The sequence below is a fragment of the Crassostrea angulata genome, chromosome 2 (genome assembly GCF_025612915.1).
Source record: "Crassostrea angulata isolate pt1a10 chromosome 2, ASM2561291v2, whole genome shotgun sequence".
Classification (NCBI taxonomy): Eukaryota; Metazoa; Mollusca; class Bivalvia; order Ostreida; family Ostreidae; genus Magallana; species Magallana angulata.
In genome coordinates, this window is record NC_069112.1 from 22,566,487 (window position 1) to 22,710,665 (window position 144,179).

Below are 144,179 nucleotides of genomic sequence, written 5' to 3' on the forward strand. Positions count from 1 at the left end.
TGACTTCTAATTCCGATTTAGTTGTTTTCTTAGAATAGCCCCAAGACCAACATAGACATAAAGCATGGTCCAAAGACACGCGTGCTTAATGACAATGGGAAATTATTCGTTATGTGGATGGGTTAGACAAAATTCATATTACAGTGAATTGAACAGAAAAAAAAAACCAGACATGGATTGTTCCATTATATCATATTATTTAATAACATATTTCAAGTGTTTTAAGTGTCTTAATGTTTAAAAAAGTATATGTAATTATATAATGCACTTTATTTTCTCTAAGTGCGTTGCATTGGTCCCAAATTTAATCTACTAGTTTTTAACATGTAGCATAGTAAGCCAATGGATATGCGCAATATATAAAACCAAAACACCCCTTCCAAAAATTAAAAAAAACACGTGATATCAAACTATTATTTCAAACACCAAAGCTAAATGTGGTTTAATTAAAAATTACATGCTTTGATATTTTTGAAAAAAGTGGTGTGCACAAATCTGGAGTAGATACAAGAAAAATTAACCTTGAAATTCATCTCTGAAAAAGCTGGATAAACTATGTATTCATTTGATTCAATTTTTGAGGTTTTATTTACTTACATTCCACATACATTGTACGACAGATAAATTGAATAAGAACGTATAATTTTAAGCAGCTTTTTTTTCAAAAATATATGTGATATTTATCTAGTTTATGTGAATACCTATTAAAAACACGTGTATCTTGAATAGTTCATTTACCTGACTTTAAACAAATCGACATCCCTAAGCCTTGTTATGAAGATCTCTGCATAAATATCCACCAAATATTTGGCAAAATGATTGAATTTGCTTCACATTAGCATCACTTACAGTTGCAAAGCGTTTCAACTTTTCTCCAGATGATGTAAAAAACAAACAAATAATTAAAACAATAAAATAACTCAACATCTGATACTGCTATATTCACTTAAGTTAATGCAAGTTGTTGAACGCTGTATGCTGTTGAATAATATTTACATTTTCCAGTGTCTTGTCTGTGATAACACTACGAATTGATTTTGCACTTTACAATCCAATGAATTCAAATGACGTATTGTTGGATTTGCATACTGAAAATTCTAATTTTAATCGAACAAATGCTAATAATTATATAAATATAATTTATTGGATTTGATCACGTTTCGACCAAAATTATCAGCTCATAATACTCAAAGAATAATTCTTTATTCCTTAAATTATCTCAAAGTTTCAGTTCAGTAGTAATATCTACTACAAGATCTATAGATTAACGAACAAACTTTCTAAGAGTATGAAAGAGTGTCACTTACATTGATCATCCATTTATATCTTGGTTTACGCACTCCTTTGTCACACATTGCACAAATCACAAGAACAACTTAAATCTTTGTTTTTATAAAAAATAATGTTGATTTGATGATTTGAAAGTGAAACACCCTGTTGTATATTATTTAAGAAAAGGACTGTCCGTCACATTTAAACTTAACAGCTAAAACCCGTTATGTTTCCCGTTTCCCGTCATTTTCCTATTCGATAGGCCCTGACAGGTTTCGTCAATCACAAACTCTTTATCGAGTAGGCAGAATGTGACCTAGTTCTCTGGTTGGTCTCATTAAAGTTTGCATTATACATTAAAAAAGTTGTTGCAAGAATAATCATAATTTTGAATTTAATAATGCGCTGAGCCGGTGTCAAATAAATACTTACTGCAATCTTCTTTAGTCCTAGTGAACTCATCAGTCTACATAATTATTTACAAATCTAATACCTATACATAACTTGTTCATGGGAGCATCCATATTGCTATATTGTAATAGTTTCTTTTTTCTGTTTAATACTCATTTTCTGATTGGACAATACAAGAGGTTAAATGGTTAAAAATTATTCTCACTAAATGGAACAATTGTGAATTCGTTTATGTTTTGCTTGTTAGGTCAAGGGATCGTCAGAAGCAGAGATGATCAAAACTCTTGGCTTTACAAAATCTGGGTGTGCTTTTAATATTATAATATTATATATGTATAATATATTTTATGGCCTTATGAAAATGTAAGGGCATATAACTATCTTTAATAAAAAACAAAAACAAAAAGCAAGAACAGTCTAAAAAAATCGCCTTCTATGCAAGCGAAGCAATAATAATATGTAGAACAAATAAGTATGATTTTATGTGCAAAAAACAAATATTTCTTGGTATCAAAATAATTCAAAAATCGATTTGTAGGATATGCGTTATATATTTTAACGTATATACTTGAAACAATTGCTAATAACAGAAGGTTTTCAGAATATCAACATCATAGACATACTTTAGATTGACATTGCAACGTCCGTTTCACAAAACCTGCCGTAACACCATATGTAATTAGTTTTAGCTATAACACAAACAATAGTGTATCAAACTTACCATCTTGAAGATCGCCGTGCACTGAATGAACAACAAACAATTGTATGAGTCTACAAACAAAGCCGAAGTCTCTACATCAATTATATAATATGATTTTGTTTTCTCAAGTAATTTGATTGGTTTCACTTTTCCTATTTTGAATGTAATCAGTTGCTATTTAAAAACAACACATACTTCAGCATTGTGTTTATTGATACTACCGAGAGCCAAAATTGGAATAGTCCGTGTCTGAACTTCTTCTGTTTAATACACTGTAGCTTAAATTTTCTCTAACCCCTCCAGATGGCGCAAAATTTCCAACATAACGCAGAAAGTAATTCTTGATTAGTTTAAACAATACTTAAAATTAAACACCCCCCCCTAACCCCCCCCCACCCCCCACCCCCCAAAAAAAACCAAAAAAAAAAACCCGAAAATATATTTAATAATTAATAACATAGATAATAAAATGAAATAATAAAAACAGTTATTTATAATAGGTTTCTATCTAAATGTATGGCATTGTTCGCATCAATCAATTTATTACCTGCTGATACCAACGAATTTCGTCTAAGCATGAATATGTTAAATAACTCCATATCATTGAAATAACTGTGGTGTGAATTTTGATTTTCAAAGGTATTAAAACTAAATATAGTCTAGCGTACATGGTTTAAATCCCATTAGTATGAAATTTTCAATATATATTATTTTCTACATAATTTGATTTTTTTTAACTATAGCTACATGGATACATACTTTTTGCTCTATGTTTAAAAAACTGCAAGTTTTGCACCTTGATGTTCGGTGTTTTAACAGATAAATCAATTTAGATATATTAACATAAATTACACTCAAAACAATATGCATACGTGGCCTTTATGGCGACCATGGTTTTTGAATATATAAAGAACTGATTTGGAATTTCGAACATGTGGCACTCTTTTCTAAGATCCAAACAAGCTGACCCCTTTGGGATTGATGAACGTATTCTTATGCTAAAGTCGTGATTTGTTCATTGAGGTTAACTATTGAATTTAAGAGAAACAAGAGGCCCATGGGCCACATCGCTCACCTGAGGAACAATAGGTATGATAAAATCAGCTTAATGGAGTCATAATACAAACTATCTGGACAATGTACAATAATACATGTAGATTCCGTATAAATAAAATCCATTTTCCCCTGGATATTCTTATGTTTATAATCATTAGTCCCTTTTCTAACAGGACGATTTTATAGTCATATCATATGTTGAGTATTGCAGTTCTCAAAAAGATCCTTAACAATTGTTTATATATGGGATATAAACGTACATAAACTCTGAACCTTCTTGTGAGGCCAAAGAATTGTCCTGGGGCCAAAGTCTTAACAATTATAAAGAATCATCTGGCTGATTAGTTTCTGAGAAGAAGATTTTTAAAGATTTACCATATATATTCGTTTGTTAAACTTTGAACCCCCATTGTGGCCCCACCCTACCCCTGGGGATCATGATTTTCACAACTTTGAATTTACACTACCTGAGGCTGCTTCCACACAAGTTTAAGCTTTCCTAGCTGATTAGTTTCTGAGAAGAAGATTTTTAAAGATTTACCATATATATTCCTATGTAAAACTTTGACCTTCCATTGTGGCCCCACCCTACCCCCAGGGGTCATGATTTTCACAACTATGAATCTACACTACCTGAGGATGCTACCACACAAGTGTCAGCTTTACTGGCTGATTAGTTTGTGAGAAAAAGATTTTTCAAGATTTACTCTATATATTCCTATGTAAAACTTCGATCCCCCATTGTGGCCCCACCCTAGCCCCGGGGGTCATGATTTTCACAACTTTGAATCTACACTACCTGAGGATGCTTCAACACAAGTGTCAGCTTTCCTGGCTTATTAGTTTCTGAGAAAAAGATTTTTAAAGATTTACTCTATATATTCCTATGTAATAAAACTTCGACACCTCATTGTGGCCCCACCCTACCCCTGGGGATCATGAATTTCACAACTATGAATTTACACTACCTGAGGATGCTTCCACACAAGTTTCAGCTTTCCTGGCTTATTAGTTTCTGAGAAGAAGATTTTTAAAGATTTACTCTATATATTCCTATGTAATAAAACTTCGACACCTCATTGTGGCCCCACCCTACCCCCGGGGGTCATGATTTTCACAAATTAGAATTTACACTACCTGAGGATGCTTCCACACAAGTTTCAGCTTTCCTGGTCTTATGGTTCAGGAGAAGAAGATTTTTAAAGATTTACTCTATATATTCCTATGTAAAACTTTGATCCCTCATTGTGGCCCCACCCTACCCTCGAGGGTCATGATTTTCACAAATTAGAATTTACACTACCTGAGGATGCTTCCACACAAGTTTCAGCTTTCCTGGTCTTATGGTTCATGAGAAGAAGATTTTTAAAGATTTACCCTATATATTCCTATGTTAAATTTCGACCCCCCATTGTGGCCCCACCCTACCCTCGGGGGTCATGATTTTCACAAATTAGAATTTACACTACCTGAGGATGCTTCCACACAAGTTTCAGCTTTCCTGGTCTTATGGTTCATGAGAAGAAGATTTTTGAAAATTTCTCGAAAATTTTCATAAATTCCTAATTATCTCCCTTTGCAAAAAGGGCGTGATCCTTAATTTTCATAAATTTAAATCCCCTTAGGCTAAGGATCCTTTGTGCCAAGTTTGGTTGAAATTGGCCCAGTGGTTCTTGAGAAGATGTTGAAAATGTGAAAAGTTTACAGACAGACGGACAGACGGGCGGACAGACAGACAGACAGACGGACGACAGACAAAATGTGATCAGAATAGCTCACTTGAGCTTTCAGCTCGGTGAGCTAAAAAAAACGACAGCAGGAGTTTGTATCGTCCAAAGTTCTCGTAGAATTCTCATTGGTCCCCTCAATGTGCATCCATACTTAAGTCCAAAATGCGAGAACCCTTAATTTCCTTTTGTGGCTTCACGGTATAAAAAATTCTGCTGATAAATTTTTGACCCAATCTTTTGATCTTTCTGAACATAAGCGAGGTAGTTTATGCTTCAAATCGAATTGCAACGTTCGATGAGACCGTTAGACATCGGGTGGTAGGGTTTACATGTACAGCATATTGCCATAAATGAGTCAATTTTTTAAATGGCGCTAAATAATTAGCGATGCCTCAAAATTTCGAGGTTACGTTTAAGACAGTAAAACAATGTTACACTTATTTATTTTTTTATAATCAAAGGGGAGTAACTCTTACGACTTTTAATTTCCACAATTTTCCGTCTCGAATTCAATTTTATTATCACATTTTTCCCTTGTTTACAAAATGGCAAAACACAGTAATGAAATGTCCGACACACTAAAAAAGTGATTATAAAACGCATAGAAAGTGGACACAGGACGTCAGCAATATCGAAAAGTTAAAACATAAACAGGAAACCACATATTCGTAACTGTCAGAGGAGAACGGACACTTTCCAGGCTAGTAAAAAATTCTTGTAGGACAACTTTGAAAGATATTACTGCTGATTTTAATAACAGCACACCTAATAAATATTTCCGTCGCACAGTAAAAAGAACATTCCACTCTTTGGGAGACACAAGAACATCTTCTATGATGTCCATTAGAATTCGGAACGTAAACAAAAATAAACGCATATCTTTAGTTCGTACCTTGATATGATTCTATATGTACATCACTTCACCGAGAAATGCCTAAAGTTAAGTCGATGTCAGGAAATCAGCACAGGATAAGTCGGAGGTCATTTTCACAAGCTCCCGACGTCCCAAGACAAACCACCGACGAGATAAGACAGATCCCGACACTTGGATCGAGTCTTCAGGCGATGCACATATGTACAGCGGCAAGACTGTGGAGACACAGTCTGCACCCAGCGGTGGCGGGAAGATTCCGGTTAACATAAGTCCCACTTGATTGAGACAGCTGGCTAAGGCTATATCGGTCAGCATATACATATATTTACAAAACAATCAAGGTCTACGGTACCTGACCTTATTTTTTAATAAAACCTAGGTAATGGAATTCTGAAACTGGATATCAGACATGTAAAATTCCAGTTACATATGTGAAGTTGCATTGTGCCATACAAAATTAAGATGCGTTTATCAAATGGCCACTATGTCAGCTTAGCTAATGCTCCCAACATCGAAACCCAATTTCTCTCGGAACGAGATGTCAGCCTCGCACTGGCAAGTTAACCAAAGGTTAAACTTATTAATGATATGGAAACGTTTATAGATTGATTTCTGATATTAACACACACGTTCGACGTAGTAGACAACATTGTGGAACAGTTAACCTAATTATATAAAAGTTTTTGATTTGAGAGGACTGTTATTCGTTTACAAAAATGTTATAAACTTATTTTCTACCAGATAATTCTAAAGTGCAATTTTGCAAAGTGGATCATACTTTTGTATAAATTATCTTATGTCAATTGAAGGAGCACATTTTTTTTTCATTATGCATATTTCAGTTGAATTTTTAATTTTTCATGTTTCTATGGCTGTAATTGTCGTTATGTACAGCGCTTAAGAGTAATTTTTATCATAGTAACGGACTTTATAAATTGTGTATAATAATTTGAATATGTAGACGTTACTTTCTTCGTGTCTTTACTGGTGTTAGACGAATAGTGGTGGCGCAGACTGTGATGTGCCTTCATTGTTGGTGGTGAATATACATGTACTAGCTGACCAGTAGTGCTAACATCGAATTTTAATTGTTTGTATAACTAAACTTTGACCCGTGCGTGCACGGGTTGACATTGCATATGCTATCGGACATTCACGAAATAGATGCATCGACACATCGTATTGTTGACATTTACATAACCAAGCTTTAAGCCTACCATTATGCTATTCATTTCACTACAATCTGCTTAGTTAGAATAATCTAACTGTTTTTTGGGACAGGCAACAGTTAAAATGCCCCCCATATAACCGTAATTTAGCAAAACTTGCATATTCGCTCCGAAACGATTTTGGAGAAAGTTAATGAAGCTGCATTGAAAATAACAGTTAAAGATTTCATAACAAACTATTTTGAGGCTGTAAATATCTTTCATCTAAAAATTTTAGTCATATTAATGAAGAATTTAACACTTTTTCATTAACGGTTTTAACTCGCTTTGAATTTACACATCATGGTGACATTCAAAACACTCGGGATTTTTCATATAAATGCACTGATGAGTTAGAGTTACCTTCCGTATTTCCTTCGATTAACAGAATATATGACAAATTTTCAATGAAAATTTACATGTATTTGTAATATCGTTTCTGAGTTTATCCATGCAAATGTGATATTGTGGAAACATAAACTAAAGAGCCTCCCGTGAATTAGCGTGAATATGATGTGCATGTGCAAGATTGTAAAATTAAAAAAATCTAGATGATTTCAGGATTATTTTAAAGGAATTTGCGTTGATTTTAATTAGCGAAACAATTATTAAAGAAATGAACTCAATGTCTACCCAAGTTATACTCGTATAACCTGGGTTGGGGCAATTTACGCTTTATAATCCGCGAAGCGGATTATAAAAAAGCGTAAATGGCTCCAACCCAGGTTATACGAGTATAACTTTGGTAGATATTGAGTTCATTCCTTATAATTTAATTTTCTGGAATTTGCTGTACAAATTGAGTCCGTTTTACTTTTAAAAATGATATAAATCTGTTCAAAATTCAAACGTAACGTCAAGTGAATTAGTACGTTGGTGCATTGTGACGTGTCTTGTGACGTGCAAACCAGGTTATACAAATTTAACTAAATTTTTCTATCCAATCAAATGCCGCGTTACAACCAGAATTAAATTATTTTGATATAATGTAAATTCTGTATTTTTTAATAATTAAATCTTAAAATTAAGGTATTTTTATTTGAGATAAAAAAAAAATCAATAAAACTCTGGATGGAAACAAACATGTAGGATTGTAGTGGTCCAATAGTTCTTTAGATACTTGGACTTTTACAGAATTCATATTTTATCACAAAAATACCTTTTTTAGATTCACTGCATGTGTCATCATCTCAAACCACGGGTTTTGTGTCCATTTTATTTGTTGAAATAGAATGGTCAGACAACCAGTGGCTTGAGACTATGTGCATGTGTCTGGGAGTGTCAAACTATTTGTGATTTTTTATAAAATGTGTTCATAATAGCTGCAAGGAAACTATAAGCAAATAATGGCAAAAAAAAAATATAAGTCTACTATTATGTATCCTCTTGCATATGTATGACTTTTTGATGGATAGTGTTCCCCTCTCTTTCTTCAACCCCCCCCCCCCCCCCACTTAACTAAAAATACTCAAACTTTCATGATTGATAAAAGAAAGTTTTTGAGGTTGTTTGTGCATATATATGTCTGTTTGTCGGTGTATACACTTGTCTGTACATGTGCATTTTTATCTTCAGTATGTGACTGTGTCTATATTATACTTATATCTTAAATCTTAAATGAAGTGAATATGTGATGTGAATGCACTGTAAACTAAATATATAAGAAGATGTGAATAATTTGTACATAATAATAATAATGGGAGTGTCTGAACTATTTAATTTAAATCAATTGCAAGGAACACAAAAACTCGATGGTTTTTTTCCGAAAAAATGAACTCTCTGAAAGTTCTGTTACTATAAGTTAAAACAAATTGCTTGTTATTGTAAAACAATTAAGATTTTTTGAAAAAATAATCTTGCAAATTTTACATACTGTTCATCCGTCGCCTTCATTTATTTGCCGATGATGTCAGGTTCGTCGAGCTCAGCGCCGACTAAGAAACAAGTAAGCCAAAAAATCAAACAAGAAGCTAATTTGCCTTAACAGTCACTTGATTATTATAGCCCATATATACACACTTGTTTGAGAAATCTCATAGATGTATTTGACTTAATTTCATTCTGGAGTAGAGCAATCTTAATATTGTAATGGCAACCATGTCCTTGCCTGTAATCTTTCAAGAACTAAGACACCTTGAAATTGGACAAAAAACTAGAAGGTCATAAACAGTGCATGATCTGAAAATCATAAAGTGCAGGCGAGCTCGAGCTCTATCATATTAAATGATCATTAAATCTTCATCACCTCCTGGCATTTATATCAAAATTATTTAACATGTAAACGCTTATCGGTGATTTTGGTTAGCTAATTATGTTACTTTTCTTGGTCTATTTTCTATTTAGAAAGTTTAAATTCCGGTTTGTTTCAAGTAATAAAGATACCTGCATTACTTGGTTTTTTTTACCGAAAACTCCTTACTTCTTAATTACATTATATTCAAGGATAAATTTACTAATTGAATTCTGAACAAGCAAGGGAAAAAAACTCCATTATGAAAAAAAGGAACGATAAATCCATTAACTGATCTCTTAACTTTGAAAGACAGCTTCATTCCTTCTCTTTTTTATAATGAATTTAAAATCCTTGAAATTTCTGGGCAGAATAAAGTATAAGCCCCCCCCCCCCCCCACCCCCCTCAGCCATAACCATTTGTTTACATATAGGTGACACGAAATAGTATTAAGAGTGACAGTTTAATGTATTCTTTTTTTTCTAAATATACAGTCAGTTTTTTTGTCGATGTCAGTGGACGTTGTTTGAACATTATATACATTTACACTCAATGACCATTTGCGCTACACCCAGCATTAAGAACCCTACCCTATACACTTTGTGAGAATATGGCCCTGTGTATCGTAGCAGTTTTCCCCATTATAGCATTTCTCCCTTACGTTTTTTGGTTCAGATATTATAGACAATATTTATGGAAATCCAGCAAGAATTAAAATCAATGTATCTACGCTCTCCAGTTGTATATATCTGCATTCATCTGTAAAGGTTAAGTTTCCTTTTGCCGATTTATTATTTTTCATAGACAATGCTGATCCTATGTGTATTGGAATTAAACATAAAACTTAATTTAGGTAATTAATTGAAAAAGAATTTTGTTTTACAAGAATCGTGTATACACTAAATTGCATAACCCTGTGTTCTGAATTTGTAAGTAAAAATGTTTTGAGAATTTTTTAATAAATCTATCAATCCGTTTGTCTGTTTGTGCAATTTTTTTCTAAGCCTAAACCTCTGTTTTTGCGAATTTTTGGATGAACTGAAGAATCGCTTATGAACTTATAGTGTGTTCAGACCTTACCCAATTTTCATCGAGGCAAAATAATTTATATTATTTAAAAGTATAAATAGTATTTTTGAATAAGATTTTTCCTTATGGTACAAATGAGATTATTTGTGTTATATGTCCTTAAAATTGCTAAATCACACCAGAAATCGTTAAATCGCCCCACAAAACATTTATATTGAACAAAAAAGTTAAATTGCCCTTCCAAAACTGTCATATCACACTAGCGTGCATCAGTTCTGTATATTAATCACCTTGATTTGAAAGAACAAATCGACATATAACAGCACATTTTGCATTCCTTTGTCAGATATGAAAAATACACTAGCTTTTAATGAGTTAAATGTGTTTTTGATTTTTTTTAAAAACGTTATATAACATATATTGCATGTCTTCTCGGGCGACAATACCAGAATATTTGTCGCTCTGTGAAAGGAAATCCCTGAAGTGTTACATGTATGTGGCCCTCTGCCTTCGTCATCGGGCGACAAAACACTCCAGTAGCCCTTTTCACAAAAAAACTTACGATTAATTTTTATCGTAAGTGAAAACTTAAGTTTTTGTTCATTTTCACAAAAAATCTTGCATGAATCTTAAGTGTAAAATTTGTCGTAACTTTACGAGAGCTTATACCCTCTCTTAAGTGTAAAAATAAAAACTTAAGTGCAAATATTTTGTCGTAAGATTATTAATTGACAACAAAAATGACTGCCTTTTATCTACTTTTTGAAAACGATCGAGCATTGCGACGAAAACGTGTTTTTCGGGACCGAATTAACCCACTCGACAGATATACGGACGTAGATTTGGTTGCACGATACCGTTTTCCTCGGCGAGAAATTCTTCTGTTGACTGATTTGATAAATGATACTGTTCAGCATCCAACCTCTAGATCATGTGCGATTCCTGTTTGCATCCAAGTAAGTTATAATATAAACTTCTTACTTTACCTCATTTTCATAGAGAGTTAACGGTTCGTAGTGAAATTATACTGGCACTTTTTTCAGTCCTCTGTAATTTCGCCCCATATGGCATTGAAAAGACAAGTTTGAGTATGATTAAACAGGCACCTGTCAGTATTGATCTATCATACCTTTATCAACTTCAATATTATTATCAATTTATCTCACTATTTAATAACCAAAAATATAAGAAAACAGAAGAGTTTATTAATACCGGGTACTTAAAATCATGCATGCAATATGGTTTATTATGATATTTAACATGTTTAAGCATCATTCTTGATTCTCATTACTCAGCTAAAAAAGATATATTCCAAACAAAGTACTTTACACAGCCATAAACTATCTATGTCAATTGATAGCCTATATTTTGATTATTCCACTTTTTTGGTAGTTGATTTCCAAGACCCCCCATCCCCCCAAAAAAAGAAGTTTATGCTATGAGAAGTGTTTTACTAGAATAAATGGGGAATGGAGTAGAGGTGTGGGTGGTAGTTATAATTACTATTAAATTGGTAAAAATGTATAAGGTTTTTTTTTTAGCCCTTCAATCTATTTTACTTTTAAAAGTCTTGAAGAACCCCTAATAAAAGAAAACTGAGCCTCAGAATTCTTTCATATTTCTCCCCCTCCCCATCTGTAACACCCCACTTAAACAATTGTGTTCTCTCTTTCCTCAGGTGTTGATCACTCTTCGCTTTTTGGCCAAGGGGGACTACTTGTCAGAAGTGGCGGACCTGCATGGGGTTTCTGTTCCATCAGCGTCAAGGAGTTTACATTCTGTCTGCCAAGCTTTATGTCGACAGCTTGATAACATTACTTTCCCGACTACAGCAGATGAGCTGAAGAGAGTAAAGGATGGCTTTTATAAAATTGCACATTTCCCAAACGTTGTTGGCACTATAGATGGTACTTTGATACCGATACAGGGAATGTCGGGAGATGACGAACCGAATTTCATCTGCCGCAAGGGTTTTCCCTCCATCAACGTTCAAGGAGTTGTGGATGCCGACCTTCGGTAAATACTTATTGACTAAAAATATATATTAAAATCATACATTACAGGTAACTTTTACTCTTATGATAATTTTTTAGAAAGATTACACCAAAAGCAATTCACTTGTCCACTCCTAATCTAACATAGATTAGATCTTTGTGCACCTGTAGCAATGTATTTGGAGCGGAACAAAAATCTAATTCGAATTACATTAGTCAGCTCCAAATAAAGTCATATTACACCCCCCCCACCCCACCCCCACCTGCTCACTATCAAAAAAACTATAATAATAGCAGAAATAATAAGGTTCAACTAATCAAGCTTATTCCTTTCAGTTTTACAAATGCTGTTGTGAAGTGGCCCGGATCAACTCATGATTCCTTCATATTGGCCAATTCCTCTGTACCTCAACTGATGGAAACTTTGAGTGGACCCTGGATTTTGGGAGATTCAGGATATCCCCTGAAGAAATGGTTGTTGACCCCATTCAATGAACCAAGAGGCATCAAAGAAGAAAATTACAATCAAGCCCACTGCTCAACCAGAAACACAGTGGAAAGGGCATTTGGGGTTCTTAAGTGCAGGTTCAGGTTTGTTCATTATTTTTTGTATATTAGGTTGAATTAATTAAGAATAAAATCCACTTCAGGATTCATCCTTGACATGTTAATTATAACTAATCCATGTGAACATAACTTATTTTCTTTTTTATTTTGAATAGATGCTTGCATAAAACTGGAGGAAGTCTTCAGTTCACTGCCCAAAAATGCATCAAAATGATCGAATGCTGCCTAAGACTGCACAATATGGCCATCAATCGAAGACTCCCGCTTGAAGCTGCAGAAGATCCCATCCAGGTTCTGCACAACAATGCCGTATGCAGGGGAAATGGAAATGATGGTTTCAGGGTGAGACAGACCATTGTTTAGAGGTTTTGAAAACTTATCCGTAACGTAATGCATTATTCCTTAAATTTCTTATGACGTGTTAAAAATAGTACAGATGTGAGTATCATCACATAAAATTTTATCATGTAATTTGTCTTATCATATCAAATGAAATGTAAATATGATATATATAGTTGATGTATACCTTTAAATATGGAATGCCATAGCTGCCTTAAGGTCAATTTCATATTATATGAATTGGTATATTTTTTATATGCAATATTAATATCATTATATGCAGTGCTAACATCATTATATGCAGTGCTAACATCATTATATACTGTTATTTCACCATTATATTCAGGGGTAAAATCTTTATATGAAGTGGTAACATTATTACGTTATGTCGTAAGATCATTATGTGCAGTAGTTTATTCATTATGTGCTATGAATAAATCTTTATATGATATGATAAACTCATTTCATACAGAGCTAAACTCATAATGAACTATTGTTCAATCGTTATGTTATATGGTACACTCTTCATGTGCAGTTGCAAAATCCTTTTATGCAGTGCAACTTCTTGACATTAGGTGATAAGTTCATTATATGCAGTACTAACATCATGTTATGGTGTATTAAAACCATTATGTATGGTGGTAAAACCTTTATGTATTGTGGTGAAAGCTTTACATGCAATTGTAAATCCTTTATATGATGTGACAATTTTATAATATGCCGTTGTTGAGTCATTATATTTTGAGGTCAGTTCTTTACATTATATGATCATTTCATTATATGGAGTGGTAACTTCTTTATATGCAGTCGTAACTCTTTATGATGAGGTTGTAAACTGGTTCTCGCTGAAAAGTTTTAATGGGGAGGAGGTCCAGTTTTATTTTGAAAAAGATGCCGTGCGGCGTTCATTGTGACGATGCACATTTCCTGGCTGGTCAACTTGTTGTTTGTTTTGAAGAGAGAGAGAGAGAGAGAGAGAGAGAGAGAGAGAGAGAGAGAGAGAGAGAGAATTCTCTGTTCTTGATACATCGATGTGTGATAAATCGAATGAATTTTTAGTAGAGTACGCGTTTAATTTTTAAAGTAATATAAATGTCAAATAATGATTGTACTTTGTAGAAATTTAATACCCCCTCTGCTTCTAGATCCGCGCATACAGTTAGGAAGATCACTTTATGTATCTTGATATTAACATAGAACATTTGATTTCTACTTGCTATCGTGTTTTAAATATGTATGTAATTCTTTGGAGCTTTTTGAATTAATAAATCTAATTCTGTCTCTTCAAAAACGTTTAAATTGAGGAGTTACTTTGCTCTTGATTGTTATTTAAAATAATTTTAATAGCATCCATATAAACCGTGGTGCTTGGAACAAACTTATCCGTATTTTGCTGATTCATACATTATAACACGGCTTGCTTTAAACGATGTCGAACAATATGTATATATATTTACATTATTCAGTGTTTTTGTCTGTGATAACGCTACAAACGATAACGAAGAAGGATTCCTTATTTACAGCGGGGGTCATTTTTTACGATGGTCATTTTTCTTCACGTATATATTTTGAAAACGACATATTTTACAAAAAAAAATAACATTAACTTTATCGATTAATGCGTTACTTCCTCGTTACTTCCTCGTTCAGCAGCAAATGTTTTAGCTGCAGATCTGTAGCTCTCTGGTTGAAAAAATTCGGATAACAATACAGATCTGTAGCTCTCTGGTTGAAAAAATTCGGATAGACAATTTTGTCTATCCGAATTTTTTCAACCAGAGAGCTACAGAACTGCAGCTACAAATGTTTATAATGTGAACAAAGTCGGTAACGTTGAAAAAATCATCACACATGTAAAATATTACAATGACGTTTTGAAACTTATTTAACCCGACATCATTTATTTTCAAAACCATCGGGATAGGGGTATTACCTTTTCAAAAATTAATTTTAAAAATACCAAGCAGTTAGTCGCGGTGATTATTCGATATTCGGACATCCTGCGTAACCACTCGGCTATACTAGACACGATGAAGTTTGCTAATATTTAAAAAATTAATTTTAAAAATACCAAGCAGTTAGTCGCGGTGATTATTCGATATTCGGACATCCTGCGTAACCACTCGGCTATACTAGACACGATGAAGTTTGCTAATATTTAAAACACCGTTTTTTAACTTCGGTTTTTTTTTTTCGAAGTTTAATCTTTAAAAATATGCCTCTTTGAAACGAAAATCGGAAATGCCATGAAACCAGTCACATTTTTCAGTGAAACCATTTTACAATGTGTTTAATGCATGGGGTCTTGAACGGGGGTGGGGGTGGGTCGCGGGGAGTTTTTTGTAATTTCTTTTACTTTTAAATTAAAAGCATACAGTACTCCACTAATAATACATTCGATTTTTCACACAAAATGGGTTCAATGATTGATATTATGATATCGATGTTAAAGGACAGATAAACTAACTCTCTCTCTCTCTCTCTCTCTTCAAAACAAACGACAAGTTGACCAGGAAATGTGCATCGTCACAATGAACGCCGCACGGCATCTTTTTCAAAATAAAACTGGACCTCTTCCCCATTAAAACTTTTCAGCAAGAACCAGTTTACAACCTCATCATAAAGAGTTACGACTGCATATAAAGAAGTTACCACTCCATATAATGAAATGACCACATCATGTAAAGAACTGACCTCATAATATAATGACTCAACAACGGCATATTATAAAATTGTCACATCATATAAAGGATTTACAATTGCATGTAAAGCTTTCACCACAATACATAAAGGTTTTACCACCATACATAATGGTTTTAATACACCATAACATGATGTTAGTACTGCATATAATGAACTTATCACCTAATGTCAAGAAGTTGCACTGCATAAAAAGATTTTGCAACTGCACATGAAGAGTGTACCATATAACATAACGATTGAACAATAGTACATTATGAGTTTAGCTCTGTATGAAATGAGTTTATCATATCATATAAAGATTTATTTATCGCATATAATGAATACACTACTGCACATAATGATCTTACGACAAAACGTAACGATGTTACCACTTCATATAAAGATTTTACCCCTGAATATAATGGTGAAATAACAGTATATAATGATGTTAGCACTGCATATAATGATGTTAGTACTGCATATAATGATGTTATCACTGCATGTAATGATGTTACCACTGCATATAATGATATAACTATTGCATATAAATAAAATACCAGTTCATATAATATGAAATTGACCTTAAGGCAGCTATGGCGTTCCATATTTAAAACTAGCAAATGGCTTAATGAAAGGATAATTATGCTCATACAAATGCACGCAATGTAAATATTCTCAACATATTGTGTAATATAATTTATCGTTCTATTTTTTTTCCTTCATGTAAAACCATATTTTTACTACTGTCAGTGTGCATGTCTCTTAAATTATGTCTTTCTCTCTCACTCTTTCTTTTTCTCTCTCCACTCTCTCTCCACTCTCTCCACACTCTCTCTCGTAGAAATATATGTAAAGGAAAATTGTATAGTTGGGCTGTGTCATCAGATTGTTGTTTAATTATTAAGGAAAACCATGACAAATTCATTAAATCTTCAACAGCTTTAATAATATATATGTACAACTGTAAATATTGATATTGATAGAAGTTTATAACAATAACATTATATAGTATTATAAGTAAAATTCAAAGCGTTTGTTGCCTTAAAATGAATTTTTTTTTTTCAATTTATATGAATTGAATGAATTTCTTCATAAATTTTATTTTTTTCCTGATTATAAACTGTTTTGTATTTAATGCATTATTATCAAAAATTAAAAATGACTGTAATTTTTAGAAAGTTTTTTCTCAATTCTTTATCTCGATCATTGATAGCTTGAATAATTGTTGGTCTCATCAGTAAATATTAAAGAATTGAACTGAAATTAACTGACCATGGAAACAACTAATTAAATTTGTCTACCGGTATATGAAAGGCAAATTTATGGTGTGAATAAACAAATTCCAGATAATTTAGAGTTGTCCAACATTGCTGAGGATCAGAGATCATTAAGCGACAAAGTAAAAATTGCTTACTTAATAATGGTATGATAATACTGATTTAGTCATTAATCATGAAATAATTAAATATTACATAAACACATAATTGATTATTGCAGAAAAAAAATATATCTGCTGTTTGACAATCATATCAATGCAATTTAAAAAATGTTTAATAATAAGTACATGTAATACAGACATGTTTAATACTGGCAATCATATGGGGAAAAAACACATTTTCTCTTTCTCTCTCTCTCTCTTTCTCTCATTCAAAGCTATGAAATATGAATTAGGTTGGAATTAAATAATTAAAACTTTCAACAATCTTGCGAATTTGTATATGTACAGCAACAGAGTGTGCATGATGATATTTAGCAGCATTCAATTAGATTTACTTTTTTCAAAATCCATTATCTGTTCATTAATATGAAGAGTTGTTCAAATAAACATATACTATAAAATTGGTTTACAAGCAAGCTTAAAAACCATATGCTCCCTGGCTATTACTTGAGAATGCTACAAATGGAATACCTTACCTACACATAACATACACAAAACATGTACAATTTGTCTTTAACCACAAATAATTCGAAATTCAAAAGAGTAAAAAAAAATTAAAAACGTCCTTGATATATGCCCATCTACACATTATGTCCTAAATCCCTACAAGTTTCAATAAATTCTGTGACATGTAGTGGTTTAAGAGAAGTCATGTTAGGGAATTAACAAAACAAATAACAAACAAGACGCCCATGTGCCACTTTGCTCACCTGAACTTAGTTCCTTGTAACATTCTATTTCGTAGCATATGCTATTTCTTTTTTAAAATTTTTAAAAACATTTTCCATAATATATATTTTTATGTTAAACTGTGAACCTTTCTTGGGGCCCCAGTTTTGGCCAGTCTAAGGATCACAATTTTTACAATTTAGAATCTTCACTATATATATACAAGTTTTTGTGTAAATATTGGCATTTCTTGTGCACTGGTTTTTGAGAAGAAGATTTTTAAAGACATACACCCTTTACTCACTGTTTCGCAATTATCTTTTTTTTTCAAAAAAGGTTACGCCCTTTATTTTACAAATTTTGAATCCTCTTACCATAAGGATGCTTTGTACCAAGTTTAGTTAAATTTGGCCCAATGGTTCTAGTGAAGACGGACAGACGGATGACAGACAACAGGTGATCAGAAAAGCTCACATGAACCATCTGTTCAGGTGAGCCTAAAAGGAAACAGGACTGATGGTCTGACTGCTGGAAGGGTAAAAAACATTGAACTGTAAAAAGTGTAAATATATATCTTGGGTAGTTAACAAAAATTTTCTGTGGAATAGTTAATAACCATCTTCAAAGATTAAATTTAATTCCTCACAGTAATTGTGAAGAATTAAATTTCATCTTTGAGGAGGATTTTCCCAAATCTATCATAAATTGTCAATTTATGATAGATTTGGGAACTTAATGATTGGTGAGACTGAAAATGGTGACAAAGGAGAATTCAAAGTGTGTCCTGGAAACTTAGCAACAATTAATTCGACTGCCTCTGTTGATCTCCTCTGCAACTGAAGCATTTCATCCTGCTGTGCCACCATCTTTTCATAGAGTTTAATCTTCTTGGCCCTGTACTCATGTACGTGCTTAAATTATCTCTCTCTCCATTTCAAGAAACTCCTCCCTAACATCTTTTGGTGCTTCTGCAGACTTGGCTGAAAATTTTGGTATGCATATTACATCAGATACTAAATTGCTGACTAATTAAAAACTGATTTTCATTCTCATTGTGTCATAATTTAGGTGACAGATGTACGGTACATGCAGCTTAATTTATAATGCCATAGATCTCAACATACTTTATAAGGAAAATACATAATGCTGTACAGATAAAGGCTTAATTGTAAAAGGCATTTCTTCAACTTAATGAGATAATCTGAAATTTGTGTTCACATGTATGATAGTATAATAAAAACTAGCTTTGAACAAGTGCATTTGAATCTTAAAGCCATAGTTGCATCTACTCTAGAAAAGCTTTTATATACTGTTATACTTACAGTAACTATCATGTAATTTCTTCTTTTTCACAGGCCTTGTCTATGATGCATTCATGAGATTTGAAGTGCATGCTTCTAAATAGTCATTAGAGAAGGTTATCAATTAGTATTCTTTAAATGATAAAAGTTACATTATTAAAATTCATATGTAAACATTACACTAAGAATAATTTGTACTGGTGTATTTTTATATTAAGCATAGTAAAAGTTACACACTAACAGTGCTGCACAAATTCAGAAAAATGTGCTAAATGAGTGAAAAGAAAATAATGCATATGACATGTACCTGGCAAAGTGGGTGGCAGAGTTGGGACAGATGCTTCTTTCATTTCTGAGATGCTATCTAAAAAAATTATAAGAATAGAATTGTATACAGAACATTTAATAGTAATTACTGCAAGTTCAATAAATGAATAACCTAAGATAATTTGCAAGGATTTTCTAAACAAAACAGCAAGTATCAAAAATAACTTATGAAATTATAGGGAGAGATGGAAATGACATGTCTGTGATGTTTTATAAATATACAAAGCACTTGCTTAATCAGTAATTTTCCTTTAGTAATACATGTATTCATCTCTCACAATAACAATGTAACTATGATGAGCCAAGAAATATGATCTTTCATTTCAGGTTAAGGAACATGTTTTAAACAAGTTGACATTCCATCCATATAAAAAAATCATATTAAAACCATTTATAATCATTATACTCATAAACATACCTGGCAAATTATCCGGCAAGTCTGCAACAGCATCATCACATATTCCTGATACAGAATCATAATCTGAAGAAATATTATAAAATAGATATAAAATCAAACACAATACTCATATTCATAGCTATATTGTATATATAGTACATGTACTGACTTTCCTCAGAGGGAGTCTTCCCACAGGGAAGTCTAACTGTGAGAGGAGTCTCTCTGTATGACACCTGTGCATGTATAAGGTATGAGGTACTGTTACTTACTGGTAATACATGTACATACAATTCTATAAAGCAAGACTTGTAATTGACTAGCAGAAAATTGTTTTCAAAATGAACTGTTATCATACTTGCATGGAGTTAAATGTAAATCATATACATGTATTACTCTATGAGAGTCATGCAATCTTAAATTAGTTATTAATAAGAGGAATAATATTTATCTTTCTCAATTGTAATGAAAGAAGATGTTGTTGCTTTTTTACACTCTAAAGTGTCAACTCCGCCTTCCACACCTTCCACAGAGCATTTAGATAATGTGCCAAGAATCTAATTCAAAATTTAAAAAAAAAGTATATTTTACAAGTGTGGCAAACATGTTTCTTGATCAACATTTTAAACTCTTAGTGTCAAATTGTTTCAGATAAGAAATACAGACAAAGACAACTACATGTACAATAATCATAGCCAGGAACTTACAAATCTTTCCCAGGTTTTTTATGTCCTCCACAGGTACAGGACAACCTCCTGTACCTCTCATCTCTTTCAAACATGCAGCTTCTTTTTTCTTTGTGGCACTTGAAATATCCTGCCACTTTTTCTTACAATCAACAACATCCCGTGTGATTTCTGAGATGTTGACAGAGTTTACTCTAAAAGAAATGTTGATCCTTTAAAATGTTATCTATCTATCTATCTATCTATCTATCTATCTATCTATCTATCTATCTATCCATCCAAATCATTTTATATAATTGTTTTTTATATACATGTGCACTTTTATTCACATGTTCATTTTTCTTGCATCATTTGTTCATTGTATTTTATCTATCAATTAGGTCCTTATTTTATAATCATGTGTCATGGTGTGTAATTTTGAGTAACGTGTTTTAGAGTTAACTCATGCCAGATGACAATTAATTAGCAAGGGTCAGTCTGCTCTCCTAATTATCCCCAATTAGTCAATGTAATTGTTCTGAGTAATTATAATGAGTACCGTGCCTCACTCTCATTAATTATCTTTTAGAATATAAATACAGTTAGAAATTTATTCAATTCAGTCAGAAACTTTTGGCAGCTACCTCATGTTGCTTATGTCTTCATACTGACTATCTAGTTGACTGTCCACCAGTCTGTCAGTAAGACTAAGCAACATCGAGCTAAATTTCAATCTGACTCATTTTGGCCACTATCTCATGTATGCTTATGTCTTCACACTGACTATCTAGTTGACTGTCCACCAGTCTGTCAGTAGACTAAGCAGCATTGATTTGAGTTAAATTCATTCTGACTTATTTGGCTTTTTAAGAAATAATCATTTTTATCCTCTTCTATTTTGACCTATATTTTATTTGATTATTGTTGATATTTTATATGTTAATTAAAACCACTGGATCAATAAATTGTGAAACCTGCCTTCGAGTTATAGCTCTATGCATATTCGACTTAGAGGTCAATTTAAGCCTATTGACTAGGCTGACCCCCCGTCTCTTGGGTTGGGCCTATACGAGTTAATTCCCCTTATTCTATACTGCCCTTTCCCCTCGGTGACAGATGTAACTGCTGAATGTAGGTCTAACTCATTCGTTCAAAGATATGCAGTTTTTCAAAACACATATTTATAGAGGTTTTAGACTTTTAGCTGTTTCATATCATGAGGGAACGTATATACGTCCCTGATATCATTTAATTAGATATTTGTGTCGATAAAAACCTATTATATAATCAACATTAATTAATTTTAAAGTAAATTTAATATAGGATTTGCTTAAATTGTTTTCATATGAAACGAAGATAAGAAAAACTTATAGTAAACAAGTAGGTAAGTGAAACAACAGTGCGCTGTCAACTCACCGTTCGGCTATTTGTTGCCAACATTGCGCTTTTTGGCTATTGGTAAGGCCAGGGGAGCATTTTCCTCTTATAGTCTTGATGTTGGCCGAAACACCCTGAGCCAAAGCCTCCAACTCATCGGTACTCCAGATTGGTTTGCGTTTTTGTTTGTCCATGTTGTGTTTATGTTAAATTTCCCGCTGTTATGTCGAATTTGCAGACGATTACGTAACCGGAAGGTGTGAATGCGCAGCCGCATTGAAAACGAAAGTGTGTTGCTAAGAAAGCTTTTTGTCGTTAGTGTAATCTTAAGTGCGTTCTAGATTGAGCACTTGGGAATTCTCCTAAGTGTGTTTTTTTTCACTTACGAGTGGTTTCGTGAAAACGACTTAAGAAATGACTTACGGTATTCGTAAGTCAAATAATTAAGATTAAACTTACGTTTTTTTGTGAAAAGGGCTACAGGTCTTTCTTGTTAGCCCAGGGCAAATTTGTTGGTATGTCGCATTCGAAACAGTGAACATTATATACCTTTTTACTTGCTATTGGGACGGTAGCAAGTTTATTGTTCCCCAAGACAGTAACTATTTCATGAGGTGAAGACGAGAAAAATACTTGCTGTCGAGGGGGCAATAAACTTGCTACATGTAACGTCCGAAGAGTCAATAAATACACCGAAAAAAACTTTATTTGTCGGCAACGCAGAATTTCTTAATGATTTTAAATGTAACTATAAATGTAAAGTGTACGCTGCATCGATGTAGCTGCTTCCCCACAAAGCGTCCGTATTGACTAAAGATGTAAAATGTATGCTGCCTATATGTAACTGCGTCCCAATAGAACGTCCGTAATACCTATACATTAAAAGAGTACAGTTGCATGAGTCCAGTTAAAGTTTACGTGCTATTTTGGTTTATTTCTCAACATAACTACATCGTTAAATCAAAGTACTGAAGTACTGAAAGCCGGGCTTTTTTTGGTGTGTCTTTATGCATATTGTGTAGTAAAGACTGAAAATCTCTCTCTCTCTCTCTCTCTCTCTCTCTCTCTCTCTCTCTCTCATGCTTTTAATGTCGGCAAAGCATCAGAGAGCGACCAAATTTTGTAAGCGGCTATAAACAAAAAATATGTCTGTCTAGTAGAAGTTAAAATGTTCAACAGTTGCTGCCTTGAATTTTGCAACAAGCATTATATATTCAATCCCCATTTCTTCATCGTGCAGCAAATTAGTTCTTGGAAATTCATGCGCATTGTATGTGTCCAAAATGCATAGTTATGTTTTAAAAACACGTTATTAATAAGAAAACTAAAAAAGATAGACAATTCATTCGAAATTTTAAAAAAAGAAACAAAATGCCAACACTTTTGACAAAACGTGGCTCTTTGTGTAACTATTTGGTATAGCGGAAGCCTAACCTTGACGCTGTTTGGTTTTTTGTTTACTTGTGCTATTTATAGTAACATTGGCGATTTGCCTGCCTATAGCCAGGACTCTGCTTTCAGCAGAGCCCGGCTAAAAACACATTGACTATATACAACTATTTTCGGAGTTAAAAATCTGTGCCGTACGTCACCATTAATAGAATTTGTGTAACCCTTCCGTCTTATAGATTCACTTAAGGGTCATTTCAAACTTAGTAATAAACAAGTCCAGTAGTTCTTTCACAAGCGGTTTTATTAAAGCGTGATCGTACCGTCAAAATTACATCACCTAAAAGCAGCAAAAATCAAAGAATCTGCACAACATCATCTCACATGGGTATAGATACATGTAACATTTTACTTATGATGGACAGTTCTGACCATACACGATGATCATGAATGAACATTTAGTGTTCAAATTTTAAAGTTATATTTTATTTCTAAATACAGTAACAAAACTGTCAAAACTGCCTATCAAAGAGTACGGATGCAGGATTTGACTCTCCGAGTCCTAAGTCTCGGAGCCTCACATCTAGGTATGAGGTATCACTTACTCATAATACATTCATTCATACATGGCATAAAAGGTTACAAAGGTTAATATATAGAATACACAATACATGAGTCAATATAGAGTACTAGAGCTATCGATGCAAACACAGAATCTACAAATATGACACTTATTTATAAACTCTCAATTTGGAAATTATCATGCCTAATTATGCACCTAGTTTTATAATATCATTTAGGAATACTACGCAGCGCTACAAGAGTCACATACTCAATCATTTTGTTAGTTATCATTACCACAATTCATTGCGCAGTATCTAGGTATACATAAGTATCATAGTGACCAATATGTAATACTAGCAATTAAAGGTCATAGCATGGCTATCTGTTTACATTTGGAACCCTGAAAATGAGTGTTAATGATATGTTTTTACTTTACAAATGTACGAAACGAACTCCTCAACAGACAGATTTATGAAAGACTATCTGTGAACAAGCATTATGTTTGATTGGGTTTTACAAAATGGTGCAAAAGAGTCGCAATTAAATGTGTTATATTAATGTATATTTACAGTACAAAAAACCCGCTAAAATATTTCTTTTAATTTGTAGTTTTAACAGTTTAATGTGTTCTTATTGCGCAAATGATGCCGAAAATTCGGACATCGTATTGAGGCAATATAATTTTATAAAATAATCAATTAGTGTTAAGTCTGATGATAATGGTTTAATGTTTCTCCACCCTTGATACTTCGAGCAATTAATTAGGGCCCCGCAAGAATTTGCGGGTGCCCTATAGTAATCACTCTGTCCGTCCGTCCTTCTGTCCGTCCGTCCGTCTGTCACTCTTCTGTCCACAAATTTCCTGTTTTTTTCTAATAACTTTTTTTATGGTTGCCCAATCAAGTTCAAATTTGGTATGGTAGTTCAGTAGGCAGAAATACATATTTTGATGCTAAGTTTGGTTCTCTATGTCTTCTGGTTTGGAGCTGGGGTAGTGGGGTAGATTCCTAACTATGCACAAGAAAAATGGGCAAAGAGAGATAACTGCTGAGAATGAATGGGCAAAGAGAGATAACTGCTGAGAATGTTACCATTGTATACATGGAAGGCTGTGCAATATTTTTCCTTTGGGATTAATTAACCTTCCACAGGAAGAAAATCCTAAGCTTTATCTTTATCTGTCACATTGAGATTAATTACTGCACTGCCTGTGTCTGCAAATGAACTTTGTTTTGAAGTTAAGGTCAATTTTGAATGATGTGTAGTATTGTGTACATTTTTTGAAATATGGATTTAAAATATAATATTCATATTTTATTTTGGTTAAAATACCGTACACAATGATTTATAATAATTTTATTGAATAGAGGCAAAGCCTAGGTATCATTGCATTGGTATCAATTCTTTGTTTTTTTAACAAATTTTATTTCATCCCATGTTAACCCACTTTATCCCGTGGATATGACTCATTGGATATTTTTTTGATATCCCACAGTTGTGACTTTACAATGGGATTTGCCTAGGCATAATGAAGTAAAATAATGTAGAGTTTTATAAACAGTGTAAACATTGATTGCGGTGTATAAAATATGGGATAAATAGAATCTCATGATTTGTAGTATAATATGATTTTTATCCAACTTGTGTGTTTTATCCCCTCACTAAGGCTCAAGAAAAAAACACTTTAATTGTTGGATGAAAATCATATCCAACTACAAATCACGAGATCCTATATATTCCAGTTCTTTACATCTTCTGCCGGGCATTTATTTTTCATCATTGTTAATATAAAGAGGATGGAATTCAAATTTTTTTTCACTTCTCTATATTAATTGTCATAGCGGGGCCCTTCCTGACTGGTCAGTTTTCTAGTTGTGTTTAAATTTGAAGATCAATATGAATTGTACACAATCAAATAAACTTAAATCTAGATATGCTGCGAATATATTTTCCATGCTGTATGAGTTACCATTGGTACACTATCATAGCAATTATACCGACGACTGCTCCCCAATCATACATTACGTAAGTCCTCTGATTTCAATTATTAAAGCAAATCTTTCCTGAAATTTATCAAAATCCTTTTTTCATGTTTTTTTTAAATTTGACCATAAACACTTGCAAATGTATATTATGACATTTTCAGGTGTCATAACAGTATTTCACTGAAGGTTCACGTCAAATCATGGCTGAGACAAAATAATTCCTGAATTCCCCTTTGAATTTCGGACGTTTTCGCACGCGACAAGAGCTGATTTTTTATGAGATGAAAAAAAAATGTGTAAAAGGTCTAATTATCCCAGTTTTGTAATAATGCAAGGTCATTTGAATTTTTGATGGTATTGTTTACAGAGGGGGAAAAAAGCCCAGGCTTGGTTATAAAGCACGTGTGAAATTTCGAGGTTAAGAAAGTTTCACGCCTTGTTTGATGCACGTGTGTATTTTGCAAGATAAAAGTTTAATTTAGGCATTATTTAAAAAGATATCAAGGGGATTTATTCCAGAAGCTCGTTCTGAGTTTTCATTCTGTATCTAAAGTTTCGCAATTTTTGTAAGAATATATAGTAAATTACATTGCTTAAATTATCAAGGGTGAAGAAACCTTAAACCATTATCATCACGCTTAACACTAATTGATTATTTTATAAAATATAAAGTAAAATTTAATACTGTTGTTTTTTCAACCTCGAAAACATATAGTTTAGCATCTTAAACTGTCTATAACTATATGAGGGACAAGAAGATGACATCTTGATATTTCCCTAACCTCCATGTAATCAATGTATTATGTCCGATCCAGGCTCCAGTATTATTTTCAACAGAAATAAATAAGTTGTTCAGTCATTTCATCCATATCTTATACAATTTTATTCTATGCTATGGTATTCATTTTTAATGATATGCAATGAGATTTGTATGCTATGCTATGCTATTGTATGAGATTTGTATGCTATGATATAAGAAATTGAAATGAAGGGCTTAATAATACGGTATGCTATGCTATTCGGCGGTATGCTATGAGTTTTGAACAAAAATGCCTCCATACACAGAAGAGTTACACACATTTCGAAGTAAATTAATAAGAAGCCAAAGTTTATCACAAATCTATTATGTGAACATTCATTTTTTTTTCAAATAAAAACATTAAAAACCTAGTTAAAATAATGTTGTATGGTATGGTATGACAAATATGATTCTATGATATTGTATGCTATTATATGAGATTCCAATGCTATGCTATGATATTTCAATGTTTTGCTATGAAATGTCAATGCTATGCTATGGTGTATGTTGTAAAATATATGCGTGAACCGATTGTAGTACTTTATATATGCTTTAGAAGTATATCTTATTGATAATCAATTTTAATTAAATTTACAGGACGACGCCCTTAACCTGACAATTATTTTCACCTGGATCACATGTCTACCAAAACAATACAAACTAACACTCATGTCATTACACTAAAGTTTCAGAAATTCATGAATAAATGCACATTTGTATCTGAGACAGTGTATGCATGCCCTTTTATTATAATCACAGATTTTGAAAAAGGGAAACAAGTTCCTAAAATGACTTGTTTTTCAACAAAATCTGTATAGAAGCACTTAATTTGGTTATTTTAATTAGGAGTCTTCAAACATTGGCAAAGTAAACCAAAATTATACTTCCCCCGAACACAAACAAACAAACAATCGAAAAAAAAACAAGAAGGGCAAGAAAAAAATGACAACAAAATTAAATATAAACTAGTAGACTAATTGTTCTCGAACAATTAGAGGTCTTTCCATCTCTTTGTTTTTTTTTTTTGACATAAGATTGCTTCGATAGAATACAGTATTTCTCTGCGTTACTTCATAAAAAGGGTCAAACGATTAAGTTTGCAATTTTTTATTGCTTGACCTTGACCTTTGTCCTTTATGTCATTTTGATCTGACAAGGTAGACGCTTCAATACCAAGTGGTCCGATCTATCTATGATTATTGATTCAAAAGTTATTTGTGTTTTTATTGATTGTTCAAACTTTCAGGGGCAATAACTGCTATAAAAGGGACTTTGGACCCTTTCGGTATGATAGATTGAACGAGCGTCTAAGTGTACTGAATACATTATTAAAAGTTTCAAGTCTCTACCTCTAACGGTTAATGAGGGGTAGCGAGAAGAAGCATTTTGTACAATAGGGGCAATAACTCTATAATTGTTACATGGTAAGGGTCAAAGGGTGATATTTTGAAATGCCTTAAGATGTCCTACTACATCCATGAAAAAGTTTTTCTCTACCATCTTCAACAAAATAGACACAAAAACCCATTAATTAAGAGATTTCCAAATGACCTTGACCTTTGACCTTTATGTCATTTTGTTCGGCCAAGGTAGATGCTTCCATCCCAAGTGATCCGAAGTCTCTATAATAAGTAATGAAAAAGTTGGAAGTGATTTTATAAAAATGTAAATACTTTCAGGGGCAATAACTACTAGAAGGGGGGCTTAGATCCTTTTGGTATGAATAGATTGAAGAACCCTCTAAGTGTACTGAAGACATTGGTAAAAGTTTTAAGTTTCTATCTCTCATGGTTTCAGAGGAGTAGCGATAACAAGCTTTTCGTACAAAAGGGGCAATAACTCTGTAACTATTTATAAGAAGGAGCCAAGGGGATATATTTTGAAATGTCTTAAGATGTCCTACTACATCCATGAAAAAGTTTTTCTCTACCATCCTAAACAAAAGAGATCTAAAAACTCAATAATTAAGAGATTTGCAGATGACCTTGACCTTTGACCTTTATGTCATTTTGTTCGGCCAAGGTAGACGCTTCCATCCCAAGTGGTCCGAAGTCTCTATGATAAATAATAAAAAAGTTGGAAGTGATTTTATGGAAATTCAAATACTTTCAGGGACAATAACTGATAGAAGGGGGTCTCAGATCCTTTCGGTATTAGTAGATTGAAGAACCCTCTAAGAGTACTGAAGGCATTGGTAAAAGTTCTAAGTCTCTATCTCTTATGGTTTCAGAGGAGTAGCGATAACAAGCTTTTCGTACACAAGGGCAATAACTTTGTAAGTTCTGGGAGTGATCAAGCAAAGGGTCATTTGGTACCATAACTTTTAATGGCCAATAACATAAAGAAAAAATTGTTTCAATATCTCTTGAAATAAAAAAGTTGTCCCAAGGAAAATAGAAAAGAAAAATTATAAGAATAACTAGTAGACTAATTGTTCTCGAACAATTAGAGGTCTTTCCACCTCATTGTTTTTTATGTTTGAAATAAGATTGCTTCAATAGAATAACGTATTTTCTCTGCTTTACTTTAAAAAAAAGAGTCAAACGATTAAGTTTGCAATTTTTTATTCTTGACCTTGAAATTTGACCTTTTTGTCATTTTGATCTAACAAGGTAGACGCTTCAATACCAAGTGGTCCGATGTATCTATGATTACTGATTCAAAAGTTATTTGTGTTTTTATTGAATGTTTGAAACTTTCAGGGGCAATAACTGCTAGAAAGGGACTTTGGACCTTTTTGGTATTAATAGATTGAAGAAGCGTCTAAGTGTACTGAATACATTAGAAAAAGTTTCAAGTCTCTATCTCTAACGATTAATGAGGAGTAGCAATAACAAGCATTTTGTACATAGGGGCAATAACTCTATAATTGTTACATGGTAAGGGTCAATGGGTTACATCTTGAAATGTCTTATGATGTCCTTTTAAATACATGAAAAAGTTTTTCTCTGCCACCCTAAACAAAAGAGATCTAAAAACTCATTAATTAAGAGATTTCCAAATGACCTTGACCTTTGACCTTTATATCATTTTGTTCGGCCTAGGTAGATGCTTCCATCCCAAGTGGTCCGAAGTCTCTATGATAAGTAATAAAAACGTATGAAGTGATTTTATGGAAATGTAAATACTTTCAGGGGCAATAACTTCTAGATGTGGACCTCAGATCCTTTCGGTATGAATAGATTGAAGAACCGTCTATGTGTACTGAAGACATTGGTAAAAGTTTCAAGTCTCTATCTCTTATGGTTTCATAGGAGTAGCGATAACAAGCATTTCGTACAATAGGGGCAATAACTTTGTATTTATTCAAAGGTATGAGCCGAGGGGCTATATTTTAAAATGTCTTAAGATGTCCTAATACATCCATGAAAAAGATTTTCTCTACCACCCTTAACAAAAGAGATCTAAAAACTCATCAATTAACGGATTTCTAAATGACCTTGACCTTTGACCTTTATGTTATTTTGTTCGGCCAAGGTAGACGCTTCCATCCCAAGTGGTCCGAAGTCCCTATGATAAATAATAAAAAAGTTGGAAGTGGTTCTATGGAAATTCAAATACTTTCAGGGGCAATAACTGATAGAAGGGGGTCTCGGATCCTTTCGGTGTTAATAGATTGGAGAACCCTCTAAGTGTACTGAAGACATTGGTAAAAGTTCCAAATCTCTATCTCTTATGGTTTCAGAGGAGTAGCGATAACAAGCTTTTCGTACACAAGGGCAATAACTTGGTAAGTTCTTGGAGTTATCAAGCAAAGGGTCATTTGGTACCATAACTTTTAATGGCCAATAACATAAAGAAAAAATTGTTTCAATATCTCTTGAAATAAAAAAGCTGTCCCTGGAAAAAAAGAGAAGAAAAAAAATAAAAAACATAAGAAATACAAAAGGTCTTTCACCTGAAAGGTAGAAAGACCTAATAAAAAACATAAAGAAAACAAAAGGTCTTTCACCTGAAAGGTGGAAAGACCTAATAAATAACCTAGCTATTTGATATATAGTGTTTTAGTAGTCCACTATTCACTTAAAGTTGTGTAGTGCTATTTTGTCCGTTTCGACAAGCTATATAAAACGTCTGGCTTCGCCCTTCATGCATAAATTAATGTCTGCTCCATTACTCAATATGTATCATGTCTGTTTTGACAAGCTATATAGAAAAGACTGTCTCTATCTTTTGCACTTAAATTTGTTTATTGTTTGCTACACTACTCAATAAAAGTTGTGTAGTGTTTTCATCTCCGTTTTGATAAGCTATTGAGAGAGGACTTGTTCCGATCTTTGTACATAAATTAATGTCTGCTTCATGTTTCAGTAATAGTTGTACAGTACTAGTGTGTCCATTTCTAGTAGCTTCGAATAAAGGACTGACTCCCTCCTCTTCACATAAATTAATGTCTGCTCCATTTTCTAGTAAAAGTTGCACTGTGCTATCATGTCCGTTTTTACAAGCCTTATGGAGAGGAGAGGCTCCCTTTTCATTACATAAATTAATGTCTGCTCCATTTTCTAGTAAAAGTTGCACTGTGCTATAATGTCCGTTTACACAAGCTATATGGAGAGGACTGATTCCGTCTTCACAACACAAATTAATGTCTGCATTATTTCTCAGTAAAGTTTGTACTGTCTTATCTCTTCGTATTTTGCCTGATTCTCCAAGGTTATTGGCCTCATATTCCGGGATATCGATACCAGCTGCTAACGTAAGGGGAGTCCAACCATCAGCATTGTCCTTAGTCTTTTGATTGGCATTTGCACCTATTTTAATCATCTCATCAAGTAATTCATAGTTTTGGAACACGGATACAATGTGAATAGGGTTGAAACCTTTCCATGACTGTTTCAAAGATTCTTCTGCATTGTTATTTAAAACAGTATTAAACAATTCTTTTGAACCATTGCAACAGATCGCGAAAATCAGAGAACAGTTGCTTAAATCAATTTTTTTTTGTAGGAGACCTTTAACACAGTATAGCGATAATTTTGTATGACAAAATACAATCAGACCAAAAAGTGGACATACTTCATTATTTGAATATAAATATGCAAGCTTAGACATGAAAAAACATTTATTAGTCAAATCAAGTTCTTGCTTATCAATTGTAAGCTCCTTTGTTTCTAGTACCATTCGTACTTTTTCGGGATGAGCTGCTATTTTTTCTTTCAGTACTTCAATTACATTTTCATTTTTCAGGCAAGGGTTGAGTAGGACATCTAACAGGCGTTTTCCAAACAGTTCATTAAAAAGTCTTTCCCCAAGTTCCTTTATGTATTTATCACATAGATAAATAGTGAACGAATCGTCGTGTTCCTCACAATTCCCTAGTCTTACCCTTCTTCTAAGGAATCCGACGTCAGCGTCGTTAACTGTTTCGATTGGGTAATATGTTCCAAACACATAAGTGGTAACTTCCATCACAAAATCATGGTAAAAATAATAAGTGTCGCCAACTTGTTTAACAAAAAAACCTTTAATGGAGTTTAGATGATCCTTTATAGATGACGGTGGCGTGTTTTCGGGTAAACCACAAAGTTTTAACGTGTGTTTGAATTTGTTTTCCGTGTCTTTATTTTTTAAAAGATCACTTACGCAAAGATCATCGTTGAAAAGAACAAGGAGAGCCAAAGCACAATATTTACCCTTGTCTTTGTTTTTGAACCCTACTATTTCTTCTTTTAGCATTTTAACGGGTTCTGTAAAAAAATTGTTACCATTATTTTTGTTTTCTTCTTTGTTACATATAGAATATAACTTACACAACAACGGAAAGTACCTTTCCACTGCAACGATCTTATCACAATCTGTTTTGGATAAATTCATAGCAGATGTGTATTTTGTCAAAATCTGCCGTTTTTCATTAGCTGATAATTTATATTCGCTATTTTCTAGGTCTACAATATCTGCATGATTCGCGATATAACGAGTCAATCTAGCATCATAAATGATGTGACTTCTACACGACATCAAAAGTTTGGCTTTTGTTAGGCACGACATTAAATCTTCCTCATATGTGTGCCATGAATTATTTAATATTTCATCAAAAGATTCTTTTCCCAGTGGATCATTAAAAACAAAAATGGTTTTATGGTCTTTAAATCGACTTGTAGAAGGTGCATTCACGATGTCTTCTACCTTTCTTACTCGTATTACGGTCCAACCCCATTTTGTGTATTTGAGCGCAATATGTTGAATAATGGCAGATTTTCCGGATCCTGAATGACCAGCCACAATAACCAGGTTCCTGCTTTTAATTATATTGTTTACTTCTTTACACCCCTTTGTTGGAATAAAACAGCAGTCGTCCTGTTTCCATTGGTTGAATATGACCTCCTCAAATTGTATTTCTACAATGGGTAATATGTTTAAAAGACGTTGTCAATTTTAAAAACAAATACAGGATTTTTTTAGTTTATACTCCTAACAAGTAGCGTATATCAGGTTTTTTGCGTGTCACAAAAATTTGCGAAAATAGGAAAAATCTGTTACATATTTATTTGGCGTCAGTCATTTTTTGCGATTTAAAAAGTCTTTCATAGAAAATGATACAGGATATAATTTCTACTTATTCAATTACTTGTTATTTTATAACGATTGTGTAAAGTACTTCCGGTTATTCGAAGATGAGTAAGCAGTGCGGGTGTTTACATATACGACGTTCATTAATAACGACCTTTAATATTTGATACAATGTAATATTTATGATTATCAAACAGAAAACATCAAAATGTATCTAAAAAAATTAAAATAAACGCAAAAAATGTGTTTGATTACAATGTATAGCTTGAAGTACATAGTTTTGCTTAATCGGGAAACATTGCGAGGGAAAGACATTTAGATTCTTATTTTTAGAACTATTACTCTTTTTGTGAGCTAACGGGTGGATGGAGGTATATTTGTTTCTCTGATTAAATGAACCCACCTGTTAAGCAGAAATGAAAGATGTTATAAATATTAGTGAGGGCTGGAGTTTAAAATCGACTGTTTACTATTAAAATCAAATATAGAATATAGAATATAAATTCTTAACGAACTGTCCCTATTTTTTTCTTCTGAGGTCAACTCAAAAACAATATAGGCTTAAGGGAAAGTATATATATATACTGTAGGGACTGGGATTTTGGTAATTTGTGAAGTTATTAATTTAATTTATTGTTTTTCGTCTTAATTTTCGGTCGGTCTGCTCTTCCAACCCCCCAACCCCCGAATACTCTTTCAAAATATGATGTTTTCTATAGCCTGTTGAGATGCATTCTTTGTAAATGCCATGCTTTCATGAAAAAAAAAAATATGTAAACATGCAGTGGGTATTGGTATCTTAAATGTACCAGGCACCGACGGTTATCAATTCAGGCAGATGTATCTGTCATGCAGGATGTTTAATCAATGACAATCATTTGAATTTCTTAACAAAACAGATTCGTTGTATAAAATAGATACCGGTATTATAGGGTTAAAGGGAATAACAGAGTTGAAAATGGAGCTCAGTGCTTTAAAATATTGATTTCATCGAAATTAGAATTTGTCTTTGGTTTAAAACAAGAGATCTCTTTCTTTTAAGTCTTTGAGGAGACAGGTTAAACACATTTTTTTGTAGTTTGTTTGTTCTACTTTGAGTATCTTTATTACTAATGATCAGTGCAGATACGTTCGTACGTAAGTATATTGCCTATCTTTGTACCTCGACCTACTGATAAATATTTTTTTTTTAATAGGTGGACAGACAAAACCATCCATGTCATAAGGATTGATTTGCATGTCCGCTTCTTTGTATAATAAAATGCACAGGTATTAGCAGCGCTCACCTGAAACCACGCATTCACCGCCAGCAACTGAATTATTAATTGGTAGATGGCAGGTGCGTGGCATCAGTGGGGGAGGGGGGCTACCTTCTCAACTTCTAGCAGCAGACATTTAGATATTTTATCATAAATTAAGATATAAAAAGGTTAATAAACTTAAAGTTACCCCCCCCCCACCTTTTTCGGAGCAAGTAAATAAATTGTGAATCGGTGAAAAGAAGAAGGAATTGATGTTATGATTAAAGGTATGCAGTACAGTAAATTACACTACAACCCCCCCCCCCCCCCCAAACACACACACACACACACACACACATAAGGATTATCTAGATTTGTTTTTCTTTTCTTTTTCTTTTTAAAATATTTTGGTTTGTTAAGAGTCCCCCAACAATCCACTTTCAAAAACCATGGTATGTGCCTGAATATGGCACAATTAAACGCGCTTGTCAAATCTCTCTACTGGTTTGTTTAGTATGTTAGTATAACAGCATCCTTTAATTGCACAAGCATCTCTCTTTATTGACAATTTACATCAATAACCGATAAACATGACAAAAAACGTTTATTTCAACAATTTGTTTATACTGGTTACATAGCGATATACCTGCTCTAATGGAGAGATAACTCGTGTTACGAACGATAACTCCAGGTTATAAAAATCCCGAATATCAGCTGGATGGACTGAGACAATAAATAGGGACTAAGTGGTATGTATAAGGAAATACAAGTAACACACACGATTCAGTGATCACATCAGGATTTGAACCAGCGACCTTTGGTTTACTGGCCAAATGCCTTTGAATACTGAATCGGAACCATTTGCTTTATATACATATTCTATCAATAAAATGGTCCTGCCTGTATAGATTTAAACGGCGTGTTCCCGTTCTTCACATTTGTAGTATGGTATATAACAATAGGTGTGATTTATGTTGTGATAGCAATCATAATCTAGTAAACTCGTGCTTTCGATTAAAGATTTAACCTGGATTTTTGACAATGTTTTTCAGCACATTTTAAATTTTTAAAATATCTTAAGGATACATTTTGTATACAAATAAAAATGAATGCAATTTTAGTACTTATGATAGAACAGGTTGCAAGTGATTTTAATTATTGGCTGTTTGAAAAAAAAATATATTATTGCTTTCATATGTTTCCATATTATATAGTTTTATTCAAGTTATTTATTTGTTAAAGTCACTTATGGTTTTTATACATGTAAAGTATAGAATATTCAGATTGTTTTTCATGGTCTAGTAATTCTTAACTTTGGTTGGTTGGTTTAAAGGTTACATGTAGATGTTGAATTCTTTGAAGATAGTGATTTTTGGGGTGTTTGGTATTAATTTTCTCCAGTGACTACTGTTAAGAGCGGTCCGTCATATATTTAATTCTTTACAGACTTGGACTAGGATCTAAAGTAAGAGAATTTATAAATTTTATTAACTTTTGTGAAAGGTAAATCAATTAAAAATTAATATAAATGGTTTGAATGCTATTTATTAAAGTAATTTTTGTTATCATTAATCAATTAATTATTAGGTTGATTTGTAGATTCATTCCTACAATCCTACATGAGCAATTTACATTAATTAATTGCATGTTATTAAGATCATGATACCATATATCTGGTAAGATTTATGTTTTGTGTGACTAATAAATAAATGTATGTGGTGTCCAAATTGCCTAAACTGGGTCTGTACTAATTTTTGACATTTATATCTAAATGCCATAATTTTGCATAGATGTTAAACAATTTACATATAGACTCTTATTAATAATAGTGAAATATAAACAATTGATTGGATTTTAATTTGATCTATTTTCCATTTCATTAAAGTAGTAAATGTGATTGAATTATGAAATGGAGTCATTGTACCTGATATATATATGTTTGTGTTGTCTTGTGATGCGTATGTTTACGTATGTTTGTGTATGTTTTAGAGCCATACATCTTTCCTCAATATTTGCAAAAAATATGTTACACAGTCTACGTGTGTCCAGTGATAAATCTCGAAACAGATTTTGTTGCCCACGTTGGGACTCACAGCTGGAATTATGTCATCCCCTAATGGTGCCTCACGGTAGTAAAACCCCGTACCCAATATTATTAAAGTCAATAAAAGAAAACCAAGACAGTCAAAAGAGAAAAATTGAAAAGAGGAGTAGTCGTGTGAATGAACTATATTATGTTGACATGAATGCGTTAGAGGAAGACGAGTTGTTACTGCGTCCTATATCAAACCAGTCTTCTGAAGTTAAAGTTGGTAGATTCGGGTGAACACCTTGGACAATTGAATCACAAATAACAATTGTAAGGATGTTTTTAAGCAGTCAGTTATACAACATTCTACATTTCTGCTACTATTTATTATTGTTTTTCAAACTTAAAAAAAAGGAATTTAGAGTGAGCCTCAGTGAGCTAGACATGTCTAACATGCTTAACCTCATAGTCACATGCTGAATGAAATTGACCTAGTTATTGTGGTTCAGTGTTTTGAGTTTTTGAAGTGTAGTATTCTTGTAACTATAGTGTTGGTAATAGTGGTTTAATCAATTAAAGTGTAGTGTTTAGAGTTTAAGTTTGGCAAATACAAGTATCAATGAATGGAGTTTTGAAATATTCATTGAATTTTTTCAGTTTGTTATTCCAGCAGCTATTTAGAATAAATAAAGGTTTACTTTAGTATAGTACTTTAGTTAAGTTACTTAGCCTTTATTAGTTGGATATCAATGCACCGCGAACTGCAATCCGAGCAATAGAAAACCGACTATTAGATAATTTGTGCAAAACATATGACGGGCTTTTCGTGTGTTTTCTTTTCCTTCCTGCTAGCATCAAACAACACGGCGCAAACACCAGGCGATATCAGAAACTGATTGACTCTTTGGAAACTTTGAAGGTTGTACCAAAGGGTGATAACATACAAGAATTTGAGGCATAGATAAAACGCGTTATCTAGAGTCAAAGGAAGAAAAAGTAATTCAAACAGAACAAAAAGAAAAAGGACCTTCATAAACTGAAAAATTAAGGAAATATATCATTTAAAGCTGACATGAATTCAAAAATACGCATTGTTTCCCTTTTATCTCAGACAACTGCCATATCAGTTGTCGATTTCTATTGTTCTGTTCATCGCTACACACCCCCTATATAAGCCGAGAGCACTATTCATGCTTCACCGCATTCAGGTATTTCATACACCCGAACACGTTATCTTTGACAAAAAGACGTGTGATCACGCGTTTTGAACAAAAATAATCAGACAACCACTGCACTGGCAAGGTTTATCCAATAAACGACAAACAAGACAAACTGAAATCCAGGCACATTAAAAATTCTTCGATAGTTGTAGACTGTGTTCCTGTGTATGTTATAATATCGCACATGCGCAAACCACACACTGTGGCAGATCGAAAAAAAGTCAATGATCGCATGGATTGTAGAAACGGGGTGTTTTTCTAGAAACGGATGGAAACGATGTAACGTTGTTATTTTCTTGGATTTACTATCATTTATCTAGTGTGTTTAATGTAGTACCGCCAGGGTTTTCAAAAAGATGCAGACGTTATGCACTCTATTTGAACGACACATGTGTTCGATGTGCATGCAAAGTAGGGCATCACTATCTGTACTAAATAATGTGGATATTTTTTTTTATTACAAAAATTTTACTACAATGTGTAATTCATGCATTTAGAAGTCCGTGCAACCTGAATGCCTAGATAGGAAAGCAACCGACCGTAACTTTCTCAACCGGTATATATACCCCAGTGACAGTAGAGGAGCGATTAAAACTAATATGGCGACCAAATGCTTTTATGAATTCATGTCAGCTTTAACCTCCAAGGTTCAGTATATTTACTGGAAATTACGAAAAGGGGTCCGAAACAACATTTTATCTATGGCTGTATGAAGTGCAATGTGATATACAATACAAAACTCATTCAGAAGAAGACATCACACAGACATAGAGACGTTCACTTCGAGGAGAGGCTGGATAGTAATAACGAACTTACGACCGGATGCAAACTTGAAAAGGATTTTATGAAAACCTACTGGTGTAAATGGGGATAAACAAGAAAGGGAATCAATTTTCAAAGAATTCTTTTGAACTAAACAGGGCAAAGAGGAAGATGTATCTACTTGAAGTTGCAGATTAGAGAACATTATGCAAAAGGCAATGAAGATGGGTACTATTAATACTACAATGAATGATGGAATGCTGCATGACATGCTATACAAAGGATTGAAACCTGAAATCAAAGCCATCTCTCATTACGAAAAATTAAGATACAAAGGTTTTGACGATTTGAGAATTGCACCAAGGAAAATAGAAATGGAAAAGGAAATATAATTAAATGGGAGCAAAACAGCTCAAGTTGCATAGGAAGACAATCAAATTTGGGGAGTGTTTCAGTAGATCACTTATCGTTTAGATAACTTAGAAATGCAATTCAGAGGTAGAGCTACTTATAGGGGATCACCATTATTTAAACCTAGAAACAGAGGTCACTCAAGAGATTTGGTAGCTACCCCAAGAAATATGAGAGTGAATTTAGAACACGAGAAAAATCAAAGTACTGAAGAACTGACGGGAGTTGATTTTATCGATTATTATTTATTTTAGAATCAACAATATATTATTTTGCATGGCAAGTAGTTTCCAATATGAATTTGAATTATGCACATTTAAAAAAAAATTAAATATTCTCCGACAAGAATTTCGCGAAAACCCTATATGAATAATGTTGTGTAAAATTCAAAAAATTAATTTCATCAAAGTACGTATTACTAATCGATATTTCAAAGAAATAGTATAGATCCAAGCAATATTGAACTCTAGTCTCGTTCAACCAGACGCTCGGCTGTCTTCGCTTATCTACGATAAGCAAGAGATACTCTCTGCTTGTCGGAGATTTACAGATATATTGAACTCTTGCGTAGGAATACATACAATGTACGACTACAAAAATATCTTAATTGTTGGTACCATTTAAAATTTGACTATTTACAAGGCATGTATAAATAAGTTTCATTTAATTTTTTAGAATACATTTCGTCGAATTTATCGATTATTTTCAAGGACTTAATGTTATCAGCGGTGTTAGTTTGTGCTTAGGTCCAAACACTGTTTCATTTTCGGTTTGCCTGAGTGACTGCATAGGAGAGTTGATTTAAAATCAACAACTCCCAAAAACCAACAAGATGAAAGTAGACTAGATCAGCATTTCTCAAAAATTATATGTGGAAGGTGTAATAAGGAAGGACACATACAAAGTGAATGCTGGGCTACAAGAGACGTTAATGGAAAACCGCTTTATTTAAACTGCAACAAGTCTATGAAGAGAGGTCGCCTATTAACCAAAATCCTAGAATCAACCCTATTCTACATATGATGTCAAAGTGAATACCCCCAGGTCTATGTGGAGAACCAACAGAAGCAACAATTACACTAAAACGATAAGAAACAAAAGGTCTTATCGATACGAGTTCTACTGTCTCAACGATCAGCAAGTAATTATATTTAGATCACCTCCAAGATACACCAATACAGGAAATAGGATCTTTACTTCGCATCGGTGTGCTGATGGGAAACATTTACCTTATGAGGGTTATGTCACAACAAAAATTCAAATACAGGATCTAGATGAACCAAAAACCAATAACCAATGAACCAAAACAATCTTATTACTTATTCCGGACTGTACTTCTAACCTGAAGATACCTGTTTTATTAGGAACAAACATTCTGAATATTTTGACGGATTCTCTTCATAGAAAATATGGAGAAATCTATCTTGACAGGTCAAAACTGAAAACACCTTGGTATTAATCCTTCCGATCCATGATAGTGAGAAAACAGGAAATAAGAAAATACAAATTTAGACAAGGGAATGCAGAGTTAAGAACAATTCAAATCTAACCAAATTCCAGAATTGTTATAAGAGGTTATGTTGATCACATCGTACCATATCAGTAGACTTTAGCTATGCTGCAATCGTCTACGAGATCATAGCTAGACCACATAGATGTGGAACCAGCTTTATTAGAGTGGTTTAAAGGATGTGGATGTTTATCTATGCAATATTACAACAAGCACAGTGACCATACGACCTAAAGCCATTCTATGCGATATACAATCTGTTCGAGAAACAGAAGAGCAACAATTACAGACAAGAATAGATTCTGAAGATAATGTTGTGAGCTTGATCAACTTTGAAAAAGAAGCAATCTCACAAGATAAATTGGAACAAAGAAGACGACTGATTTCTAACTACAACGATTATTTTCCAAGAGTGACATAAATGTCGGACAGGCCAAGAATGTGTATCATAAGATTGAATTTCAAGACGATAAATATTTCAAACAAAGATGCAGGCAAATCCCTCCAGCCATGATAAGCGAGGTGGGATATCACATCAATTTATTGCTTAGATCAAGAATAATAAGGAAATCACATTCTCCATGGCCGTCAAGTGTGGTGCTAGTAAATAAGAACGACAACTCTCTCAAGCTTTGTATAGATTTTTGTAAATTAATTAAAAATAAAATACACAGATGATAATGCATTACCAAGGATTGAGGAAATGTTTGATTTCTTAGCAGAGAACAAATACTTTTCAGTTCTGGACTAGAAGTCGGGATACTATCAGCTTGGAGATTTTTGAACCACATAAACAGAGCAGCCTTTACGGTTAGACTGTTTAATCGTATGCCATTTGGGTTCATAGGAGCTCCTGCAATATATCAAAGATTGATGCGAGATATATTAGGATTTTATGTTTAAAAATATGCTGCATTTTTATTGATGATATCGAAATAGTTTCGTCCACATTCGAGGAACATGTAGAACAACTCAAACTAGTTTTTGACCGCATACGCGCAGCAAACCTGAAATTGTCACCAAAGAAATGTTCGCTATTTAAATAAAAAACAAGGTGAAGTATGTGGGACATGCTGTTTCAAGTGAAGGAATATGAACTGATCCTGAGCAAATATCCAAAGTCATTTATAGGCCAGCACCTAGAAACCATGAGGAAGTGAGAAATTTTATTGGCTTTGCTGGTTACTTCAGACGATTTATTAAGAACTTCGGTCAGACATCTTAACCGTTGCCAGAGGTTTTTCCTAGTACTTCCAAATGTAAGAAAAAGAGGAAAGTACAAGAATGGATTTGGTATAAAAAAATTGGCAGCCGTTGACAAATTTAACGATTATTTTTATGTAAATACATTACATACACCGTTCTAAAGGATAACAATTTCCTGACATACGAGCTGTCTTCAGCCACATTAAATGCGTCAGATCACAGGTAGATGGCACCGCTTGGTACCAATGACTTTGATATAAAGTACAGACCTGGAATACACACCAACGACGCAGATATCCTATCAAGAATGATAATGTCCATTGATGCTGTAAAGTCTATTTGCAACAAAATCAACATTTTTATATAGGAAGTTTTGGTGTACCAGACACTGTAGTGTTATTGCAGACTGATTTACAAGTAAAGGTGTGTTGGGATATAGATTGGATTCAACTTCAGTATGAAGATGAGAAAATAGGACCTTGGATAGATAGATTTCAATATGGTGAAAGGCCCAAGACAGACCAGTTTCCTCACAGCCCATTGCTTAGAATGTTTGACAAGTTACGTGTAGAAGAGGGAAATTTGGACCGAAAATGAAGTTTGAAAGATCAAGAGGTGAAACAGAAGGTTCAAGTACCAACAGTGCTCAAGTTACTTCATGATGAGATGGGACAGGACGAGAACGTACAACATCTTTGATTAGAGATATATTTTTTGGCCCAAAATATCTGCTGACATAGACAATAGGTTAGTAACTGTCACATATATCAAAAGGAAAACCCATTCTGACAGAGCACCTGTGGTAAGTATCACCACCACTCAATCTTTAAAAGATATTTGCATTGATGTTTTATCACTCGAACAACACAATGGCAGATATCAACACATATTAGTCGGAACATATCACTTTACTCGTTTTGCACAAGAATACCCCACCAGAAATCAAACAGCTCGAACAACAACATAAGTTTAATTTAATCAATTCATAGGTTATTATGAAATTCCAAAACGAATCCATTTGGACCAAGGAGCCAATTTTGAGGGAAACTTAATCAAGGAAATTAGTAGAATTTTGGGAACAGAAAAATCTAGGACAACTCCATATAATCCGATGGGAAATTGAATGACAAAAATGTTTCATATAACACTTCTTAACATGTCAAGAACTTTAGGCCCAAAGCAATCATTAAATTTGAAAAGGGATGTATCAACCTTAGTTCATTCTTATAATTGTACCAGGCATGAATCGACAGGTCAATCTACGTATTTCTTAATGATCGGTACCCAGGTACATTTACCCATTGAAATAGCTTTTGGATTAATTAAGGAAAAGAATGTAGGAAACTACAAACAAAATACATTATATATCTTAGAGAAAAACTGGTTTAAGCCTATAATTTAGCCTTTAAGGTAGCGGAAAATCCAGACGAAAGCAAAAGGAACACTATGGTAAGAATATGAGGGGTGGTATGTTAGAAGTTGGAGATAGACTCTTAGTGAGAGTATTTTATTTTGAAGGAAATCATACATTAGCGACAAAACTGGAAGAGGAACCCTATATCATTATAACACAGCCGAATAGCAGATTCCAGTCTTTACAGCCATAAAGGAAAATGTAGATGGAAAGAGAGAACTTTGCATCGAAATTTACTATACCCCATTGTATTTATATCATACAACAAACCGACATCATTGCCGAGAAAAAAGAAGCCTGTAGTGCATCCCTCAAAAGTGCCTTCTGATGATGGTCAGAGCGTTTATAGTGAGCAGAGTTATGAATATATTGTGGTTACTGTTTTAGAAGACAATATTCCACAAAATATTGTAAACACAGAGACTCAGAAACCAGCAGTTGGATAAAATAGACCAGCTTCTGATAAAACAGAGATTGTAAATGAGAGTTCAGAAACATCTGATCAAGAGGAATCTGAGGAAGAGGAATTTAAGGGTGATAATGCAAATGAGGCTGATATACCGAGAAGATCATCAGGGGTAAGGCAGAAACCTAAATCGTTGACTTCAGGTGAATTTATAATGAAATCAAATGTAACAGTGCAGAAAAATTTGAAGGAGTAGGCAGATTTTATCATAAACTTTATCCAATCTACAATAAAAAGCTACCATCTCAAAAGACACAACAGATTTTGTTATAAACCATGTATTAAACAACCGAGTAACTGATTGAAAATTCCAGAATGAACATACCATATTTTATTTTAGCTTTGTGTATGCATGTTTGTCATCGATCTATGCAATTGATTTAACTTTATAGATGTAAAATATTTTGTTAAATAACACCGATATTGTCCCTGTTAATTCATGTTTTTGCTCTTACTTGTGAAATGACGCAGAAGTCATTTTTCGAAGGGGGTTGTGATAAAACAGGTTGCAAGTCATTTTGATTATTGGTTGTTTGAATAAATGTATTATTAATTGGTAAAGTCACTTATGGGTTTCCATACATGTAAAGATTAGAATTTGCAGATTGCTGCTCATGGTCTAGTGATTTTCAACTTTGATTGGTTGGTTTTAAGGTGAAAGGTTGAATTCTTTGAAGGTAGAGTGATTTTTGGGTGTTTAATTTAATTTCTCCATGACTACAATTGAGAGCGGTCTATCGTTACGTGTATTTGATTCTATACCGACTTGGACTAAGACCTAAAGTAAGAGAATTATTAACTTTATTAATTTGTGTGAAAGATAAATAAATTATAAATAAAAATTAAGGATTAGAATGCTATTTGTTAAAGTATTATTTTATGTGTAATCAAATATTAATTAGTTTGATTTGTAGAGTCATACCTGCAATCCTTCATGAGTTATTTACAGTGATTTCAATTGCATTTTACTAAGGTTATGATACCATATATCTGGTAAGATCTATGTTTTTGTGATAAACATATAAATGTATGCGATGTCCAAATTGTCTAAACTGTGTCTGTACTAATTAGGTCCCCGCAAGGATTTGCGGGTGCCCTATAGTAATCACTCTGTGTGTCCGTCCTTCTTTCTGTTAGTCTGTCACACATTTTCTGGGGTTTTTTTTCGAATAACTTTTTTATGGCTGCCCAATCAAGTTCAAATTTGGTATGATAATTCAGTAGGCAGAAATACATAATGTACCATAAGTCTGCAATTAATGTTGTTCCGTTGGTTGAAGATATGAATATTAACAATTTTTCTTAAACATGTCAAAACATCATAATCGCCAATTGTTAAGTAGTTAGTATTGTCGACGCCATTTCCACACGTCATTTGAAACCAATTATAAATAAGCATATGTTTTTTTTTAAAACAAGTTACGGCAAGAACATGTTTTAAAAAACGCAAGTAAAAGCGACGTCGGTTGACCGCACGGAACAGCGCGATATTCATTAAGGTGTGTGCCAACTTGGGCAAAACGACGATAGAAATGAAACAAACGATAAAGGAATCAGGAAAACATCGATATCGGAATATTTCAAAATCATTTATCGCAAAATAACACAAGCGATTTTTTGATGGAGCGTGCGATTGTTCCCTTTGGCCAGACGGTGATTGCGGCATGACTCTCAATTAAACCAAGGACTACGACGTCGTTATAACTCAAAGTCAGACTGGGCCGTGCGGTCTGTAAAGGCAATGCATATATAATGATAAATCAAATGTAAGAATGTATACATTTCTCTGATTTGTTTACAAATACAATATTATAGTCTATATTAAAATATTACAATACTTTACTGAATATTGCAATGTTATTCAGAATTTAAAAAAATTGTCATCTGTCCACGAACGTTTTGGACAACTTCGTGTGCATGACGTTGCATTGAAATGATCGGTAAACTTGCGATATCTTGCTAAAAAACGAAACAGTTTTTAGCGTGTTTTTGATGATGTATATGTTCAAAACACACAAATTAGTTATATACCATTGGATTTGATAAGATCAAGGATTTTAAAAATGTTTTGTGCTGTACGTATTTGAAACGCGGCAAATTTCGGTCAATAATGTCACTTGTTCTTTAAACCGAGTAGATATACGTTCATCTAATTCATAGCTAAATAAAATGCAAGATAGAAGATGAAATCATTTCTTTTATTAAATGCATAGAAACTATTAGAGTACAGTATTAGTTCTTCGCAATTTCCCGGTTTTCAAGAACACAGCACTGTTCCAGTATGTTAAAATATGTAATTGTATACATGAGTTTTAGACTATCAATTCTAGAACAAACAATATTACCGATTACCGGTTACGTATTTGCTGCATGCGGCAATTGCAAACTATGTATACATATACTTGTACATACAATGGTATGATTACCAGGCCGGGTATGTGACATATTTACCCTTATACATATATTTGAATTATAAACCCCTATTTATGATCACCGGTAAAGTAATTAATTTGCCTCTAGATTTTACTCTTAAATGTCATCTATCTTTATTTTATAGACGTAACATTTTTAAAACCCAGAGTTAAGAAATAATACTTTGAAAATGAATTACGAATGTAATAAAAACCTTTTATCATATTAAGATTTTAACGCCTTTAGAAACACTGTCGTGCACCTGGGCACACGACACGCCCGTTGTGCATATCTTGTATATTCTGTGTTAGTTCCAGGGGTTTTCTTATGTTGGACAAACAGTAGACGCTAATTAGATGTACACAAACGTGTACCTGAGCACGCGAGACACCTGTTGTGTATATCTTTCATATTCTGTGTTAGTTCCAGGGGTTTTCTTAAGATGGACAAACAATAGACTCTAATTAGATTTATACAAACGAACAGAACTATATATAGACAAACAAAGCAGTAATATCCTGCCCAATATAACTTTAACATGTATCTAGCAGATCTAAAATTAGACCTAAAAATAATTAAAGTGAAAAAAATACATAACTATAACCGATTAAAGTAAAAAATGTCCTTCCTACCTTCATTGTCTAACTTTAAGCCAAAAATTAAGATTTTAAAAAAATCAAACAAAAGAAAAAAGACTATTATATTGAACAATATAAACTGCAAATGATGAGATTATAGTTTCACAAATATACAAAGTTTTAGGTGGTTTCAATTATGTAAAAATAATTCACCATCAAAAAACTTAACATAATAAGAAATTAACATGCATGTTCAAATTGCATTCTTACCTTCGTTACTTTCCTCATTCTTATTTATCAGTAACGTTCTTTCTCCCGATTGAATCTCACTTTCTATAGCAGGACCTTGTTTGCAAACTATAAGATTAAAAATAAAAAAATAAGTTTTGTAACAGATTTAATTAATACTAACTAACACAAAAAAACCTCTTAATATATACGTGTATCATAAAAACTCACTTTTATCATTACGGTAGAGGTACAGCATAAATATTGAAGCACAGACAATGAACATAAGGATCTCTATTAAAATCACAGCCCAGAGCAAGTCTTCCTTGGCTTTGACTGTTGTTTCAGGACGATGAGTTGTTTTTGGAGAACTGCTAACATTGAAATCTTCATACTTACTCACATCATATATATTGTAAAAGAAGTAGTAAGTGTTTAAATGTAGATTTTTGTTGGAACTGAAAAATGAAAGTACGAGGGGCGTTCAATATTTAATGTTATTCTAGATACAAATCAATCGCAACTTCTCGGGCCTTTCCGGCAAGCTCGGAAAAACACCTCGAATGTATTAGCTAGGCGTCCATGACAACCCCCCTTTTTGTAAAACTTGAAATAAATAGAACACATTTTACAATCTGTTGAGATGTGAGCTATACTTCATTAAAGTAAACGATATACACTAAAATATAACACAGAAACGACATACAAGACTGTCTAGCCGATACTTATTTTAATGGGAAGCGACTCCATTTTGTATAAAATTCTAACATCCGGTAATGTTAATACATTCGAGGTGTTTTTCCGAGCTTGCCGGAAAGGCCCGAGAAGCTGCGATTGAGATACAAATATAGCACAATAAGTTTCTGTCGGTAATTTTTTTTCAAAGTAACAAACTAACTCATTTAACAGACAGACATAATTTTAACTTTATATTAACTTTAACTACAGTTATTAAGTAACATTGCGTTTAACACTTTGTTATATTAAGTACTTTGACATCGTTTTGCTAAAATATTGCGTATTGCCTATTCAGTCAACCATATCTTATCAATTTTCTTCTGGGGTTTGATATAAAATATCCATGTTTTATCACATGTAACAATTTCCGATATTAAAACGCTGCCCATTGCAAATTTTGTAAACTTTGAATAGTTTTCTACACATTTCAACCCGCAAATGATTTTGTTTTTTGTTAGTAGATGAGGTATCCACTTTCGGAGGCCAATGTATGTTACAACGCACTTTGAAGAACAAAAATACGCACTTTGAAAAAAAAATTAAAAGTGCATTAAATGTTGGTCAAATTCAACGCACTCTGAAATATTTTTTTTTCAAAGTGCGTTATAAGTGTAGACCAACATTGTTTTTACATCATGACACTTTTTAAAACTTTTAGATGTAAAGTTGTGTTTATATATGAAATGTCAATTGATATTTCGTTTTTGATAAACTGATACAGCGATCCATTCTCTCAGCAAGGGAGATAATAGCGTCAGATGGTATTGAGAAGTACGTTCATCATGCGCTAATCCATACTGGACGAGGTTCCTTCATAAAACATTAATCCTACCGCTGGATTCAGTTCCTCTTAGAGGCCTGATGAATTTTAAGTTCATTTTTTCTTAAACAAATTAAGAATGTATTAATGCGTTAAAAACAGTTTTCTAACAGTCGCTAGCTTTTGAATTTAATTCAGTCATTATTTAAATTTCAGTTCTTATGTGGATTAAAGAAGATCTTTTAGCATCAAATTATGGAAACACAACTATGAAAATAGATATTAAAAAAAATATTGATTTTGGAATTCCAATTTTAACATCTACTCAGTATATACTGAATGTAAATTTTAGCCAATCAAAAACATATAATTTAATATCTAACACTAAGTCATTTGACGGCTACTCAAATATCCCTTCAATTCGAAAAGAAAATAGGAACTCGTCTTAAAAATCGCGTAGACAGGGATTTTAAAATATGGATCTATATTATCTAATATGCGTGAAGGCTATTTGTTTTTCAAAAAGATATTTTTTATAGACCAAAAAAATTACGATGAAGGAGATGCCTTATTGACATTTGTCTTTGTTGAAATTTAAAGGAATTTGATTTAGAATTTCTGCTTAAAAATCGCATGTCTTTACTTAAATACTAAGTCATTATTCATATTTTCGTCACAGACGATAAATGGCAAATATCATGTGCGTTGTTACAATGGCGTTTCTTTAAAATTGTAAATATTGTACCCGAAGAAATGCCTTTTTGTTCACTGTTTAATCAGCCATCATTAATATAAGTCCTGCTTTCCATGAAGCCGCACAAGGTGCTCCAGGATGTTACTTATCCTTTAGCATAGGATTGGCCATTTTTTGAAATTGCTGACCAACCTGTAAAATTGTCCCAATGACATACACTTGTTTCAATACATATCACACAGTTCTTTGAAAATTGTCTTCCGAGTCTTGACCTAGACTAGTACTAACACCTGTTTCCGTGTAGCCTTTAATTGCAGTCGAATAGGATGATGATGACCTACCAGTCATGTTTCATACTGTTAAGTTCTCGAGTAGATTTTATTTATCAGCTTCTAAAAGGAGTATTCGATGATGAAACGTGGTCGAATAAACGGCCATAAATAGTATATGATCCAAATCATGCGTGCAAATAAATTCAAAACATAATTAAACCCTGCATTTTGTGGAATCTGATTAGTGACATTATTTATTGAACGCCCCTCGTAAACATGCGGTTGGTTTATTTTGAAGCACTTTTAATGTCTTTAATTTACATGATAAAGTTTCCTTTTGTGATAACTTTACCAATAAAATGTGTAATGTTTATAATTCAATACGTTTTACAGTGAAACAATTGACAACTCTATTGGAATGCAAGCGGTGTTTGTATATCTTTACTAAACATAACGTATAAAATGTCAATAATTGGATAATATATCATAATTATATATAATTTAAAGTGTATACAGATTTAAAATAATTATTTTTCAAATTGTCGAGGTGACCACTACGGTCCGGGCATATTGAAAAGTATAATAAACCCCGTCGGGCTTCATTGGAATGATCACGTCCCGAACAAAATAATTACCTCAGAATACTCAGATACGGCGTATTATTCCTAGAGATTGTTTTCACAGTCATTTGGTGATAACTTGTTTTGATAAAAAACAAAACAAAACAAATCAATACAAATAAAAAAAAATATATAAAAAATAAACAAACAAACAAAAAAACTGAACACGTCATATTCAATTAAGACAAATCTTGCAGCACTTTGTCAATTTCATTCTGACTGTTATTAATATCTATCTTACCTTTCACAAGATTGTTCTGCCAGGAAACATCCATTACCGAGAGATATGCAAGCTGGGTCTGTAAAACACACTCCATTCTATATGTCGATAGTTTGTCAGTTTTATAAGTAAAAGGTATTATACTTAAATGTGTCCTTTATAAATATAAACTGTATGACCTGTACCAATTTTTGTCATGCATCATGGTATAAGTACAAAATGTTAATCGTAGATTCGTGGAACAGAAATATACAAATAATTAATTACATCATCTAGTCATCAAAAAGACTCTTGCCAACAATTCGTCTTCCCTTAAATAATATAATATAATTAGTAGAATAACTGATATACTTTTTACTTTTTTGTATTTGGGAGGGGGTCCTTAAAGCAAAATATTTGAAATTACAGAAAAACCGTTAAAGCAATCATAATAATTTGATGCTGTTTTATAAATGTAATATTCTTGAAATTGAAAGACATATGGTATTTCCACATTAAATACCAAATGAAGACGACCTCGAAGCTAATTCTTAATCAACTATCAACATGTCCCTCCTTTTGATACAATATATATAAATTAGTGAGAATGTATGGCAGAATCACAACACTTACGTTCATAGATTCTTGTGCTTTGAAAAGAAGACTTGTGACATCCATGTAAGAAGTGTCGACAGCTGTATGAATCAACGTATGAGCCATTTTTTTTCAGATACAAACAATAGCCTAAAACAAAGTCAATATATTCCTAAAATATTAATCAAATCATAAATAGAAACTATTTTTAAATTTAATAACCTATCCCAACTCCCCCTGACGGTAAAAAAATGCATCGCCGCAAACCACGGTATTGGATACACAAGCTCGATCCCTCAAACCAGGTGATATGAGAGAGAGAAAGAGATAGAGAGAGAGAGAGGGAATGTACGAATAATCTTTAGAACAGTTTTGTGTTGCTAGGATACAGGTTTCAAACCCATCATTTGGTTTGTTAATCTAGATATTGAATTTCGAATCTTGAATCTCATATTTTAAAACTCGTATTATGAATCTAGAAATTTAAATGGACCTTCTGGGTTTTCGGGCCTTCGCAATTCGAAATGCAGTATTCAGTATTCGAGATTTAATATCTAAAATAACTAATATAGCCAAAGATAACCTAAAAACTTGAAGAAAATATTAACAAGAGCTAAATTTACTTCAACACCAGAAAAATATGCTGTTTCCAAATACAGGGAATCAAGGTGTGGTACGTGTCCTTATCTAAAGACAGGAGCTTCTATTTCGTTTTAATGTGACAAGACGTTTAATGCTAATGAAAATATGCCTTGTAAATCCAAAAATCTTCTGTGCTGTATTACTGGTAACAACTGTGGCGAAAATTACATCAACCAAACCGGAACGCAGCTTACCGCCGGTGTAATAAAGAATAATGACCCCCGTAGAATAATGACCGGGGGTCATTTTTCGACGTAGAATAATGAACCCCCCCCCCCCCCCCTAGCTGAAGAATTATTTGATTTTTCTGAAGAAAAAAACCACAGGGGTTATTTTCTTCAGGTTAAACATGAAGGAAAATGACCCCTATAGAAAAATGACCCCCCCCCCCTCCCCCCCTAAATATAAATATAAATTGGTTACCCCGTATCCAAGATATGACTTTGAAATTACTTTGTTTTTCACTCTGATCAACTGATTTTGAAGTTATAAACACCGAACTTGTAAATAAATCGCTGTATATAGATTTTCATATTCGTGGCAAGCACACACAAAACACTCTTGCATTGCCACACATTGATTGTTAACAGTTACGTCACTTCTCTCGTTGACATACGGCGGGAAATAACGCAAATAAAGACATATTCATGTACAATGAGGATATTGTGTGATAACTAACGAATAATAATCATTAAGGAATAATTGTTGAATAATATAAGCAATATTCATTGGTGAATGACTTGTCAATCGAAGAATGATACATGTATATATATTTATAGAACAAGACTAAGGGGGCAGGTAACGTAGGAATATGAATACTTCTTATTTACATTTCTTGAGGAAAGTGATTTTTAAAAAATCATTTTGCGTTAGTTTTGTTTTCTTCAGAATCTACGTAATATATGAACATCAATGTTCTAAACATTTGTTGTAATGTTGTATTTGTGATCATGAACAAACTTTATTCATATTAGAGCAAATGTGTGAAGAGTACTTAACTATAGTAAATCTTAATAGTTGATAAACACTGATCGATTATAACAAAAGATTGTTTCTAAAAGCGTTGATAAGAAGTTAGGGCCCATGTTAGTGGTTTAAATCCCCCTTGATTTTGATCACACGATATTTATTGTATCCAAAGTCACCAATGCTCATACAAACTATTGATGCATTAATCATCTTGATATTAACTAAACTTACTAAAGTATGCCGACGATAAAAGTAAAATATAATTTCTGTACGAGGACTCTCGGTACTTTGACGATTTTCCTTATTGGCCGTTAACCTCTACTGGCGGAATGGCTTCTGTCAGTGCCTACTAACTTCAGCTTGGTTATAATGCCTAACAGTGGAGTAAACTTTTCATAATTTTGGTTTCATCATTAATTCTGGGTGATTCACTTGCATACCCAGCAGTTTGTATTGGTGGAAATCCTCAATTCAAGTACAATTCATGATCAATATGAAGAACATAGAAGATGCGACGGCGAAGCGCGAAGATGCGAAGACGAAAGTGCTAAGTTGCAAAGTCGAAGAAGTGATAATACTATCGCTCCTTCGTCTTCGCATCTTCGCACTTTAGGCATCACATCTTCGCGCTTCGTCGTCGCATCTTCGCACTTTTGCTCCTGCGCCTTCGCACTATCGCCTTTGCAACTTCACATCTTCGCCCTAAGGTCGAAGTGGCCCTATCGGAACACCATAGATATATGTAAATGTAATTGTTAAAGGGGAATGGTAACGATTTTGGTCAAATTCTATTTTTCTGTTTTCATTATTTACAATGCTTTATGAAAACATTTCTACTGATCAAATGAAATTTGAGGGTCAATTGTAAAGTTATGAGCAAGATACAGGGCTCATAATTCTTTGTCTTGTAAACAAGGTTCGTGCCCTGTTGTTGTTTACATATGTTCAATATATCAGTAAAAAATCTTTTTAAGCTGATTTATCTATTTTCTTATTCATTTTAAGCATAAACTAGAAAACTGACCAGTCAGGAAGGGCCCCGCTATGACAATTAATATAGAGAAGTGAAAAAAACTTTGAATTCCATCCTCTTTATATTAACAACGATGAAAAATAAATGCCCAGCATAAGATGTAAAGAACTGCAATAATAGGATCTCATGATTTGGAGTTGGATATCCAACATCCAACAATTAAAGTGTTTTTTCTTGAGCCCTAGTGAGGGGATAAAACACACAAGTTGGATAAAAATCATATTATACTACAAATCATATGAGATTCTATTTATCCCACGTTTTATACACCACAATCAATGTTTACACTGTTTATAAAACTCCACATTATTTTACTTCATTATGTCTATGCAAATCCCGTTGTAAAGTCACAACTGTGGGATATCAAAAAAATATCCAATGAGTCATATCCATGGGATAAAGGAGGTTAACATTGGATGAAATAAAATTTGTTAAAAAAACCTAGGCTTTGCCTCAACTTCAAACAAACATCACTTGCAGACACATGTGTACGGTAATACACAGAACAGTTAAAGATGGACCTTAGATTTTCTGAAACAGGCAAGATAATTAATCTCAGTATTTGGACTAGACTGTAATATATTCTTTATCAAATACCATCCTTTAAACAGCGGTAAAACTATTAGGGTGCAGCTCATGGAATGAGAGTTTAATTTGCTTCAAAACAAACATCAGTGCAGACAAAGGTGTTCATTAATCTCGATATGACAGATAGAGATAAGCCTCTAAATTTTCTGCAGCAGGCAAGATAATTAATCCCAGGGGATTCATTGTTTTGCTCTCTCATCCTTTTCTTCTAAATTTACCATAAGATTTTTTTTTCAGAAATGACAGAATAGGGTTATTATCTGATTACCTGTTAAAATTAACAGCATTAAGGTAGAAAAAAATAAAATAAATAATTAAAAAAAAAAATAATGTGGAAGGTTAATTAATCCCAAAGGACAGCCTTCCATGTATACAATGGTAACATTCTCAGCAGTTATCTCTCTTTGCCCATTCATTCTTATGCATAGTTAGGAGTCTACCCCACCACCCCAGCTCCAAACCAGAAGACATAGAGAACCAAACTTAGCATCAAAATATGTATTTCTGCCTGCTGAACTACCATACCAAATTTGAACTTGATTGGGCAACTATAAAAAAAGTTATTAGAAAAAAACACGAAATTTGTGGACGGAAGAGTGACAGACGGACGGACAGAAGGACGGACGGACAGAGTGATTACTATAGGACATCCGCAAATCCTTGCGGGGCCCTGATTAATAGTTCCTTACGTTTAACACATTCATTAGGTCTAAAATTGGAATTTTCACTTAAACATTCAAAATGTAAACAAAAGCTTTGTTTACATAGCAAAGAATTGCAAGCTCTGTAACTTGCTTATAACTCAACGAATGACACTCAACTGTTGGTTGCCTATAAAAAAAATGCCTTAATAAAGCATTGTGAACATTAAAATCGGAAAAATAATTTTTGACTAAAATCGTGACCATGCCCCTTTAAGATGTCAACCATACCCCGATGCAATACGTCAATATCTTGTTATAACGGAATGTTTTTTTATTTTCTAAGATATACCCCTTCTTTCACTTTAAGTTTATTTGAACATGAATTATAATTTCTGTTACTTTCTGTAAACTGCAGCAGTAAAAATTACAATAGTGTAAAGACTATTTCACAAATAATAACAAAAATATACTGAAAAACTTTAATCTACAAGGGGGTCATTATTCTATAGGGGTCACTTTTCTTCATGTGGAGTGTACTCATTTTTATGAAAATGACACTTATTCTTCTTCTTCTTCCAATACAGTTCATCCCTCGGTTGGCCGAGTATTGTCGAACTCTGTGCATGCTCGCAGCAGCAAAGAACTGTACACTTAAAAGAGTTTTTTTTACAGGTTAAAACAGGGTTAAAAACGAAGTTCGACTTATTCCGCCAACTGGATCCCTGCCTTAAACGCCTCCAGCGTTGGTAAGACCACTATTGTGTCTGGCAAGGTATTCCATAGGCGGATGACTGAGGGGAAGAAGGAGTACTGGTGAATCTTGATCCTGGAGTGTGGCACGATGAATCTCATGGAATGTCCTCTGGTTGTGATGGTAATACCTGGGGTCAGGTAGACTTGAGATGGAATTGCAATCAGGTTGTATACTATCCTGTACATCGTGATCAATTTCATGTTTTGGCGTCGTTGTTGTAGTGACAGCCAATTTAGGTCTTTTATCATCTTTGATACGCTGCTGTATGTTGAGAAGTCCCCATTGACAAAACGTGCCGCTCTGCGTTGGACCTGTTCCAATTTGTCAATGTTTTGTTTGGTATACCGTATAGCCGGTTTTTTGGCGGGACACAGATTTGGTGGATTTGAGTCTGCAAGGTATATCATTAATTTTGGCAGATGTAATTTTGGTGGACTCAAATTTTCTTACATACTGGTATCATTCATGTAAATTTTTTGTTAGAAAATACACACGAATGAAATCAAAGCAACAATTCTTTATTCAAAGATTTACAAATGTGTCGTGAGTACTCGGAGTTACTTAGTAAACGCTCTGGCCAACGGGATTTCATCTTCAAGATGAACCTTTAAGGTGTTAGCGATCCCGGTCTCCTTAAATCCATTGCGAATAATGTCAGGTGAATTACTGATGTGTTTGTACATCTGCACCAACCACTTAGCTGACAACGGCTTCAATTTACTCATTGTAAGGTAAATTTGCCTGAAGTGAAAATTACGACTTTTATTTAACTGCATAAATAAATACGTTTAAATTTAATGTGCCACAGCGTTACCGTTAGCGTTAATTGTAACAGTAATTAAAAGAACAAAGAATACCCGAGAGTGTCCCTGCGAAGACGGCCGTAATCTAGCGTTTATCTCCAAGCCCCGCTATTTCGACACACTTTGATCCTTCCGAAGCCATTGTCCAGTTTGACATGGGCACAATATTTAATCCAGCGTGGTCCCAGTTTATGATCAAGTCAGAAGGAATGTCATACTCTGTCACGTTTTTTTTCAATACATTCAAGAAATTCATTTTTGAGTTCTTCAAAATTTTCAACTGTATCGTTCTTACAACTGAATAAAAACTAACTCAAGTCAGGTATAAAAAAAACATCGATGAGATCTACTCACAGAGCTTATTGGGTAAAATACACGTAATGTACTACAAGTTCATAAGGCGGAATAACACTTGCAGTGACCGTCTATATTTTATCTAGAGTTATCTATCTTGTTTAAGCACGCAAATTTAGCGATTTTAATTTTGGTGTATTTTAAAAAATCGCCAAAATAGGCCAAAATTATATCCCCGCCAAAAAAACCGGCTATACGGTATGGGTCCCATATTGTGGCAGCGTTTTCAACGTTAGGTCTGACAAGCAAAAGGGTCATTATTCTACGTCAAAAAATGACCTCGGTCATTATTTTACGGGGGTCATTATTCTTCATTACACCGACATGCGCGTCCATCGCCAACAGATCAATGATCCCAGAAACAGAAACACTCCTTGCAGTGACCATTTTGACATCTTTGTAATCTCGATCACGGTATTAATACAAATACATCCTGTATTCGGCTTTTTGTTGTTATTTTAAAAACTCTGGTTTTAGAACTTGTAAATCAAATCATAGTGTCTGATCTTTATCTTTGTAGATTGATTTGATCCTGAATTTCATTTCATAGCTTTAACCATATTGTTAAAGCTGCTAGGTCCGATTTTATGCACGCTTTTAAACGATGGTTATGCTAAGTATATGTATAATAATAGACATTGCAGTAGTTTTCCCAGTCAATTAAGCCAAATTCAATTTTAGAAAAATACGTATAAAATTTGCTAACGAAACAAACGACATTAAAGGGTACCGCGTTATTTCGTCTCATGTTAAATCCACCCCTGACGACGAGACGGGTATGGTTGTAGTACGACTTTGACATCGCTTTAAATAAAGGTCGAAATGATCAGACGAATTACAATAAACATGTGCACGTTTTGTTCGCTAATATTTCTGAAGTTTGCTTTCTTTACAATCGATGCATAGCATGTGGGTTGAATAACCCTAATTACTCGGGGGACGAAACCAAAGGGTTTCCTTTTCTAAACATTCCCGTGATGCATTTTGGTTTGTTTTTTCGTTTGCCCAAAAATAAATTATTTTTATTTACTTTGAATATTTCTAACTTTGAAAGAAGACTGATTCTGCTGGTGTAGGTAGGAGAAAGTCCATAACTTTCTAAGATACATGTAAATGGTTTGTATAGAAAAAAAATTGATACTGTAATAACAAAAAAATCGGACCAAGCAGCTTTAATTTTCTTTATTTAGGTTAAAGAACTGTGATCTTATTTAAATACAATGAGGCAATAATAAGCCGGAATAAAAAAAAAACCATATTGATGAATAATACATGTAGGGCCAGCAAATTCACTTACATTCGCAAAGCATATGATATTAGCATTACGTATATTTATATATTATACATATATCATTGTATAGGAAGCAATATAACAATTACTTGCAGGTAAGAGCATGATCAGATAATCTTTCTTTAGATCGGTAAGATGTAGCTTGAATATAGGTTCTCAGATTATTGATTAATTAATATAGATATTGAATCTCAATTTTTGAATCTGGGATGTGGAATCTCGAATGAGCTTTCTTGGCCGTCGTATATGTTCTTTAATCAATTCGCCAACATAAACTTATCTTATCGCAGTTGAAAATGTTTATGAATGTAATACCCTGTACCTTCTTCAATCAATATCCAACGTTGGGTATAACAGAACTCTAACAGTTCCGTGAGCTTTTCGTTTGGTAAACACGTGTAGCCATTAGTCTCGTTACAGTTGAGAACCGACGATCTCTTGCCCCACTCTGATTCATTTTGGGGGCAAAATGGTGTTGAGTATACAGGGAACTTGTAACCATCAAGCTTTTTCTGAAAGATAAAAATGGATACTTTTATTCCCCAGGATTGATTAAAAAATCTATTGATTAAAATAAGCAGATTCCAAATATTGACCAGATTTATGATTTATTTTATCAATATCCACAAATTCCTTTAAGTAGACCTCAAACCCCGAAATGAAGACTCCAAAATACTTTTTGGGTGTACATTTTTTTTTTTATTTTTAAATGTGAACTGTAGATTTTTTTCTGTTAACTTAATTACGCCCGTCATAAAAAATGTATCGGAGCGATATATATAAATATGCGAGATGTGTCTTTCACGATTTGGCGGATATTACTTGATCGCGTTTAATTAGAAACCAACATTAATTCAAGTGATTTTAAACTATTAATTAGAAACCAACATTAATTCAAGTGATTTTAAACTATATAACATGTCATATAAATATATATATATATATATATATATATAATTAAAAAATAATAAATATCCAGAATAAACTCACAAATAGGTCCTATTTACTGCAAACGTTTTCGCCATTCCTGGATCTTCACAAATATACATTTTGTACATAACTGCCTGAAGAGCCAGGAATGGCGAAAACGTTTGTAGTAAATAGGATCTATTTGTGATTTTATTCTGGATATTTATTATTTTCAAATTACTTAACACTGTTCAGATTTATTTTTTGTTGTATTGGGAAATTATATATATATATATATATATAACTTGTTTATTCAGGCGACTTGTGTCGCCTTATGAAATGAAACGAGCTTCGCCTCGCCATCTATGAGATTGATCAACCCAATATATTTCCTAGCAGAGTAACTTGGTCGCTAACCGGTCATCAAAAAGTTTTGTACAAGACACTACACATTTTTTAAAGAAAACTATCCACCTTAAATCACCTAGTATCAAATTCCTCAATATTATTTTGTATGGGCTTGCAAACACTGTATTCCAGTATCCCCAGACAAAAAGCGCGGGAAGTAATAACATCAGTTTTAAACCAACGACAGAAAATAGACGTCGACACTGATAGCATTTAAGAAATGATGGATGCTGTTCTGGAAAATAACAATTTTAGTTTTAGCAACAAACAATATATTCAAACAGAAGAAACTCCTTATAGATTCAAACTTGGTAGAAGCTACGCATATGTATATATGAGGGAATGGGAACGCATTCTTTTTTAACAATGTAACAAACAACCCATTTTTTATGTAAGATGTATCAATGACATGTTTACAATGGGTCAGGAAGCCGACCTTCAACTTTTTATGAAAATCGCATACAACATACATCCGAATATTCAGCTTGACCTACGGTTTTCAAAATCCAGTGTAGAGTTCCTAGATATAATTATTTCTCTTGAAGATCGATTTCTTTTAAACAGACCTTTACAGTAAGCCCACCAACAAACATATGTACCTTAATGAAAAATCCAGCCACCCTGAATCTACAAAAAAATCAATACCCTTATAACATTTCAAAACTTCATACTCTTCTATTGTGATGTAGTCTGTATGGTGTACGTCATTTTCATATGTCATTTGAAGCTACATGTATTTGCAAACTAGAAGAGGACATTTTAAAGATATTACGACAAAGACATATCCCTAAAAAACTCTGAAATAGCGACGTCAGCTGACCGCCAGCTCGCCATTATAAAATTGTGTTGACTGAGGTAAAACACTGATAGACAAAAAAAAACAAAGGAGGAAACAGGAAAAAAAAACATGGAAATATTTTGATACTTATAAACAGGTGGTATAAGGTATATGGCGATGGAGTATGCGACTGTACCCTCATACCAGACGGTGAATGCGGCATATTGCTCTCAGGTATAAACCCAGGAGGACGACATTATACATCACACTGGGCCTTGCGGCCTGTATAGGCAATGTATATATAATGTTTACTCTAACGCAAAAATGTTAATTGCTCTGATTTTTATAAATATGCACTATTATACTTTATATCAAGCGGTTTATAAAAAAAAACGCAAACTATCCTTGTTACATGTATGTTATATCCAAAATTTAATACTTATATGAAAATTAACCCTCTGTAGCATGTCGATGCTTTTGTTTTAAGGTACTTCACTACACCGATACTTATACTTTTTAAGACACTACGTCACAAGATGGCGATTTAAATGTTTCTTTAAACTGTTTGTATCAATCGATTCTGATGTATATTCTCATAGCCCAGTTGTTAAAGTAGCAGGCTTGTGAAATGCAGGTCATGAGTTCAAATATACCTGGAGCTTTTGTTTATGTTTACTGAATGAAATGTTTGAAAATAAAATTTCTTATCTAAAATTACACATTTATTCGCCTATTTGACATATATATTTCTTATCCATCATGCTTTCTATCATAATCAAGTAGTTTTCTGTTGATTTGATAAAATATTTCAAGGTGTAGTGATGAACCTTAATCGTAAACGACATTTCAAACTACCCGCGCATTAGAATATCCTTAGTAACAGGTGACCCAGTTAGAACAAAGTGGACGCTGGTTCATGACTTCACAGTTACTTCCCGAATTTAAAGGTATAGTCTTTAATAATTGAATTCGACATTAATTCGAAAAAGATGGAGTGTGAAAATTGCAGGGAAAGCCCTCTTGGTGATATGGATGCAGTACACGAGGCAAATTCATTTCGGAGATCTACTCGGGATTGGGGGCGGTGTGTGAAATAACTGAGCATGCTGAAAATGGATTGTTTGTATTTTGCAGTTTTACAGTAAGTTCACTTAGAGTGTCCTTCATTTGTTTTCTCTGAGTCGTCGAGCAATTCCGAGTGTAACTCCTAACAGAGGACAAATTATGCCATTGATATAATTTTATTTACAATGTATGTTTTATGTCCCTACGTCATTTTTTATACTACAGTCTATAGGCAGTGCTCAATCAGATGGAAATCTGTTTGCTCGTCAAGTTTTTTCTAAAAAAAAAAAGCATACGTCAGCATTTATTAAAACCACACTAAAATAACATGATAAACCTAGATAACTTAAAAGTAAAGCGGTCTGAAAAGAGAGCTTTGCGTGCAATTCCCATTCTTGATAACAATTTGGTGTTGTGGTAAATATAAGCGTTTATTTTTACTACGGTAAAAGGTTTATTGATAATTTTTCAACACATGTCTTTTATATGTGGTTTTTTAATAAATACAATTGCATTAATATTTTTCTTTACATACCATGAAAAAGATCCCCCCTTCTAGGTTTTGTGTTTCTTTCGTACAAATTCATTTTGTTGCCTTGACATTTTTTTTTTTGGATTGATTAGAGCAGGGTTTTTTTATATTATTTTTTAAATATTTCCATATCATTTTAAATGTATATTATGTAAGTGAAAAGAGATAGACGCAGATCTACACACAAGGTTTACATGTAAAAAGAAAGTAGCTCCGGATATGTTGGTAAGGGGGTGTGTCCCCATACCAAGGTTGTTATACAATAAAATATCCCTCCATCTGCATCAGCCAATCAAATGAGGCGTTACAACCAAAATTTAACTAGAGATACTGTCAGCAAGCTCACAATTGATACCCCCGCTAAGAACAAATCATAACTCATGTATGTTTTCTATTAAAGTATCTTTTTCACTGTCCATTTTCTATAAATAACAACTGCTCTATATTTTTTTGAACTGTTAATGCTAATATGAGTACACAAACCAATTTCTATTCTTTAAATTCCATTTTAGTTCAAGTTACATGTAACTGTTAATGCATGAGGACATTTGCATCCTAATGTTAACAAACATGACTCGAATCAAACGAAATTCCATATGTCAAGCAGCCATTTAATATAAACATTTGAATTATTGGTATACTAAGCCCGATTTTTTTCCGAATTTTTTTTCCACACATCTTTTTAAAAAAAATACATAGGTGCAGGCATTTTCAGAGAGACGGGGATGAGAATCTAAAAAATAATTGTATGTGGCCTGAGACAAGCAAGCTTTGTGTCAAATTTTGGCTTCTAATTATTTCCATAATACAAGACATAAAGCAGACAGGAATTAAGCAATTATTTTTAAACAATTAACTTGAAATTTCTCAATTGACCTTGGGTCAAGGTCGTGACACACTCTCGGGTTTGAGCAATTTCGATGTAAATTAAGAACTTCCAATATTTGTTTATAAGAAGGATTTGGACTTGACATGAATTTTGCACTTTTCTGCCAGTGACCTTGGCCTTGTCCAAATGACCTTAGGTCAATGTCATGACACACCATCTGGTCATAAGCAAACTTTGTGTGAAGTAAGAACTCCCGATGTTTCTTCATAAAATAGATATGGACCGGACACAAATTTCGCATTTTTTCTGCTAGTGACCTTGATCTTTCCCGAATGTCCTAAGGCCAAGATCATGACACACCCTAAGGTCTAAGAAATCTTTGATGGGAGTAAGAACTTCCAATTTTTCTCCAGAAAAAAGATATTGACCGAACACGAATTGTGTACTATTTCTTCCAGTGACCTTGACCGAATGACCTTGGTTCAGTGTCATGACATAACCTTAGGTCTAAGAAATCTTTGTGTGAATTAAGAACTTCCAATGTTCTCCATAAGAAAGTTATGGACCGGACACAAATTTTGCACAGACAGACGGACGGTCAGACGGACAAAATGATTTCTATATACCCCCCGAACTTCGTTTGCGGTGGTATAATTACGTATATTTCATTCGAACGTATGCTATTTTATACATATAATTTTGGAAAACAGACCTTGAAATTACATTTACACACACAAACACGCTCACAACGGACATAGACAATATATTTGATTTAATTACAAACATTACAGTTCATGGTTTTTTTTTCAATCATAATAAATTGGATATCACCACATATAAAACAAATTTCAATAATATATTTAACAGCGATCATACCAGGTATTTAGAACTTTTAAAAATTAATAGAAAACTGACTCTTTCAAAATCAAGAATACAAAATGATACATGAAAACTAGTGCCATAAAGGGAAGAATCCCTTGGTACCGGTCACCCGAGTAGCATAAAACACATACAAAACCTTGTCGAGGAGTCTCATATATATATGCATTTAATTAATATTATAGGTTTCATCCTGGAGTATAGAAATTATAAATTTGTAATGACGACCACCTCCCTACCTGAAATCTTTCAAAAAAAAAAAATATGAAACCTAATTTTGGCAAAAAACGTAAACGTCTGGTCTACAAAATCATGAATTTAGTTTTCTTTTCAGGTGTGTGGGAGTAAAAAAGATAATTTTTAAACGTTATATGCATTAACACTATACATCCATTTTTGCCCTGCCCTAGAGTCAAAACCCATACTCCAGGGGACATACAATTTAAAATTTTAGTAGATGACTTCCTGGTAAACATAATTATGAAGTCAGTTTTTAATACAGATGTGTGAGAATAGAAAAGAAAATGTTAAAACATGTTATATGCATTAACACTATACTGCCATACCCCCCCCCCCCTCCCCTCCCGTGTCCTTAGCCCCTGACCCATTGGCTATGAATTTCACAATTTAGGTAGAGAAGTTAGTGGACATCATAACCATGTATTCCGTGTTTGCCCACATGTTTGGGAGTAAAGAAGAAGATTTTGTGAGACTTAATACATTTTTACTATACGGCCATATTGACTGCACCCTAGAGCCAGACCCCTGACCCAGGAGCCAGGAATTTCACAATTCTGGTAGAGGGCTTCATGGACATCATAATCATGCATTTAGTTTTTAACAATATATATGGGGGTAGAGAAGAAGGTCTTCCAAAATTTAATACATTTATACTGTATGGTCTTATTGGCCCAACTTTAGAGCCTGGACCCCTAGAACAAGGGCCATGAATTTCGCAATATTGGTAGAGGGCTCCGTGGACATCATAATCATGCATTTAGTTTTTAACAAGTATATATGAGAGCAGAGAAGAAGATTTTCTAAGATTTAATACATTTTTACCAAATGGTCATATTGGCCCCACCCTAGAGCAGCAACCCCTGACCTAGAGGCCATGAATTTCACAATTTTGGTAATACAGCAAATACAAATAAAGATTTCATTTTATCAGCAATGCGCGCTGATGTCCATTATGTAATAAAGAAATTTAAAAAAAATATCAACTGTGATATAGGTAACAATCTTTTTAACGTTTTTATTCAAACCATAAAAGAGTAAAACAGTTATCTATTTCAGAAAAATGGAAAAGTCATGGAAACAAAAATGCTCGTCCTTTGAACATATGCTGCTGTTAGATTCTAAACAAGACTTACGTACGTACACACTTAAACAGATTGTTATAACAGCACGTCATTCGTATCAATCTATACTGGAATATGAACTTGAAATATAACCTTCTTTGGTACCGATAAAACTTAAAATGATTGTATTTCTAAAAAATTCTTAAGTCTCCTATTGATACATGTTTTGTCTTAAAAGTAAATAATTAAGTACATGTTTGTATGATCTTCAGCCGGTTTTGTGGAGAAATAATTACTTTAAATTTTTATCGGTCAGAAGCAAAACCGCCATTCCAAGAAATTTCTGTATTATTTCAGTATTGAGGAACATATTGAATGCATACAATGATAACAAGGTCATTATCTTGGTGTTTGATACAAATGGTATTAAGACCTTATATCATTTGAAATTACTGTAGAAATATCACGATCCTCAGATTTGAATTATGAAATTATCCTGCAACATGAATTATCTTGGTGGTTGATTTATCGAACGTGGTTAAGTTGTATCTGAAAAGGGAAGCCACATAGCTGCTCCGTTTTTGAAACAGGAATAATATTGTTCTTTAAGGATAATATGAAGTACGCGTACGACTCCAAATAAATTGACCCCAAAATATTTCTGTAAGTATCTATTTTATTTTGCATGTACATGTACTTAATTTATTGAGAAATGTTCTCCCATAATTTTTTTTATATTTAATATAACAGCCATATAGAAGATATCTATAAATCTTCACGTTAGAAGTACACTGTTTGTTTTTGATCCACTAGACATATACAGGTAGATCTTTCTTTAGTTTAAAATCCTTTAAAATACATAACCGCAAATAAGAACATTTTCTCATTTTGTCAGTCAATGTATTGTATAAAAATCGAAGCATATGTAAAGGAAGAAAAATAAACCTCACAATGCTCAAGTACTACAGTAACATTTCCAAAAATACAAAATTGTATGGAGCTTCTTCCCTTAAAACATTAACTTTTCCTGTTGTGTACTCGCATAAAACTTTCATAATGTTACTCGTCCGAATCACTCTTTTTAACAGATGTTAAATCTTATAGCTTAATGGTCTCATTTGGGGATATTCTGGCGAATAACGATGTAACGTAATATGTAAACGAATCTTTTATGATCTGCTTAGTTGATTGCGTTGACCCTGAGGTCCACGCAGAAAATATATAAGCGAGGTTAAACCGGATGCAATGGGGGAAATTCAGCCTGCGCATGAGCTAGCTTGGTTCATGTGCGTAATGGGTAGCTCAGGGAACCAGGCTAGCACACGTTTATCTGAATCAGGATCAGCATTTAATTATGATTGAAAAATTATGTCACTGTATAAAAGTTAAAATCTCAAGAAAAATGCATCAAAATATGAAACTTTTAATTTACACAAAGCTGTCACTGCATAGTTAACAAAGTAGTGCGAATCGTAATGTGTGCGCAAATAGTAGAATTCACCGAATGTCTGATACTGTACATGCAAACTTCATTCATAGATAGATCATAATTATTTTAGAAGTATGAATCCTTTAAATTCTGAAATAAAAAGTCAAGGGTACACATACATGTATACGTAATACAACGTACAAATTTAGTGGTTTAAAACAGAGGGCTAGAGTCGGTGGAATCTCCGATAATCTTAAGGCTATCACGTTTTCGTTGGAAACACATGCAAATGGTCCACGTATTGTAGTCCTTTTTTAAAGGACAGCAGCTTGTTTAAAATTAAAACCAAGAAAAGTCATGTTCGGTGGTTATCCGACTGTAATAGATGGGTCGTGTGATTTTCATATGGCACTATGTCAAATAAAAAAAAATGATAAAGATGTTCCATGCATATTTTTCTCCAGAAAAGCCCCACTCTAAGAGAGAAAAAATTCGGCATTATTGATAGAACATCAGTATCCTATGTCTGAAATTAAAACGTTTTATTTAAAACAACTAAAATAATTCTTTCAAAAATGAAACATTGTATTTTTTCTGACGTTGGTTCATCACCTTTAATATTATCTTTACAGAGTGTGCATCCAAGCACAAAATACAAGTTTCTTTCTTAAATACCTCGTACATTCAACTAGTAGCAAAAACTAAGGCAGAATCGGTATTCTATAAATAATTAAAATCTAGAATAGAGAATATAGGTATACCCTACAAATATAACGAAGGTCAGCGTCAGTCTCTATGCGGCACTCATCTATTCATATACTTTAAGAAAAAAATGTACTTACACTTTCGTTTAATACAACAGTGATGGACATTAAGGCTCCCAAAATCATTAGACGAACTCTGCCTTGCATACTCAATTTGTCTCTTTTAGTGTTGTGTGCAGGGTTATTGAAAAAGGTATACATTGTTTAAATGCATTATCCAATGTCATGCAAAACCGTACCCGACCTTAACATAAGGTATCGATTTTTTAAAATGTCCTTCCTGTCTCGTCTCGTCTATATTATGTACACTGGGGGGGGGGGGGGGGGGGGGCATCCAATGGGTTGTTTTTATACATGAAAGAGTTTTAAAAAATCCTGTTGCTTAAGATCCAATACTTTATCTATACTTAAATCCAAAAGAAAAGTAATGAAAACGTGCAATAAATTACATGAATAGATGACATTTTTATAGTCATTTCCTCTCGTAAAATGTTATCCTGATAAGTGTCGGGGAAAACGGCAGCCATTCTAACCTTGTCGCTAGATTGACAAACGTCGAAAAAAATCATTCCCCGGTAACACACAAAAGCTTGCAAGCAAAGCTTTCATGTATAAATAATCATACGGGTATTTTACCCTGTTAAGTGTAAAACCCGCATTTCTGCGAGGAGGGTATACTAAGATTTATTCATAACCCACTTTCTGGTGTGTCATTCAATCTCAATATATAAAGAAATATGATGAGTAGAATTTGATTAATTATTTTATTTGTATGAACGTTGGAAGGAATTTGATCTTCATCAACGTTGAAAAGAAGGATATGCATGTAAAAATAATTAATTTCTATAGTGTATTTGGTAACAAAGTTCTGTTTCAGACCAGTGTGTTATATTTAAATAAGTAACGGATTATGTAAACGGAAATCAAAAGTGTGATAGTTCCATAAAATACATAGTATTCAACAATTATCAATTGCTTTGTTTATAGATGATATTTTCCCAAAAATTAATTTAGAATTCATATGTTGAAACATGTTTTTTGTTGTTGTTTTTTTTTTCCTTATAGTTTGTCTGAGTTTTTCCTTATCTTATTTTTTTTTAGAATTGAAATGAAAAACAAACTGCATTGTTGGATATTTCGAGGAGCGGGCAGGAATGAAAAATATAAACTGTAATGGAAACTATATACGTGTACGTATACACATGTACGTGGCCTTTTAAGATCCTGTTGCATCTGATTAAAAAAAATAAACTTTTTTATTGTATTTGTTTTAAATCAGTGAATGGGTATATAGTGTATCTCGCTCAAAATGTGGTTTCTTTGGTAAATTTTCAATATAATTTGTATTTTTGTCCTTAATAGGAATTTCAGATTATAGACTGTTTTGAAAAACAATCTCGGGAAGAGGGGGGGGGGGGTCTTTATTAAACGTATAGACGTAGTCTGAAATATCTTACGTTTTCCTTGCTTCCAGTAAATGTCGGACTATTATAGACGTAGAATGCAATAGTCTGTTTACAAATAATGTCCAAGGTTTAAACCAATCTATCGTGGTTTAAAAAAGTATGAGATTAAAACACGCAAGGATATGCATTATTATCCATAACATACATATTTTAAACCAAAGTTGTCAGATTCAAAGTACTGGCCGATTGTTAACTCGCTTTATATTTCCCGCCATGAGGTCAATTAGTCAAACCGTTATGGGCGGCCCTTTCTGGGAAGTACTTTCCATTAGTACAAAAATCGCATTAATTTTTCCATTTTATTCATTAACTTTTTTATTTATGGAACTCCAATTCAAGGTATCTGCCTGCAATGCATTATGGAGTCGTCCTACATTTTTCGATATTTAGTTAACTGACGTTCTTGGTTATCCCGTTCTGGAAAGATCTCAAGCGAATGTGTATCAAAACTAAAATCTTACGCTAAAGAAACGAGCTGACTGATTTTGTTTATTTGACATTTTTTCAAATTTTGATTTTTATGTATTCTCTGTGACAATCACTGTTCATATCGAACACACCCGATTTTATTTTTCCCATAATTCTTTGCAACGTGCTTGGCCGACGCTAACAATAGGCGCTAAGTTATACCCGGCCGAGCTGTCCAGCGATTAAGACGTGCTTAGTGTATGAAGGGGGTATCGTGTTAGAAGCCTGTGTGGCATGTTTTAGTTTCACAAGTTCAGCATTTGACGCGGACACGGATAGCTGACCGTGGTAAGTATTTATTTAGTTTGGTGTAGTTTATTTGTAAATTTTTGCCTTTTTATTAGTATTACGCAGTCGTCCTATAAAGTCACCTTGACCTTGTTCACTGTAGAGTTACCTGTGTGTTCACTGATGTGTGACTTTAGCGAGAGTGTTTAAATGGAATTCGTCTTTTTCTATAGTACAGTTTTTGCTATTGCTGTATAAAGAAACGGTGATTTAAAGGGCTATTTTCTATGCGTTATTTTATTTTACAATTTATGGTCACTTTTTCCACTTAACTACTTGGGCGGAAGTGCGTCACCGGAAGTCTCAGACGCCATATTGTTTACTGTAAACAAATGACTTAGTTACCATATACTTACAATATTTTGAGATGTTGCCTTTAATATAATACTATTTATACATTATCATAGTTTGATACTATCAGTGAGATACTTATATGATGTATTATACAATATTGTTTTTATTATGGTGTTATGGTGTCACTTGTACACTTATTGTAGTGTCATATTGTTGATGTTGAGAAGATGATGATGTTATGGTGAAGTCGATGACGATGCGATGTTCATGTTGATGACGACGATGATGTTATGATGTCGATGACTACGATGATGATGGTCATGTCGATGATGATGGTGTAGATGATGTCGTTCATGGTGAAGTCGATGACGATGCGATGTTCATGTTGATGACGACGATGATGTTATGGTGATGATGACGACGACGATGATGATGGTCATGTCGATGAAGATGATGTAGATGATGTCGTTCATGGTGACGTCGGTGATGATTATGAAGTAGATGATTATGGTGATGACGATGATGTCTTTTGTGATTATGGTGTTGTAGGCGATGGTGTTGACGATAGTGTCGATGATTATGATGGCGATGGTGATGATGATGATTGTGGTGACGAAACTACTCTAGTTGTGGTTGTCCGTAGTTGGTCCAGGACTACAGCCCCGGAGATTTGGACACTCTTCTAATTTATTTTTGGTCATTTGTATAAACATCATATTTTTTCTTGTTGAGTGAAAGTTGTGTGAGTGTTTGTGTGGTTTAGTGTTTATATTTCTATCTTTTCTTTCTTTCTCTTATTTTTTTTGTTATTAAATTTTGTTAAATTTAAGATGTCTTGTTGTTGTTTGGAGTAGCCTCCGCTCATCCCGTTACAATTGGTGGCAGCGGTGGGATGAGTTGACTCCTCCAGATACTACAAGATATCTTTATAAGTGAACAGTTGCCAAGGTTTATTTTATTTTTCATTTTTTGATCTCTTTTGTAGTACATGTAAGAGCAAGTGTAGGTCGTTGTTTCCTTTTCCCTTGGTGAGTACATTACGTTAGGCAGATTGTTTTGTTAAAAGTTGAGAAGTTAGTCCCTTTATGAGATAATTTTGAGGTAAGTTGGTCTGTCAGTCAATGCACCATGTCTACTGTCAAGGAGATGCTGGAGCTACTTGAAGTGGGGACCAAGATGGGGATGAAGGATGAAGACCTTCAACAATTCGTGAAGGACGAACAGGCCAGAATGCGGGACGAACGTGAGAAACATAGAGTCGAGAGACAGGAGGAGAGAGACCGCGACTTCAAACTACAGATGGAGGAGAAAGACCGCGACTTCAAACTACAGATGGAGAAAGAGCGCGCCGCAAGAGAACATGATGAGCGAGAGCATGCCCGATTGATAGAAGAAAAGAGACATCAGCAAAAACTAGAAGAACTGGAACTTGATCACAAACTGCAACTCGAGAGATCTCACATGAAGCCGAGTGTTGTGACTAAAGAGGAGAAAGAAACTTCTCAAGTGATAAAAGGACCAAAACTTCCTCCGTTTGAGGATTCGAAAGACAACATTGACGCGTACATTCAAATATTTGAGATATACGCAACAACGCAGAAATGGAATAAAGACACGTGGGGGACTCATCTTAGCGCATTACTCAAAGGAAAGGCACTGGATGTGTTCGCAAGACTCTCACCCGAAACAGCACTTGATTTCAACGAGTTGAAGAACGCCCTGTTGAAACGATTTGACATGACGGAGGACGGTTTCCGCAAGAAGTTCCGATTTTCAAAACCAGACGGAAGTGAAACTTTTATGCAATTTTCTACCAGACTGGACAGTTACCTTGAGCGGTGGATTCAGCTGTCTAAGACTAACAAGACATTCGATGATCTGAAGGACTTGTTCTTACGTGAACAGTTTTTATTGTGTTGCTCGAAAGAACTTGCCTTATTCCTAAAGGAGAGGATTCCTACTTCGATCCAAGACATGGCGCGATACGCGGACCAGTTTGCTGAGGCCAGAACAGTGACATCCTCTTCACTTACGCAAAAACCGCTCTTTGACAGACGACAGCAGTCCGATAGACAACCGCCGTACAAAGATTCCGTGCAACAAAACCAATCTGGAAATGCAGTGAAGTGTTATGAGTGCGGACGACAAGGACATAAAGCCTTTAACTGCAACTTCCGCAAAAGTCCGAATAACAGGCCGTTTAATTCGAGCGAGAAACAAGAAACAACACCGAAACATACTTACCCTAGTGATTTTCAACGTGGGTCGTACAATAATGGGAACCATGGATATCCAGGACGCGGTAGAGGTCGCCAAGGAGCCGCGAGTGTCGTCGAGAAACATGGAAACTTACCGTGTGTTGGTGATTCGGTTGCTTTCTGTGAAACGGAAATGCCAGTTGTGAAAGGATGTGTTGGCAATAAACTAGTGACTGTGCTAAGAGACACAGGTTGTAGTGGTGCCGTTATTCGTAGATAACTGGTAAACGATGATCAACTAACAGGGACATCTCAACGATGCAAGTTAGCAGACGGTCGTATTATTGATTCAGATGTGGCTAGAATTGATGTCGATACTCCTTACTTTACCGGAAGTGTTGATGCTTGGTGCTTTGATTCGCCTTCGTACGATCTTATTCTTGGTAATATTCGTGGAGTAAGGAAACCACATGAACCAAATCCAGCCTGGATTCATTCCGTTGAAAACATAGCAGCTGTTGAAACGCGTGCGCAACTGAAAAAGAAACAGTCTCCATACAAACCATTGAAAGTACCGGAAGCAATACGGGATGTATCGCCGGAGGATATCTTACAAGAACAACGAAACGACGAGACACTGAAAAAGTTATGGAGCTTAGCTGAGAGTGGACAGCTTAAATATTTCAGTGACGGCGGATTTTCAAAAATGTGTGAACGGAAGCAAATGTTGTTCAGAGAATTTTGCAGTCCCAAAGTGTCCAGTGGAAAACTTTTCCGACAGTTAATCGTTCCCCGGAAATACAGAACTATCGTTATGAAGATAGCACATGAAACGCTGATGGGTGGTCATCTGGGATCAAAGAAAACAACCGACAGAGTAGTGTCCGAATTTTACTGGCCAGGAATTCAGTCAGACATTAGACGGTTTTGCAGATCATGTGACGTGTGTCAGCGGACTATTCCAAAAGGAAAAGTACCTGCAGTACCGTTAGGACAGATGGACTACAAGATCGATATGGGAGGCAAGCTGAAAACTTTCCACGCAAATCTTCTAAAGAAGTATGTTGAACGAGATACATTGAACTGTGGTGTTTTGTCAACATGTGCAATTTCACTCATAGACTTTAGTGACCTAGATGATGATGAACAACAGGACTCTATTCTTATGCCACCTGTTACTCAAACCGAAACAGCAAAGGACATAAAGTTTGCAGACAGACTAACACTAGATCAGTTGGAAACTGCTAAATCACTGTGTGATTCGTTCTCAGATGTATTTACGGATATACCTGGAATGACGAACTTAGTGGAGCATAAGATTGTTGTGACATCGTCTGAACCTGCGCGTGTGAAACCATATCCAATTCCGTTCAGTACAGAGAAAACAATTACAGAAGAAGTTCAGAAAATGCTACAGTTGAATGTGATTGAGCCATCATCTTCCCCTTATTCAGCTCCAGTTGTCATAGCTCGGAAGAAAGATGGAACGAATCGATTTTGCATTGATTATAGACGACTGAACTGTGCTACGGTATTTGATGCAGAACCAATGCCCAGTCCAGAAAGCATATTTTCCAAAATGACCGGAAAGAAGTTTGTGTCAAAGATAGACTTAAGCAAAGGATACTGGCAAGTACCGATGGCTGACGAGAGTAAGCCGCTTACAGCCTTTTCCACACCATTCGGATTGTACCAATTCAGGACAATGCCGTTTGGTCTTGTAAACGCGCCGGCAACATTTAGTCGTATGATGAGAAAACTACTTCAAGGTATGAACGGCGTAGAAAACTTTATCGATGATGTCATTGTTTTTACAGATACCTTTGAAGAACATCTACACATACTGAAGACTGTGTTCGAACGACTCAGAGATGCGGGACTTGCGGCCAGACCGACAAAATGTTTCATCGGATTTGACAAGATTGACTGTTTGGGACATATGGTGGGCAACAAGTGTCTAGAACCAGAACAGGACAAGATTGATGCAGTCAGAAATGCGCCAATACCACAAACCAAGAAACAGGTTCGTGCCTTCCTAGGCTTAGCAGGGTTCTACAGAAAGTTTATTCCGAATTTATCTGCGATAGCCATTCCACTTTCTGATCTTACGAAGAAGGGCCAACCAAATAAAGTTATTTGGACTGAAAGTCAGCAACGAGCTTTTGATACATTGAAACACATGTTATCAGAAAGGCCAATATTAAAGTTGCCAGAATTTAATGAAACCTTCATTTTACGCACGGACGCTGCAGATGATGGGATAGGTGCTGTGCTGTTACAGATGGAGGATGACGAGAAACTACCCGTAGCGTACGCCAGTAGGAAACTTCAACCAAGAGAAAAGGCATACGCTGTTATCGAGAAGGAGTGTTTGGCGGTAGTGTGGGGAATACAGAAGTTCCACCAGTACCTTTATGGACGCGAGTTTCTACTTGAAACTGATCACCAACCCCTGACCTACCTTAACAAAGCAAAGACAGAGAACTCCAGACTGATGCGTTGGGCTTTGCAGCTTCAGCCATACCGCTTTAGGATCATTGCAATCAAAGGAAGCGACAATGTGGGTGCGGATTACCTGAGTCGTCAGTGAGATGTATAGTAGACAGTACAGGTATGTGTATAGGTTTTATTGTAAATACGTGAGAATTTTCAAAATTCAGTGATTGTTTATTTGAAATTGCAGGACAATTTTTTAAGGGGGGAGGTGTGTGACAATCACTGTTCATATCGAACACACCCGATTTTATTTTTCCCATAATTCTTTGCAACGTGCTTGGCCGACGCTAACAATAGGCGCTAAGTTATACCCGGCCGAGCTGTCCAGCGATTAAGACGTGCTTAGTGTATGAAGGGGGTATCGTGTTAGAAGCCTGTGTGGCATGTTTTAGTTTCACAAGTTCAGCATTTGACGCGGACACGGATAGCTGACCGTGGTAAGTATTTATTTAGTTTGGTGTAGTTTATTTGTAAATTTTTGCCTTTTTATTAGTATTACGCAGTCGTCCTATAAAGTCACCTTGACCATTGTTCACTGTAGAGTTACCTGTGTGTTCACTGATGTGTGACTTTAGCGAGAGTGTTTAAATGGAATTCGTCTTTTTCTATAGTACAGTTTTTGCTATTGCTGTATAAAGAAACGGTGATTTAAAGGGCTATTTTCTATGCGTTATTTTATTTTACAATTTATGGTCACTTTTTCCACTTAACTACTTGGGCGGAAGTGCGTCACCGGAAGTCTCAGACGCCATATTGTTTACTGTAAACAAATGACTTAGTTACCATATACTTACAATATTTTGAGATGTTGCCTTTAATATAATACTATTTATGCATTATCATAGTTTGATACTATCAGTGAGATACTTATATGATGTATTATACAATATTGTTTTTATTATGGTGTTATGGTGTCACTTGTACACTTATTGTAGTGTCATATTGTTGATGTTGAGAAGATGATGATGTTATGGTGAAGTCGATGACGATGCGATGTTCATGTTGATGACGACGATGATGTTATGATGTCGATGACTACGATGATGATGATGGTCATGTCGATGATGATGGTGTAGATGATGTCGTTCATGGTGAAGTCGATGACGATGCGATGTTCATGTTGATGACGACGATGATGTTATGGTGATGATGACGACGACGATGATGATGGTCATGTCGATGAAGATAATGTAGATGATGCCGTTCATGGTGACGTCGGTGATGATTATGAAGTAGATGATTATGGTGATGACGATGATGTCTTTTGTGATTATGGTGTTGTAGGCGATGGTGTTGACGATAGTGTCGATGATTATGATGGCGATGGTGATGATGATGATTGTGGTGACGAAACTACTCTAGTTGTGGTTGTCCGTAGTTGGTCCAGGACTACAGCCCCGGAGATTCGGACACTCTTCTAATTTATTTTTGGTCATTTGTATAAACATCATATTTTTTCTTGTTGAGTGAAAGTTGTGTGAGTGTTTGTGTGGTTTAGTGTTTATATTTCTATCTTTTCTTTCTTTCTCTTATTTTTTTTGTTATTAAATTTTGTTAAATTTAAGATGTCTTGTTGTTGTTTGGAGTAGCCTCCGCTCATCCCGTTACATTCTCTATATAAGTAAATATATTCACTCTTTACGGAATGATTCATTATTATTTTATTGCAAGTATATATTTTGATGCAAAATATTCATGACTTGTATCCGCCAACTTGGAAGCGTTCCCACCACATTACGCTCATTTTTGATTTTTTGGGCTTGTTTATCAATTATGAAAGTAGGTTGATTTTTTTATTAATTTTACAATGAGAACTAATCAGTTAGAATTCAATTATACCCTACGGACATCATCACGCATGTGTTGAAATAGCAAAGGTGTAAGCAAATACCCTGATGCAGGCATTATTAAGTTTATTTGCAAAATGCCTTAATTCAAAAGTATTGTTACTTCTATACTGATAGATAGATAGATAGATAGATAGATAGAACCTATTCATCTCATTTTTGTCCTTTCACACATCACGAATATCTTCCAACCCCTGAACCTACTTTAACGAAATAAAGATAAGTTTTTGGTAGGTGGTACTTCCGTGTTACTCCATGTCATCTTTAAAGCTTTATATCTGTATATTTAAAGTGGAAATAATTTTGAATCTCTACTCCCCCCCCTCTCTCTCTCTCTCTCTCTCTCTCTCTGTAATCTCGGTCATAATATTTATACACAAAAACACATTGCGCACATTGTATTTTTCTTTTTGACGTTTACTGTAAGCGTACTACATATAGCTGTGTATTCTATAGCTATTTAGCGCCTTTGGCGGTCTGCGGCTTCAGCTAAATCAAGTACATCGCTAAAGTAGGTTACCGTTCAACCTTGACATTTCGAGCCCATTTCTCAGAACAGATTGAAGGGAATGGTGTATTGGTATTTCACGAGGTCATTGAAGAAAAGACGAAGTCTGGATTCGTACTTGCGCTTTTAAATAATATAAAAGAAGAAATTTAGAAAATAAATTGGCAATACAAGATAAACTTTCATAATGTAACTCGTCTGAATCAATGTTTTCAACGACTGTTAAATCTAAAAGCTAAATATATGTAAATGGTCTTATTTGGGGATATTTTGGCGAATACTAATGTCGGTTTATATGTAAACTAATCTTTTAAAATATGAATCATTTTAAAAAATAAACAGCTCTCCCTTTTACAAAAGCATATTAATTCTATTTATATTGTTGATTTATAAGACAGGCAACATATCAAAAACAAAATCCACTTTTACAATACTTTTAAAATACAGTTTAAAAAACAATAAAAGCTACTACACTAACCAAAACAAGTCATTTGCAGTGGTTATCAGATAGCAGTTTACGGGTCGTGTGTTTTTTTTGGCACCATGCCAAATAAAAAAGTGATAAAAATATTCAATGCATTTATTTCTCCAGAAAAGCACCATACCTGGAGTTAAAATCTGCATGATTGATAGAACATCAGTATCTTAAGTCTAAAATTAAAACGTTTCATTTGAAACATTTAAAACAATGTTTTAAATTCTATCAAAAGCCGAACATTGTATTATTTTTTACGTTGATTCACTACAACCTTCATAATCTTAGTTACTTATGCATCCAAGCCCCAAGTTTTCCTAACTACAAAGTGTAGTCAAATGATAGCAAATACTTGGTTTTCTATAAAAAAAATTATTCTAAAAAAAATTTAAGTCGTGAAGAAATAAAGATATAAAACCTTTAAAACAAATGTCCGCGTCAATCTGTATGCGGCCATGGCAGTCATCTATTCGATTTTTATCATTGAACAATACTTTTTTAACAATATGCATCTACTTAGCATATACGTACATAGATTAAATTCAGTACTTACGCGTTTAGTAAATACAACAGTGGTAGATAATAAGGCTCCCAAAATTACTAGACGCACTCTGATATGCATACTTAATTTGTCTCTTTTAGTTTTTTGTGCAGGTACATTGAAGAAATCCTGTACAATGTTTAAAGGTAATACCTAATGTAAGGTAAAACCGTGTCTGACCTTAACCTAGAATATCGATTTTTTAAAAATATCTCTCTGGTCTCTTCTGTTCTTTATTGTGTACTCCTGTTGAGGCATCAAATTGGTTGATTTATAAAAATCTTGCTTGCTAAGGCCCAATTAAGAAAACATATTTTTATACTTGCATCAAAAAGTAAAATCGGAGAATGATTTATTTGGCGGTTGTTTATTTTATGGATGATTTTATCCCTATAAGTGTCGCCTAAAACGGTCGCCATTGTAACCTTGTCGCTGGAAAACCAAACGCCAAATAAATCATACCCTGATTACATACAACACCTTGCTGTCAAAACTGTTTGAAACAATGTTATTTGTTTCGTTTGTGTAAAAACAACGGCCGGATAGGAGTAAAAAAAAATATTGCTTGAATGATCGCATCTTAAAAGATGTCAAAAACGATAAAAGAAAGCGTAATTTAAAACTCATCGTAACCGAACAGCTGTGTTACCGTGAAAGTGTATATGCCTATATGGTCGTTATTATCATTCCTGGAATTGGATGATTATCGATCTTAAGCATACGAAATTGTGAGAAGACGCTTTATTTTATTATATAGTGAATAAAACAGTGTGTTTGGTTTTGTTTTAAATTTATATGAAGAGAATTAAGCAGGCACAACTTTACATTTTGTTGACAGTGTTTGGGAAGGAAATTCCTGCTCTACAAATTACGTTAAATCTTAATAGATCAGAAAAGTAGATCCGGCAAAAAATTAGTGATGCAGGTATCAAAGAAATGTTTCGACCAATCAAAAGCGCTAATATCTTATTAAATAATAAATATTAATTGATGTTTAGTTCTTATTAAGCAATCACGGAATCGTCTTACAGTTATTATTTGATTAACTAAATTTAGAAGATTTTGTAAGTGATGATTAGATCACCTGGAAATAAAACCAATCACAATAGTTTATGTCATATTCGTAACAATTATTCCTTAATCACTCCAATGTATAAATTACAAAAACATAATCCTTAAATACTTTTTACAAAAAAAACCTGAATTTAGATAGGTGTAGAGCTGCACATATTTGGAATATAAAATTGTGCAGTAAAAACCCCCAAAGAATGTACTTTTTTTTTTTAAATAATTACGATTGTCAGTAGTTTCTGCAGTCTGATGAACAGAGTGAAGATAATAAAGAGTGTTTTCATCTACCTGTCCATCTTAAACTATCTATCTATCGATTGATCGATCTATTTTATTATCTATCTTTTATTATTAATACAGAAACATATGTTATGGAGAAATCAACGTATTACTTCTGCTAAGCAAAAAAGGTAATGAAATAGTGTAAGACTGATTTTAATTTCACAATTTGAAGATCCTTACAGGGAGAAACTGCAACGTTAAATGGCAAACAGTGGTATCATTAGCGGTTGAGATTGAAGATATTCGCATGCGTCATTAAGCGTTAGAGCTACACTGCATTTGTGTTGCTATTGATATAATTATATCATTATACGGCGATACATCACTAACCGTTGGCGATGTCAATTGTAAATGCAATAATTTGTAGCGACGCCTTATGATATTTTTATCAATAAGTGACGTTGTATCATAAATGGTTGCTACATTTCACAAACAACTCGGTAATCTGTATCGGCATTAAGATAAAATAAAAAATAATTTACCTATGTTGTATATATTACATTTTAAATGTTGTTTAACATCTGGTCAGAATGTTCTAGGGTTGAAAAATGAAAAACTTTTTTTTGTATATATTTTTTTAAATTTTTTTTATTAGTTGGTTGATTACACTCATAATTAGCTGTGGACCCCTCAAGATATTGTTGATATTGTTGGATACCAGGCACAGCTGGGATTTTTTTCATCATTATTGCACCAATTGACGGAATATTTTTGGGGGGCATCTATTGAACGTTTGCAAAATTATACATATTTTAAAGCTATGCTAAATTTAAGTCATCTGGATGCCCTTTGGCCTCGTCAAGCGGACCATCCTAGAAATTTGTCTTCGTCTCTAAAGGGCCATCAGAGAGAAAACAACTGTGTTAATGCTTAGTAAACCAAATAATTAGAGTTTATTGCACAGCCATCAGGTCATTAGGATTAATCAAACTCGTACGTTGTTTAATGGAAAAACAAAGTATACCAAATCCTATAATTTCTCATCATAAAAAACCACCTACTTATTCACCTATTGCCTTGCTTTAAAAAAAATAAACAAAACAAACATTCTGAGAGTATTGCATAAGCAATAGGCGTCCCCTACCGGTTTGTGGAAATTGTGAAAAAAATACACTGTTATGCAGATTATCGAACCCGAACATTCAAAAATTGTAATATAAAAAATTAATTTTCTCGAAAATATGTCAACCAGACGCTAAAAAAGTGTAAACTTGATCTGTAGTTTGATATTTTGAGGCTGTTCAGCAAATTTCATATTATTCCTTAAACGCATAAAGAAAAAAAATGTGGAAAACTGAAGTGGGACAGACCGACAGACGGACGGACGGACTGACGGACGCAGAGGAAAGCTTCACCGGAGGGGACTAATAATCACATTGCTTTCATAATTGCCATTATATTTGACAGGAAAGTTAATAGTTTTATGGTGTAAATTCAGGCGGCCAACTCTTTGAAACGCCTCCCACAAATGAATACCAACGCCAAATCATTATGTAGGCTGGACTCCGTTTTTCCTACATCAGTTTATGTCGGCTCCATTACTCAGTAAAAATTGCACAGTTTTATCTCTTCTTGTTTTGCCCGACTCACTATGGTTAATATTACCGTATTCCTGAGTATCATTTCAAGCTGCTAATATAAGAGAGGCTCAATCACCGGAATCGTATCCAGTCTTTTGATTAACATATACACCTATTCTAATCAACTTACAAAGTAATTCATAATTTTGGAACACAGATTTTATGTGAATAGGGTAAAGACCTCTCCATGCTTTTTTCAAATATTCTTCTGCATTGTTTTTAAAAACATGAGTAAACAATTCGTTTGAACCATTGCAACACATCGCGGAGAAAAGGAAAGAGCTCGTCAGGTCGATTTGTTTTTGTTGTAGAGTATTTATGCAGTATTTTGATAGCTGTGTATGACAAAATACGACCAGAGGAAAAAGTGGCCATACTTCACTATGAAATACCAAAAAGTCAAGTTTCGATATAAGTTCACTTTTAGACGTCCTATCAAACACGTGTTTATCAATTGTAAGCTCCTTTGTTTTCAGTAACCTTTGTAGATGTTCGGGATGGTCTGCTATCTTTCTTCCAGTACTTCAATTACTTTTTCATTCCTTAGACAAGGGTTGAGTACAACATCTAACAGACGTTCACCAAACAGTTCAGTATAAAGCCTTTTCCAAATTTCCTTTATGTATTGGTCACTTAGATAAATAGTAAGCAAATCTTTCTGTTTTTCGCCATCCCCTTGTCGTACTCTTCTTCCTAGGAACCCGATGTCAGCGTATTTTATTGTGTTTTCGGGTAATCTGTCCCAAACGCATGTGTGGTAACTTCCATCACAGAATTGTGATAAAAATTATAAGTGTTGCCAATTTTTTGATAAAACAGTCTTTAATGGAGTTAAAATAGTTGCCTATAGTTGAAAGTGGTGTTTCCTCCGGTAAACCACACAGTTTCAACGTGCGTTTGAATTTTAATTTTCTCTTTATTTCTTAAAAGACCACTAACGCAAAGATCACTGTTGAAAAGTACAAGAAGAGCCAAAGCACAATATTTCCTTTTGTCGTTTTTTTTTTCTAAACCCTGTTATATCTTCTTTTAGCACTGTTACGGGTTTTGTAAAAAAATCTTATTCCCTTTTTCTTGTTTTTTCTTTGTTTGAATATAACTTATACAACAAGCATTCTGAGAGTATTGCCTAAGCAATACACGTCCCCTACCGCTTTGTGGAAATTGTGAAAACAATGCACTGTTATGCAGAATACCAAACCCAAACATTAAAAAATTGGAATATAAAAAATTAATTTTCTAGATAATATGTCAACCAGACCATACAAAAGTGTAAACTTGATCTGTAGTTTGACATTTTGAAGCTGTTCAGCAAATTTCATATTATTCCTCAAACGTATAAAGAAAAAAGTGTGGAAAACTGAAGTGGGACAGATAGACGGACGGACAGACAGACGGACGGACAGACGGACTGAAGGACGCAGAGGAAAGCGGTGAAAACCGGTATGGAACTAATAACGGGAAATACTTTTCTATTGCAACGATTTTATCACGATCTTTTTCGGATAAATTCATAGCAGATGTGTATTTGTTCAAAATCTGCCGTTTTTCATTTTTGTTATCATCAATGTTTACGATACGTTATTGATCCACGAGATAACGTGCCAATCCAGCATCATCAAAAATGTGGCTTCTACACGACATCATAATTTTTGCCTTTTCTAAGTAAACCTTTAATTCTTCCTCCTCATATGTTTGCCATTAACTATTCAATATTTCGTAAAAAGCTTCTTTTCCAAGTGAATCATTAAGAACAAAAAAAGTTTTATTCTTTTGAAATTGACTTGAATAACAATCATCCACGATGTCTTCAACCATTTTTACTCGTCTAACGGTCCAGCCCTGTTCTTTATATTTGAGCGCAATATGCTGGATAATGGCAGACTTTCCGGATCCTGAAAGACCAGCCACTATAACAAGGTTTCTGTTTTTTATATTTTTTTCTACTTCTTGACACGCCTTTGTTGAAATAAAACAAGAGTCTTCCTGTTTCCATGTGTCTAAAATGGCCTCATCAATTTGTGATTCAATAATTGGAGAAAAATGTCTTTTACTTTTATTAACAAATACAATGAACTACTTGTGATTTCAGTCTTCAAACATAGGTTCTTAATATATGAAATGGATCTGTCTTTATTTTTACCTGTTAACACGCACAGGTGCCAATGCTGATTACGTAAGATGAACAGCGGTTGAAAAAGGAGTTCACAGGATGAGTCTCTGCCATTCAGTCAGTCAACCAATAGGTAACTGAAAGGTCTTGAAAGGGTGACACTGAATGGATCAGCTTTATCCTGTGGTTGATAAAAAGATTGCAAAAAATATGCCTTGTACCACCCCTTCTCTCAAAATATATTTTTGCCTCCTTTCAAAGGATGGTTATAGTTTCACCCAGATACAGCTGAAATATGCAATGATTCACTTACAATTAAGAACATCCTCAAGCCAGCAAACGAGCATCTGAATTCCAACACGGTGAACGAAGAAATGGTTGAGGCCTCAAAATGTAGCATAGATGAAGGTATGGAACTGGTGAAAAATAGACAAAAGAAGATAAAATTAGCAGATTCGTCCCAGTAAGAATGGAAAGTGGTAAAAGAATATTAAACGAATCTAATCGCGGCAGACTTAGACGACGAAAAAAAGATATATCGGGCACAGATGAGGGCGGATAATTTTACTTCAATTTTGAGAAATTTTGAAACAAAAATGCATTTTAAAGTGGATAACAATTTATCAAACATTTGTAGTCCTGTCGGTCGTTTGAAATCAAAGGTAAGTGAATGGGAAGAAATGGGAGCAAACAAAAGCACTGTTAAATTGATAAAGGTTGGCTATAAAATTCCTTTCAAAACCGAGCCATCGTCAGCAGTATTGCATTATAACAGGTCAGCTTTGAACGACAAAGATTTTGTTACAAAAGAATTGCAAAACTTATTGAACAAAGGGTGTGTATCAAAGGTTGATAATATTCTCAAAGTTGGCAATCCATTTACGGTTGCAAAAAAACAGAAACGGTAAGTCACGTTTAGTTCTTGACTGAAGACATATCAAGTTTAAGTACAGGTATGAAGATGCTTTGGTAGCTAAAGAAATGTTGCAAAAAGGGTATTTCATTTTCACATTTGATCTCAAATCTGCGTATCATCATATTGAGATATTTAATGATCACAGAAAATTGTTTGGGGTTTTCTTGGGAAATTGATGGGAGATATCAATATTACGTTTTTAACCTTTTGCCTTTTGGTATACCAACTGCTGCATATATATTTACAAAAGTTTTAAGGGAACCCGTGAAGTTTTTGAGAGCAAAAGGTATGCAGATCATTACTTTTCTTGATGATGGCATTGGGGCTGAATCTTGTATAGATAAAGCAAAATATGTTAGCATTTGCGTTAAACAACAGTTAGAAAATCTGGGATGTTTTGTTTGCTGATGATAAATGGGAATGGCTTCCAACACAACGTAGAATTTGGTTAGGCCTGTTGTGGGATATGGAAAAAAGGAAAAATTTTATTACATAAGATAGAATTGAGCGACTTAAGACTTCTTTAGAGTTTGTACATTTGAAGGTAATGAAAAATAATTATTTTTTTTTCAAGTTAAAGAATTGGCAAAAATTGTGGGTCAGATTATTTCAACGACGGCAGTTATTAGTAACACTGTTAGACTGAAGACAAGATGTTTGTATGACTGCATAATGAGCAGATCAAGTTGGCACTCGAAGGAAAAAAAGCGTGTGTTAATGCTTTCAATGAAATTGAATTTTGGCGAGAAAGTTTTCAGAACCAAAATGGCTGTCGTTTAATAAGTTTTGATGCATCAGTTGTATGCAATTTTCAATTATTTTGTGATGTCTAGGATGTAAGCTATGGTGGTTTTATTGAATGCATGTCGGACGAAAATTAAAAGGTCAGTATTGGAAGTGTTTGGTAGTTGGACAGAAAATGAAAGTCAGAAAAGTTAAACGTGGAGATAGTTAGAGGCGGTAAACAGGGCTGTGAAAAGTAATGTTTCACATTTAAATAATGGAAAAGTTAAAATTGTTTCAGATAGCAAAAATGTTCTTACTATTTTACAATTTGGCAGTAGAAAACATTTGCATAATTTTGCTGAATATTTTAAATACATGTTCAGAAAATGATATTCAAATCAATCCTGTTTGGAAGCCAAGGAATGAAAATAAAAAGGCAGATACTTTGAGCCGATTGCCAGATATGGATGATTGGTCAAAAGATGATGACATTTTTGAACATTTTGAGAAAATGTGGGGTGTTCATACAGTGGACAGGTTTGCTACGCATTATAACAAAACGTGCGTTAGATTTAATTCAAAGTATTGGTGTCCAAACACAGAATGCGTAGATGTTTTAAATGCGTGTTGGAAGGATGAACATAATTGGTAGGTTCCACCTCCAAATTTGGTAACAAAAGCTATTAACAAGCTTATGGTAGACAAGGCAAAAGCAACTTTAATTGTGCCGGAATGGAAATCGGCTCCGTTTTGGCCAATTTTTTATGACGGTATATAATTTAAAAGTTTTGTTTTGTCTTGGGAATATTTACCAGAGAAAAGATTAATTACTCATGGAAAAAGTAAAAAATCAGTATTTGACAAATTTCCTTTGGATTTTAAGATGGTTGGATTTAATATTAAATTTTTAAGTTTGAAGCAATGTATGCATGAGAAAACAAGTCTGACTAACCATTTTTAGATAATATGTTTGTACTTGTTTGTGATGTTTGATTTTTGGATTTTAGAATTAAACAGTAACTTAAAGTCACACGTAGACAGAGGAGTGGTGGATAGCGGAGTTCCTTTACAAAGTAACATCGGAACTCTTAGCAATCAACTGTCAAAGTATCTTCTGTTATCGAAAAGTGAAAGTACAAATAAAGCGTTTGCACACAGTTTTCAACGATGGACAACGTTTATAAGAAGTCATAGTTACAGTGAATAACCAGCAAAACCGGTGCACGTTGCGTTATATATAACACCTTTGTTGAATATTGGCGCGTCTTATGCTTCTGTGAATTCTACAATTTATTCGATTAAATGGATGCACAGCATATGCGGTCTGGATGATACCACAGAAAATTCATACGTCAAATCTTGTCAAGATTCAGCCAAACGAGTATCCGCAAGACCTGTGCGTAGAAAAGATCCAATTGATATCGAGATGTTACAGAGTTTGTATTTATTGCATAAAGACACAAGTGGTGTTTTGATTTTGAGAAATTTAGTTATAACTTTTTTGAATTTATTGGGTTTTTAAAATTTGATGAAATAAGTTCTTTAAAATGTAACAACATATTTGTTGACGATGAATATTTAAAGCTTGTTATTGAAAAAAGTTAAAATAAATAATTAAGACAAGGATTTGTTAGCCAAGGGTGTCACATGTGCCTGTCCTTACAGTGTTTGCGTTATGAATCGGCTGGAAATATATTATTTTGTTGTCGTCATAGTTTATTGTCAAGCCAGTGTTCAGAAGCAAAGGTGTTGCCAAGTTAATAAAGAAAAATAGACCTATTAGTTACACAGCAGCTAAAAAAAACCCATTGTTAACATGTTAAAAAACGTTGCTCCAAATTTAAATATTGGTATTCATTCACTCAGGTCCGTTGGTGCTTCCGTTGCAGCTAATTTAGATGTCAATGATAGATGTCTTCAGAGGCATGGTCAGTAGAAAAATGTTTCAAGCAAAAAAATTTTAAAGATTCTGTGGTTAAAAGATTGCAAGTTTTTAACAAATTAGGATGATAAATTAGGATTATTTATGTTGAACAAAACATTTTTCTTCCCCTTTCTCTAGTAATTTTCTATTGTCCCACCACAGTGGGCTAAAATGCATCATATTGTTTTGTTGTTTTATTTATATTAGTAAAGTGTAGACTAGAAATGTCTCGCGTTACGATAGTATAGCGAGAAATAGTTGTCCTAAAGATATAAAAAACATATTTGTTTGCATAGAAACGGAAGTTACGTTTCGTATACACGTGTAGTTATTAGCACGTGTATACTTAGTGATAGCCAATGAAATAAGAAAGTCGAAAATGACGTGTTTGAGAAGTTTTCTGAAAGTTCTGGTGGTTAGTTTCTAGCGCACGCTCTAACCGAGCGAGTCAAGTTTATTTTAAAGTTTAATGTTTAATAATAAATTAGGTTTGTGAGAATGAATCCGCCATTCATTTTTGTTTACCTCACAATTAATGCTGCAGATACAGGTTTCCATAGTTTTCCATAGTTTTTTTAAACAAAATATTGTGATAGTTTTATCTATGGGTTTTCCTGGGCGGCGAGGAAAGCATAGTTGTGTTGTGTTGGTATAATGTACTAGTATTTTGCATTATTAATTACATGTGCATGGTTACATTAATATTGCTCTGTTTACGGTGAAATAAAAATCCTAGCGTCCCACCACAGTGCGCTAAAATGCACCATATTGTTTTGTTGTTTTATTAACATTAGTGAAGCAGAGTGTGGACTTACTAAATTATACATAATTATTCATTTAGAAATCAAATAAAAACCTATTTTTATTTTGGATAAACCAGCCGTAAATTGCAAAAAATGAGATTAAGACGATGAACACGCTTTCGCGGATGAATCTGTTTCAACGTTAAAGCTGCTTAGTCCGATTTTTTGGTAATTACAGTATCAAATTTTTTTTTCATTACATTTCATTTATCTTAGAAAGTTATTTACACCAGCAGAATCAGTCTCTTTTCAAAGTCAGAAATATTCAAACTAAATAAAAATAATTTATATTTGGGCAAACGAAAAAACAAACCAAAATGCATCACGGTAATGTTTAGAAAAGGAAACCGCTTGGTTTCATCCCCCGAATGATTGGGGTTATTCAACCCGCATGCTATGCATCGATTGTAAAGAAAGCAGACTTTGAAAATATTAGCGAACAAAACGTACACATGTTTATTTGTAATTTGTCTGATCATTTCGACCTTTTTTTAAAGCGATGTCAATGTCGTAATACAACTATACCCGTCTCGTCGTCAGGGATGAAATTTAACATGAGGCGAAAAAACGCGGTACCTTTTGTTATCGTTTGTTTTGTAAGCAAATTGTGTACGTATTTTTCTTCATTGTCTGGCATAATTGACGGGTAAAACTACTGCAATGTCTATTATTATACATATACTAAGCATAGCAATCGTTTAAAAGCGTGCATAAAATCTGATATCGGACCAAGCAGCTTTAACATTGTAAACACGCGTTTGCGCGGGATATCATCCAATGGCATTTATTTGTAGGCTAGAGTATAACACATAAACGATCTTGTTTAGACTAGTATGATGTTACTAGGATATTGGTTTTCAGATTCATAATTTGAATAATCAATTTATGTATTGAATCTCACTTTCAGAATATATAATCTCAAGAGAATTACGTGTGTTAAATTGTTTGTTTGTTTGTTGTCTTTCGGGGGGGGGGGGTATTTGTTTTCATAATCTGTATATTCTTTTCACAAACATTAAGTAATCATTTTGCAAATAATAAATACTAAACATCTAATACCTTCTTGAATCCATATCCAAGGCTCTATATAACAGACCTCTAACAGCTCCGTGAGCTTTTCGTTCGGTAAACACGTGTAGCCATTAGTCTCGTTACAGTTGAGAACTGTCGATCTCATATGCCACTCTGATTCATTTCTAGGACAAAATGGCGTTGAGTATACCGGGAACTTATAGCCATCAAGCTTTTTCTGAAATATAAAAATATCTTTTTTATTCAAAACTGTTTAAAAAGAAATAATAATACAAAAAAATTAATTTTGACTGGATACAAAATTATGATTTGTTTTATTAATCGGTGAATTCCTAAGAACAACCTCAAACCCCCGAATTTAGATTCCAAAACTTTTTTGAATGCATTTCTTTCATAATCCTTTATTTTTGTTATATACTTAATTTCATCCGTTTTGTTTCGAATCACGAAATTAAAATGAAATGTGTTTGATAGCTATAGTCTAATAAAGGTTATACATGCCCGAATAGAAACTTAAAATTCAATCATCAACAAGAGGTGTATATCAGAATTTTACACGGATATTAATCATAGTTTTAATTTAGAAAAATTGACTACTGCAAGGGATTTTAAATTCATTTTCATTGACCTAAGAAATAAACAGCAAGTTATGAAGTTCACATGGTTGGTACGAGATCAGATCTTCTGAGAAGCCCTTTGGGCTTCACAGGATTTGATCACGTGACCAACCAAGTTCATATCCCGGTGACCCTTATAACATTGCCGTTTATTTCTTATAATGGCATTAATAAAATGCAACTTGTTTAGAATTGTTAAAATTACCGTGTATTTTATGTTTACAACTATCTAACCAACATGCGATAAGTGCGTGTTATGATCATTGTTACGTCACGAACAAGTTCACACAGAGTTGAACGTTTTCGCTATGAGACATTTGCGAATGGGTCACACATGTACATACATGTATATGACAGCCATAGCTTAAAATATATTGGGGATGAAATATTTATTCAATCATTCTTAAGTTATATCTGTACAAAAGTCGGTTACCAATCCGCCTTGAAATTTCAACTCTGTGTCTCAGAAGAGATTAATGGAGAGGGTGTACTTATATAATAATATGTTTTTGACTTTCTATTCTAACCATTAAACAGTAAAAGAGGTAATAAACATTGTGATAAATATCATAAAAAAAAATGGCAAGTTCTGCCAAAAGAGATTTACTTTTTTACTTTTTTGATGTCTTGATGTAAAATTCTAACCATGAGTTAAGCGTATTTCTCTTGACTTTTATTCTGGGTTTTTTTTAGAGTAAAGGCGCGGGAAGAAGGGATCATACTATATTTGCTCTATCTGTCATTTTGTTATTTTGTCCAGAACTTTACATACTATCTGCGTCATTTTAAAATAAATGTTTAAGACTTTATTTTTTAATAAAGTTATAGAAATATCTTTGCTTAAGCTGTAGCCATTTTCAGTGATTTTTTTTTTTTTACTTTAAAGTATCGGTTAGGAGCATAAAAAATTGTAAAAGGGGGCAAGGGAGGTGCACTTGTTATATAAACAGGAATTGTTCTTAAATGATGATGTAAAACGCGGTCCCGAGTAAGTTAAAAAAAAACCATGGCATGTACTTAATCTTTAGTGTATGTAATCTTATATATTTTCCTTTTGTATCAAAAATAAAACAACCGCATTGAAATTATTGATCATTCTTCATGTAAGAGGTAAATTGTATACATTCATTCACCGTAGACAATGAGCTCTAGACTTCACTTGAACGCTTTTAAATTACATGAACTCAATAAGGTTTTTTTTTTATTTTCTCAGGCAATGTGTTCGATAAGATCGTTAACATATACATGTGGAAAAATGAACATCACTGGGCTAATGTGAAACTTTGAAAAAAAATGCAAAATTCTAAAGGACCTCAATTACAAACTGATTTGTTTTCCTTGTGTGAAATCGCTTAAATTTTCATAATTTTTTTTTATGTCTATATCACTGATTTCAACTACTGTTATTTTTGATAGCTAGATTTTCACAATTGGGGAACAAAACAATGCCAGGTGGTATGTTAATGGGTTTTTTTAAGGATCTTTATTTTTTTTTTTTACAAAATACACTTTCTCTCCACACTCTTAAACGATGTCCTGTCTGTCAAATGCTGTTACGAGTAACGTGTGGCTTTTTTTTCAAATTACTGTGACCGAGTAAATAATAAAGACACGGTTCTGTGTTCAGGATGTTTTAATTGTACAAAAAGGTGATTCTGTAAAAAAATATAAACACGTATAAATATATATACAATTTATACACAGTAATTCGTCACGGTTTAAATAAACCTTTAAACTTTATTATAATCTTAGTTCACTTTATGTAGACACTAAGAAAAGTTATGATATATAAATTAATACAATAAATACCTTGTGCGAGGTGTTGGTGTACAAAATCGCCGGACCCACAGTGAAACCAAATTAAAAGTGACCGGGCTTTATAATAATAGAAATGATCTGATTCGATAATACTAGCCAATGGAAACAACGGCCAATAAAAAAGTAAAGAAAGTGTTCACCAACTCAATCCAACTGCGCACAAGAACAAGCGTAACTTGATTAATAATTAGATATTGTAAATTTTAAATCTGCCCACATTACATTTAACATTTACAGTGGTTATTAGATCGTGGTAGACTGGTCGGGTTTTTGTTTGTGAAATAGCCACACAATGCCAAATAAAAATATCAAATTACACACTATGCATTTTTCTGCAGAAAAAAACCACCCCTTATAAAAATGTGCATGATTGAATGATTCAATTTGTTTAGGCTAAAAATAAACAAAGTCGTTATTTGACACGAAGTTGGCGTCAAATTGGTACAAAAATATACCCCCTGTCTAAGAAAATACTGTGCTAAAATTTCAAGTATCTGCGGTAAATAGTTGCTGAGAAAAATGCAACAGAAATTTTTGTTACAGGCGGACAGACAAACAGACTGACAAGGATAAAACAGTATACCCCCTTCTTTTTCAGAGCAGGCGTATAATTGCCAAAAATGGTGTCCTATAAATAATCAACATCTTGAAGAGAGTACCTAGGTATAAATTTTAGAAAAAAAAAAAAAAAAAAAAACGCTGCGTGGCTCTTCAAGCGATTATGTGATTTATCAATCCTTTTTATTTCATTTAACGATGTTGTCCTGTATCGTTTATAGGAATATGCAATAACTAACCATAGATAAAAAAAAAAGATTTGTTCTTACACGTTCGTTCAATACAAAACTGATGGATAGAAATGTTCCAAAAATCACACGACGCACTCTGGTATGCATACTCAACGTGTCCCTTTTTTAATAAATGGTGTGACAGGAAACACTGAAAAAATAAAGTATATTTTTTTATCTTCAAATGTAATGGAAAACCGCATCCGACCTGGAAATGAAAACAGCATTTTTAAAATAACTGTATGGTCTATCCTTGTCTATATCCTGTACACTTGTTGAGACTGAAAACGGACTATTTTTCAAACATTAAATAGTTAAATGATATAATTATACATAAGTGTATAAAAGTAATGAAGTAGAGTGTATTTTTCTTTATTATCAGACAATATTTTAAATTAAGAATTAAGGAATAATGCGTCCGAATGGTTACAGCCGCACAAGGATTAAGGGGGATGTCTACACCAAATAAGTGTAGGAAATTTTTGATGCATGAACTTGTTACTAATAATGGGCACAGTATTCAACAATTATAGACCTCAAAGTACAATACTCTATTTTTAAGAGAATTTTTAAAATATCAGTCTGCCTCCAGATAACCCCTTATATGTCAAATTTGTAAACATTTCTGTTTTAAAACTCTAATGAAAGTGAAATGTTATATATAAAATAATCATGAATGAAGTTTGTATAATTTCTATTGGAATACACATAAATATGAAACCAAAATATTTAAAAATTCTTTTAAGGCAAACTGCTGGATGAAATCCCGCTAATATCTGAAAATAGAAACAATATTCGTTGGTTAATGAGATGAAAAAAAAATTGAATTGAGTGAAATTGAAAAATTAAAAGAAATACTGAATTATTTTTAAAATCTTGGTTTGAAAGATCCTGTTTAAGAGTTGCTTTTCTTGATTTTACTTGGTCTCAAATATCAAGGGACCAATTTTCTAATTTAAAAAAAATCACGAAGACAAATTTAGAAAAGGTAAAAGTATATGCTAAAATGTAGGAATAAGTAGGCATGCTTATGAAAATTTCGTATGATACGTCTTAAGAGATATCTAACGGTATATCTTAGGACGTATCTTAGGACATTCTTATGACATCTCTTAGGATGCAAAACGAAAGCGTCTTAGAAATGTATTAGGTTAAGATGTTTTAAGTTTCATCTTAATTTTTTTCATGTACAAAACAAACGAGTTTTCCGCTGTGTTACGTGTACAATTCTAAATGATAATGGAGAAACGAGACCGTTATAATTAAGCGGTCAATACCAATGGCCAAAAACTTGTTTTATTATATATAAAATATTATATATAAAATATAAAAAAAAACAATCAATGATATGAACTAATTTTCAGCACTACTTCATCGTTTTTAGAACATCTCTCTCTCTCTCTCTCTCTCTCTCTCTCTCTCTCTCTCTCTCTCTCTCAAATAAAACTAAATTTTTGATCCACTCCTTATTTGTAATAAACAGTACTCAGTAGACCTAAAATCAAGGAACAATTCCATTGTTTAGAAACCATATAAAAAGGCTGTGCAGTCGGTGCTATGTAGTGCATGTACATGCAGAATGGGCGGAACACGAAACCCAAACTTCTCAGAGGCCAAAATCCAAATATTATCAAACGATGTTGAGAAAAATAGGACCGTGATTTTGTTGAAATTGTCTAATATCGTCACCAACAACCAGAAAAAAAGAGTTTGGGAAAGTATATGTGATAAAGTAAATTCTGTGAACACGAACGCCATGTGAGGACTGTGGAAGAGGTTCGAAAGAAATTCTCAACATATACAAGCGATACAAAAAAAATAGTGCCATTGTAAAAAATAAGTTTTAAAGATGAATTGTTGCAAATGAACGAATCATGAGTGCTACCTGGCCATTTAGCAACAATGTTCAAAAATTTCAGTTTAGAATCACATAGACATTGTACATTGATGGAATGAAAATGTTTCCTGTTAACATTCGTCGGTAGTTTGGGCTTTTATTTTGATGTGAGTACCATCTATTGCGTCGATTGCGTTGGGGAATCCCTCTATCTCATGAAACCCTCGTTTAATTTCATTCAGGGCGCCTTGATTTGTTGGCATAAATATGTACGTGTTGGCTACTCTTACAAGGCATTCAATTACATCACTGAGTACATACGATACACTCTGCCGAGAAATGTTATGAATGTCATCAGCTACAGCCTGAAAACTTCCAGTGGCGAAAAATCTCAATGCTACCATGATTTTTAAAGAAAATGTGAGTGCACATGACCTCAATGTAGGTCGTTGGAGTTTGTGTTCGAACTGTTGACACAGCTGAATGATTATATGTCTCGGCAGCCTATACTTGCTAACAATAGCTTCTTCTGTCTCGTAGTCTAACGGTTTGTCTCGGTCTCTGAATATCCTGTCTCGCCGTCTACGTCTCCTCAGTTGAAAAAACCATAAGACAGCAGCCATTTTTGTTTAGTATTAAACAAAGATATGTCTTAAGTCAAGCCCTTGTTTGTCTTAAATTTAAGATATTTCTTAAGAAGGGTCTTAAGTTGAGACATCATCGATGGACTGACTTAAGAATAAGACGTTGCTTAAGTTCATCTTAAGATATGTCTTAGTCTTAAGACACCTTCATAAACATGCCTGCAGGTTAGTAGTGCTTATGATAATGTTTGAATCTCATAATTATATTTTTGATGAATGCATTATATTTATATTTAACTCTTTAAAACAAAATGTTAGTAGTGACATTGCCTTTTACTTTTTTAATATACAATACAAATATCATAAACAACCATATGCATATTAATACATACATTAGATATCTATAATGAGATTCTGTCGTTCCTTCATCTGGCTTGCAAATCCGGTTTCCGCTGCTATTGCTAGCCTACCTAAAAAGCTATATCTATTTTAATTAAGATACATTAGTTAAGTTTCAAACTTTCAATGCAAGTCTTATAGTGCAAATGTTTTAAATTTGGGAAGTTGGGATCAATTAATACAAGAGATGGTATTACGGAACCTTAGTTTTATATTAATCATGCATATAGGGTTCAATTGAAAATTATCTGCTCACCTTTATCGATAATCCGTCACATATTTATGATCGTCTGTTGCAGATGACATGACAAATATGTATTGCCATTAGCAGGGAAACAGTATATTATTTCGATTTCACGTTTTCTCTACATAACAGCTGATAATCAATGTTAGTTAAAAGCTTTAAATACGAAGGGAGTTGACATATTCTCTAAGCGTTTTGGTGATTTCATTCTTATCTCATCTCCCTCGCTAGAAGAGTTCAATTGAACTGTGTATAGCTATTTTGTACCACGCATAATGCTTTCAATCCGGAACAAAATAGCGTTTCAAACGGACGATGTAGCCTTCCATCTTAAATTTGGTTCAAGAGAAAATTGCCATGTTGGTTTAATAATCTTTTCTATTAAATACACAGTTGTAAGACCAATATCAAACATGTTTTGAAAAAAAAAGTTTCGTAAAAATGACCAAGTACTGCAGTGAACGTCCATAATTATTGTGCTGTATGCATTATGAATTTTTACCCAAGTGTTTTCTATGTAAAAAAACACCTGCGATTCGCAAAGTAGTTTAACACGTAGAGACACCACATGAATAGTAATAAATATACTGTGGACGATGGACTTTGTTGTTTATTAGGTGTGCGTAAAAAGTAATAATCAGATTGTGGAAGATAAACGTTGTTGTTTATTAGGTGTACATGAATAGTAATGATCAGATCGTCGAAGATGGACTTTGTTGTGATTTACTATCATAATGACAGTTGTTTTAAAGTATTCAAAACCAATTATCACATTGATTTCTCAATTGTGAATGAATTTATGTTAAGACAAGTTTGTATATAAAGTCATTGATATACACAGCTTGGCGAACACATGTTTATGGAACTGTAGTTTCAATTTATTATACCTGATACTATAAATACATTAAAGCCGTGCAGTAATTCTTTTCAATGTACCTTCTAAACTGCAGCTAAAACACCTAATGTTTTTTTCTGATATCTCATTTTAAATGTTCACTTAATAGAGCACGAAAAGGATTATTAAGATGTGTAAAATTACAAGAACTTACATTAAAGAGAATGCATTCAACATATCAAAATTGATTTCAAACTGTTTATGAGAGTCAGCGGAAAAGCATACATGTAATCAACGATCCCAAATGACCCCCTGGATCTTGCGTCAATAAGAATCCTGTGACTTAAAAAAATCCGAATATGGAGATTTTTAGCAATACAATATAAAATATTATCTGATAAAAGACACTCTTTGTATTTATTTCCTCATGGTTTGATTACATATTTGCATGATTAAAAAGAAGACCTTTTATCGAAACATGACTTTTGCAATGTAGATGCTTAAATGACAACCAGGAAAATTTTACTCCTATTCAAAATATGGAATTTTTTTAGTAATACAATATTAAATATTATCTGAAAAAGGATGTTCTTTGAATTTATTTCCTCGTGGTTTAATTATAAATTCGCATGGATAAGAAGTTCTTTTTCCGAAACATTACGTTTGCAATGTAGATGCTTAGTTGAGAACGTAGAAAATTTGACTAATATTCAATTTCGTTGATGAAATCTAGTGATCATATATTTGTTTATTTTATGCAAAGTATACAATAAAGAAAGTTCTGTTCGAAGATAAACATGGTATTGATACTGTTACAATTGAATTGAAGTTTTCACACTGTACTTAAAGATATACCGACAAAAACATATTATGCAGACTATATGTCATTGTATAAGACTGAACATTAATTAAAGATCTATCACAAGTGAACATGAAGTTGAATTTTTCTGCAAACTATTTTGCATGTATAGTTCAACCAACCGTTTTGTTTTTGCTCAGAGAGAGAGAGAGAGAGAGAGAGAGAGAGAGAGAGAGATGGAAAAGTGGACAGAAACACAGACAGTAACGGGGAAGTGAATAAAGCTTAGTACATCATTACACCTTTCTTGCAAAAATGTGTCTTAAAACATGAAAATGGTAAGTATAAATTTATTGAGGTTTTTGTGATGGAGAGCAAATATCTACAGTATTTTTTTTAGATAATGGTCACAACATAAAACCCGAGGCAACATTAAATTGACAAACAATATGTTCTTGTTAAAATTTGATAAAATCGGCAATGAACATATGTTCAGGCTTTATATAAATTACCGCCGACGTCTATGCATTCTTCACGTTATATACAGGTTTTTTTTATTTGGTGGTTTGTGGTGAAATTGTGTTATTATTCATCACTTGCAGTTTTCACACTGATGAAATTTTGTCCACCAAAGTGATATTTAGAAGAGTAGTACATGTAAAAACCACAGATTTTTGCAAAGTATGAATACATCTTTAGAGAAACACTTACATACAGTAAAAATGTATGATTTCAATGCAATTCAATCTAATGCAATTTTTGGCGGAATGGAAGGGTGAGGCTACAGAAAGATTAAACTATTTGGTAATATGTACGCCTGTCTATACTTTACATTCTTTCTTGTTGATAAAATGAACTACAAACTAAAGCAATTAATGAAATGTACTTACACATTTGCTGAGTACAAGAATGAAGGATGAGATTGTTTCGTGTTTGAGAACTCTGAAAAATGCTGCACAGTCCTTTAAGACACAAAACTGCTCTGTATCTAAAGAAAAAAAAACACGGCTCAGTAATAATCTTTTCCTGGTCTTTTGTGTATTGTACATCTGATTAGGTACCAAACAGGTATCTGCATATTTAAAATTACATGAAAATAATTGCAAAACGACAAAATTATTCTTGATCCAAAAAAGTACCTGTACTTACAGTAGAAAAAATAAACTTAACACATCAAAATTGATCAAGAAAACCTATACAGATAATTATAATTAACTACCCTAAAAAGAACCCTGTATGTAGCAAGTGTAAAAACGTTTTGATAAAAAAATTCCAAATATGGAGATGTTTTATAACAATACCAAGAACCCTTCATGAAGGACACACTTTGTATATGTTTCCTTACGATTATATTACAAATTAGCATTAAACAGAAGCTCTTTAAAAAAAATGCCTTATCTCTTTTTTTCAATTTAAAATTGACTGCCTAGAAATTTGACTCTTGTATTTTTTGCTGATAAAGCTTATCCTTGTCACTTAAATCGTAATTTTATACACACTTTTGTACAAAATGAATTTATAATATAAAGATAATTAATTCTGTTTGACCTACTAGTTGTCAGATGACAATATTTTTATTTATTTTAGTTTACACAATCATTTAATATGCAATTAAAATATACCATATCAAAAATTCAGATTGTCAAGAAACTCATTATACATTTCCCCAACCAGACAGTGGGGATCATGAATAATTGAACACTTTTATCTAACCGTGCACAATGTGCATTCATCTCATAAACCACGTTCTTTAAATTGTTACATCACTTAAAACTAAACGGTTTGATGAAAGAAATATTTTAGTGAAGACATTGAATGTTTGAATATACTGCCTGTATATCATTTAAATCGTTTTATTTCAATCAGCAAGTAAAAGCCTAAACAAAAAACCATCATCTTTATGTCAATGTGTTCATTAAGTTAAGATGCAATGGAATTACTTGGTTAATAGAGTAGTTATGTAGCTTTATAGCTGAATGTTTCTATACAAATAACATTACATGTCACGTTCATTATTTGATTTGAGAAATTTTGATTTTATGAATTTGATATAGTAAAATTTTAAAATGTCGCCTACGCATCATCGTGTTCCGGTACTTTAAGCTATACATACTCCATGAAAAAGCGTAAATAGCATTGACAGAAACATTCTAGCATTTTAATTGTGTTTTTCGAGAAAAAAAAGTATGTTTTATTTGCCAATAAAAATCACAGAATGCCATTTTGGAAAAGAAAAAAATCAACTTTGATATTATCCCTCGACTAAATTACGAGTTATACATTTTTTTTTAATTTCATAATTTGGTGACGTTTTACAATATTTTTTCATAAATATGACAGAAAAGGAAATCCACAGGGAAGAAATACAAAAAAAAAAAAAAAGATTGGGAAAACTTGAATAATTAGACATTTTTAAAGCATATTATTATAGTTTCCCTTAGTAAATAGTGCTAACTTTTTAGACCACCCCTAGGAAATTGGTTTGAAAAATAAATATTTGTTTATCTTAAAATAGTTGATATAACAGTAAAACTATATGCAAGAAATTTCATTCAAATATCTAGGGTAGATATCATTACACTCGGCCTCGGTTATCTTTCGAAACTAAAATCATTTTTACATTCCTTTTAAATGCTCTGATAATATATTAAAATGATTTTAATTTGTCAGTGGGGATGATTGTATTAAGCATTGAAAAAATCGTATATTTTGATGCTATTTATTTTGGTAAGATTTTGAGACCTCAATGTTTCTAATATTTCTTTAGAGTTTTTAATATCCACATCTGATTCACACCACTTCAAGAGTATATTGTTGTACAGTACTCTTTAAGGTTTTCATTCACTACTGTAAAAATTTTATTAAGGAGTAAATAGAGAGGTTTTGTAGAACATTTACTAAAACCTGCTATATATCTCTGTTTGCAAGGACTTGTGTGTAGCTTCGGAATCCAGTACAGATAAGGTAAGTCAAATTCACTTTGTTTTGTGAGGATATTATAGATATTCATAACCGATTTATGATTTTGAAGTTCATCCTTGGAAAGGCTGCTGTGGGTGTAAGTAGGATAAGCATGATTGTGTAGAGTCGAAAACTAGTTCTTTGAAAATGCAGTTAATATAATGTACCTTACAAACAAAATCAATGTTGTTACTTGCCTTATTAGCAGGGACCAGTATATACTGAACGTGCAATCTTTGTGGAATCATTAAATTTATTGGGGGCCAATTTTTGTGGATCGCTTAAGTTTTACAAGTAAGTGGGGACGTAATTTCGTGTATTATTTAATACCTACAAAAGGAAATCTGAGAGTATAACCCATATTGAATAAATTTTGGAAGATGTTAATTCGTGGATGAGGGGTACCCACGAATGTCACAAAAATTGAGCGACCACGAAATCTAATGATTCCACAGTATCCAGTTCTTTTCTCACTCCTGCTTTATTGAACACAGAAGAATAAATGGATTTCATTTGACCTCTCAGTCGTTAAGTACGAGATTTCAACATATAATTGATGCTCTTGACCCACTCAGACAAGGTATCAATGTCTTCTTTTTCAGATTTTGTCAATCGCTTGGCGTAATCGACAAGAGAATTTATGATATGTATAAAATAACGACGCTATGTGAAGGATCTAGGCTACCTTAATTTTGGATCTTTCATAATTATTGATTTTAAATCTTCGTTGTTAACTAAATTAACATCACCAGTAATGACGTGTCCGGCAGGACTATAGTTGTAGGGTGAGGAATATATAAATATATAAATAATATTTGAATATATAGGGATATATGAATAATAAGCAACCCTATATTTTTCAGCCGACGAAAAATAAACCACTTTATTTGCATTACAATTATTAACCATTCTTCTTTTTTTACATAAGTTTCATTTTGCTTTTAAGATAAGTAACTAATATTGATTGCGTTACAAACATCAAAATGGAAATTTTGATAAACTTTTCTTAAGTTAATGCTCATGATAAAAGATTTAACATTTGGTTTTCAGTTGAAGTAATATGCAGGTTTATGAGATGTAACGTTAACATGTTTACAGGGAATATGTCATGGTCAAAATTCAAAATGCAACTGTTGAGTTAATCTTAGAAAAAGGTGTTCGATATGCCAGAAGACCCCAGCAGTGATTGGTTTCTCAAAAAAGATAAGTTTGATCAGTCATGATTGTGCAAACATAGCATTTAATGTTTATATTTTTTTCGTGTTATGATCATTGTGTTGCTCTGATTTTTAAAATTTAAGGAAATATCGCCACCCATCAAAATGTTTAAAAGTAAAAACTATCATTGATGTTTATTTTGATTATTAATTATAGCGGATTTTATATAAACCATTTTGTTTTTACAAGCTTTGTTACAAAGATATATTTAAAAAATCATGTCATTCAGGTGATTAGTTATATAACAGAGTTCATCACATTCTTTAAGATCATATACATTAAAAAATGACAATAACAAACCGTCAACAATCTCAAAAACCATAACACGAAATACCAATTCAAAACAGAGCAACACGGACCTAAAAAAGATAAAGGTAGGATCAGGTGCCGAGGAGGAGTGAGCATCCTCTGCTGACCAGTCGCACCCGCCGTGTGCTCATTGTCACAATATTGGGCATGTCACAATGTAGCTTCAAGTACATTAGGACAAAAACACATGTTTGTACCATGATTTCTTCATCAAATGATGAAAACAATATTGATAAGGTTTTTATACATGAATATATTGATGGGGTTGCCAAGTGGTGATGAAATATATGAGAATATACATAGCATATCAAAACTTCAGTTACATTGTGTATGAAAATTAAGCTGTCTATGTTTCATTAAAGATTGCAAGCAATATGATTAATGTTACGCTGACATATTCGATACCGTTACCATGGGAGTTACAATTCTAAGTAAGTTGCAAATGGTATTCGTTTTTAAAAAAGTACCCATTCAATTTATGGTTTTCTGATTATTTCGAAGTTTTTATTTTAAATCAACATGTTCAATCATTATGTTGTAAATTTAACACATGTAATTGTTATGATATAGAATAGTATTTGACCAAAATACACAATTTCCTTTTTACTGCTTCTTTTTTATTTATAAGGAAATTAATTCTTAGTAAAAGTAAATTTTATCTATACATGCACCTCATTACTATTGAATCAGATAATGCCCATTTCAATCAATTTTAAATGCCCTCTGAGATACATAACATACTTCCTGAAATAAGCTAAGAATGATTATGAATTAAAAAATGCTTAAAATAAGTTTGACAGTTTTCGATAAAATTAAGCTGAAAAAAAAATAGCATCAAATTATACCATTGTAAAAAAAAAAAGATTGGATTTTTTCTTCTTTAAACTGAATGATAATTCCTCTTGGTATAAAAAAGGATGTAGTATAAGACGACATTCAATTTAAAGTAATTCTAGAGCCTTGGTGGATTAGCAATGTAGGAATATATTTATGATTACAATAATAATAAAAAATATTTTTGTGTAAAAATAAAACATATCTATATATTTAAAGATTTTAAAAACAAATCGTGTAAGTATTTGAATTTTTTATCAACAGTATTACCCAATCTGAGTCTCTAACTGAAATTATCATAGAACGCACCGCTCTATATAGTTATATAATTAAAATAATTGTTAAATAAATAATATAAACGATGGCTATTAATGCAATAATATTAATAACTATGATTTAATTGATACCGAACCTAATTTACTGAAAGAATGTTTTATATAAAAGCATTAAGAAATTAAGGTTTTGTTTTCAAAATAGATATTACTTAAATTATCAAATGATAATGAACTAACAACTTTAATGATACTAGTTTTTTTTTTCGTTTTGTTTGCATGGTGTTTTGAAATACAAAAAAATAAAATGAAACACGTTATTTATAATGTTTCTTTGAATTTTCTTTTTCAAAATAACAAATTTCGTACATTGGCAGACAAATATTTTGTCGAAGGTTTAGTAAAAGCTTCCCATTTAAACTTTGTCTTCATGAGTACCAATTTATTGATGATAAAAGGATTGTATTTACAAAATGCATTATCAAGTTATTTATGCAAGCATGATATCGATGCACAGTCTGTTTGTTTATTTTTTTGACAAACCATAAGCTGGCGTTCTAAAAATCAACGTAGCTATTTTTAGAAACTACTTTGGGACAAAAAAAAACTAGTCTCCAAATTTTTTCTCACAAATAAACGTGTTCGAATAAAGACAAGGTCGGTCGTTCCAACGCCCAGACCTCAGTAGATCAATGCAATCTCTTGTGGATGCATCACTTGGATGTAACAGACTGGGTTCCTGCGGATGCCAGTTTGTATAAACCAACGACGTGTTCGAATGATCCCACACATACGAGCCCTCGACATTCATATCATTGCCACCGATCCAAGATGTGCAACTAAAGAACTCATCTGCACCGCAGGTTACTGAAGGGTATATGAAAAAAATATTCTGAATCATACGCTTATCTGACACATTGAAAACTTTTTCATAATTGTAAGAGAGAAGGTGTAATGTTTTAGGTTTAATTCATATGATGTTAGAATGTAGATTCATTACAATGAACCAATTATGTCCTTATCGATAGTAATTTTTTTAAAGTGTAGCATTTTGGATTTAATATTGCTGTCAACCAAGTAATAAGTTTACGTAAATTGTCTTCAGATGATAACACCTCTGCTTATCATATCTGTGGTTTATGCCTTTCCAAATTCGATGAACATGACTTCATTTAAAGTGACAGATATATGAAATAGAAAAGTGAATATCTCTAGATATCTTTATGAAAGAAAAATTAAAGTAATGCATGTATATTGATAAGCCAAGTAATGTTATAATGTTTTCTCTCTTCAACGAACGTAGTACTAGACACAACTACTTTTTATTATCATTTGTTTTATATGAATTCAGTAAGGTAATATTGTATCAACAAAGTGTATAACTACATGTACCTTTATCCAGAAATGTTGAGGCCAGCCAATTACTCTCTTCAAGTGAGTTGATTTCAACCAGGTATGAACATTTTTTCTTGCAAACAAGCTGAATAAAACACAATTTTTTGGCATGAAAATACACAATACATGACGTGTACGTAATATGTTAAATAAATGATGATGCAATACTAAGAATAATTCCATTAATTGTAGTATCCAAGCATAAAATCGAACGGGGAATTGTGGGTTAAAATAAGATGACAGATTGTATTATGACATCCCCAAAATAATGTTTGTTTCTGTTTAAAAGCTATTTTAAACAATATAGCAAACATAAACAGTTCCATTTGTGCAAACCAACAATACTGATTCTTTGAGAAAGATTTTAATAGGCAAGCACTACTTTGGAAATCAGGTCAAAGTTGGTTGTGAGAATCAAGTCTACACATTTTTTTAATCCATAGAAAATGAGAAACAATTTGTATACGTACCTTTGCATCGTACCACGAAACAAGGTCTAGAACGTGTAGAAAGCAATGAGCTTTGAACTCCAACCAACCAGATTCACAACCTAAACATGTCAATAAAAATGATTTATGTCATCGATTACTGTAAACGAATTTTTATTTGCGTGCGATATATTTTGCGAGGTCCAAGAGAGCCTGGTCGTCGCAAAAACATTAAATGCGAACATGGACATGTATTTTTCGTTTGGCAATGTTATTACACGCGCGTGTAATTAATTTGTTCTGCGTACAAGTTAATCTTAAGTAAACTGCGAAATGAAGTCATCGCAAAGAAAAGAGTGTTTACAGTTACGCTAAACTACAACTCAGTAGCATGATCCATGAAACGAAAACATCAACCGCTATCAGTAAAAATTCACAATCATTAAGGAAACTCAATAATTAATATTTTTATAGTAAGTGCAAAATATTTAAAAGATTGTTTATTTCCTTTTTTTCCTCAAACATCAAGATATAAAAAACTGTGAATAGCATGAAAATATCAAATAACAAATAATGGGTTCAAATAATAAAAAAAGAACACATTGAACGTTTTTATATAATAAAATGTTTGTTTCAGAGGTGACACATATAGGGTTAAAAAATTAATCACAGTACTATTTTGATGTTCTTCATCATAACGGAAAAATTGATTTGATCAAATTGATATCAATTGATTAGATCAAACCTACCTTTTTGATACTTTGACATTCCGTCATACGATGCTTCAACTAAGTTATTCAATGTACTCTTAAAGTCGCTAAAAGGTGAGCCTATGCATCGCCCACTGGTCGCGTTATACAGGACCTCTTTACAACATTCATCCTCTGAGCAAAGACTACCACAGTGTACGAGACTGACACCTTGTACATCGAATTTAACCAAAGCTGATCCTGTCAATTTAATGTCACCGGGCTTTGAGTATGATGTGTCCAGTAGTTTGCAGAACACAGACCATATATTAAACAAATACACAACGAAAATATATGGTTTGGTTAAGTTATAAACGAACTTCATATCAAACGATTTATTTTCAGATGTGTATATACTTGTTATTGATAAGAACTAGAGCAAATTCCACAGCTGATCACTGATACAAAGTTAAATTATCCAAAAGTACAATCTTCTTAGTTCATGAGTTCATTGCTTATTTAGTTAAATGGTTGGAGCTCTGGAAAATCTACTGGCATTCAAATATTGATGAATAATAAGTAAATTGATGATATCGTATGACCTTTTGACCTTTTATCAATTGTTTGGAATTATGGACACGCTTGAATAAAAAATTCTAAAGAAATAAAATGGAAAGGGGAGTGAAATGTAAATTTCCTAAGGTTAAGATAAAAAAAAAAGTGTTTTGATACAACAGTATTTTATCCGGTTGGTTGTTTCGGCATTACTTTGTAGTGTGTACTTCTATTGTTTATGTAAGGGGATTGTATAGTATTTTATTCGAAGACAATTTGTAATTGTGTTTTTATGCATAAATCCAAAATAATAGAAGAATGATTTTTTCCTTTATTGTCACATTATGCAAATTATTTGCATTGACAGTAAATAACATTCCTCGTCATTCTCATATTCCAAACGAATAAAAGATTTCTAATTAATGTACTACCAGTGCGACATCTAATTTGTACAAAATAGTATTAAAGGAAATACTACCCTCAGCGAGAAATTTGAAACTGAGATACATACCATGTTCAAACTTGTTATCTTTTTTAACGCTGATGACACGGTTATATTTTCGGAAAACCCAGACGACTTTAAAAAAACTACTAAACCTTTTTTTCTGAATATTGTGTTCTGTGAAAACATCGTGTTATCATTGAAAAGACTAAAGTGTTAATGTTATTCAAGGACGTATTACAAAAACATTTTCTTTTTTTTGCACAGAGATGTCCCTCTTGCAATTGTGAATAAGTTCAAATATCTTGGTATTATTATGTCTCGTAGTGGATCTTTTAAAAGGACGAAACAAATTTAACTGAGCAAGCCTTGAAAGCTTTGTATGGATTTTTTAGAAAAATAAGATATTTTGATTTACAGATTGACTGTTAATTTTATCTGTTTATCAGTGTTATTAGCCCAATCTAACTGTGAAGGGTGGGGCTACGAAAATACAGATATTTTAGATAAAGTTCATTAAAATCTTTTGGAAATTTGAACTGCATGTTAAGTACCCCAAATTGTATGGTTTATGGGGAAACTGGGCAATATCCGTTGATAATCTTTATTAAGGTACGAATAATTTTTTATTGGGCTAAACTTTTAGTGGCGCATGATTGTAATCCTACGCATGTAATGTATCGCTATTTTAAAAAAAAAATTGCACCCATGGTTGAAATATATGAGAGATATACTTAACTCATAGTCTTTCCTATGTCTGGATTAATCAAAGCTTTTTCTAGAACAACTTGCTAAAATCTTTTTTTAAAGAAACGCTGATAAATAAGTTTTTTCAAGATTTGTTCAGAAATGTGTAAACTTCACCCAAATGTTTAAGATTACAAAATATTCAAGAAAAACTTTAGACAGGAAAATAATCTCAAGAAAGTTCCAAAAGATGTAAGAGTCATGTTTACTTAATTTAGAACCTGTAATCATAAATTATTAATTGAAACTGGAAGATGGAGTAACATAGAAATATGTCATAAAATCTGTTCATTATTTAATAAAAACACTTTGGATGACGAATACGACTATGGAATTTCAGGCATTTACTTTATTCTACAAAAAAACTAATCGAAGAAATATGCTCATCAAATGTTAACACTCATAAATTTGAGAATCTTATGAAAATCATAGATATTGATTCATTATCAATGGATCATTAAAAAAATTGTCCATATTTATTTAAAAAAAAATTATTAGCTTGATTTGTTGAATATCTGTAGCTTTCCTTACTTGTCCCAGCATTTGTATATTTGTAATATTTTTTCTACTTCATGCACCAATGATATGGGTTCAGATAAATAAACATTCATTCACATCAAAAGTGCATTAATAGAGATTACTTGAATGAACTATGCGATCGAAGGTGATAATATTGTCCATGATTAATTTGATAATAAGGGCCCCTATTATACAAGTACATGTTGCGGTCATTCATCTGCTTGACATCAATGTTGCATTAAAAGATCAATATCACTTACACTAGTACGTTCTTCCAAGATTATAAGTTCATTTCAAGGCAAACAATTATGGGAAATTAACGTGCTCGTGCATTTTGCATGGGCAGATAAATTATACCTTTCAGAATTTCTCTGTAATACATCTAATCTGCTTTAAAAAATTTCTTTTTTGAAGAATGACCCTTTGCAAACATAACATTTTCAGATCATCAGTGTGTTATAAACTCTATATTTTCTTGCTGTTGGAAAACCTTTTTAAAGAAATTTTAAGTGCATATTAGATTACTTTTAATACAAAGGTCGTTCAATGTATGCTGCTCTTTCTCTTTAAATGGAAATACAAAATAAGTTCACAGTAAAAATACAAATCAGGAGCAAACAAACACGGCCATCTAAAAATATTGAAGGGAGGTTCAGGTGCCATAGAGGAATGAACATACTAAGTTGATCGGTAAAACCAGCCGTTTGCTCTTTGTCGTAATCGAAAAAAAAAAACGAAAAAATTCTTAGTCAATTAGGTAATAATTATGGTCTAACAATAAGTATGTCTCATTTTCGAACGCGAAATTGTTATCGATGCAGTGTAACAACAAAGGGATAACTATCATTAATGTTCAGTAGCCAATCTTTGATGAAAAGAAATTAGCATTTTTCGTTAATGTGATGCCCGGTTGGAATAGACAGACCAGTGCAATTGTATACTGGATAGCAGTCATTTGTGTTCAGTCAATAAATTTCTGATAATAAGAAATATGTAAACACAAACTATGCGTAAAGCTTCTTTTCATTGAATAGACATACATACGTCTAAAACCTTTAAAAAGATATTAAGAACATCCTATATTTTAAGTTGGTTTTTTTAGATGGCTGATACAGACCAAAATTGATCGCGAAAATATGATAGCACATGTGCTTAAAAAAACCTTTATGTGCTTTAAAAATTTAAAGTGTTGTTACGATTTATATATTTTAATACGTGTATGTATTACCTTATCATATCTCAGCTATTTTACATAAAATTTCAAACAGTTTTTCTAAGTTTTTGAACCATTGCATCCATCGAGATGAATACTTAAAAGTTTTGATAAGTGTACATTAGGTGTCTTTCCTTCATGCTTTTGGAGTTTGGGATTCTGGGGGTTTATACTTTTTCAATTATTTTTTACTTGTTGATGAAAACAGACTTATATTCCATATACTAATGACAAAGCTAGTTAGCATTTCCAATAATTGTTTACCACTTCATGACCAAGATAAGAATAAGCTAGTACTGAATGCATTTTTATTATTCCGACATCAGAGGTATGCACAACATTTTCTGAAAAATAAAAGAATGCAAGAATGTTATACAAAAGGACAATGAGGAATAAGTTTGACAGTCTGTTTATGAACAAGATGTAGAAAGACAAACATATTCATCATATTATGAGAAATATTTTACATAAAGGTAATATAAACCGTATGCAGTGTACTAGTGCAAGGGTGTTTTCTCATGCAAAAATAGTTTTATAGGCATTATATATTAAAACATTCAGGATTTTTGATTTTTTGTTAGCAATATTGTGGTTTCATTAATATTCAAGGGCATCAATTTTCGTGGATAAAGTGAAAATCACAGTTTCAAGGATACGTAAATTCGTCGCCAATGACCCTGTCAGTACAAAATGTTAATAAAAATTGCACTTCAATGAACATTTAATTTCGTTGATCAACTAAACAACGAAATCCACGAAAATTGGTAATCAACGAATATTGATGAAACCACAGTACCATAATCAAAGTACTGAAGTACTGTCGGGAGTTGATTTTATTGAATAATGTTGTGTAATATTTAAAGATAGAATAAATTCCATAAAACTGTGTATCAGTAATCGAAATGCTTCTAAAAATTGTACACGTTTGGATCCAAGCAATATTGAACTCTAGACTCGTTCAACCAGACGCTCGGCTGTCTCCGTTAATCTCTGACTACCAGATTTACGGAGACAGCCGAGCGTCTGGTTGAACGAGACTATATTGAACTCTAGCGTAGGAATACATGCAACTACAAAAAGCAATTGAATTGTTCGTACTATATAAAAATCTGACTATTTTCAATGTATTAATAGATACTTTTCTTTTGAAAAACAATGGTACAGCATACAGTACACCGAATTTATCTATTATTTTCAAGATCTACGTCTTGTCAGCGGTGATGATTTGTGCTTAGGTCCAAATACTGTTTCACTAAAGGTTTGCCAGAGTAACTGCATAGGAATGAACAAAGTATAACGTGTGCTTTGACTTAGTCATATCATGAATATTCAATCAATAAAACAATGCATTTTCATGATATAATAACAGATGGGCGTTTCGTGGAAATTAAACCAGATATATTTTTTCTCTATATTATGTCCATGATTTTTTTTTTGACATGTTAATCAAAATGCAATGCCGAAAGTAAATGTTAAATAACGATTGTACAAACAATTCTGGTACATTAATCTTTCTTTTTATGTCCTAGAAAAAAAGATGATGATAATTAGTCAATGACTAGCTTTTCTAATATCTAGTCAAAATAACATAAACGTTTATTGTTCAAATAAGATGGTGCCTATACCTGTAAACTTACATTTAAACGAAAACTGCAACGACTTATCAAAACAAGTGGTTATTTGCTGACTGTCAATTACGTACAGATTTTGACATAATTTGATACGTAGGATGACAACATGATTTTTAGCCGGGCTTTGTTGAAAGCAAGCGTCATGGCTATAGGCAGGCAAATCACCAATGATACTTTAAATTGCACAACTTTAAAAGTAAACAAAAAAACCGAGCAGCGTCAAAGTAAAAGCTTCCACCATATCAAATAGTTACACAGAGAGTCATGTTTTGTTTATTTAATTGTTTTCAAATAAATTTAGCGTTGATGTTTTCCTTTCTTATTAATTATGTGATTTAAAACAAGATTATGCGTTTTGGGCACATATACAATGCGCATGAATTTTTATGAACTACTTTTTAAGCATCGGTGTTTGGCTGCACATAGAAGTTATGAGGGGAAGGGGGGTTGATTTTATAACGCTTGTTCAAATTTCAAAGCAACTGTTGATTTGTTTTCTACTAGACAGACATATTTTTATTTAAAGCCGCTCACAAAACAATTCAGTCGCTCTCTGGCGCATATCCGACAATAAAAGCATCAGAGAGAGAGAGAGAGAGAGAGAGAGAGAGAGAAAGGGGGAGAGAGAGTGAGAGAGAGAGAGAGAGAAATATTTTGCCAATTTTTAGTTACAAAATATGCATAATGACACATCGATAGAGCCCGGCTTTCAGTAATACTTCAGTAATTTGATATTACTTTTCATTGTGCATTTTGTACAGATTTGCTATCTGATTGATGAATGAAAATCTATTCAAGAACCTCACCTGATTGAGAAATTTAATTCTTCCAATCACAGAAACCAAAGCCTTTACACAATATATGAGGCGGCACCTCAGTTTGAATCAAATCGGTCGGGATCAGGGTCTGTTAAGAAGGTTGGTACTCTATGAATACTTAAGTTCCCTCATGTTATATAGACCCAGGGAAATAACTTTATCGTGTTAATTTCTATTGTTATTATCAGATCATGCTTTCAAGTAACTTAATGGGAACTATTTTTCCTGAGCTCGCTGCATGTGCCTTAGACTAGCATCAATAATTTGCAAAACTTAAAGTAGACAGTTGGAATAAAAAAAAATACAAAGCGATCGGTTCCGGAATTGCCATAGTAACAACCATTGCGGCAGAAATAAGTATCAGAAAGAAAAACGTTCTCTGAAAAAAAAAAATACCCAAAACAATAAAGGTATCAATGTTATTAATAATTTACCTCTGTATTTGTTGTAAACTTGTTTTTTATCATCTGTTCAAAATTTATACATACATTATACCATTGTCAGAATCAGCTTACATAAGTTGGCATTAAACTGCTAAACGTACATTATAAAAATGGTCCCTCGAGGCCCTTGATACCTCGAGGTCAAACTGCTGCATTGTTATTCAAATTATTTTGTTTTACGCTCGATGCCAACAAGTGGTTGTGTATATGAAAGTGTTACCTAATTAACATGCATATTTAGTCTTTGATCGATGATAAAGAATGATTTAGTATACATGTAGAATATTATACATATTTGGTCAAAATATCATGCTTTAAAAGCATTGTATGATAACATAACAATGTAAAATCAGATCAGTGTAATCAAAGTTAGCAGTTAACAGACACATCTTCTATGATAGGATATTACCAAAAATGTATAATGTAACAGTTTCACAGAAAATATACATAAATGTTTTGCATTGTTTTCATATTAGGTCGAACTAATAGTTTAATATAAACAAGTATGAAACGAGAAGGTTTTGACCAGTAATAGGTTTTGATAAGATTACATTGTAAACGACTTGATTTGGACATTCTATGGTGAAATGGTATTCATTTTCAATCTAATTAAAATTTCAAAATAAAAAAAAAATGTGACGCGAATGTGCAGTTTGGTAATAAAGACCTTGTTAATTGCTGTCCTACGCGAAGACAATCTTTATTTTGTCAGATAGTGAACAATATTTTCTGATAAACAGAATTTTATCCAAGTATATACTCTTCTTCGTACGATTTATTGTATTCGATGTACAGGTTATCATGTTCCTTGGTACTTCTATTTAATATTTAATTTCCCACTGTTAATAAATATCAATTAAATTTATATGTAATGTATGTAATATCGGTTACTTTTGATCGAAAGAAATTAGTTTCATGATAGAATTTTGATTACAATTTTACACATCTTGTTCGACCAATTTTCATACATGTATGTAGGGTACTGCACAACTTGTAATTTTGAAGTAAATCCAATTGCATATAAAAAGGCACGAAACGATGGACACAATAGGATAATAGAAAAAAAACCTGTTAAATTTGTACAATGAACCTAATAGGATTACAGCACGATAGGAAGGGGTAAATGCACGATAGGATAATATCAGCATACGATATGAAAGGATTACGCAATACAATTATAGCGGCCAATAAAAATATCAGCAAATTTTGGTGATGAAAACACGTATACTTTAGTTCAACTGGCATGCCCTTTTTAAATTAATAAAAGTCACTCAAATGCAATATATTTCTAAAATATATATATAACAGTACAATATTTTATTTTCATAGTTGTCACGTGATATGGCAGGCGCATGGTACAAGCAAACGTATTTGTGGTTTTAATGTCAATTAAAAAAAAAAAATATTGTAAGGGCATAATCATGTCAAAATTCAAAACGGAATTATAAAATAACTTAATGTTATATCGTAGATTTTGAAAAACGTTGCGAATTTTTTAAGATAAGATTATTTGTTAGTAGAAACCGAAATTAATAATGCATATGTTGAATAATTTTGAAGGTCACAGGGTAATTTCAATTAAAAAAAATAAATAATTTGTAAGATTCTACAGGGATCTAAAAAGTTTTTTAGTTTAAGCATATTTCAAATTCACATGTAAAAATATTTCAGGTTTAGGTAAGTGTATGACCTTGCAATTAAGTGATTATCAAGGTACACAGCTTTAAGATATATACACTATTTTATACAAAACTGAGGTTGCCTCTGTATCCGATGCATACTTATAGAGCTATGAATCAACTATGAGTTTCTGTAAGAAAAAGAGGAATTTATACTTGGTATATGTAAATTTTTGCGAATAAATGATTATATGATTAAGGATTGGATAAACTGATTTTATGCATGCATGCATGTTGCTCAAAATAGGAATGATAATTAATGAAGGATTAAAAATGTAGAAAAGAGATAAAAGAGCTAGACCTTAATTAAAACGAAAAATAATTTCTTTAACACGCAATATACAATTATTGCATTACCAAAATAACATACATATATCTAATTATGTATATACATACCTCTTTAGCAGGCTAAATAAAGATATTGCATTATTAATGGAACGATGTCTGAATGACAAATTATTTTTTGTTTTTTTTTCTTTAATATGCTTGTGTATATAAATATGATCTTAACTATTTGAAAATCGCCGTGTTACTTAATAAGACACATTTTTATTTAAGGGGGAAGGAATCATTCTTTAAGTATTATGTGGTGATTTTGTTCGGGGCGTGATAAATCTAATAAAGCCTAAAAGGCTTTATGATATATTTAATCACGCCCTGACCGAAATAATCACTTCATAATTTTCAAAGAATGATTTCTTATCACTTATATTTATATAATTTTCAGCCATTTTATAGGATTAATAGGATTAAATACTTGATGATAAATAAGCAAACCCCACAGGCGCCCCAAATAAACGTTGTTTGAAGTTATTGGACTGTATAGTACGAAATCGATACGTAGTGTTATCACAGACAAAGACACTGAACCATGTGAATATATGCTTCTAAAATCAATTTTAACACAAACGGGAAGAACGCACTAGATACAATGTACAACATGCCATTTCTTGTAAGACTATGTTCCAATGCTCTGGTCTTAATCCAAACAGTTTGAACATACTTGGCTTGCAATCGATAATTCGATGCAAATATTGTGTTGCAATGTTCACATCAATATTAGGGCATATTGATAAAAAAAATCAAATTACATTGGGGTATTTTTTACCGGCCGCCAGAAGGCGATCCGTTTTTGATATACATATTGCGTTTCTGCTGGATAGTTTTTTTTTTAAGTCATTTAAATACCTTTAAACGAGCCTAAGATGTGTTTAATCAAAAACAGCGCTACGTCGTATCAGAGCATATAGGCACGTATACCGGTTTAAAAAGGTATGGGTTTTCCATCTTTTAAGATTGCAATATATATAATTACCCTATTCATTTTTTTATCGAAAGTAGCTATCTCTCTCTCTCTCTCTCTCTCTCTCTCTCTCTCTCTCTCTCTCTCTCTCTATATATATATATATATAGAAAAGCGAAATGTTTAATATCTTAATATTGAAATGAGTTTTTTTTTAGTTCACGCTGTTTTTAAATTCACATTCACATGTAGCTGCTTCTGTTGGTTTGTGCTACAATAATCACAAATTTAAATGTTTTAAAAGTTTTTAAGCGGACGATCACAAGATATTTCAAAGCGCTTTATATATATATCTATATATATAAACACAAAAATAAGTCCAATGCTCAAACAACTTTTATCTATAGCGCTTTCGCTCTACCGGGCTCTTCAGTCATATATATATATATATATATATATATATATATATATATATATATATATATATATATAATGCAGAATGATTTTAAACGACAGACACTATTTATTATTTAGGAGTTAAGGCATGCATCGCCACGAACGAAAACTTGAGTAGCTATTTAGACTTTGCAAATTAAAGAATAAAGGTTACGCGGGTAGGTTAAGGCAACTTCGAGTATAATGACCGTCAAAATTATGATCAATTTAAAAACTGTTCATTTTTATGAAAACAGTGCGAAATATAAAGTGAATGTGTTCACCAAGATTTTATTTTTCTACTTTGGAATTGACTCGATCTTTGAAGCTGCCGTATCACGGTATCACGTGACAGTTAAAAATAGATCATTTTTTACCTTAACAAAAAAAACAAAAGTGTAATACTACCCCGAAGTTCATTTGTATGGTTGCTACAATGATTCGATCGGCAATTAGTTCATGTTTATTAGTATTACTGCTAGAATTCTATTACTAATCGCATAAAATAAATATTGTAAATATATGTAAACCCTCTCAACTTTTATAATTTCATTGAAAATACTCTGTATTTTTCCATTTAAAACAACAGAGCACAGGATTCTAGCAGCACTTTTCAAGTAGTTTAGGTCATATACCGTTGATATTTACCAAAGTCATCCTTCATAATATCCGGGGTAGTGTTACACTTTTGCCTTTTTTGTACACACTGACAGAGGAAAGGCTGGTCAGGCCATATAAACGTCGATCTGCATACCTTTTAAAACTCGCTGATTTAACAAAGTATCCATGCATGTATTATCCTGATTATATCCTAACTGACACTCATCTAAATCTTAGGTATCTGTTTTGAATAAGTCTTATTTCAGCATTGTTTACACTGAATTCCGATGATTTGTCTCCCGACATGGTCTTCTCTATTAAACATGCTTGTGACGTCATCAATGTTAATTATACGTAATAGAGAGAAATTGAAGATATATTCAGTTAAAAGAATTTCTAGTGATGTTCTATGCCTGTAGTTTTTATAAATTAAACCAGAGATAAAGTTAAAATCGACATGTTTCTGAGTAAAATATGACATCATGCTGCTTATTGACGTCATATCGATCAGAGGAATTTGATCGCTGAGAGTTGCCTTATCATACCCGCGTAGAGCACTAAATATTTAATTTTCAAATATTGGACACATTATGTGCCAACGTAATAGAAAACTTTACCTGAATACCAATAACGATCATGTTCATTGTCCCTATTTATGTTTGCTTCAAATGACTTTGATCTAAGTTAAAAGCAGACTGTTTAATATTTAAATTTAACGAACCCAAACAAATATGTTTAATATTTATATTTAACGAACCCAAACAAATATGCTGCTGTTAAAGTGTTTCTCAATCAATACTCAACGGCTTAAAAAACTGAATGCTATATTCTGTTCGTCTTTACTTTTGAATAGGAATAAGAAATGGCAATCAATGGAAACTATTCTAAGTTTTAGCTCACCTGCACAAGCTTCAAGAGAGCTTTTTTCTGATCATCCGTTGTCTATCGTCTGTCTGTTTGTAAACTTTTTACATTTTTTACTTCTGAAAAAACCACTGGGCCAAATTAAACAAAACTTGGTACAAAACATATGTATGGAAAGTTATTAAAAATTGTTAAAATGAAGCGGAGATAATTGCAAACCAGTGAGAATAGGGTGTAATATAAAGTTTCTCCTCAAGTAGCATCGGGAATGACATCATTTACACAAAAGTTAACATATACATTGAGTATTTAAAATCGAAAAAATGGGATCGAGAAATGCCAATATTTACAAATTTTACAAATACGTTTCATAAAAAATCAATTACAGTGCGTTCTGTAAAGAAAGCTAACCTTTGAATTTTACAGACACGTTCAAAGTATTGTAACTTTAATTACACAAATACACTTTAGTATTGACAATGCAAGTAAAATAAAACCAGAGACTAAACATTTACACTGATGAGTAAAACATAAGCTAATATGAAATTTACATACCATAAGATACCACAGCTATCAACTAGATGGTATTTTCTTGAAACGGTATACTGCTCTAACTTATAAGAATTATAGGTAACTTAATTATACACCTAGCTTTAACATTATGTGTTAATATAATGAACCAATGAGATTACAGATAGGAAGAACTCAATTTACTTGCACAGTAAAACTTTGACTGATATAATTTTCAGATTCTATCGAACAAAACAAAAATTACAAAATACAAAAGGTATAAATACACATAGACATATTACTCTACTATCACATACTCCCCCGTAACTTTATTAATCTCTCCTCAGATAACAAAATGTAATACTAGTATCAATTAAATACACATAGAAATATAAAATCGAATAAATAAGAACTGAAGAAATCTCAACAATGTCAAACCATTGCGACAATACGGCTCCAAGTCGGTGTGCGCTTGCATCCGTTTTCACCACAAAATGTAAGGTAAAATCCGCATATCCGAGTAACGGGGCTGTCGACAACACTTTCGTTTGCTCTTCAAAGGAATCTTGACACTGTTTAGACCACTTTTTAGACCACTTATCTCCAAATTTTGTTTTGGGGTGTTTTATGTTGTTTTTAGATATTTCTAATAAAGGTGCGGCAATCTGAGAAAAATGGGGAATGAAACGACGATAGCATCCTGCAAATCCCAAAAAGATTTCACTTCTTTCACTGTTTCAGGTACTTTCCGATTGGTAATACACCTATTTTTTTCTTCATCTGTACTAATTCCGTTTTTGATCACCACATGGGCTAAATGTTTTACAGATGGTTTGAAAAATGTGCACTTTTTTATTTTCAACTTTAATCCATGCTGTTTTAATAAGTAAACACTCTGTGAAGTCGCTTGATGTTTTCCTGAAGGGTCTTGGAATATACGATGATGTCATCTAAGAAACCTAACAGAAAGTTGAAAACTACTTCTCCAAAACAGTGCTGCATAAGACATTGGATTGTTGCCGGTGCATTAGTTAGTCCATATGGCATGCGGTTGAATTCGTACAATTCAAAGGGAGTCGTAAACGCGGTTTTCTCCTTGTCTTCTTCTGTTAATGCTATCTGGTTGTATCCTGAGGTAAGATCCATTGTGGTAAACATAACAACACCATGGATAACGTCAAAGGTTTCTTCGACTCTGGGTAACGGAAACTCGTCCTCAAGTATTTTGTCGTTTACTTCCTGTAATCTACGCACAGTCCGAGTGAGTTATCCTTCTTTCTAACTAAAACAATCAGCGATGCAAATGGACTTGTGCTTTCACGTACAGACCCTGAAACGTACTACTACACCACACGCTCGCTAAACGCTTGCTGAACGGTTCACACGAAACGCTGAACTGTTTACACGAAACGCTGCACGCTTTGCCCGTAACGCTAAACGATTTACACGAAACGCTGAACGGTTTACACGAAACGATTCTAGCGCGAAACGATTTGCTCGCTTTTCACACGCTTTGGACACGCTTCGATTCGAGTGCTCTCGGATTTTTACCCTGAATCTGTGTAATGAGTTCTTTTTGGATTTTGTCAGCTGAATAAAAAATAAGATTGTGTAAAGAAAATAAACAAGTTTAATATGAAAAAAAAAAATAAACAAAACAAATCATTATTCCTACTCCCCCTTTCACACCACTCTCATTCGAACATAACAAAAAAAAAAGAATAATAATTCAATTAAACAAATGAACAAATATCTGATACTATCAACTGAATTCAAAATTAAATCACACTGTATCAGATATAAAATGGAAGTTAACTACAAAATGTTGTTTAGAAGCTATTTTAACCAATAAAACTCTGGTTGAAAGATTTACTCAAAAAATGTTAAAGTTCAATAATTCAAAATACCGTGTTATTATAATTACTTCAAATTTCAGCTCAAAATTGTGTATATGAAAATTAGCCTGTAATAACAGTCGCTTTTTAACACTTAAAACCTCTCTCTGAAAATGAACTCAAGGTCACTATGCACTCGAGACGCTCCTGCCCTCGTCAAATTTCCTGTCCCTCTAGTCGCTATCCTAACTGGAAGCCCCCGGACTCGCAGGTCTCTCGCTTCAAGTCTACGACCACTGCCCGGACAGAAAACCACGCCCAACTCAGCATAGAATGAGTCCCCGACCTTCGTCAGTTGTCCCCACGACCTTCCATAGGAAAATTTCCGTCTAGCACACCAGTCTGTATTTCAGGTAATTGTATCAAACACCCTTACGCACTGAAAATAACATACTATGACTAATAAAGTCCCGATAAACATACAAACATACTACCAATTACACTAAGAACTAAATTACCAGCGAAATGTACAAAATAACAACAAAACAACCTTACCGGCTAGGAAAACATGTGCCCGCCTAACAGAATCCAAAATTCAATGGCTACCCGTTTCTCCTTAGTATTAAGCTAACTGGAGATATTCACCATATCTTAAACAGGAGCTGCAAAACGTGGCACCCGGCTGATGTCGTTACCGGACCCTCTACTGACCACTAAACCCAAACCAGTCACTTTAAATACTCGATCTAAAAATAGCACACTCACCCGACACTCGTCACTCACATACGGTAACCCATTCATAACAAAATTAAAGAGGAACACAAATATAATCACCAGTATATACACAACTGAATCAACTTTATTACAATCTGTTTGTAATTTGTAATTTTAAGAAAACACGAAATAATAGAAATTCTGATATTAGAAACATATATGTACATAAGTCTTCAATTGATTTATAAAATTAATTTCATTGTCCTATTGCTCGATACTTGAATGAGTCTTTTTCACTATCATCAATTGGTTGACTCGTAGCAATAGATGCTACTAGTTTTCCGAACCGTTGTTCCTGTACGCTGTAGCGCGGCAGTTTTTCTGGATATCACGCTGTCTACCACAACCATAACAATACACAGATCAATCAAAGGCTCTGCGATCAATAGGATACTGATTGGAACGGCGCTCCGTAGATGACTCATTGACGTTGGTAAAACGTTCTATAGGTATCTGAGTGTTATGGCGTGCCATAGTTTGATGTTTGTTTTCGCTGTCTGTCAGGGAATCAATCTGTTTCTGTTGTGCTTGAATGATTTTTAACAGGTCGTCTCTACAGGGCGCGCATCGGACGATTTGGTATTTAAATTTGGATGATCGCTGATCACTGACTGTGGTCTGTCTGAGGTTTTCTTGGTTTTCTTGGTTTCACATGGTGAGACTTGATTGGATCTTTTCTTTTTCACTGAGTAAAATAATTTCATCCCACAAATGATAAAAGTCGATTCTGTCAAACTTTCTTCGTAACAGACGTTTAGCTTCTTTCTTTGTCAGGAAATACGGTTTTGTCTTTCTTTATCACTGTTTGGTATACTTCTAAAAGGACATATATATACTCTCGAATCGTATCAATTTCCCTCTGCTGACGTTCAAAGAATCTTTGTTGAAGCGACATGATGCTTTCCGGATTTCCGAACGCTGACCGTAGACATTCCAATATCAATTTTTTTTAAGTTGCAGTGTTTCTTTCAACTGGTCAATATTGAAGTCACCAATCAAAATATTGATGTTCACAGGTGAGATAATAGAGTTAAGTTTTTTCACATATGGTGTCAATATTAGCAGTTGGATGGCAATAAACACACGTAATTATCAAAGGTTTATCTGAATTCTGTAGAGTAATCTTTATTCCTTCCATTCCCTTTGCCTGAATGAACTGATAGTTGTCAATAGATTTGTCATTTTTTATGTAGACAAATATTCCACAATGTGGTCTATGAGGAGTTTGTTGATTGGAATAGAATTCAATAGAATGAAATCCCTGAAGTCTGTAATATTCCAGAGGATCACAGCGTTGAGCCCATGTCTCCAGTATAAAGATGAAATCTATTTGTTGGAGGCGAGCATCCTTTCTGTACTCATCAATATGTTTGTGAAGTGATCTAGCATTGTGGCACACAACTGAGATGTTTGACTTTGTGGAAGGCAACTGCTTATAAACTATTTGACAATGACTTCGGAGTCTGGATATTTCAGTGCTTACTGTCTTGTCTATAGTAATTTTCTTGTGATCAAAATCTTAAAGACGGAGTCCTTGCGAAGATGTAACTCGACTCAAAGCTACATAAACCATGTGGCTTTGGAAACGCCCCTTAAATGATATAACTGCATTTGACAGAGAAATGCCGTGACATTTGTGAACAGTAGATGCTGCTGCAGGTTTTAATGGAAACTGTTTTCTCATAACATGTACAGTTTTATACTTTCCAACTTGAAACTGTCTGGTAAGGAAATGCACCGGCGTCCAATTACGGTTAATGTTGCTTTTATAAAGGTGTCTGTATTTCTTTCTGGCATCTGATCCAATGTCTTCTTGGTCAGAGAATAAAACCCAGAGCAGTATGGGTTTATTGTTAGAAAGCTCCACATGCATGAGTTGGCAAGATGCTCCATTTGTTAAACCATCTGTTATGTCCACATTTTGTATCATCATGTAATGAGCACTAACTTTAAGTTGCAATTCTGTCAGCAAATTCTGGGTTTTTTGTAGAGGTTGACTTTTAGCAATTTCCAATACAGTAGATTTGACATTTGCATTATCTATTTATCATATCACTATCATATTATGGTCCATCTTGTCAACCTCCTCTACTGGGTCTGTGAGACCTTTTCTGTTATAGGTATACCTGTCAAAATCAGATGCGATATGTGCGAGTGTCATATTCTCTAATGATAGGGGTCGTTCCGAATACCTTTGTATTAGTCCTGTGCAAGTTAAATCTGTAGAGTCGTCTGAAAGACCTTTGAGTACTGAGGCTGGTTTCAGTATTTCTATCCGTTTTTCAGGTGGGGATGCATTAATGAATATCACTGTGTTAGAGGTAGTTGCAATAGGAGATAAATAGCTATTTTGTTCTGATATTTCGCAATGATTGAGGAATTTATTGGAAATTACTCTTAGTTTCTCTCTGATACTTAAATTTCCCTGTTTCACTTCCTGTACAGCATTCTGTAACAACATTCTCACGCATCTCTGTGATTTCGTCATGTTACTTGCTATGTACACACATACAGCATATGGATCAATCACAAGTGTTTGCTTGCCATATTCTAAGTATATCTAAATTGAAAGAGTTTATCCTAGTATTTTTCGCTGTTCTCTTTAAGAAAACTTTTTTCTTTGATATCGAGGATCTAACAGCATCTAGATACACAGTATAATCAACTTTACATCCATCTAGAAATGAATTAAAGCGTTTCTAGAACTTTAGTGATTATGTCATAATTGACCTTATGTTTTGCAACATGTGATTTTTCTATATCTGTTGGCAATGGCTCCAAAATCATCGTTTCAGTCATCGGAGGTATTGGGAAACCAAAGCAACATAGTCTTTTTGCTTTTTTTTTTACACGATTTAGAGTGTCGTTGTTTCTGTAGTTTCACAAACTTTTTGTCATCTTCTGATAATTCTGAAGAGCATGATATATAAGAATCAATGAACTGGAGTATGTCATCAATCTGACTAGATCCATACGTAGGAGAATCTTTCATCCAGAATAAACAATGCAAGTGCGAAGATCCACGCTGCTGTAGTAATCTTGAACTTTGCCTATAGGACAGTTTTCGGATTTTAAAATGTTATTCAAGAAGATTTGTGTTTTATAATGAAACTGTCTTGCACAGGTGGTGGGATCTTTCTGAATCAGTTCACATCGTTCCATCCAATTGTTATTTTCTATCTCCCGATAAGTAAATTCACGTTTGTGGATTTTCTTAGCTAATATTCCAAGCAAATCAAGCCAGTGGGTTTCAGCTGCAGAAAAAGTTGAAGAAAAAAAATTGGTAAACCCAACTGGCGTAACATTGCAAATAATCCTTTTTGTTTGCTTTCAATTTGATAAAATGGCGCTGATGATCTGAGTGATTTCAAAAATGTTAAGCCTTCATAATTCTGCAACAAGTTATTGATATTCTCAGAAGATTTCAATTGCCCAGCATTATTATTTGTTGTTTTTCTTAAAGCTGTTGTTGCAATGTCTTTGACTTGTAGAGTCTGCAATTTCTTTAGTTTGAAGATATTAGATACACAAGTTGCAAATCTTCTGTCGACATTTCGTAACTCTATTTTACAAATTGTACTGAATGTTAATTGAATTTGTCTCTCACCATTTCTGTTCTCTTTTGACCAGCAAACAATACAGGAAAAGCCTTTTCTTCAGAATATTGATCTAGGTATAAACTGATGGGGTGATTCTTTTCACCAGGTGCTATTTGTAAAGCTTGACGACTATCATCTGTAAAATCAATGTTTTGTAATAAAGTGTCTTTATTACCAGATCCAGAGGTTTCTTCTGCAGTTTCTTCACACCCTCTGTCATCATCATCATCCTCTTTATCTGTAATAATTTCTGAATGACTTTGACATGCAGTCACTGACTTGTCATTTTTATCATTTTGCTTGTTCTGAACTGTGTCTAAATCCTCTTTTGATGCAAAATCGATATCATTTTCAATTTCCGACAACCAGTTTGTGTCCAATTTTATACCTTCCTGTTTGTAAAGGACACTATTGTCAATCAAATACTTAGCTAGGTCATAAAACACTTTGAGTCTAAGAGTCTCATGAAGCATTGATGATTTATACTGAAGTCTTCTTTTAATCAACAAATGGATAGTTGCAGTGTTTTCAAATCTTCTTGGAAGCATTGAAATAACATATGTTGGATCCATAGGAACATTTACTGTGTTGCCATAGATACCTAGTTGTTTTCCTGCTCCAAGTTGATTAAGCTGCATGAATGGGATCCTCAGAGCTACACATCTCTCTTCTGTCTGAGTTGGATTTAATTCAGTTAAATTATCTGGTATCTCTTCATACTTGAATCCGTTGCAGAAAGCCATTGGTGGGATTTTTTTTTCTCCATGATGTATTTATAGCATGTCTTGCAAATCCATTCAATATTACCTACAATTTTTGTTCCTGTTAGAGTCTGATTCAGAAATTGTTAAGGTATGCCTTTCTTCAAATATGCAGGTATTGTTCCTAAGTAAATACTATGCTGGTAAAATGTTTGCTTACAACACAAGCAACCATAGTCATCGCCTCGTTTTAATAGGTCACGAAATATTTGTATCTGATTTTCAATATTATTCTGCTTTCTTCGCTTTGAGTATTTGCTGTGGAGTGATTTCTTTACTTTTCTTTTACTCTTATGCCTCCACATTTTTCTTTTCTTATTTTCATTTTCTTTCACCTCATTCATCTTGAGTTTCTTGATTCGAGTGAAGTTTCTATTGGTGTTTTCCTGAAGTTTTACCTCAGGTATAGAACGTCTTTTGGTTCAAGTCAAGTTTCTATTGGTGTTTTCCTATAGTTTAATCTCAGGTATACAACGTCTTTTGGCTCGAGTCAAGCTTCTTTTGGTGTTTTCCTGTAGTTTAATCTCCGATATAGAGCGTCTTTTGGCTCGAGTCAAGTTTCTACTCATGTTTTCACATTCTGATAGTTCAGCATTACTTCGCCTTTCTCTTCTTGAAATATTTCTTTTAAGGTTTTCATTGTGTCTATATTCTGGCATTTGTCTTCGTTTACGGCGAGAAATGTTAAGCTGCTGCTTTGAAAGGTGTTCTTTTTTTTGTCTCTTACTTTGATCATCAAAGTAGTTTGTAAGCCAGTCATTAGAATCTTGATATCTCTTTAGTTTTCACTTTCTGACAGTTGTAACTTTTGCTTCTTTGGAAAACTTTCAAGTTCATTTGAATAATGCGCTTTGTTTCATTTTTAACTGTAGCATTGTCTGTAGTATTTTTTTTTTCTTGGTTTCTCTAGTTTTTTATTCTCTGACATTTCCTGAACCTTTTGTTTCTTTGGAAGAATATCAGGCTCACTTGAATGGTGTGTTGATTTGCCCTTTCTTTTATTAATAACTGCAGCTCTGTCTGTAGTATTTTGTTTTGAGTTTCTGTTAGGTTGTTCATTTTCTGATGATTGTTGTACCTTCTGTTTCTTTGCAAGATTTTTCAATTCAGGGGCTTCACATTCCTTTGAAGTTTTAGTCCTGTGAAGAAAAAAACACCCATACCTAGGAGATACATGCATATATTAAGGAAATGACATTTGTCATTATTGTTGAGTTTTTTCTTGTGTTGCTGCAAACCACATTCCGTAACACACTTTGGATTTTATTCATAGGAGGCTGTAAAATATTTTTTTTTCCAGAATTACTATTCATCACTATTTCCTTGATTATTGCAACTTTTCTCTCTCAGTCTGTCTTTCTCTTTCTGTCTATGCCGTTTGTCGCCACTAGTTCTAACTTTCTCTGGCATGGTATGAAATTATTCTTTCATCAATCTAGAACAATAAATTTATTGAATAAATCAAAACATATAAAAGTGTTGAGAGACATATGAACAATAGTGACAACCAAAAGACATGTTTATAATTTAAACAGTAAAATATTACTTTACTTTAAAGTTAGATACAAGTAAAAAGAAAACCCATAATTTGTAAATCTGGTTTATGACAATAAATGAACATGATAATTGAATATGTATAGTTTACACGTTTTAAAGAACATAAAGATTAATTAGATGAACAGTCAATGACAGCTTTTGACTATTACTGTCATTTTTTTTTCAATGTTTTTTTTCGAAGCTCTTATTTCTTTTCTTCTTCAGTAGGGACATACGTTTTCTCCATGTCAGTATCAGAAATCGTTTGCTTTTTGGCTGGAGTATCTTCCTGTGAGGAGGGTAAAAGTTCTTGCGAGGAGGGTAGAAGTTTCTGTGAGGAGGGTAGACTGTTAACGGATTCATCCGTCACTTCTGCCTCATAGTCATCAACCTTTATTTTAAGCTTAAAATACTCCTTTTTCAACCTTGTCAGCTCCAGCTTTCCATCTCTAGCCAATTTTTCAGTTTTAGAAAATTGTTGTTTGCTTGTCTTTCCATGAGTTGAAATTATTTCTGCCATCTGTACAATTTCATCCAGGGTCTTTTTCACCATGTCATCTTGCTGTTTTTTGTAATTTTGCATTGATCAAGCAACCTTTTATTTGATAAGTTTTGGCAACAATATTCTCCGCCACATTAATTATGGCTGTTCAATTTTTTTCCATTATGAATCTGCATCGAAAACCTAAATTAAAAAAGAGATACCAACTACATGCGATTTCACATACTTCGGAATCATTTTTTACATATGAGTCAATGTTCGTAAGTAGCCAACATTTTTCTGGTCAGTAGGTAATTTCGTTCGTGGCAAGTTTGGGGTAATCTTAATTATTATTAAACTAATGTTTGTATATATGTTTGTGAGAATGTAAATTCATGGGCAAGGGATTACCACAAAAGCCCCAAACATTGGTCCCCCAATAAATGTGATGGTTCTAAAGTAATTACAAGTGCAGCAGAGTATACTTAAAAATGCTAGTCAAAATTAAAATAATTTTTACTATTCTGTATTAGCTCTTCAGAGAATTATGAAATTCAAAAAAAATTTAGCTGTAAGCATTGAAGGTAAAGATTCTTTTCAATTTCTTCTTTTTAACTCACTTAATCATAAATATATATATATATATATATATATATATATATATATATATATATATATATATATATATATATATATATATATATATATATATCTTTCTATCTATCTATCTATTTAAACACATAATTATATAAAAATATACAAACACACGTACAACACAGAAGTGCATGGTTATTTTATTTAAGCCATCTACATACTAACTAATGTTCCATTAAAAGCAACAACAAAAAAGAGGTCACTACTATTATATTAAATTATAGATATGCATTGATAATTTGCAAGAATGAGCGTGGAAACTTTGTGAGTAAATGTTACTGCCACCACCACTGGGAGGATCTTTTGATGCAGTTTAGAAATTGTGATATTTTGACTACATAAAAAGATATAACCATGCAGTGTCATGCGTAGCAATGAGAATGCAATACTTGTTTTTATAGATATATCATTTCTGCAAAAATAATATAAATATGCAAATAATTTCCTTTTCAACATGTTCAATGGTTAAAACGCAGACATTAATTTAAAACAATGACATTCTATGCTAAGCAGCACACTAATGTAAGCAAAACTTGAGACTGGGAAAAATGGAATTACATAACCTTACTAATGCTAATCACTTTGTTTATATTGCTAATCCAAGCTGAAAATGTTTGTGTTAATTCAAATACATGTATTGAGTAATTATAAAAAAAACAACAGACTCAAATTTTACTAGGTGGCATTTGAAGTTCTGATAATTTATATGCATGGTGCAGAAAGCTGATGCATGCATGATTTTAAATTCTACTCATCATAATACTGATGTGTTAATCACTTCAGAAAATTCTTCTTCTTTAGAATTTTTTTTTTTCAACACCGAATATTTTAATTACCCAGATTGATATTTATTTATTAAACGCTGTATTTTATTTAATTAATCATTACTGCTGAATTTAATGCAAACACGATCTGCACAACCTTAAAACAACTTCCTCGAAGACACGATCCAGCTTTAATTACCTTTTACTCTGATTTACAGACGTAATAAACATCTACATAATTAAATTACTCACACATCAAAATGTAGCGCAACGCTAAATACCATTTATACGTTTTGGTCATCTCCTTGGAAAATGCAGCAGCAGGACGCATGGCGAGCAGTTGAATTGATAGTCTTGATCATCAAGAAGCTTAGACCATCTGAGGCCTAGGCAAACGTTTAAATGATCGCATGTGATAAACATTACTTGAGGCCGATCCCGACCCGAAATAATCGTAGTCAAAATTTGGTTTCTTTTGATTTCATATTTATCAAACTTTCAAAACAAGACGAATATCACTATGCCTGTCTACACAAAATATCTTTTGATCTTCCAAACTACAGGAGGAGTTATGAAGATAATTGAAGCACCAAGTGTTCAATATAATGAGGAAAAAGAAATATATTCAATGGCTGGTATTTTTCTTCAATTTCACAAAAAACAACTACAAGTAATTTATACATATAACATATATGTACAATAAAACTACTACTCAAAACTCTATCTTGTAAGCTGTATGAGGAGTTACCATACATTAGGGGTACTTTAGATGCAATATTCTGCAAGAAAATGATTAAGTTCAACAGCTGTTTTTTTTTTATAAATCATCAGAAATCAAAATCCAAGCAATATGCACTCCTCCTATATAGGTACAATTAATCTGCGAAACAACAACTTCCTATCTTGCAAACTATAAGAGGAGTTATCTGTACAATATGGGTACCATATATGCACCATTCTGCAAGAGAGTGACTAAGTTCAACAGCTGGTATTTTTTCATAAATTAATCAGATCAAAATCCTAGCAATATGCACTCCTCCCTTATATGTACAATTGATCTGCAAAAGAACAACTTCCTATCTTGAAAACTGAAGGAGGAGTTATCCGTACAAAAGAGGTACCCTTCTTGGCAGACGCCCAACCGTCCGCCCGCCATTTTAATAACCGTTACCGTTGGAAAACCCGGTTAAACAAGAGGCGCATGGGCCACAAATTGCTCACCTGAACAATAATTCTTGTATCATTTTATTTCGAAAGGGTTTATTATGAAGTGAACTCTGCATAAATATTGTAAAACTCATATATTTCAAGATTTTGCCATATATTAAACAATACATGAAAAGAATAAACAATTTTATCTTTGGCATGTTTTTATTCATAGTTATTTTACACATCTAATGAGACTGAATTTTAAGCTCTAAAATACTCATTTGCAGCAAAAAAAAAAAATTCTATTTCACTGAAAAAATTGAAAAATATTCGTTTAATAATTAAAAGATGATATTGGCATTTGTTTTGTATTTCAATCATTAAAAGATTCTTTATCGATTCATCAAATAAAAATATTGCAGGTGTGATGAGGACATTAGGCATGTTAGATTTAGCATTCTCATCGATCATTTGTCTTATAGCCTAAACTAAAAAAACATGGAAAGTCTATACATAGTTGTTAAAGTCTATCAATGATTCCTACTTTTTTCCATAACCATTTTTTTATCTTTTGTTCCTTTATCTTTCCTGTGTGTTTGTGTATCAAAACTTCGTAAAAACTAGGATCCACACCTTTTTGAAGTTGTTTGAATTTATGATCTTTGATCCCGATCACTTGGATCCCGATATGCGATTAATTGATGTTAAGATAGAAATTCCAAAATAACAAAAAACTAGTCGATAAACATACACATCTATTTCCAGATAATTTAACTATGATAAACTTATCATGGAAATTTCTTTTTCTATTTTGAATACTTCTTTGTAATAAAAAATGATTTAAACAATTTAGAATCTGCACTATCTTAGAATGATTGCATAGTAATCTCACAAACTGTAGCATTGTAATTCTTAAAAAGAAGAGTTTAAAACATTTTCCCATTATATAAGTCTATGTTAAATTTTGAACATATTTTGGAGTCGTACGTAGTATTAGCCCGGGGATCACGGTTTTCACACTTTAGAATCAACACTATCTTAGGGTACTTGTATAGTAATCTCACTAATTTTAGCACTGTAGTCCTTGAGAATACATTTTTAAAAACATTTTCTCTCATATACTTCTATGTTATATTTGTCTTTTTTAATCAACTTTCAAACTCTCTTGGGACCACAGTATTGACCCGGGGATCGCAATTTTTACAATTTAAAATCTTCACTATATATACAAGCTTTGGTGTAAATATTGGCATATCTGGTAGAGTGGTTCTTAAGAAGATTTTTAAGACACCCACCCAATTTTTGCAATCTCCCTTTTAAAAAGGGTTGTACCCTTTTTTACAATTCAGAATCCCCTTCCCATAAGGATGCTTTGTACTAAGTTTGGTTAAATTTGGCTCAGTGGTTCTAGAGAAGATGTGAAAAATGTGAAAAGTTTACAGACGGACGGACAACAGGTGATCAGAAAAGCTCACTTGAACCTTCGGTTCAGGTAAGCTAAAAGGATTTATTTCTTTATCTTTTAAACCCGAATGATATAAACTTTGTACTTTATTGTGAAGATATATCTTAATATAACTTATTTAAATAAATCAATCAATCAAATATTTCTTAGCATGAAAAAATATGCCATATATACCTCTAAGATATTGATGCAGATTACTTTTAAATCATGCATATGACTGGTTTTGTCCGTTATAAAGAATAGAATAGAAAAAAGTGTAAACATTTAAAAAAAAATTACATTATTAAATATTCTAACTAAGACGGGCAACATACACAGTAATATTTAACTTGGTTTTTCAGTCGATAAGATTGTATATATTATTTGGTCTATTGGTCACCCAAAATGTATAATCTATATAGATTTTGCTTACAATGCATTGCTCAAAATTAAAATTCAGGTTAATTACTTAAAAAGTCAATGAACAAGAAGGCAAATTTAGACTTGTTTTTTTTTTCTATGTACAAAATGTCTTCAGAGATGAACAGCAGTTATTCCGCAAGTGGACTCGAATCCAACGAAACACCTATTTAATATGTAAAACATCTGTGTAACCCGTCCAGATTTTTACCTCGGCTCACGCACGAAGTTTGGTTTTTTTCAGGTGATATTGTCAAAAAAAATTTAACAAATTTTCAAAAATGGCACTTTGCGTTTGGAAACTTAACTTTTGATTCAACCTTTAACCACTTCTATTGATTAACGAGCTCGTCCACCAACTGAATAGTCGACAGCGTTGTGTACTCAGTTACGTAACTCATTCCACAAATCACTAAAGCTATTGAACCCGAGCAAGAACATTTTGATCAATAACCCTATATTTGTTTATTTTCTTTATAGAATTTGGTTTATACATAGAGGACATAAAACGATTTAATGCGTGTTTTTATAATATATATTTTGTGAAATGCATAAACAGTTTCTGCACTATTTTCTTACGCGTAGACTCAATTCATGTGTTTTACTCGTGCCTTCCGGTTTGAGACTTCGGCTGACAGTAAACTAATAGACGGGGTCACGTGACCAGCATAAAAACCAGCATAATTTTAGTGGAAACTTTATGCCAGTCGTACGCACAAAGACTTTCGTTAACTTGCCAAATGAAAACAGGAACATGTGTCGTAATGAACGATGAATTTACCTGAAAAATCTCTCCAGGTATTGGCTGAGTGACTGGATATGTCGGAGCACACGTCTGGCATGGTGGAGGTCAGGGGAGAGAATTACATTAGATAAGTCGTACACAGAAGAGTCGGGCTGTGGTACCACACCCTCTTCTCATTGTAGAGCCGATGATATATATGGCGAATCTTAAAATATTAAACTAGAAAACCCCACCCCCTCCCAAAAATGGTGTCCAGTAATGCTTTAGATGAGTGAAATTCGAATGTCTAACTTCTGTAGTACTCGGTGTGATATGAATGAAGTTCTGTGAGAGATAGAATCCCTACACAGTAAAAATAATTCAATCTCAATGGTACTGATGCAGCATGTGGTGAAAGGAACGGAGAGAAAAAAACCCCACAATTATAGTAAAGTATGTATAAGTGGATGGCCCAGACCACAACATCAAAAATATTGCTAATATATACTTTCCATAAGCACGTATGAAAAACGCAACTAAAAAAGGTATATACAGTGTACATGAATTGTAGACCATCTACAGGATGACGGGTTCAAGGGCATCCGTAGATATTCATGTCATTGGCGTTGGCAACCTTCAGGAGGAGTTCGGGGGGAGTGTTCCTTATGAAGGCGACTTGTTTGGCCAGGGACAACACATTCCATAGATGTTTGAGGCGACATTCAGGAGTATGGGTCAAATATGGACCATCAGTGTCCAAGAGAGGCCACTCTAGTGGTATTAGCGCTACGGTCCATGGGTCTTGAATTGACTTCATTGTTATCCCATATTTGGCATTTGGCAGCTTTTTCTGTCATTGACGCAACTCTAGGACAGTGCACCACACACCACGTGAGGATGAAGTCCAAAGGAGACTTTTAGGTTACGTGAAGGTCCTATTTGTCTATCCCATTGCCAAAATCTTGAGAAAATACGTAATTGGCCACCGCCAGCTCAATATGCCCTCTGCCTTGTAGGTCTTTCTAAAGATCGTCCCAGTTGGTGTAGCTGGATACGCCCAAGCATTTTGTCTAGGTGAAATTGGCTTGCATGGCGGGCTCCTCATATCGCAATTGTTTGTCTATTATCATTCCACTGGTCAGCAGGCGGCACTGATGGCTTTGGAAAGCCACTTGGCGTTCTACTTTCGGGCTTTCATCACGGTGGAAATAACCTGCCAGTGAAGCATGCATGTAATTTGATTCATTGGGGACACGCTTAACTGTGCAGGCCTGGTTGTGGTATAATGGACAGAGTAGAACCTCATTAATTGTAATTCTGCAACTGCCAACTCTCCGGTAGCACCGCCATGGTAGGTAGACAACAAATGAAGCAGCTAATCCAAGTCCTCGGCCCCTAACCACTCTCTCAACAAATGTAGGGATCCGTTAAACAGTTGGCACCATTCGTTCAAGCTGACACCATCAATGGAGCGCTGTTTTCCCTTGTGGGTCATGATATGTTTAACAGTTAGGTTTAAGACTGAGCCTTTAAGCTGTCTGCATTTCCAGCAGATGAAACTACCAATCCAGAACCACTGTAAGTGACTACGCAACACTTGGTGCTTAACGTGCCGATGGAGGCCTATGCTACGCTACAGATCGGACAGTGGTACTTTCCAGTGTGTGTTGAATGTGTATGAGAGCATGAAACCCTAGACAATGACTAGGGATCTGGTGTCTTCACATCAGTGTCCACTGGTGGTCTAACCGCAGATTCTGTCAGTTTAACAGTTCTGGAATATCTTTTGGGAACATTTCCTCCTCCTTCTACTGCGTCTTTTCATCTTCTGGCATGACTTCGTCTTTGACTATCCACTCCTCTGACTGACTCTCTGATGATGGGTCTTACAAGGTAAAAGACTATTTAAAATCTAATGGGTTGAAGACTTCCCCTTCTTTGTGTAAAGTAATATTAAATTGAGATGTTGAAATTTCCCCTTCTTTGTGTAAAGTAATATTAAATTGAGATGTTGAAATGCTTGCATAACAACATCTCAATTTAATAGTGAGCGCAGCTCGCCGGCGCTGCGCGCCGGCGAGCGAAGCGAGCTCTAAGAACCAGTGTGCGCGGGAAAAAGAACGAGCTAAACCTACAGTTCATCAAACAACTTTTTTTGTCCACGTCCCATAATGCTCTCTAATGTTTTCACCCGTGGTGCTATGCCAAAAATGGCCGACTTTTAACTCGTAATTTAAGGTGACTTAAAGTTTGAAGACACGTTTTGAGTACCGTATATGCTTTGGCGAGACTCAAAAGATTTTTTGCATGCTTCTATACCTTCGTATTGAGTCCAGAAACGTAAACAAAGACGAACAAAGTTATGGATGACGTCACAGTGCACTCTCTCTCTCTCTCTCTCGGGGTAGTGCGTTGCGCTGTATGTATCATTACCATTAAAATTAGTACCTTTGGAATACTTATTGTAGAGCAATACTCTCTCAAAAATTCTTTGACGTTCGTTGATACCTAAATAAAACTATAAGTTGACAATGATGCAATGTATGTGTAATATTCTTGCTGCGCTCGCCAGAACGGTAGCACCGTAAAACATATTATTACTTTACACAAAGAAGGGGAAGTCTTCAACCCATTAGATTTTAAATAATAAAATGCATGCATTACAACATCTCAATTTAATATTACTTTACACAAAGAAGGGGAAGTCTTCATACCATTAGATTTTAAATAATAAAATGCATGCATTACAACATCTCAATTTAATATTACTTTACACAAAGAAGGGGAAGTCTTCAACCCATTAGATTTTAAATAGTCATTTACTTTATATGACCCATCATCAGAGAGTCAGTCAGAAGAGTGAAAAAAATCTGAGTATATTGCATATAGCACGAAAACCATCTGCAATATGCAAATTGTAAACCCCGAAAACTAAAAAAGGAATAGGTAATAAAACAATTATTTAATGCTTGAACAGTCAATAGACCAGAATTTTTTCCCTTGGTGCAGGGAACAGCTCAGTAAGATCTATTGCTCGAGGCCAACTGCTAAAGCATTAAATAATTGTATATTATATGTCCTTCAATATAGGTTAACAAGCCAATTGAACCGAACATTTTTTAAATAGTTTGCTTTAGGAGTGCTTAGATAGGTTTTACCTGTACATAGTGGGGGTTGGTATCCAGACGTGGCACATCCTGATTCATCACACCTGCCGTCCTTGATCCATTACTTGTTGATTATTTTTAATAAAAGTACACATACCTGTGAAAAAGTTACAGTTGTAATTGATAAAATGGAAAATATCGAAGATATCTTTATTGACAAATTATCCCTTTTCTCTCATGAAAGTTTACAGGGACGAAAACAAATTTCTTACAGAGATTTATAATGGGGAATGTTTACATCTTTTCTCTATTCGGAAGTACTCGGGACACCTTTCGCAATTTTTTAACGTTATCATCCGGGCTATTTAATGGCAAATAAAATGCAAAATCCCCGTAGACTTTTTATATTGGGTGTGCATTGAAACCTAAAGCGGTAGAGAGGGCGTATCAAGTCATATATTCTGGACATTTTTCATATTAGTAGATGAACATAGTTTGAACACAACGGTATTATCAAAATATCAAGCGAAAAGTTGTGGAAGCAAAAAATCGGGACAAAGTATAGTGAGTAGTGGAGGGAGAAAATGTACCTTTATGTTCTCATGTATTTGAATTGTTTTATAAAGTGATCGGGGGGGGGGGGGGGGGGGGGGCTATAATAAAGGGAACTTGAAGTTATCTGTGAACACTACGGAAACCCGTTGGTACCACATAGGAAAAATATTTTTATCTGGCGGCCGCTAGAAAATTATGTGGCGGCCGCCACTTATATATCTGGCGGCCGCAATTTATATATCTGGCGGCCGCCACATAATTTATTTGGCGGCCACCACCTAATTTATCTGGCGGCCGCCACATTTTTTTTTTTTTTGCAAACGTGAGTGTTAGTGAATATTTATTTGATTGAGCAGATGGATGTTGATACAGCTGCTGCTCTGTATTTTCATATGGTGTTTACTGCGACAAAGAAATGTGTAAACACCACGAAATAAACATGTCGAAAGCTAGATTACATGCATGCTTATTTTCATTATAAGAATGGAATGAAAATGCAAGCTGTCCTTGTTATGCCCCTTATTTTGTAATGTTGTATATAACTTGTAGTCATATTTTAAAAAAAAACTCTTAGGAAATTATTAAATTCAGTAATTCCAGTGTTTCTGGGTTTTTTAAGCCAATGTGTTCTCACGCTTGAATTTGGTATGCTGACCATCAGTCATGTCATAAAGTATCTGAACTGATCATACGTTTTAGACGGGGTCACGTGACCCAGTCTATTGGTTTACTATCAGCCGAAGTCTCAAACCGGATGGCACGCGTAGAGCACATGAATTGAGTCTACGCGAAAGAATATAGTGCAGAAATGTTTCATGCATTTCTGTAAATATATATTATAAAAACACGCATTAAATCGTTTAAAGTCCTGTATGTGTAAACTGAATTCTATAAAGAAAATAAACAAATAGCTTTATTGATCAAAATATTCTTGCTCGGGTTCAATAGTTGTAGTGTTTGGAATGGAGTTACGTAACTGAATGCACAATGCCGTCAAAGATTCAGTTGGTGGACGAGCTCATAAAATCAATAGAAGAGGTTGAAGGTTGAATCAAAAGTAAAGTTCCCAAACGCAAAGTGCCATTTTTGAAAAGTTGTGAATTTTAATACCGAACTTCATGCGTGAGCCGAGTTTAAAATACACAGATGTCCTACATATTAAATAGGTGTTTCATTGGCTTCCAGTCAACACGCGTTATGACTGCTGTTCATCTCTAAAATAAAATGTGTACACAGAAAATAAAAACAAGACTGAATTTGCCTTCTCGTTCATTGACTCTTTAGTTAATTAAACTGAATTTTTGAACAATACATTTTAAGCAAAATCTATATAGATTAAACATATAGATTAAACATTTTGGGTGACCACTAGATTAATTGATATATACAATCTTATCGATTGAAGAACAAAGTTAAATGTTAAAGTTCATGTTGTCCAGCTTAGTTGGAATATACAATCATGTAATTTGTTTTAATGTTATGAGACATTTTCTATACTTTATAACGGACAAAACCAGTCATATTCATGATTTAAAAGAATTCTTTATCAATATCTTACTGCCTCTCACCAGAAACTCAGCGGATCGTTCTCCCATTGATGAATATCTCGCACCAATATTAGACCTATGAATTCAGAGATAACGCATGGTTGTTATGTTTTAAATTTTTAATTTATCGTGTCGTAGTACATGTAAATGAATAGGACTTAGTTCAATGTCAAGAAGGTAAAAAGTAAGTTTTTATCGTAGTTTTAAAATCTGATTTACAAATCCTTTATTGTAGCTCCTGGGAAATTAAATCGCTTTCCAAATTTAGTTCATTTTTCCAAGACACGCAATAAATTGTGCGTTAAATAAACGAGAGTGTATTGAAAGGACTAAGATCCCTGAATGACAATGTCCTACAACATTTGTTAATTTTACTGTTAAAAGCGTTAACTTTGCATATTTTAAAAATTTAAAATCAAATAAATGTGAATTACATGTAATAGCTAAAATTAACAATTTACAATTATCATATATAACAGCCAATCAGGAAAGGTCTACCCCAAAATATGACGTGATTCATTCACTGTTGGTCTCAATTTTCTAGTTTTATCGATTTGAAAAGCAGATGACTGAATATGCAAGAGTTTACATAAAAAAGTAGTAAGTGGCGAACGAATTTATTTTTTACCTATTAATTTTATATGAATCGCTGCAAGAAAATCATGACATGTAAGAACGTCTAAAAATTCAAAATGGCTACCGCGACAAACTTTTTTTTTATAGTTTAAGTACTTTGATTAATCTTATTGTAAAATAGAAATATTTCTAATGTCAGATGCCTGTGTTTGTTATCGGTATACACATGTTAACTTTGTTCGGGAATTCAACAGTTTGAGAGTTTTCGGAGTTTTCATTAACTTTGTATAACAGATACCGTCCGACTTATAGATTTTCCCTTTGATCACAAAATAAATAAATATAACGATTTCATTTATATACCTTAATATAGTTGTTTTGATTTTCCCGGTTAGTTGTAGTTAAAAAAAAATTCTTGGGGTCTTATTTTACATAATATACCGTTGAGTCAATTTTCTACAATTATGAAGAACAGTCCCGGTCGGGATTTAGCAAAATTATGACAAAGTATCAGGCAATTGCAAAAAGCCGAACTTTAGCATACTACATGTAGATTGAAACAACTTATTCAAACTCATAATTTTTGGAACATAATGGAGGAAAATGTGAACAATTACAAATTCAAATTTTCAAGACCCCGTCTTTCAGTACTCTCAGTACCCAGAGAGACTGTGGCCGATCACGGTCTTTTTATTGTACTGCCTTTCATGTGATTTGGAATAAGAGTTTAAAACACAGTCAGTTAAATAGTTTCATTTTTATGGCCACGAATGCTAGTACACACTTATCCTAGTTTATCCTTATAAAGTCATAGACGGATCTGCTCTCGTGATAATATTGCCTGTACTAGCTGTCGTGGTCAATAACGTTGACTTTATTCTGCGTTGGTAAATTCTTATACCAAAATTAAAACATATAGAAGGCAGTGCGTTCCTTTACTTATACATGTTTACATAGCATTCCTCTCAAGTTAAGGTATTTTAATGTTAAGATTTCCTGAAAGGGTGTTTAGTTCAGTTTTAAAAGTAAAGAATCAACTCTAAAATATCATGTTTTACAACAAACATGTATGATACAAGGCACAACGTAATATAAAAATCATTCTAGATTCTAACAAAGTTTTCTATACATTCAACTCAACCAGTTTTTCAAAACCCTAAGCTCTGCAATTGATATTTAATGTCAAGTTTCAGAAATAACTAATAAAACTAATAAATTAGAGTGTATCCACAACTCCCTAAAAAGCTCCCATTAAAACATGCGCGCGCATCAGGAAGTCAAGTTTTATCTGGTGGCCGCCAAATAATTATAATAATAATAAAATATTTTTCTTAGTGGCACCAACGGGCTTCCGTAGAACACCAACTGAAAATTTAGTTATTTATATTGCATATGACATTATTTTCGGTAAAAAGTTTATTCCATAATGGTTATTATGTCAAAGACTAAGTATGTGCAAAAATAAGTGTTAATTCGGGCATTCGTTTTTGGTTATTCTACCGAGGGGCGACATTTCACAATATCCTATATTTACAAATTGCAAATAGTTAACCTTATATGAACCTATGCAAAAACGAAAACGTTTAATATTGTATAAATATACATTTGTTAAAAAGTTTCTTTATATGAACCTATACTGCAGTAGAATAGCGAAAACGTTCAATTATGTATGAACTTGTTCATGACGTCAAAATGATCATAGCATTCGCTTGTAAACTTAAAATTTTTTAAAGTTCTGAACGATTTGACTTTTTTCAAACGTAAATATAAGTAATAAACAGCAATGTTAAAAACTTCACCGGGATATGAAGTTGGTTGGTACGTGATCAAATCTACCGAGAAGCCCTATGGGCTTCACAGGATTTGATGACGTGACCAACCAACTTCATATCCCGGTGACCTTTTAAAATTGCTGTTTATTTCTTTATTGAACGTCCATATAAAGCCATTGTTGCTCAAATTAATCATTGACTTTAGTTTTGTGAAGGTCTTGGCATACTTCGGGGCCCTCTCCCCGTTTTGCTTTATTATGGGCTTAGTTAAGTCTAGATCATTTGAGGCAATGCTTTCAAGTCCATTCTGAAAATATTGATGGCGTAATTGACGCAACCGCATAGGAATATCTCGATCTTAAAAAGTTTCAGGCAGTCATGATACAGTACTTGCTCTTTCTTTTGATCTCGATACTGTAAAATGAAGCATTATACCAGATGTGGGACCGTCCAGGGGGGCCTGAGTTTAGACGATTGCTTTTTTGTTGTTGTATACAATGTCACCTGGGTTGTAGTGGTGCTCAACCAGCCTCATGTCACTATCCCTTTTCTGACGTAGTTGTGCCTCTTGCAGATTTTAACGGGCACGATGATGAGCTTTAGAGTGAAAGCCGCCAGGGAGATTTCCCATAAGCAGATGCACTGGTTGAATGACTTCCCGCATTAAGCGGTTTGGGGTATAACTATGTATTCTATGTATGTATGTAATCTATGTATTGTTGAATGTAAAGCCATAGCTAGAAGAGGGGGTCTCTATCCCAAGTCCTGTGTTCTTATCTATATAGCATCTACTCATTTGGAGGCCTGTGGTGTTATACCGCTCTACTTGTCTATTTGTCCATGGTGAAGTACGGGTCATGGCTATTTACAGTACCTCGCATAAGATTTTAAACAAATTACTGTCAAAGTTTTTTCCCCCTTTGTCTATGTGTACTTCCAAGGGACATCCAAATTTGACGACAAAGTGCACCAAGAACTTCAGTTCAACACCCAGGGCACATTGTTTCGGGAGACCTGCCATTTCAATCAACTTAGTAAATTGGTCGATCATCATCAAACATAGTTATTGATATGAAATGGACCAAGTGTATCTAAATGAACGCGTTCAAAGTAAAAAATAAGGGCATGAAACGTACCCAAGGAAGCTTTATGCCTTGCAGGCTTCTTTTTTTTTTATTACAAGTGCGACAAGATGTGACATAGTTAATGCAGTTCCTAGACATATTGAACCACATGTAGTTCTGCTTTAAACGCTCTAGTGTCTTTTGTTGCGCCAGATGACCTGGGGACTTCAAATCGTGGCAGCCATGGAGTACTGTACGTTGTAAACCCTGAGGTACTAAAAGACAGAGACTTCGATTGGCCTTGCGATCCCTTTTGTAGGACTATGTCGATGAACTGCAGGTTCATCCTTCTTAAGGTGGAATATCCCTCTGATAAGAGAGATAAATTCTGTAGAAAATAATCTCACTTTGTTTCTGTTAACTCACAATTATTAAGGCATGTAGCAATAAGGGAAGCAGTGCAGGACCCCAGTCTATGTTGGAAGGCGACATTCATATAATATTCAAATATAAAAAAAAAGGGGGAATCTGAACCAAACGAACTAAACCCAAACTTTTGGCAAGTGAAATAAAGTTAAGAAAACTTTCACCAAAAAATGAAGAAGCAAATTATATTTATCAAAATTTTAATGAGGCAGTGTCTACATGTATACCCATTCCCCCCCCCCCCCCCCCCCCCATGGATTATTTTTTTCTAGAAATACATGTATTACTAAATTTTATGTACTAGTTCAGTACATGAACAGTACATGTTTGATGTTTTAGGCCAGAGAATTTTGGATGAAATTAAATTTTGCTCTCTCTCCCCCATTTTTAGCTCGTTCACAAAGGTGAATGAATTACAATTGAGAAGAACGTGACGAAGACAATTGCAAACTCTTGACTTAATTATCATCGTTTGAAACATAACATTTTAAATGTTTTAAATTGAATATTGGTTTTCTTATCTGTGAGAGCAGATATGGGACAACAAAATTAAACAAATTATAATGTTTCATTTCATTCAAGACAATATATCCCTATATTGAGATCATACCAATTATTAGAAGATCATTCATTTGATCCCCTTTCAGTGTTATAAATAACAAAATGCTCTCACGACTGGTTTACACTTTTAGCATTTCTAAAACATATGGATCCATTCACATGAACTATTATCTTATACAGATTTAAAAACAGAAAACATTTCGGATTAATTAGAAACTGTGGCAATTTAGCAAGTACTGTATTTGAAATATGTATGTAAAACCTTCAAATAGTCTATGATAAAGAAAGATAACTTTTGCTAATTGAAGCAATTTTTGTTACAAACCTAAGCAACAAAGTGCTTTTCTGAACTAAAAAGCACCGCTTCATTATGTTTTCTAATATGAATTGGCAATGTATATAACTATATATTATTTTCATATACATTTAATATTTTTAATATTACGCTGCGATGGTAAAGTTTTGCTTTTTCTATTCAGTATGTCTAGTTTTTTTTCATAACATAATTAAGACACATTATCAATTTTCGAAAAATCTAGCAGCGCTTCATCACTTCAACTTTAATTCATCTGAATCTATTGACTTTCATGAAAATCAATATGAGTTTTTAAAAAAGATATGGTAAAATTAATAGCAGAGGGATATTCAACCTGAAAGAGGCATGGTCACGATTTTTGTCAAAATTTTTTTTCTTCCGATTTTAATATTTACAATGCTTCCAAAAGGCATTTTAAGTAAGCAACCGAAATTTGAGTGTCATTTCTTAGCTATAATCAAATTACAGAGCTTGAAATTCTTCGCTATGTAATTAAAGCGTTTGTTTACATTTTGCACGTTGAAGTAAACATTTCAGTTTTAAACCTAAAAGGAATATGTTAAACGTTTGGAACTGTTTGTATATGCTAAAAATGAATAAACAGATAGACAAATAAGCTGGATTTCTTTTACTGGTTTATTGAACCTTTGTAAACAAAAAACAGGACAGGAGCCGTGATTACATGTTAAAGAATTGTGAACCCTTTATCTTGCTTATAACTCTACGAACAACTCTGAAATTTAATTTGATCATTAGAAATGCATTTCTAAAGCATTGTAAATAATAAAAACATTTTTAAAAATTTGACCAAAATCGTGACCATGCCCCTTTAACCCTTTAAGTGTTCTAGTTCCGGGACATGCAGCGACCGTATCTCAGCTGGAGAGTTTCTGACTGCCCACTTGCAAGCTCAAAGGCCGCCTGGCTAAAATTTTCCATCTATCTGAATGGCATATATCTTAATAGCCGCTTTCCCTTTAGTATTAGGCCCGCAGACAGATATGATCTATAGGCTAAAAGCACCACGGCATCTACATCCTCACTGAACCTACCCCACTGTACTTGCGCTCTCTGACAATAGCGGCATCTTTCACAGGGAAAATCCTCAACGCGTGCTCCCGTATTATAACAGCTACATTCAGGTATATCATTTCTCAAATGGCATAACATGGGCATACCGTCTGCAGTGATATGCGTTTTGCCAGGCCGATTGACAAAAATTTCCATGTTGTACTGTGCCAGCTCCTCTAGCCATCTTGCGAGTGGTCCCTCTATTTTTTAAACCGAATTAGCCATATGAGGCTATTGTGGTCGGTGCGCGGAAGAAAACGGCGTCAAATGAGATAATCTATAAAGTGCCTGCAGAATTTTACTACAGCCGATAGCTCTTTTCTGGTACAGTCATTTCATGCATATCGTTTACAATTTACTGCTATGCTATGGTATGCGATTTTAATGATATGCTATGGGATTTTAAATCAATGCTATGAGATTTGTATGCTATGCTATGAAAAATTGAAATGAAGGGCTTAATGCTATGGTATGCTAGGCTATGGTATAGTATGCTATGAGATTTGAACAAAAACGCTTCCCTACACTGGAGAGTTTCACACATATGGAAGTAAAATGATAAAAAGCGAAAGTGAATCATTTATCCGCAATGTGAGCTTTTATTCCTCCAAATAAAAACATTTAAAACTGAGATAAAATCATGTTGTATGCTATGCTATGCTATGCTAAGGTGAGCTATGACGAATGAGATGATATGCTATGGTATGAGATTCCAATGCTATGCTATGAGATGTCCATGCTATGCTAGTGTGTATGTTGTAAAGATAAACTTGAACTGACTGTAAGGCAATATTTGCGCTGGGGTTTGAGGGGCACATGATTTGCATAACAACTAACTTTTTCCTGCCTTCCTAGATTTGTGATAAAACTGCACCAATGGTCCTATCTGAGGCATCAGTGCCTAAGACGAAAAGTCCATCGGGATCTGGGTATGACAAGCAAGGTTCTGAACATCTAAGCTTGTTCAAATGCCTCCTTGTGACAGGTGTTCCATGCCCAAATGCCCTTAGCATTAGCTAAGTCAAATGTCAGCATAGTTCTGGATGTGATCCCTATGAAAGTTTTAAAAATCCAAGACAGGACAATAGCTCAGTGTAATTAGTTGGCATTGCCAGTTTTTTTGACCGCTTCTGTCTTGGTTGGTGACATTGATATGCCCTTGCTACTAACAATTTTTCCAAGGAACTCTACTTCTTTTTGGAACAATGCACACTTCTTGGGCTTTAGCTTCAGGTTTATATTGTCAAAAACGACCATAAGATTCCCGTAGATTTCTAAGACAGCTCTCGAAGTCGGAGCCTTGTACCTCTACATCACCAAGGTACACCAGGACACTCGTCCATGTTAAACCTCTGAGTACAAGTTGCATTGCCCTTTGAAAAGTGTCTGGGGCATTGCATAGTCTAATTCCCATTCGCGTATGCTCAAACAAGCCATAGCGTGTACTTAAAACAGTGTTGTGCCTATCATTTTGTCTACCATTTTTTGATAATAGCCGGATGTCATATCAAGGGTTGCAAAATACTTTGTTCCTTGTAGCATATCCAGGCAATCCTCAATAATTGGCAGTGGATGACAATTCTTTACTGTACTTTCGTTGAGCGCTCGGTAGTCGATACACCATCATGGAGCCATCTTTCTTTCTCACTAGCACAGGTGCTAATGCCCAGTCAGAGCTCGAGGGTTGAATGGGCTAATTGTATTAAGCGCGTCGGCGCGCCCGCGCGTCCATCTTATCTCTAGGATTCCAGGTAAAATCTTCTCATAGTAAAACACTCAAATGACGGGGATTTTTCTTTATTTTGAAGCATTATCGCTTACATTCATGTAAAGAAATTTCGACCCCGTTAGTAATTACCTTGATAAATAGTTTTGATTCACTTTTATAACGGTAGGCGGTAGAGATTTTATAAACCGCAGATTTATTCTTTAGTGACACAACCCAAAATTCTTTGCATTTCATTTTTAATTCATAATTTTACAATGGATATTGTCTATTTTGCTATAACTTTGAGCGGTTAGAGGTTTTTTTGGACTTCAGCTAACATTTTTTTAAATCTTTAATATAACATTGATTCTGAAGTCCAGTCTACTTTTGTAAGACTAATCTTGGCATTCAATGCTGACAGAGACATAAACAACATTAACACAAATGTTTTTATGTCTCTGATGCTAAACAGGGTATCAATGTTTTACAAACATATACTGTCCGTATTTATTAATACCAACTTGGAATATATAATCGTCTAGAAATTGGACTCGTTGAGTCAATACCCAACTGGCCTAAACATTATAAATGAGGTTGTCCAGTATGTAGATATACATGTATTACAATACTAAGTGATGTAATCGCAAGATTTCTCCATACTGTCTTTAGTGTGAATGATATTAAATATATGTTAACACACGGCTAATCGTCGTCTGAGCAATGATATCGTAAGGTTAATGACAAGAAAGCCCATGGCTTGTACAGACATTTTCTATAACTTTAAATTTTCTCCCGCACCTATTCCCGATATATTGTTATTATTTCATTAAGTGAGAACTTCTTGCCAATTTAAATAATAATACTATGTACTACTATACATATACGCACAGGATAACCAAATAATATGTTTCCCTCTCAGCCTTGAACCCGTACCTTATTACATGATCAATGAATACTTATCCAGGGTACGATTTTACCGCGTGGACGGTGGTCCAGAGCACAGATGTCTGACATTGAAATATTTATTTTAGAAATATGATAATTTTCTGTACTTCAATAATAATTATTATAGTATAGAAAATTATCTCATTATCGCAAGAAATATGTTTAACATCATCCAGCTGCTTGTGCTTTCCTCTCCCCAATGCTCTCGAGAAAAAATAAAGCTGATTTCTAGTGGTATTTAGCGTTTTATGGAAATAACATGAAGTTTGATGACAAAAAACGTAAAATTGTAATATAACGAACACATCAAACAAACATAATTCACGGCAGTATTAAAACGTTTTTAGATTTTTCTCTCATTCATTTATCACCTCTACATTCTCATATACTAAATGTTTTCAATTGATTTTTATTGAAAAAACACACCAAGTGCCTTATTTAAATCAAACTCATTGATACCAGGATTATTTATTACTGTGTGCATCAATTACCATCGTTGTTCACTACTCATTCTGGCAGAGTGAAACATCGTGCCCGATGAAAATAATATAATGTATAATCGATTATCTAATTTACAAACAAAATATGTTGCGCGAGCGCTTACGCGCCGAATACAGTTAGCCGTTGAATGACACCAACATCAAGCATTTTGTAGGTTGTGATTTTTCCTAATCCTGGAACCCAAGTGGTGTTCTCCTCATCATATGTTTAACAGGCGGGGCATCCTTGGTGTCTATGTTTTGAGTAATTGATGTAAGACAGCCCAAGTCTCAATCATGCTTAGAGAATATATGAT

The 144,179-nt window shown here is 33.5% G+C and overlaps 3 protein-coding genes and 1 pseudogene across 3 annotated transcripts; 1 reads left to right on the top strand and 3 right to left on the bottom strand.

Annotated features, from left to right (window-relative positions):
• The first annotated feature begins 11,059 nt into the window (after positions 1-11,059).
• Positions 11,060-13,599, top strand: LOC128170906 (putative nuclease HARBI1). The gene is made up of 4 exons (XM_052836660.1): positions 11,060-11,467; positions 12,190-12,527; positions 12,842-13,096; positions 13,228-13,599. The coding sequence occupies exons 1-4, from the start codon at positions 11,252-11,254 to the stop codon at positions 13,433-13,435; spliced, it is 1,017 nt and encodes a 338-aa protein (XP_052692620.1). The 5' UTR covers positions 11,060-11,251; the 3' UTR covers positions 13,436-13,599.
• A 4,875-nt stretch (positions 13,600-18,474) lies between these two features.
• Positions 18,475-22,744, bottom strand: LOC128170907 (uncharacterized; annotated as a pseudogene).
• A 22,727-nt stretch (positions 22,745-45,471) lies between these two features.
• Positions 45,472-67,026, bottom strand: LOC128174034 (uncharacterized). Its single transcript, XM_052839678.1, has 8 exons — positions 66,919-67,026; positions 58,269-58,458; positions 50,908-51,018; positions 50,317-50,374; positions 50,091-50,153; positions 47,223-47,365; positions 47,034-47,120; positions 45,472-45,503 (listed from the first exon to the last, which is right to left on the bottom strand). Exons 1-8 carry the CDS (start codon positions 66,985-66,987, stop codon positions 45,472-45,474), a joined length of 753 nt encoding a protein of 250 aa, XP_052695638.1. The 5' UTR covers positions 66,988-67,026.
• Positions 67,027-101,980: 34,954 nt separating this feature from the next.
• On the bottom strand, positions 101,981-104,323 carry LOC128173629 (neurocan core protein-like). The gene is made up of 4 exons (XM_052839304.1): positions 103,956-104,323; positions 103,249-103,328; positions 102,776-102,863; positions 101,981-102,250 (listed from the first exon to the last, which is right to left on the bottom strand). Exons 1-4 carry the CDS (start codon positions 104,278-104,280, stop codon positions 101,991-101,993), a joined length of 753 nt encoding a protein of 250 aa, XP_052695264.1. The 5' UTR covers positions 104,281-104,323; the 3' UTR covers positions 101,981-101,990.
• Between the last annotated feature and the right edge of the window lie 39,856 nt (positions 104,324-144,179).

Bases quoted from the DNA above. Each gene is read 5' to 3' on its own strand.
- LOC128170906 (XM_052836660.1), top strand. From the start codon at position 11,252: ATGACTGCCTTTTATCTACTTTTTGAAAACGATCGAGCATTGCGACGA. The intron at 11,468-12,189 runs GTAAGTTATAAT...CTCTTTCCTCAG, and splicing joins CGATTCCTGTTTGCATCCAA to GTGTTGATCACTCTTCGCTT. The intron at 12,528-12,841 runs GTAAATACTTAT...TATTCCTTTCAG, and splicing joins GTTGTGGATGCCGACCTTCG to TTTTACAAATGCTGTTGTGA.
- LOC128174034 (XM_052839678.1), bottom strand. From the start codon at position 66,987: ATGCAAGGCAGAGTTCGTCTAATGATTTTGGGAGCCTTAATGTCCATC. The intron at 58,459-66,918 runs GTAAGTACATTT...TTTATCTTTCAG, and splicing joins CTGTTGTATTAAACGAAAGT to AAAAAGCTTGATGGTTACAA. The intron at 50,154-50,316 runs GTAAGATAGATA...TATCAAAACAAG, and splicing joins GCAGAACAATCTTGTGAAAG to TTATCACCAAATGACTGTGA.
- LOC128173629 (XM_052839304.1), bottom strand. From the start codon at position 104,280: ATGAAGTTCGTTTATAACTTAACCAAACCATATATTTTCGTTGTGTAT. The intron at 103,329-103,955 runs GTAGGTTTGATC...TGACATGTTTAG, and splicing joins AATGTCAAAGTATCAAAAAG to GTTGTGAATCTGGTTGGTTG. The intron at 102,251-102,775 runs GTACATGTAGTT...TATACCCTTCAG, and splicing joins CTCAACATTTCTGGATAAAG to TAACCTGCGGTGCAGATGAG.